This window comes from Theropithecus gelada, chromosome 5 (assembly GCF_003255815.1).
Source record: "Theropithecus gelada isolate Dixy chromosome 5, Tgel_1.0, whole genome shotgun sequence".
Lineage (NCBI taxonomy): Eukaryota > Metazoa > Chordata > Mammalia > Primates > Cercopithecidae > Theropithecus > Theropithecus gelada.
This window is the reverse complement of record NC_037672.1, coordinates 177,993,943-178,138,121: the sequence shown is the minus strand read 5'-3', so window position 1 is coordinate 178,138,121 and position 144,179 is coordinate 177,993,943. Positions and strand designations below refer to the sequence as shown.

General features: G+C 38.0%; 1 long non-coding RNA gene across 1 annotated transcript; it reads left to right on the top strand.

Moving 5' to 3' along the window:
- Positions 1 to 39,047: 39,047 nt before the first annotated feature.
- LOC112625374 lies at positions 39,048 to 133,896 on the top strand. Its single transcript, XR_003119574.1, has 3 exons — positions 39,048 to 39,121; positions 42,387 to 42,513; positions 133,508 to 133,896. It is a non-coding gene; the product is annotated as an uncharacterized LOC112625374 (long non-coding RNA).
- The last annotated feature ends 10,283 nt before the right edge of the window (positions 133,897 to 144,179 follow it).

The window sequence follows — 144,179 nt, the reverse complement described above, 5'->3', positions numbered from 1 at the left end:
TGCATGCCACTACGCCTGGCTAATTTTTGTATTTTTAGTAGTGATGGAGTTTCACCATGTTGGTCAGGCTGGTCTTGAACTCCTGACCTCGTGATTCACCTGCATCAGCCTCCCAAAGTGCTGGGATTACAGGCATGAGTCACCGCATCCAGCCAGATAAACTAGGTTTTAAATCTCAGCTTCACCAATCACTACCTGGGTGGCTTTGGGCAAATTACTTATCTAATTCTCATTGATAAAATAGTAATACTACTACATCTGGATTGTGACTCTAAACGAGGTGATCTATGTAAAATGGTTAGAGCAGCATCTGACACAAGTTGCATCCCTGCTGAGGGATACCCTTTACTGTTACAGGTGAAATGTCTAGGATGCTCTAGAAACCTAGATGCTCATTGAAGCTCACATAGAACATGAGGCCAACTGGAGACCAACGCATCTGAGTTAATTTTAGGCTTTTAGGAACGTGTCATGAAACCCCAACTATCTTGAGAAGGGGTCACCCTCTGAGCATCCACAGGATATCAATAAATTAGAAGGAATGTTTTACTCCATTGCTTCCAAAGGCAGATGAGGCCTGGGGTTTGGTAGCAGGGAAGGGGAGCAGATGATCTATAGTATGAACAGGCCTAGAAGGAGTGCCACATGGAAAGGGAAAATGAGTCTATAGTCAATTGCAATATGGTCATTTTATCTTCTGCTACCTGTGCAGCGGGTAATATACACTATGGAAGGGATTTATTTTGAATGAGTTGAAATAGTATCAAAATAAATAATGTACAGGTGGACAAGTGTACTCTGTTTTATGGACAATTGAATACATAAAAACCCACTATTGAAGCTGATAAAGTTGGGAACCAGTGTTTGCCTTATTAAAAGTCTCCCACGTTATACCAAATGGATTGACCTCAGGGTGCTTTTACTTATGGAATTTCCCAACACTACTTCAGAATAAAATTCAATGGCCAAAAATAAAATGCATGTACTGCCTTCCAGATAACCTTCACTATTGAAAATAAGTTACAATAGATGATTAGTTTCGTGTTAGCCTGAGAGTCGTAGAAAACCTTCTTTATGTTAAAACAGTTGTGTTGAATTGCCTCTCTTGTATACTCCATGGGCTGCTCTCCCTCCAACAGTAGAAAGAACACTGTGTTTGGTGATAAAATAGTTGGAAGACTACAGGAAAGTGCTTTGAATTTTGTAAGCCTAACTATTTTAACCTGAAAGCTGAGGTTACTAGAACATATTGTGCTTGCTTTACTCTTTTATGTTGAGATAAATAGTATAATGCTTATGAAAAACTTCATAGAATCTTGTGTGTGGTGGTGAATTTTTCCATTATACTCAGTGGAAAGACAGAGTAGAAAAGCCATTTTTGACTTGGGGCAGATCATTTGATCTTGATGTAAGCTTTTTTTCTTCATTAACTATCAGTAAATTAGTTTTATGCATACAACCTGAGAGGGTTTTTGTGAAGTTTATCTGGGTAATATTTATAAACTTCCCGAAATCCCAAGCTGAAAAGCAAAATGTCATGTAAAATTACTTGTCTAAAAATGAGACCTTTGTAAACCTTAATTATAATTTTTAATTCCCTTACATTAAAGAATGTGAATCAATCAAATATAATAAGCAGTGACTATTTGCACATTATAAGCTTTTTAGGGCCAAAAACTGAATCACTCACTTATTATTTCTTCCAGTGTATATAGCTATCAAAGTTGTTGTTTGATGATGGTAGGATTATTGTAGTCATAGTTACCATCATCATCATCCTGTAAGCAGTAGTTGTAATAGCAGTATAGCAGTAGTGGTAGTAATAATAATACTAATAATATAATTGTTCATGTCTTGGCATACACCACTCCCTTTTCTGGGAATTATTGAGCAAGGGGATGTCATTCATGGTTTATTAACAGAACTCAAAGCACAGCTCAGCACCAAGAAGGGGTAGCATTAGACTTGGCTACATTCAGAGAAGCCAGAGTCTGAAGCAGGAATGCAGGTAATGAGACTAGGGCTTGAGAAGTCACGGAGTATGTGGGTACAGGTTACTGCTCCTCACAGACCAGGGCCAGTGATTTTATTGATTTGTTTGCTTGTTTGTTAATTATTTTTAACAACTTAAGAGCCCTTTAGGCCTATCTTGGTGGGTCTTGCCCTTTAGGCAAAATCTCCAAGAGGCTTAAATGTTCTGCCCTTGTTAATACAACCATATTGTTCTTATTGAATAGAAATGCCTCATTTGTTTGAGATCCAGTGGTAGCCAGTGGAAAACAGAAGAATATATTCTGAGGTAACTGGGATGCTTCGGAGGATGATTCAGGAATATAAACCACGTACTGTAGACTCAGCTCTGAATATCCAGCATGTAGTATAGGGTAGAATTTATAGGCAGCTATAAACACATGTAGACATGAGATGCCATTCTTTGTCATCCTGCTGTCTTCACTGGTGGCATCAAGTTCTGCAGGGAGGGATGGTTTGCCTCCAATTCCTTCTTAGATGAATGTCTCCAGGTTTTCTAACTTTTTGCATAGTAAATAATTTAAGCTGCTGAGTTGATTTCCCATATTTAGATTATGTTGTAGGGGTGAGCGTGTAATTTACCGTCCAAACTAAGACACTTTTAAGAATGCAAAGAAGTGTGTCACTTGTGCCAAGGCAGTAGACATCTTGTCCTTCGGCCAACATTTTTGCATACTCACCTTAATGATGTGCCCTTAGATGGCAGGGGAGGCCATGCCTTTGGCTATTCTCTCCCAACACTAAATGCAGGTGGATTTTACTTATGTTCCCGAATAATTCTTTCTATATGGATTTTATAATAATTGAATCACACTTTAACTGCACTAAAGGATCTTGCTATTAAAAGAAACTGTATGGTCATTCCTATTGCAAATTGGATAATGGTAACCCCTAACTTCTCTTTTGTAAGTATTGTTATAGGTTGAAATTACTTAGCTCCTAGTACATCTGTATAAAAGTGCCTAATAGTTCTGCAAAGAATATCTATTAATTTTCTGACAAAACATTTGGAGTCATCCTTTACTCCTTCCTTTCCCTCAAATCTTGCAACCTATCCATCAGCAAATCCAGATGAGTATTCCTTTAAAATACATCCTGAATCTCACTACTCAGCATCCAAGACCAACAGGACCATTCCCTCTCATCTTGTTGACCCTGATGGGCCTCACCTGTAGAGACTATTCTTCCGAGATCATTTTCATCACAGATCAGAGCAGCATTTCTACCGGAAACCATGTAACATCTTCAATCACATTTAGAGTAAAATAAAATGTGGTTCCTACCGCCTCCAAGGTCTTCAGAGACCCAACTGTGGCTGCATTCCTCGCCAATCCCACTTCTTTTCTTTTCGCTATAGCATAAGAAGCATGAGTCAGCCTTAGCACCTTTGCACTTGTGACCGCCCATATACTTGTATTGCTCACTCCTCTGACGTCATTTAGCTCTCTGGTCTAATATCACCTCTCCACGGAGATCATTCCAGATCATGTTATCTAAAAGTAAAATCTCTCATTCCTTCTTCCGCTTTTTCTCCATAGCACTTACATACTTTTGATGTTACACGTATGTATTTGTTTATTTTCTCTCTTTCTAAATAAGCCATAACCTCTACAAAGGCCAGGCTTTTGTTTCTTTGTTTTCTATTATATCTGAAACATCTATCTATGTGCTGGCATATAGCAGGCTTTGACTCATATTTGCGGGTTGAATATATAAATAAATGAATATGGATAAGTGTGTTCATATTAGGTCAAATGTAAAGTTGAAAACTTCAAAAACAGTATCAAGCATTAAAATCTTTTTCTCATTCAATCCTTTAGCCTCTGCAAGGGAGGAAAGCAGTGAGAAAATGGCCAAAAAAGGAACTAGAGGAGTAAGCCAGCAAGTACTCAAGATTTGAAGGGAAGAAAGGAGAAAATGTACTGTTTGTATTATTTGAATATGAGGCTTTAATGAATTTGAGAGCGTTCTCATTGAATGCATTGTTCTTTTGAAAGAGCAGAAATTTCTGCTTTTTTCAACTCTGCTTAAAAGATGGGCTTCCTGCCATGCTCTAAATATTCCCAGATTAGTTCTTTGTTGGCTAATGGAAGGCAAGGCGTTTCCTAAGTGAGGGCCTTCCTTGGAAGAGTCCCTGCCTCTGGTTCCCTGTAGATGGAAGCTGGGAGCTAGAAGCAGCAGACCTCCAACTGATCTCAATTGCCCTGAGTTGCCCAGGGAGGAAGACTGATCTCTCAATGGTGAAGACCCAACCATTTAGTGCTTTATAGACCATAGACGATTGCACTCACAAGCAAATAGGCAGGCGGTACTGAATGCACAGTACTGATGGAATGTGCTCCCTGCAGCTCCATCCACAGTAGCCAAATGACCCCACATTCTGCCGCGGCTATAGCTTCTGGATATCTTCCAAGGGAGAGCAAGTCGCTTAACCCAAACAACAGCATGAAGTTGTACTAAGCCCAGTGTCACTTTCGAAGTTAGGACCAATTATTGGATGGGAATCATGGAGTCTTATACCATTCAGAAATTATTTTTAATTAGGATGCCTCCCTGCCAAACAGTAAAGTTATTAATAATGCTGTAAACCTGCCAAATACATTTGGACAAGTTTGTTTTTCGAAAAATCAGAAATGCTCTTGCTAACGTCTTAACAAAGCTTTCAAAAGAACTTTACAAACACAGTTTTAACAGCCCAGGTGAAGTTATATTTTAAAATTTCCACAAGAACGTCATAATTTGCTAATTATACACAACATCTATAGCTTTCCTATACTATTATTTTTACTACCCTATATGTCAATGAGGATTCATACACATGATGATGCAGTGATATTTACGTGTGAATGTAACAGTGCATTGAAATGGAATCACTTTTCCTTTAATCTTGGAAAAGTTAAAAAATGTATCCTTCAAAAATGGGCAGAAGGCTCTGTTACCATCCATGACCCAATGATCTCTTCATCATGTTTGGCTGTATTATTATCTAAATGCAGAAATAGGGCTGGGCACAATGGCTCATGCCTGTAATCCCAGCAAATTGGGAGACAGAGGCAGGAGGATCCTTTGAGGTCAGTGGTTCAAGACCAGCCTGGGCAACACAGTGAAACCTCATCTCTATATAAAAATAATAACAAATATATACAGTAATAATATTATCCCCTTGTCTTATGCTTTCAATTTATGTTACTTCTGCATGTTAATAATCACAACAGCCTTGGGAATTCTTTTCCTCCATTTGCAAAGGAGACCAAGGCTCAGAGAGTTTAAATACTTAGGCCACAAACATTAAAGTAGTGGTAGGGACGGGGCTGAACTGCAAATCATCTGACTAATCTCCTCACTGTTCCGGGCCACCTTCTTCCCAGTGTTCACTGTGACTCTGTGTCTGTTTCTCCTAGCATTTTTAAAATCTATTCTTATTTTATTTTATTTATTTATTTATTTATTTATTTATTTATTTATTTATTTATTTTGAGATGCAGTTTCACTCTTGTTGCCCAGGCTGGAGTATAATGGCACGAGCTCGACTCACCGCAACCTCCGCCTCCCGGGTTCAAGCGATTCTCCTGCCTCAGCCTCCTGAGTAGCTGGAATTACAGGTGTGCACCACCATGGCCAGCTAATTTTCTATTTTTAGTAGAGACAGTGTTTCTCCATATTGGCCAGGCTGGTCTTGAACTCCTGGCCTCAAATGATCTGCCCACCTTGGTTTCCCAAAGTGCTGGGATTATAGGCATGAGCCACTGCGCCATCCCACATATGGTTTTTGAGCACTTGAAATTTGGCTGGTCTGAATTGAGATGTTTTGTGAACATAAAATACATACCAGCTTTTGACTGGATGTGGTGGCTCATGCCTGTAATCCCAGCACTTTCAGAGGCTGAGGCAGGCGGATCACAAGGTCAGGAGATCGAGACCATCCTGGCTAACACGGTGAAACTCTGGCTCTACTAAAAATACAAAAAATTAGCAGTGCGTGGTGGCGGCGCCTGTAGTCCCAGCTGCTTGGGAGGCTGAGGCGGAAGGGTGGCATGAACCCGGGAGGCGGAGGTTGCCGTGAGCTGAGATCATGCCACTGCACTCCAGCCTGGGCAACAGACCAAGATGCTGTCTAAAAAAAAAAAAAATACTAGCTTTTGAAGACATCATACAAAAGAATGTAAGCTATCTCATTAACAATTTTTATGTTGATTACATTTTAAAATATTATTTTAGAGGTATTAAGTATATATATTAAAATTAATTTCACTTGTGTTTTTCTTGTTAAAATGTGGCTACTAGGAAATTTAAAATTACACATGCAATTTATAGTATATTTCTATAGGGCAATAGTGCTCTAGAGAATATCAGAGATAAGACATGGTTTTGTCCTCAACAGAGGACAGAAAAGGTTTATGTATGTGAAACAGTGACTGGGGGCAGGTTGTATCTGCTGAAGTGACATGCGATTGGCAAAAGAAAACAGCATTTCTGAATAAGCTCTAACAAGGGGGAGACCACTGTGGTTTGTAGCACTTGGGGAAAGTCAGCTGTTAAGGGTTGCAAGTGAGCTTTGAATGAGATCAGTAAAGGGAGGTGATATGACCACTGTCAGTGCCCAGCCAAGGAAAGGAAAAGAAGAACAAATAGTAATAGGACGATTAGAACCCTGGCTCCCCAGTGATCACAGGAAGGGTAATTACTACTAAGGAATGAAAGGGAATGAGAGGTTTTTTTTTTTTTTCTACTTTTCTCTCTAAATCCCTATTAATCAAATGGTGGCAAGTAAAATATGCAACATTTTAGGAGGCCCTGTGGCACATGCCTTTTATTCCTTAAAAGAAATCACATTTGTTAACCACAAGTGGAGTTCTGTCGGCCTGGTTCTGTCTTTCAAATTCAATTTATCCAGTTTTTTTTTATTTTCCCCCCACAGAATCACCCTATCTGAAACAGCTTTGCAAGTCGTTATGGGCTCTCAATGTGATACGGCTCATCGCTCCAAGCATTTGTCAAAATTTCTACAAGTAAAGAGATAACCTAAGGACATAGAAATTAACGCGTGCTAATTAATCACTGATTCTAGTCTTGGTGATGGAATCAATAAGAAAAAGAGCTCGAATTTTAAACTTAAATTTAAAAAGACATACCCAGAAGAGGTGTAACTGATAATCTGGCTTATTTCAATATGAACATGTGCTGAAACCATATGTCAAAGAGAACACCAGAAACATCACCCACAAGGAATGTTTTGTTTTTAAATTTGGAATCAAAATGGTAGAGTGACAGCTATATTTCATTCTACTCTGAGAGAGTCATCTAATTTATAGGAAACACCAAAATAACGAAGTTGTTTCTGGGCTATTGACCTCTCAATCTTGTGTATTAATTCAGGTAATGCACCAGTACCACTACCTTCTATTTAATTATTTTTATTTATGTACCATTAAGCTCCATTTTCACTACTTTGGGAGTATAAAAGAAGGACAAACCCAGGGTATTTGGGCAGTGCCATCACCTCATTTACAATCCTCAGAAGACCCTTTTCTTGGTGGAGAATACAAATGACAGACGTTGACATTTTTTAAAAGTCGCTTTTACTTTTTTAATTAGGAGTTTCAGGCAGGCCCTTCTGCTTGAACCCTTAACATTTTCAGACACTTCTGCCTCACTTCTCAGCCGACTCTTCCTAAGTTTGTGCTGAATACATTCTTGATTTGCAAGAAAGCTGCTTTCAGGCCCTTTCATATTCTGCTATAATCCCTTGGTAATTACAAAGTCTTTCTCTGTAACAATAGGCAAATCCAGGAGGAATTTGGTAGCTATGCCTTGTACGGAAAATTGTATTTGGACATCTCTGCTGAATTTGCCTCCCGTGGGCCCCAAACTTAGAAAACAGTCCTGCTAGAAATGCCAGAAGAGAGGAGCTCAAAGACTTTTATGACAATAACTTTATGTCCGTGGAAAACACTGTTTAATAAAGTAAGGCAAACCAACTTTAAATGAAATGGCTCATTTACCAGTGGAGAAATTCTAACTATAAAAGGCTCAGTATCAGGATAGCAGATTCCAAACTACTCAACCCTCCACAGATAACAATTTCTCACCCTAACAGGCTTCAAGTCACGGGGACTTTGTACTTCTCTCCCATCCTTTGCTTTCCTGAAATCATTTGCACACTTTTCCTCTTTTGCTTTCCTGAAATCATTTGCACACTTTTCCTCTTTTTTCTTCCTGTTTTTCTTTCAGTCACTGACATAAAATTCATGTTACAAATTCTGTCCTGCTACAATCTCAAGAAGACCAAAATAATATTTGTCTACCTGCTCTGTTTGGCTATTGCAATTTATCTTGTTACTCTGCATCACTAATTGGTCATAATTACTGATTTAGGTTAGAGTTTTATAACACGTGCTTTTCTTTTCTTTTGTTACAAATCAAATGAAATATATGGTTCCCAGTACCTCATTACTTTGCTACTTTAGAAAATTTTTAAGCCCTCACCCAAATAGTGTAAAATGTCTCTGAATCATTTTGTTCTAATGGCAAATACATGGCACATTTCCTACAGATATCATGAGAATCAATGCTTGAGATCTAATATGTAGGTAGTGAAGAATGTGGGGCTTTTGCTCCCCTACATTAAGGTAAATTTAAACAGTTTCAATGATATAATAAAGGACTGGCTCAAATCAAGAGAGTAGAAAGCTAAAAGATGCCATTTCCTGCTTTGGGGCATATGCATTTTTTTAATCTCCCTAATTAGACTGTGAGTTTTTGAGGAACTGATTAATGTACTTTTCTGTCCTAACTTGCACAATATCTATGCACTGCACATCACACATGAAACTATCCACTTCATGCTTTCTCATTACACTAAGGATTTCATGTCAATACTATTTCTCAGCCAATTAGAAATACATACAGAAAAATAACACACTCATTCTTTTTAAAGGATTGCAGATAGGTAGTCAGGAATAAAGTGTTTTGTTCCTGCATCATGGTAGGATAAAGTAAATGCCGAGATTTTCAGACAGATGATGTATGAACACATATATTAACTTCACCTTGTAGTCCTAAGAGTCTTTCTTTGATAGGCAAGGGGCATGCCAATAATCCTAATAAGAATATTGGACTATATGCACACATACAGCTTTGGGGAACTGGGCCTTGTTTGGTCCTTTGGATCCTCAGAATTTCCAGGGCACCATGGCAGAATTTTCAAGGAATCACAAAACAAACTGCAGGATGGGTACCAAAGTCCCAGGCTGATGATGCTCAGGAACATATCCAGACTCTAGATTGTAAGATTAAAGCAGATCTAATTTCTATATAAAGGAGGGTAAGTCAAGGCCATGTGGCATGTCCTTGGTCAGTTGTGTCCCCATTCACCAATTAAGATGATACAAAGAAAACAGTACAGAACTAAATCCAAAGCAAGCATAGAACCAGATAAAGGGTTAAATGTAATTCTTAAACTTTGAGGGATATGATCGAAGTAGCAAAGAAAAACATTTACTATAAGCATTTATATATTCAACCCAATGGGCTTTTCAATAAACCATTGAAGAGGGGAAAAATGTACAAAAATATGTTTTCATTGGCAAATGCTTGTTAAATCTCCTAAAGCAAGTTTTTGCTTTACCCCCTGCTTCCAGAGTGCTCAGTTCAATCCTGTAAATTGGTTGAGGTGGGAAAAATATCAGTTCCTTAGGTCCTTATAAACTTTTCACTTTTATTTTTAGAAAAAAAATATTATTTTTCAAAAACTGCAGGTGTGAGGAAACCAATATTGAAAGTCTCCTGTGAACTGTTTTATACCTTTCCCCATCAGAGTGCCCTTGGTCTAAAACAAATTGGATGAGAAAACACAAACCTTCAGATATTCAAAAGCTTATTACAGCTGAAAATGAGTAAAACATTATAGCAACAGGCCTATTAGAATAGAAAACAGATCTACCTTGTGCTCAAATGTAAAAGTAACACCATCAAAACCTCCAGAAATGAGCAAATGTGTGCCCTAGCCGTCTGCATGGGCTCTCGTTTCACCCACACTTTAACATAGTTTCAGTTTTTAATTTTAATTACTAGTTACAGAGCAATCAAAGTCTTTATTTGTGAGAAAAATTTCTTAAGATAATACAGAAGGGATGTTTATCTTATTCCGTATTTCCATGCGTAAGGATTGCAGTCTCTCCCACAATCCTGTTGCAGGTCAGTGTAGACATTCAACATTGCTATTATATTTAACTTTCCAAAATAGAGAGATACACCTTCAGTTTCCTAGAAGTACAATACACACATCTAGCGCAAGGTTTTACTCACATGCAACCAGTATTTGTTTCTGATCATCTAAAGGGTAAAAAGTAATCGAAATCTATGTGTATATATGGATTCAGGTATTTGGGAAAGGCGAGGCACCCAGCTAAAATACACATTAGGATCTTTTTTTCTAACTCACATAGAGAAGGAATATTTGACTCCACAAGGATGATTTCTAGGTTTCAGAAAGAAAGGTATCCCATTGACAGATTTCTCACACAGTGTGCAGATCCACACCTTGCCTGACAAATAAGCGTATGAAGAATTAAAAAAAAAGATCATATCATTTGCTTCGTAGGTTCGCCCAGACTTGCGGTAGATACTTAGAGGAGAAGACAAGTCACAATGACTCACACTCAAGATTAGAGCTTCAAAACCTAGTGGATTCCAGACAGCCCTCTTGCTTCTTCAGGTTTCTGAGACTCTTCCTTTCATCTTCTCTTTGAGTTCTTATGGAGTTGGAGGTGGTTATTGTCTACTCTGAATATATTTTAATAACAAAGTAACACTCATTTCTGTAGTCTCCTGCATACAGTTTATTTTCCAATAATTCGGTTTTTCACTGTATTTGTTTTCTGGACTCTTTCAAGGGTTTCCAATCAGTTTTGAGCATGAACATACATAAATGCAACCCTAAGACTAATCTGAAGAATAGTGGGAAGACTTTTCCTAATTGTAGCATGCTATATTCTGCATGCGTTTTGTTTGAGACAGGATGTCATTCTGTAGCCCAGTGATATGGTTTAGCTCTGGGTTCCCACCCAAATCTCATTGCAGCTCCCATAATTCCCACATGTTATTGAAGGGACCCAGGGAAGATAATTGAATCATCGGGGCAGTTCTCCCCATACTGTTCTTGTGGTAGTAAATACGTCTCACAAGACGTGATGATTTTATAAGGAGAAACCCCTTTCACTTGGCTCTCTCTCTTTGCCTGCTGCCATCCCTGTAAGACATGAATTGCTCCTCCTTGCCTTCTGCCATGATTGTAAGGCCTACCCAGCCATGTGGAACTGTAAGTCCATTAAACCTATTTTTCTTCCCAGTCTCAGGTGTGCCTTTATCAGCAACATAAAAACATACAGTAAATTGGTTCCAGTAGAGTGCGGTCCTGCTGAAATTATACCCGAATATGTGGAAGTAACTTTGGAACTGGGTAACAGGCAGAGGTTGGGAAAAGTCTGGAGAGCTCAGAAGAAGATAGGAAAATGTGAGAAAGTTTGGAACTTCCTAGAGACTTGTTGAATGGCTTTGCCCAAAATGTTGATAGTGATATGCACAATAAAGTCCAGGCTGAGGTGGTCTCAGATGGAGATGAGGAACTTGTTGGGAACTGGAACAAAGGTGACTCTTGTTAAGTTTCAGCAAAGAAACAGGTGGCATTTGCCCCTGCCATGGAAATTTGTGGGACTTTGAACTTGAGAGAGATGACTTAGGGTATCTAGTAGAAGAAATTTCTAAGCAGCAAAGCATTCAAGAGGTGACTTGGGTGCTGTCAAATGCATTCAGTTTTATAAGGGAAACAGAGCATAAAAGTTCAGAAAATTTGCAGCCTGACAATGCAATAGAAAAGAAAATCCCATTTTCTGAGGGGAAATTCAAGCTGGCTGCAGAAATTTGTAAAAGTAATGAAGAGCTGAATGCTCATCCCCAAGACAATGGGGTAAATGTCTCCAGGGCATGTCAGAGGTCTTCATGGCTGGGCTTCCCAACACAGGCCTGGAGGCCTAGGAGGGAAAAATGGTCTTGTGGACCAAGCCCAGGGTCCTTCTGCTGTGTGCAGTCTAGGGACTTGGTGCCCTCTGTCCCAGCCACTCCAGCCGTGACTAAAAGGGGCCAAGGTACAGCTTGGCCATGGCTTCAGAGGATATAAGCCCCAAGCCTTGGCAGCTTCCATATGGTCTAGCATTTCTAGCAGCCTCTGGGGGCACAGATGTCAAGAACTGAGACTTAGAAACCTCTGCTAGATTTCATAGGGTGTATGGTAATGCCTGGAAGTCCAGATAGAAGTTTGCTGCAGGGGCAGGCTCTCATGGAGAACCTCTGCTAGGGCAGTGAGGAAAGGAAATATAGGGTGAGAGCCACCACACAGAGTCCCTATTGGGGCATCGCTTAGTGGTGCTGTGAGAAGAGGGCCACCGTCCTCCAGGCCCCAGAATGGTAGATCCACCAACAGCTTGCACCATGTGCCTGGAAAAGCCAACACCAGCCTGTGAAAGCAGCCAGGAGGGAGGCTATACCCTGCATAGCCACAGAGTCATGGAGCTCCGTGGGAACCCATCTCTTGCTTCAACATGACCCACATGCAAGACATGGAGTAAAAGAAGATCATTTTGGAGCTTTAAGATTTGACTGCCCTGCTGGATTTCAGACTTGTATGGGGCCTGTAGCTCCTTTGTTTTGGCCAATTCCTCCCATTTGGAATAGATGTATTTATCCAATGCCTGTACCGCCAATGTATCTAGGAACTAACTAACTTGCTTTTGATTTTACAGGTTCATAGGTGGAAGGGAACTGTCTTCTTTCAGATGAGATGTTGGACTACGGACTTTTGAGTTAATGCTGAAATGAATTAAACATGTTTGAAAGGCATGATTGGTTTTGAAATGTGAGGACATGAAATTTCTGGGGGGAGCAGGGGTGGAATAAAGTGGTTTAGTTCTATGTTCCCATCCAAATCTCATCTTGTAGTTCCCATAATTCCTGTGTGTTGTGGAAGGGACCTGGTGGGAGATAATTGAATCACGGGGGTGGTTCTCCCCATACTGTTTTCATGGTAGTAAATAAGTCTCACGAGATCAGATGGTTTTTTAAGGGGTTTCCACTTTCACTTCTTCCTCATTCTCTTCTTTTGTCTGCTGCCATGGTGAGATGTCCCTTTCACCTTCTACTATGATTGTGAGCCCTCCCCACCCATGTGGAACTGTGAGTCCAGTAAACCTCTTTCTTTTGTAAATTACCCAGTCTCCCGTATGTCTTTATCAGTAGCATAAAATCTGTCCACCCAGGCTGGAGGGTAGTTGCACAATCGCAGCTCACTGCACCCTTGACCTTCTGTGCTCAAGTGATCCTCCCACCTCAGCCTTCTGAATAGGTGAGACCACAAGCATGTGCTACTGTGCCTGGCTAATTTTTTTGTATTTTTTTTGGTAGAGATTTGGTTTCACTGTGTTACACAGGCTGGTCTCAAATGACAAGGCTCAAGTGATCCGCCTGCCTCAGCTTCCCAAAATGCTGGGATTACAGGTATAAGCCACCGTGCCCAGGCTGTCTTGAATGTTATTAAAGAACAAAGAATGTTAGAATTGGAAGTAAATTCTAAATATTTCATGTTGAGATGAGAAAACTGAGGCTTAAAGGAACTAAATGATATTCTCAAAGTTAATAACAACTGAAAATACCATAAAGACTTTTTGAATCATTACTTAATTTTTCTATTATAGCCTCCCCTCACTTATGATAACAGTTCAAATAAATGCAATGCATATATGCATATGATAAATATTTATCATTGGGTAATTTATTGATATTAAATTTCCACCAAATATATATTGATTCCTTGTGCCAGTGTTGATGTGATGTGCTTTCTGATAAATAAAGCCATTTTCCTGTGAAAGACAAAGCCATGTCTCTCATATATCTGAAAGCGACCAAAAAGAAAATAGATATTCTCTATTAACATTTACTGAAAACCACAAAGAACATAGTATTATAATCACTATGCATAATTCCTTACAAGTTTTAGTTAATATACTTGATTTACAAACTTGCTTACCACCAAGTCCCATCCATGTCATTGACAAAATCATTAAGAGTAGGAAACCAGAGACGATCCTGGAGCTGCCACGTGTGTGTTGTTAGCCTCCTACCTTGATCCCTGTGGCTACTTTCCCTCCCACCTAGTAAAATAAGTCATTTGTGTACTATTTTGCATTGGCCTATGTATTTAATGAGGATTCATTTAGCATTTGTTGTGCTGGGTTTACTGCCACGAAATGGAGAATTAGGGCAGTGACTGGCAGAGCCAGGAGAGCTGTCCTTGCTAATAGGGATGTCAAGGGAGTGGCTTGGGCTGGGAAGGGTGAGACGGTGTCAATGTCAGAGCCAGAGACTTGTGTCCCATGTTTCATTAGAATAAGATGCTGGAATTCAGAGATCGAGTCAGGAACCAAGAGGCTGAAAAATTAAGATTGGCTTGCGCATAGGATATCTGAGCAAATCCTTGATACAAATGAACTTGCGGTGAATCTTTTCCACGTTTCTTGAGTAGGTTGGTGGAGCACCTGATCCATTTAAAGACTCCAACTACTGGCCACAAGGGAAACAAGGATGAATAAGACACTGGTTTCAGTTTAGTGTTTGAGGAAGAAACATGTGGGAAGACAACCCACAAACAATTAGCAGGGACACAGTGAGGAAGGCACTCCTGGATGTGTGAAAAATGACACGGATGGGGAGGAAAGGAGTGGAAAATTGTGCCAAGACATCTGTGCCAGCTTCCTATTGCTACTGTAACAAACTTAGAAGCTGAAAAGAACACACATTTACAGTTCTGGGTGAGGGGTCAGGAATGGGTCTTCCTGGGCTAAAACCAATGTGTTGGCAGTGCTGTGTTCCTGCCAGAGACTCTGGGTGAGGATCAGTTTCAATGACGTTTCCAGCTTCCAGAGGGTGCCTGCCTCCCTTGCCTCATAGACCTCTTCTGTCTTCAAAGCCAGCAATGACAAATTGAGTCTTTTTTATGCCACATCACTCTGAATTGGAGCCTCCTGCCTCCTTTTTCACTCATGAGGACCCTTGTGAGTACTTGGGTCCAAGAAACTAATCCCAGAAAACCTTCCCATCTCAAGATCTTTATTCACACCTGCAAAGTTTCTTCCTTTTGCAGTGCACGGTGGCATATTCATGAGTTCCAGGAATTAGGATGGGGACATATTGGGGAAGGGGACATTACTCTTTCTACCACAGAGCCAGAGGAACTTAAGGTGGCCAGAGAAGACTTCACATGAGATGATGTTGGTGGTATCTTGTATGATAAGGAGATTTCCACACAGAATGCGTATGTGTTACCGGAAGGGAGAAAGGATGGCTTCCAGGTAGAGTGAGGCTTACACAAAACAGAGTCAAAGTTTTTCATCCATTGCTTCCTTGTTAAATATACAATCTGCCAAATAAGCAAACTGGTCTGACATTCCTAGTCGTAGTGCTCTTTCTCACATCTGCTACTCTCCTGGAGGTTTTCACAGACTAATATCACATTTCCATACCCAGCCACATACTAAGGTTAAACCAGCTGATCTATTCAAAGGTTTCATTGTTTTCTCTCTCTTTAAAGCTGAATACAGTAATTTTTCTTCTTTAGAGTTCAAACAATCTTTTCATTATTCACAAGGGCTGAATAATGTAATAACTAGAAATAGTGTTGAAATACAATCAGCCTCCTCCTTAAGTCAACAAAGGTTTCCATCCTCTAATCCTATTGATGTGCATAGGCTATTTTCAAAGTATTCATCTCCTTCAGTGGCCTACTTTGAGTTCGAAACCTCCCATCAGGCCACCATCAAGGAAGGGGTTGACTGAATGCAATCCATTTTTGTTTGCTTTTCATATGAAGGGACAATATTCTCCGTCTGGGTGAGGAGTATGTGAAAGTGAATCAAAAGCAGAATAGGGAGAATGAGGAGCAAGACTTAAGCCCAGGATTATCCATTCAGACTGTCAATAAACTGCTGCCTCCAGTCTGCTTCATCAGACTCCCTTTACAGAGTCCAGGTTTGGGGACATTCATAGCCAACTCCGTACACCCACAGCATGGATTTATGCCAAGGACTATCCTGAAACAGGAATGTCAGGGGGCCTGGAGAGTGTAATCAAAGCTGCCTCCATTGCACAACTCAAAACTAGTCATCCCACTCCAGGCCATAGCTGATTCAAGCTATCTGCTGGTTCCAAGTTAGGTTGGATCCATTTTTCCAGGTGTAGGCAGCAGGATGTCTAAATCCGAGAGGGACAAAGAGGTTTCTCACCATTTAAGGTTCTCAGATCAAGCTAGATAATTGCAATGTTCCCCTGAGAGAGTTGGTATTTGGTAGTAGACTTAAACCTGTCTATTCTTAACTATCCCTCAGGTACGAGCAAGCCACAAATTTAACTAAACCTCAAAGGTAATGTGACTAACGTCAAGGGAGGTACAGTAACACAATGCAGTTGTGGCTGGTTTCCTCCCCCTTCCATGTTATTTTACACATATTCCTGTGGTTTTTCATTGCGGAAAAAAGTCTACTTGATAGATATTGTTTAGGAATATTTTTATGTTGCCTTTCTATAATAACATATTTCTGTTTCTTTTGTGTTTTGTCCCTCTGAATATGTCCCTACACTCTTGTGCTATTTCTTTGGATCCTTTCCTCAGTGACCTAGCCTAATTTCCAAGGATAGTTGCATTCCCACTTGCTTTTCAGAATTCTTATTGCCCTGATTTTTGCAAAGTTTGTATTTTTCTATTGTCTTCGTCTTTTCTATGCACTGGGAATCTGGGCTATCATAAAAGTTTCCCTCGAAAAGCAACAATGCTGAGAGAATTTATTTAACAAATCATCCAGAAAGATTGCAAAATATATCCTATGACTATTTACATCTCAACATTCATGGCAGTGTCCAAGGATGTCTGCAGAACCCTCAGCATTTAAGCAAAAGCTAATATTTAAATAGTGCCTGTCACCTGCCAAGCCCTGTGATGAGAGCCAGGGATGTAAGCATGAGATCTGAGTATAAGATGAGAGACTTACGGATGAGTATGATATGGTCCTTGCTACAAAGAAGAAAGTCCAGAAAGGACACAGATATGCATATAGTTATAATGCAATGCGATAAGTGCTTTTACAAATGTATGAACTAACTCCTTTGGGAACAGAGATAGAGGAGCAATTAATTCAGCCTGAAGTCATTCAGGGAAGCTTCAGATAAGAGGTCACATTTCAACTGGGCCTTGAAAGAAGAGGGGGACTTCACCAGGGACTTAAGGACATTGAAAGGATGGAAGGGAAAGAGGGAAAGCATATCACAAGTAGAAGGATCAGCATGAACAAGGTTCAAGAAAGTTCAAGGCTCAGTCCCTGGCACATGATCAACTCTAATAAGTGTCTTTGAACGAGTGAATGAACATGCGTTTGAAGACTTGTCTGCAGTCTCACTCTCACATCTCAAAGTGTGGGTGTTTAGGTGTCAGAAGAGGGAAATCTTGTGGCTGATTGCACGCTACTTCCAGGGATGTTTAGCTTGAGTCCCTCTGCTGTGGTGACCATCATTGGCGTAGAGGTAGAGGTCCTCTAACAAAAGCTCACTTTCTTTCCTTTTTGAGGAGTAATGAGGAGGGTACTGCAAAGCAATTACAACCTTCATATTACTTAACTTAGCACCTGTAACCTCTTTCTGTGCTAATGGGAAGCTGAATGGCAATGATGTAAACCCTCGATTTGTAGACAGATGGTTAATAACTAGCTAAAGTGGAAGGAATGTGTGGGGCATGCCAGGTAGTCAAAACAGCAGAATAAAAAGGCTTCTCGGAGAAAGGGACCTTGCAAAGTGGTCCTGGTGGCTGAACTGCAGAGAATAAGGGAAATACAGTTGTAGTGGCTCTAGACCAAAGAGGCAGTGGCCAGGCCTTGCAATACTGTGGAGAAGAAGTCAAAGACAGAGGTCTAACAGAGATGAGACAATTTGAAGTGGGTTAAGCAGGAGTTTACTATGAAAGGGTTCGCATTTCAAAATAAAAATTACTCTGCCCCATGAAAGGCTGAGGATTGGGGGTTGGGACTTCAGTGGATGGTAGGACAGGAGTCTAGGGCACTTGTTCAATCAGCTGGAGAGGGCAGCTTGAAGTCAGGGATGGCAGTGAAGCTGAAGAGAGATGGACAGATCTGAAAGAGACTTAGAAGGTAAAATAGAAAGTGTAAACGCCTACTACATATTTAAATATTTACTAATATTTGTCAAAACAATAATTAGGATGTTCAGTGATTCCTCAACCCTTTCAACAAATATTTAGTGAGTACCAATTATTAGTCAAGTAAATGTGGCCAAGGCGCTGAGGACACAGCTGAAGCCAGATATAATGGAATTTATATTTATATTTATATTCTGGTGGACAGGCAATAAGCAATATAATATAAATTTATGTTTGTGTTCTGCTGGACAGGCAATAAGCAAATAGGACAGGATGATTGCAGAGAGTGCCGAGAAGCGGAGCAGCAGACACCACTTCCAATCAGGTGGTTAGGAAAGGCAAGTCCCACACCTGAGTCACCCAAGCGGCAGGAAGTCAGCCATTTGGGGGTGCACAGAGGTTCTCTCATCTTCAAGTTAGATTTCCTACCAATCTCCTCATCATCTTGCTGATCTCTCTCTTTCTCTTTTTTTTTTTTTTTTTCAGGACTCAAAAAAAATTTTTTTCCCACACTTGTCTGTGTTCTCAGGAGTCTCTCTACATTTAACTCCTCTGTGCCATAGCAGTGAAACCACTAGCGATCATAGGACATTTTGCCTCCTTTCACCTCAGGGGCAGAAGGGACTCCTATTAGCCTTGAAAAAATTAAAAAAGAAAAACACAAACTCATCTCAATCTCCACCACACAAATCCTTTTAAAAGCTGTTTGTTTAAACAGATTCGTGTTAAAACTGATAAAAACTTTACAATCTATTTTCTTTAAAAATAAAATTCAATTAACAGTTTAGCATACATTGAATTGCTGATTAATATAATGATTTGAACACCTTAGTAGTATTAGAGTTATTTTATGGGAATACCAAATGTCTGGAGAAGTCATTTTTAAAAGGGTTATAGTTTTAAACTTGTAATTCTGACAATTTTTAGAAATTTGTTTTTAGTTACTCATTTATCTCTTTTTAAAAGTTATTCTAAGTTGAAATATTAAAGATGTTGCATATTAGGGGTTAATGATGCTTGGAATTCTTAAGTTTGATATCTGCAAAAGATAAATGTTTACATCAGTCAAATTTGTACACACCTATATCTATATAGATATATCTTCACACATAGATACTATATTTTTATTTAGCAAGTACCATATGGTATCTTAGAATACAGTGAAATTGCTTGGACTATTTCTATTATGGTGTCTGTAGTGTTCATTCTAATTTTCCATGTTCTTGTAGAGAAGGAATCTGAAACCTTGAGGGAAAAGAAAACATACAAATGCTATTAGAGTACACATTTTTGAGCAGCAGGAAGTCAGTGGTAAGTGTCAGAGATTGATCAGGATTGTGTTCTATATATAAACAATTGCCATCAGGTGTACCGTGGTACTAGGTCATCCATGCACCCAAGCAGTAATTTGAGCAATTTAGAATTTCAGGCAGCCTAGAGAGAGAATAAATTATTGAAAAGTTTAACTTCAAGTGTAAAATGTATCTTTCTGGCAGATTTCTCACAGAAACAGATTCTGTCCTTTCATATTAATTTAGATTTGTTTATTGAATCAGATTTTTAAATAATTTACAACACACACACAAATGTGTTGATGTATCATTTGTTAAGCAAAATTACGAGGTGACCTGTCAATGGAGAATAGATGTCCATATATATTTGGTGTTTTCTACCTACAACAGGCCATACAGTAAAAATGAGAAGAGCTTTATTACTGAAGTAATGTTGAGTTTTCACCAAACTTTGCTGTATTTTTTATATTGTTGAAATCATATCAAAATCAATAGACATATAAGTACTGACTAAAACCATGGTTACAAGGTTCTTATTTCTAGATGGCTACTCTAAATCCCACTGACTTTATTACTGGAAAATAGTTAAGAATTCATTCTAGAATCTAGAATCTCAGCTAGATTACATCTTTATTAGCTTGGAATCTACTTGAATCAAATGGAACATTCTTCACATTAGAGAATTCACTATCTGGCAAAGCTTGCTGGATCTCTTAAGACACACTCTTTTCTTTTTTCCTTTATATTAGAGCTCCAAAGTTTTAAACTATATGATTACCTTTCTAAACCTCCCATGGAAATGTGACCATATGACAAAGTTATGACTAGGACTATCCGAGCGGAAATGACGTGTGTGCTACTCACAGGGTGCACTCCTAAAACGAACAGGCTGTCCTGCACTGGCTCATTCCCGCTGGCTGGGATGCAGATGTCATGTCTGGAGCCGCTGCTGCCATCTTGAACCTAGAGATGAAAGTCTCTTTTTCCTTGTAGCACATGGCTGTTACATGAGAGACTGATAAATTTCTATTGTTTAAATTCACTCAATTTGGGGATCCATTTAGTCTATATTCTAATATATTCTAATATATCCCTCTGTATCTACATCTAGCTCTCTCAGATGTTCCTGACTTCAAAAATCCCACTCTTTATTTTATAATTTATGAAATTATCACTTTGATTAGGAATGAATTTTGATGGCCGGGCATGGTGGCTCATGCCAGTAATCCCAGAACTTAGGAAGGCTGAGATGGGCGGATCACATGAGGTCAGGAGTTCAAGACCAGCCTGGCCAACTTATAGTGAAACCCCATCTCTACTAAAAAATACAAAAATTAACCGGGCATGGTGGAGCACGCCTGTAGTCCCAGCTACTTGGGAATCTGAGGCAGGAGAATCGCTTGAACCTGGGAGGTGGAGGTTGCAGTGAGCCGAGATCACACCACTGCACTCCAGCCTGGGCAACAGAGAAAGACTCTGTCGCAAAAGTAAATAGATAAATAAATAAAATAAAAAATAAAAAAATTAATTTTGAAGCATTTACATGAATTGTTAAATTTGTTATTTTTTTTACAGTCTCATGCCCTTCAGATGCAAATGAATGCTCTCTTGTTTTTAAAACTGAAATGCACTCTTGCTCAAGTTTTGGGGAAATATGGAGATGCCAGAAGTACACACACACATTCATTGTGTGGCTGAAATTTAGCTTTTCAGGAGGGCGTTTTTGACATTCAGTCTGCCGGCGTGTCATAGGACAGGTATGAAACCACGAATCATGTCGAAGGGATCTTCTGTTTACTACAGGGCCATGACCAGATATTGGAACTAATCAGAGAACGAGCAAGATAGAGCAAGAAAAGGTGTGCTAATGATTCAAAAATAGAAACAAACATTTCTTCTTCGAAAAATGCCGCCGTATCATTTATAGCTTTTGGACATCAAATTGTGATCTAAATCATATTAATAGACACTCACACCCTTTGTTTGCTTTTAAAATGGAAAACTCTGTGAGGTCAGGGCCCATGTTTATTCCATGTATATTCCCAGCGTTTGCTGAATGACTGAGTTAATGTCAGACTTTTTAATGCCACATTTCTCATTGGAAGCATCTTGTCTCTCTTTCTTCTGCGGAATGGCCTAAGAGACTATGAGAGTGCAGAGCATACCCAGAACATTCTGAGGCTTATGAAATAAGCAGCTGAATTTGAAAGAATGGGTAGGAAGGGAGATGGAAAGATAACCATAAAAATTACTCATGCATGGGATGTAGACCAGCCAGGATTACACTAGTTGATGCAAGGATGACCTAGAACCTGAATAATTAAGCAAACAGATAATCTAATGACTCCACAATTCTACTCTTGCATATATACCCTCAAACATTGAAAAGAGATACTCACATAAACCCGTGCACATATGTTTTCAGAGCTACCTCAGTCACAAGAGCCGAAACGTGGAAATAACCCAAATGGCCATCCATGGAGCAATGGAGAAACAAACCATGGCAGTTCCATGTGGTACATTCCATACATATACAAGGGAATAATATTTAGCCATGAAAAGGAATAAAGTGCTGATAAATGTTACAATGTGAATGAACCTTAAAAACATTATGCTGAGTGAAATACGCCCAACATCGAAGGTCACCTATTATATTATTTCATTTATGTGACAGACTCAGAATAGATAAATCCAAAGGAAAATAATGCAATTGGTGGTATCTAGGGGCTGGGGGAAATGGGGAGAAACTGTTCAATAAGTAATGGGTTTCACTTTGGTGTGATCGGCATGTTTTGGAACTAAATAGAAGTAAGTTGGTCTTGCATGTTGTGAATATGCAAAATGGCCCTCAGTTGTTCGCTTCAAAGTGGTTAATGATATATCATGTGGATTTCATCTCAATAAATTATTTTTTAAAAAGATAACCTATGCCTTGGATTATCTTAGCGTTTCAATCAATAGTTTTTGAAGAAAAAACTTTTTTTCATCCACATCAGAGCAATTTTACCATTATTCCTTTATGTTATTCTGTTTCTTGACTATATTTATATCACAGTTACAATTATCAGTTCATTTCAAAGTGGGGTTCTAGATTTTCTTAATGAAAATATTAAATTTTTTAAAGTATGAGATTGAAAAGAAAATCATTTCGGGTATGATTAACGAGAGGTAGCTGAACTCGGGAGACCTCATAAGCATTTCAGTGGCTCTTTTGGAGATCCTATGGTGCAGACAATGTAACCAGCACCCAGAACGGGGCCTGCCCAGGGCCGCTGCGGATCAGGTGCCACCTGCCCTGTGAGCAGAGCACCACTGCTCTCCTGCCTTACGCAGGTGACTGCGTCCTCTACCCCAGACTCCAGGGAAGGTTTCTTCTCACTGTTAATCTCATAAAGGAGTTGGAAGACCCTGCTCACTTTCAAGGAAAGAGGCAGTTCATGAATTTTCATCAGCTGCACAGATGCTGATACGGTCAAGGGGAGTTTCCTTCCACACCTCCTACTCCCTGAGAGGCAAAGTCGGAAAAGGGGACACTTGTGAGTTTTACATTTTCAGTAAAGCTGTCAAAATGAATTAAGCCTAGTAGCGGAAGGGAAGCAATGTTTTTGAGATGAAGCTTACAAATAAACAACTGTCTGTATCATTAATATAATTGTATAACTACAAATATTTTTACCAAATAATAATGGGTATGGGAAAAAGTAAGTCGGTTTCTAAAGAAATTGTTCATACAATTTATCTCTGAATGCCTTGAAATGGAGAATGATTTCTGTTTGGGTGCTCTGAAGACCAGAGCTGCTACGTATACTGATCAAATTATCCAGATAATGGCTTTATGAGAGTATTGGCTAGAGAGTCTACAGTGCAAATATAATGAGAATGATAATAAAAATAATAGATTATACTGCTTGAATGTACACTATATGTCAAGTGATTTAACTTCATTATTTAATTAAGTAAGCATTCCTTTCTTATATAATCTAGTAGTTAAATGCACAGAACCTGGAACCGGGCAGTGTTTACTTTCCAATTTTTACCTTTATTTAATCATAGCTCACTGCAGCCTTTAACTTCTGGGCTCAAGAGATCCTCGCACCTCAACCTCCTGAGTAACTGAGACTGCAGGCATGCACCACCACACTTGGCTATTTTATTTTTTTTGTAGAAACGGGGTCTTGCTATGTTCCCCAAGCTGATCTCAAACTCCTGTCCTCAAGTCACCCACCCGCCTCAACCTCCAAATGTGTTGGGATTACAGGTGTGAGCCATCATCCAGCCTCTTCCTTAATCTTTATGCCTCAACCTCTTCATCTGTAAAATGGGAATAGCAACTATGCAGACCTCCTGGGGCTGTTGAGAACTTAATGAGTTAATATACATAAAGAGCTTAGAAGGGTGCCTGGCACACAGCAAGCATCACATAAAATGTAGCCATTGCTATTATTCCTTAAAAGAAGCCCTGTCATTGGATTTGCTAAACCTTGCTTGACATATATAAATAAATCAAATTAGACATTAGACATAGGAATTTTTGAGAAACCACGAGTTTTCGTACCCATCCTTTACACTGTACTGTAGTTGTGACTCTGAACTTACTGCTTTGGTGATGCCCCTTGAATGACCCAACTCTTTTCCTGCCTCTTGCAGGGAAAGTTCACAGGGAAGGAAGCTCACAAGAAGGGTGAGAAAGCAGTCATTTTTTATTAAAGGAGCACTGACCAAAGCAACTCCCAGAAACACAGAATCTCCCTTGATTTCTTTGAGACATTTTTTTTCCTGCAATTGCAGATGTCATTTCCACAAATTTTCATTTTGGCATTTGGCACATGCATGTTATTTGAAAGCAATATTGCACATGTGCTGGCTGTTACTGTGACATTCTTTGGGGACTGCTTCACACAAATTAGGTGAGAACTTATCTTTGTAAAAGAATGTCTGTCACTGACAATTACGGTGATGCCCAGCCAATGCCCACAGTGCAAATACAGAACGTCAACATGTATTTCTCAAGTTTTATGATACAAGGAGGAAACATCAGGCTTGAATGGAAAAAAAACCAGCTCCATCTTCTAACTGCCACAATTGTGCCCCCATTAGAAATGGTGGGGCCTGAATTCCATTAGTTAGCATAAGTCACATTCGAATAAAGAGGTGAACAAGCCACAATCCACCACCATAAAATGGGTCACCGCTTTAATGAAAGAGGGCCTTGTTCTTAATTTATTTGGATCCCAAATCAAATTATGTAGTATTAGAGCCTTTTTTTCTTTTTTTGGACTTAGCAGTCTTTTTTTGTTGCCTTGGAAAGGCTTGCTTTTGTGCTGAGCTGTTCAACTGAAGGTCTTTGTTAAGACGATAACCAGGACTTTTAGGCTCACACACAGGCTTTTTGCAAACTTTTCTATGGAATATTTTAACATACATAAGCAACCTTGAAATGTGTGCTTATGGTTTGAGTTGAAGATGAAAGCCGAAACTCAAAGTGATGTTTAGTTTATTGATATTCACAGTGACAATTTTAATGTGTTTCTGGAAAACTTGGTATGAACCTTGGCCTTTCAAATTTAAGGTTAATATTTTTAAGTCAAAGCCCTGGAAACAAACATTTAAAATAAGACTTTTTCTTCCATCATATTTGACATTTTCCTTGAAATGTCTTATGCAGTTTTTGAAAGCTATAATGTTACATACATAATGTCCCAAATAAATGTTTACATAATGTAGAAGATGATACATGCAACAATATTTTGGAAGGCATTATAAAGTTTTAAAATATTAACTTTAATATTTTAATGTTCATTCACGCAACTCTTAGAAACTCTGGCCAAACCAGTGGATTAGAAGAGACTTCGAGAGAAAATCATTCTCATTAAGACTTGAATATAGTATAGAATTTAAGTAGTGTTTTGTCTTGTTTTCTCTTTCTGGTTCTGGGAACTAGGATAATTGCTCTGTTGGGCTAAGAGGAAGAAAAAAAAAGGAGTTCGTCTTCTCTTTTCTCTACCAGCTCCCGTTTCTCTGCCAGTATTATGATCACACCAGTAGCTTGCTTCATAGCAGGTACAAAATAAAGCAATTTCCTCAGCTACCATCAAAGGCTATCTGCAGGGTGTAGAATAACAGCAGACGCCTCATCCTAGGATAATTTTGTCAGTTCCACTCCCACTCGTGCAGTAAAAACTCAGCTAGTAGCAGCTAATAGTAGCTAATAGTTATTGAGTACTTACTATATGCTAAGTGCTTGCTTGGATTATTTCATCCAACTCTTGCACAATTAGCAATTCCACTCCATTGCCACAGTGAAACTAGGCTATATTACGGCTATCAGCAGCTGATATATATTGAGCATTTACTATGTGCTAAATGCATTCCTTGCATTATCTCATTTAATCTTCACTCGAACCCTCTGGTCTTGTAATCACAGATGATTTTAGTTCCTTGTGACTTATTGGGAGAACATGGTCCCTTGTATATACTTCTCCACCTCATGGAGGTCTGGTTCATACTGAGCTGCAATTTGCAAACAAGATGGCTAAGAACAAGATGAAGAAGAAATAAAAGAAAGAAGAGGGAGGAAGGGAAGAAAGAAGAAAGATAAACTGCTTTATCAACTGCCTTCTAGGAGGGAAGACCCAGGCTTCATTTCTCTTAATTCTCATTGTAACCTTTAAGGGCAGTGTGTTTATTTTTCCCATGTTAAAAGTAAGAAAATAGAAGCATGCTAAGGTTACATAATTCCACCACGTCTCTATGACCTGCAAGTGAGTTGTCAAACAATAGCATCCTATGTGCAAATCCCTGAGTTCACAGGCCTGGCAGACCCCTATTGCCATTGCCTGGCACTGGTGGGAATAAGCTGAGCCAAGGACCTTCCTCGAAGACAGAAAGTGTAGCTGATGTCATAAGACCCTATGCTGGAGAGGACCAACAGGAAGAGGATGGATGTTTAAATGTTGAAAGCTCTTTTGCCTGCTGGGGTATGGCATGCCCAGGAGAGGACAGCCATAGACACGGCCTATGTCAACTCACTCCACAGCAGCCAGCCCACTGGTTTTACAAAGCTTTGGCACTCAGCTCCTTCATCCCACCCAGGCATTAGAGAGGGCCAATACCATGTGGGCTCTCAGGCGCACGTGCTCTCCCCATCCTTTGCCTCTGTTTGCTGTGTTTTTCTCATGCGGCCATTGTAGTAGCCATCTTAGCATTGACGATGCCTCTATTTTCCTTAAAGAAAAAACTGCATTGCCTCTGGACTTTGAGCTTCTTGAGAGAAGGGACTTCCTTTATTTATTAATGAATCCCCAGGACTGTTCACAGAACCTGTTGACCCTGTATAAATATTTGTTGGATTATTAACACCATTCAGGTTGAACACAAATGCTGTATATGAAAAGACAGAGGATAGCCACCAGACTAAGAGATGAGATGGGCTAGAAAAATATATATATATACACTGCTGTTTCTGCATATATTTCAGTGAATGCCTTGGGCTGAACTTTTTTTTTTTTTTGGTGATGGAATCTTGCTGTGTCACCCAGGCTAGAGTGAAGCAGTACGATCTCGGCTCACTGCAACCTCCGCCTCCTGGGTTCAAGGGATTCTCCCACCTCAGCCTCCCAAGTACCTGGGATTACAGGCATGTGCCACCAAGCCTGGCTGATTTTTTTATTTTTAGTAAAGACAGAGTTTCACCATGTTGGCCATGCTGGTCTTGAACTCCTGACCTCAAGTGATCTGCCCACCTCAACCTCCCAAAGTGCTGGGATTACAGGTGTGAACCACTGTGCCCGGCCAGCTGAGCTTTTCACAACCTTTCTTCAACCTTCCACATGGTGCTTCCTATTCTTCAAACTCCAACTGTAAAAGGGTGACCTTTGAGGAAGATCTGTCTTTGACGCCATGGCATTGTGTATTTCAGGGGCTAGCTGGGCTCGTTGGCATTTATTCGGTGATTTCCGAGGCCAAGTTGTTAGTCACTTAAAATAGGGCATCCATTTTTATTTTATACCCAAATCATAAAAGATTGCTTAACATTGAGAAGGCTTGTAGTGCTGTCTCCATAATCATCTCAGAAGATTTAAAGCACCAGAGGAAGATGATAAAATGTGTTTAAAGCTGAGCATAAGCATGGTCTAATGTGGACTGAATCAATTCAGTTAAAACATCCACGAGGAAACACTTAAAAAGGTGATGGCTTGGCCGGGCGCGGTGGCTCAAGCCTGTAATCCCAGCACTTTGGGAGGCCGAGACGGGCGGATCACAAGGTCAGGAGATCGAGACCATCCTGGCTAACACGGCGAAACCCCGTCTCTACTAAAAACACAAAAAATTAGCCGGGCGAGGTGGCGGTGCCTGTGGTCCCAGCTACTCGGGAGGCTGAGGCAGGAGAATGGCAGGAACCCGGGAGGCGGAGCTTGCAGTGAGCTGAGATCTGGCCACTGCACTCCAGCCTGGGCGACAGAGCGAGACTCCGTCAAAAAAAAAAAAAAAAAAAAAAAAAAAAAAGGTGATGGCTTTCTGTCCCTAAGCCCTAAGTAGCAGCCCTGAGTAGTAAGTTAAAATTAGAATTTGTTAAAAGTATGCAGTATGTTTATGAAGGGTAAGGGATATTTGAAAGCAATATTTAAATATTTTAAAAACATGTCTGATGCAGAAGAGAAGATTTCGCTTTCTCTTTAGAGTTACTGAGGCGCAAGATAAGAGTAGGAAAGTTCACCCGGCCATGTATATTTTACTGCAAACATGTCATTTTAGACATCTTTCAAAATGTATCTGCAATATGGAAAACAGTCCCACTGAGCTATTGTTTGGCATAGCTCATTGACATATTTATGTTTGCAAAATCAATCACATCAGGGCAACTATGAGTTTTTGGGCTTTTGTTTTTTTCTTGTTTGAGAGAACGGAGTCTGGGAAATTTCAGTAAAGGTTAAAATAAAAGAAATGTGTGATGCATTTTGCCTATTATTTTGCCCTTAAAATTAAAAAAAAAAAAAAAGACAGAAAAAGTGAGAAAATCGGAGAATAATTTAGGGATCCAAAGATACCCTAATAAATGGCCAAACTGTAACAATATAAGGATACTGAAGCATGCCCCAGAAGCTGGTTCCAGGACCAGATTTTCATCCTACATGCTGTGAATTTTCAGAAAGTCAACAGCTATTAGACCCTCCCTCACATGTCTCTTCTAAAATGGTGGCAAGAAACACAGTTCTCTGCTTCTCAGAACAGTCATGAGGATCCTATAACACGCACAACATGTATAAAAGCATTGGAAAACACTCCAACCACCATCACAAGAGTTCCATAGATAAACAGTGTTAAGGTTAACAATGTAAAACAATTATTATTATTTAATTAGAACAAGCTATTGTCTTGGAAATTCCATGTAACTTGAACTTTTTTTTTCAATGTATTATATTCTTATTTTCTACACTCTGAAGAGAAGAGAAACACTTATTTCAAATGACCTTTTTTGGAAAATCATACTTGAATATAATGTATCTTATATTCTCGCTCCACTTGGGGTAGAAGGAGGGTGGAGGGGTGAACGGTAAGCTTAACAAAAGCAGGCTTTCTTTTAAAATTAGAATCTCAAAGGAATAGATTTTTACAATAGTTACAATTCTTAGCCAAGATATAAATTTAATAATATAAGGGACAAAGGAAGGGAAGAATATTGGAATCATTATGCAGGAGGACTAGCAGAAGATTTTCTTGTAAAACAATGATAAAATGGAGAATTGTCTCCAGGCAGCAAGGAGTCACGTCAAACTCTACCTTGGGGAAGTTTCCAAAGTTCTGTTTCTTTACCTTCTTAAACATCTTCCGGTAGGTCAATTCCAGCAATATTTTGGCAGCCTAAAATTACACCATTCTGACCTTGACATTAGTATTCAACAGCACTGATGAAAGAATGACAGCTTCTCCATCCTAGTGGGTGATCTTGCGAGCTTTTCCCTTCATGACTATGGAGTTTCTGTCAAATGTGCTTCCAGCTGAATGATCACATTCTTTTGAATTATGAAGTGGCTGCAAACTGTGCTAATTGGGTCCACACTGGTGTCACTGATAAGGATTAAACAGCCTTGATTATCATAAGGTCACAAATATATGTAATTTTGCTATACGTGTGTATTCTTCTTAGCATAATCCATAACTATAGCCATGCAGAATTATTTTGTTTAATTAAAATGGTCATTAAAGACATTAAGATAAATCAGAGACAAATCATAAAGAGATGAATGAAATAGCTAAGAGCAACTGTAATGCAAGGTTAAATATTGTGATTATTTTTTATTATTTATGAAGTGTGAACAGTATGCTTGGGAGTGCAGAAAATATTTAAGAGGGTTCCATCTTTGCCCAGAAGAATTGAGCTATAAATGCAGAAGAACAAAGACCAAATATCAAGCCACAGAAATGATGAGAAATAATGTCTTGAAGTAATGTAGCTTTCTTTCGTGTATTACAAAGCCTTTTCTACATTTAAAGACTCTTTCAATGGTAAGCTTCTAAAAGGCAGGGACAGGACTCGAAGAATTTTGTACTCTACCCAGAATACTGTAATTTACTCATGGGTACTTATTAATGAATTACTGTTAGATATAAATGTAACAGTTTGTGTGAGATTCTAGAAGACAGGAATGAACTTCTGTGACATAGTTCAGTGCTCTCTAGCCACAAAATTATGCTGATATTTTAAATTGGTGAAATTTGAATAGAATAGTCAAAATTAGTAAATTATTAAAATAAGTTATCAGCTACTGAAAATCAAAGTATAATAAATTATCATACTTTGTTAAGAAACAAATTTGCCTGCTCAGTTGCTTCATGAATTTAATATGGGTATGTTGAGTACTCTCAGTAAATAGAGTTGTCATTGCATATTTTATGCAAAAAGAGGTACAGAAACCATATTTTAAAAACTTGAGATACTTTGCAATCTGCAGGTTTAAAAAATACTAACATTTGTCGTATCAGCTTTAGTAGAAAAAAGAAATATGGATAAGATTATGGTTGCCTTCAGGTTCTCTGATCTCATAAACCCTCCGCTCGACCCCAGGGGTAACTGCTTTCCTCAATTTGTCCTTCTTGTCGGGGTTTGATATTTGTATATATTTTCATCTTCTCTATAAGCAACAGAGAGTATTTTATATGTTTTATAATTTATAGAAATGATTTCTTCATTACACATCCTTCAACTTGCTTTTCTCACGCAACATTAATTTGGGGATTATCAATATATCAATATTGATACATGTAACTCTGGTTTATTCATTTTAGATTCTTTATAGTATTTCAATCAACTCATCATTTGTTTCTTCAGTTAATTAAATATTTATTGAGCAACTACTACATTCCAGGCATTCTTCTAGGTGATGAAGACGTAACAGCAGCAAAACAGACAAAATGGCTACTATTGGAAAGCTTACTTCTCAGGGAGTGGATTCCAATGGATGCATCTGTTCTTCTGTGGATGCTTTCAAGTTTTTATCGTTACAAACAGTGCTGCCATAAACAACCTTAAACACAATTACTTCTGTATTATTTAAGAGGGGAAATAAAAGAAGTGGGATACAGAGTTTGTCGGTGAGGACAACTCGTAATATAAAGTGAGTAAGCTAAATTTACACACCCACCTGGGATATAAGGGAGCTCCCACCTATTCATATTCCCCCAACAGGGGTCTTGTCAAACCTCTGAACTTTTTCCTCCAGATGGCTCTGTAATGGTACTTCAGTGGCATTTGCATTTTGTGGATTATAGGTGAGGTTGAGCATTCACTGTGTAATGATGGTCTCTCCTCATTTCTCTCTCATGGCTTATCTGTTTGTATTTATTGTCTATTTGTATATTAAGTGAGCTGTCTTTTTCATATTGATTTTCAGATGTTTTATGTGCTCTGGAAATTAATTTATTGTTGCCCATATGAGTTGCTTTTGTCTCTGTGTGTGGCTTATAGTTTTTCCTTTTTAAAAACATACCGTTTTCTTGCAAAAGGTATTTTATTTCAATGCAATGATAGTTACTAATATTGTTTGTTATGAGTCTGTATTCTTCATTTTTAAGGAAATTATCACTTACCTCAATGTCATAAGACATTCTGCTATATTTTCTAAAGGTATTAAAATTTGATTTTTCATATTTGTATCTTTAATTCATCAAAAATATAACTTTTATATTTGAAAAAAGGGGCTAGGTTTATTTCATTTTTCCAGATGTGTAACTATGGTAGTTACTATGATGGTAGTTACTACGATTGTTCATCACTCCTCTCGTTCTCTTCTCTCTGGACCCATGAGAGGAGCTCTTTGGAACTGGATGTGTCCACATGGCTTGCTTTGACCAATGGACCATGAGCAGCAGGCTGTGTGTATACATTTAATGTAATGAGACTGGATCCAGAAAACAAGCAGAGAATTGGCTTTCTGCCAAGGTTCCCTCTGAGCAAATTTGTAAAGTGGGTAAAGCTTTTTTGGATGCACCCATATCATTCTTCTGTCTCTGTCTCTACTGCCTACCCACTTGTTATCAGGTACTCTCTCAAGGTAGGGTATTATTAAAGCACTGTCTGTATTGACAAGACTTCATCCTCTGTACTTATCTCTTCACCCTCCACCCAAAAGCAAAGTATAGTAAAACAAACCTATCCTAAAATCCACTCTCCAAAGAACACTACAGTCTCCCAGTTATAACTATTGGACAGGAAAATTACTAAGAAATTCTCTGCTTCCTTATTTCCAGCCATGAGGTCATGGTAATAGGATATTTGCATTCTTATAGGGAATAATAAGTCTTCAGAAATCCACAGAAATGAATTTCAAAAGATTTGAATTTAAGCAGACTTTGTTTTAAAATCCAGTCCTACCACTTACTAGCTGTGTGACTTTGGACAAGCTTCTCAACCACTCTCCACCTCAGCATTCTCATCTTTGCAACAGAGATAACAATACCTAGATGACAGGGTTGATACAAGAAGTGAAATCAATTGTGTCCATTTTGAATGCTTAGTAGAGTGCCTGGCACACAGTAAGTACTCATCAATGAGGCTATATGTATTATCGTGTTATTGTTGCTCTTACAATTGTGGTAGTGATTGTGCTATGCTTTGAGGTTAGGGGAACAGATGTTTTAGGGCATAGTACTTTCCTGATACCACAAGACATCCCTAATATCACAAGAGACAGGCAGCTTTCTGCTTTGTCCATTGAGAAAAATTGCTTATTTGAGTATTATCTTTTTTGAGGCCTCAGAGGCAATACAAGGAGGAACTGGCTATGTATATACACATACACACGCACACAACATATATATGATATATATGTGTATATATTTGGATATATATGTGTATATATATGGATATACATATGTATATGGATATATATGGATATATATATGGATATATTTTTGAGACAGGGTCTCACTCTGTTGCCCAGGCTGGAGTGCAGTGGCACAATCCTAGTTCCCTACAGCCTCAAACTTCTGGGCTCAAGCCTCCTGAGTCAAGCCTCCTGACTCAGCCTCCTGAGTAGCCAGGACTACAGGTACAGAGCATCAGGCCCGACATATTCTTCAAACATTTCATTATTTGTAGAGATAGGGTCTTGCTATGTTCCCCAGGCTGGTCTCAAACTCGCAAAGTACTGTGCCCAGTCCTGGTTATTTATTAAAAGTAATCACTGCTAATTAACCTGGCAAAAGTATATTATTTTTAAAGAAATAGAGATATTTGCAAACAAGTAACATTTTCACCATCTCTTCATTTTTCATCTACACTGATAACTAAGTCAGAAATAATCTGCCAACTTTCTGGAAAACTTTGTACCATTCTACCTTGGATAAAAAGGTTTCCTTTCATAGGTCCATTTCATATCTTCCAAAAAAGGTGAACCTGGTTAGAGTTTTACATCATAAGAGGGGAGACCTGAAAGTTTTCATGAAAGTAATGAAATATTTTAGATTCTGATTTTATGTCACCTAAAAGTTTTTTTTTTAATCTCAACTTTTTAGAACTAATTCTACTTACTTCAAAATAAACCAAATACAATTCCTTGTTTATGTGAGTTCTTGTGGAAAAACACTATATCTAATCCTCTCCCTTTTAATTTCAGAGACTCATAGAAGTCAGATTATTTTTAAAGTTTGTATTATAAATTGTTAAAGACTAAGCAAGGTGAATTTCTAAAAATTGAAACAGGGACAGTCGAAATACAAGTCAATAAAAGATGAAAGTATTTTTAGTGATTAAATTAAATGACTAAGGGATTAAACTCATCCTAAGAACCAGTTAATGGTGCTGATTGTTCAGGTCTCATTATGCCATAAATTATTAATTTATTTTCAAATAAGGAACATGTGAGACTTAATTTTTACAAAATGTTTGATGACGTTATTATTAGAGGAAGTGTGGATCAATATTATTATCACTTTAATTATTCAGTGTGATTACAGCTTTCCTTAAATCTGCTTAGTTTGGACTTAAGTTTTTCTTTTTTCTTTTTTTTGAATGGAGTTTCACTCTTGTTGCCCAGGCTGGAGTGCAATGGCACGATCTTGGCTCACTGCAACCTCTACCTCCTGGGTTCAAGTGATTCTCTCCTGCTTTAGCCTCCTGAGTAGCTGGGATTACAAGAGTGCACCATCACACCTGGCTAATTTTGTATTTTTAGTAGGGACAGGGTTTCACCATGCTGGTCAAGCTGCTCTCGAACTCCTGACTTCAGGTGATCTGCCCACCTCGGCCTCCCAAAGTGCTGGGATTACAGGTGTGAGGCACCGTGCCTGGCATCATAACTTTTATGATAAGTTTTTATAATTTGGTCTGTGTTGATAAGAAATAAGCGAGACCCGAAATCATCAATATCTTTATATGAATGCTATGCAAAAATTAATTTCAAGACCAAATACATCAGCCTGAACTTGACTCACAAGTACTTTTGTGTTAATGCTTTACCTGTAAAACTTTCTCAGCTGACTAACATAATAAACCTAGGAATAATACTGTATACTGCTATACTACTTTTCAGTTTACAAAGTGCATTCTTGGGCATTAGTGCATTTAATCTTGGCAAAGTCTTTTGAGGTAAGGAGGAAGACAGGGCACCCCATTTCATAGATGAGAAAACTGAGGCTCAGTGAATTCTCCTACAAACCAGGTTTATGAGCGTTTCTAGGATGAGAACTCATTTTTTTCTGATGCCCTGGAGCTCAGATCCCTGTGCATATAACTATGACAACTTAACACAGGAGTCTGTAGATGTGTGTATGTTTGTGTGTGTGTGTGTGTGTGTGTGTGTACATATTTCTTTCACCTATGACCAAAAAGGAGAACCATAGTAAATAGTTACAGCATGCTTTTGCATGGTTTAAGGCATTTTATAGTCATTCATTAAGACTTTAATTTGGAGACATCAGCAAAGACAATAAAACTCACAAGACTGATTGCTAAATTAGAAGGAAGATGGACTTTAAGTTTTACTTCTAATTCTTACTTGAATATGCTCTTTTGTAATTTTAAGATACAAATTGGGAAAAGGCTGGTATAGGATTCTTTTTACCCTGGAGTCTACACTTTACACTTTGGGATGTGTGGAAACTAACTTTGTTTTTCGACAGGGCAAAAGAGAGTCCAGGAATCTTTATGTTGAGCCAAAGTCCTTTCAAGTTAATAATTATTATTTGTGTTTATACCAGAACAAAATAAAACAATAGTTTACTATATCTGAAAGATCAGCGAAGCTTAATATAGCACCAAATCAGCCCTTGCTAAGAGATTCCAGATGGCCAGGGACTAGAGGCTGCAGAGGAAGCTGGGGGAAGCGTATTACCCTGAATGCTACCACAGTTAATATGAACAGCATGACGGTGACATTACTTTCACTAAAAATGCTAATAATCTGGAAGGTTTGCATCACTATACCATGTGGACTTTCTTTCATATAATCTCCACTTCTGTTGGAAACGTTTTGATCATGATGAACATTAATTCTACTGCTTCTCATTTTTTTTCATTTACGTTAAATGATTAGAAATACAAAATTATATGACTATAGTTGCAAAGGATATGTTTATAAGGTTCACTTAAATTATGAAAATATCTTTCATATAATACTAGCTTCTTTCTCTAAAAAGAATCAGCATTGAGTCTTCCTCCTTATTATCTTGATGAGTCAGCTTGTTAAATGGGTAATTTGCTAATGACATAATTGCACCTTGAAAAACTTCTATCACATATGCAATTGGTAAAAGATGCTTTTAATACTTGACTTTAAAAATTGGCCCCATCAGAGGTTGATTGATATAGAAAGTGAGGCAGGTATACCTATCATTGCAATGATACAGAGAAAACTGTATCATTGCATAGATGAGCATGCAAATAGCTTAAGAACTATGTTGGAGATGTTCAATTTATAAATATGGTTCTTAAAGTTTATTTTAAAATGTAATATTGCTTCTGCATCCCAGTCATCAAAGAATATCAGTTAAGTTTCCAGTAATTGAAAACAAACTAAATACATTAAATCAAAAGAAGAATTGTGATCGGTGTAAGTAATAATTTTTCAGTTGTACCCTGTGAAACCTTAGGGATATGATATTTTGAAAACAATCCACTTTTGTGAATAATGTTTATGCATTAATTTGGTAGTGTATGGGCCCATTTAAAAGACTATGTTCTCTAACTGTGCTGACTCTCATCCACAACATAGACCACTCATGTCTGCACAAGACTTGGTGTTGAAGTTACTTCCTGGAGCCTTTCAATGACTGATGGTGGCTCTCCTTAATGTATTATTCTCCCTCCCGTAGTACAAACATGCGTAATCTTATTACCATTGGCATTTGCTCTTTGTAAGACTGTAATTATAACACCAGTCAAAGCCTCGTTCAAAATATTTCTGTTCAGTGCAGTTTTTCCAAGGTCAAGTTGTGATAAGTGGGGTAGAAGATGTTGGATCAATTTGAACACTATTGAGAGGGCTGCCGCATTTAGAGTTAAAATTAACAAGGATCCTATTTATGCTACTTCATCACAGCAACTCAAGAACACTCCTGAAAACGCATCTCTGGTTTTTGTTTTTTAATGAAATGAAGAGCTTCATATTTGCTAAGAGGCATGCAGTTCAAGCCGCAGGGCCGGTGAGAGAGATGCCCTCACGATGAAGATAAGGAAAGGGAGAATCCGGCTGGCAGCCTGGACAGAGCAAGGGAAAATAGAATTAACGGAGGTTTTTGAACCAGAGGAGATGTTTCAAGGTACAAGAAGGTCATATCAAAAAGGACAAGCAATGAAGAGATTCAAGGAGGCGGGAAGGCAGCATTAGGAAAGCGAGAACAGAAAATCATCGCAGCAGCCACATCCTGGAGCGAGATGATGGAAGGGGAAGCCAGGGAGCAGGTAAGATCGGTATCCAACTGCCATTCAATAATCCTTACAAGGAAGAATTCACTAAAGTGGAAGAAACATGGGGTGTGCCACTGGAGCCTGGAAATTTCGTGGTTTCTTTTTATTTATAGAGTATTTCCAAATTCCTTCTGGATGGACGCAAATTTTATCATGAACCTTGGCAGGAAGTTTAACCCACGGACTGAATGTATTACAAATTCATGAACAGAATATTTCAAAGGAACACCCCCCTCAGCTTTAGAACTATGAAAAAAAAAGATCATGGGGATATCTTTTTCTTTTAATTTGTAATTTGTACAAAATATTTTTAAAGAAACTTCTGATTAAAGGAGAAAAGAAAACAAACCACAGGACACGGTTTTGGCTACATAAAGGCCAATTCAGTTTATAATTTTTGAGGTAGAACCAGGCAGTAGAGTGTCAAAGTTCAGAGCATGGGCCACCCTAAAGTTGGAGGTAAATCTTGGCCCCATCAATTTCTAGTTGGGTGACTTGAAGTCACTTAAATTACTCACTGCTTCAGTTGTTCAGATGTAAAATGAGGATAGTAATCTGCATTATTTAGTCATGGTGAGAATTAAAGAACTTAATACCAACAAAACCCTTGCAGTTGCACTCAGCTCATAGTAACACTTAATATCATCTATTAGTCATTAATAACTTTGTCATTCAAACCACGATTCAGCATCAACTCTGATTTTTATTCCTATTAGCAGCAACAATGAAGAAAGTTAGCACGTGTGTATATATATGTTGTGTATACATGCATACAGCATAGCAATAAAATGTATAATGATAACGTATAAAACTCTGACAGTTTTTTAAAAAATGCCATGCTTTGAGTGGGGCTTGCATGCGTATTTTCATGTCATGATTGAATGTATCATACTTTTCTTTTAATTACAAAAATCTAAAAACCCCTGTTCAAGTTGTTCATTATCAGTTTTCAGAGCAATATTAAAGGCCACAGTCCCAGTCACTAAGCAAGTTCTAGGTATGAGAATAGCAAATTTAAATAGCACAATGTGGATAGGCTAGATAAAAGGGAGAACATTGCCACAGGCCATCTTAATTCACTTTTTCCTTTGAATTAAATCCTTGAGTCAGAAAGTAGAAGATGGAATGGTTGGGAAATTCTCAGTTATAACATCAACGAGTTAAAAGGCTCACATATAGAATTCCCACCTGAAACTGTAGAAATCTTTATCAATGCTACCCCAGACTGGTTCCTAGAACTCTGATTAAAGTCATTTCATGTGCTGAGGTGGTGTTTGATAAAATCTGGGGGTTTCTGATGGCTAGCATCTATTATATTTTGAACATAACTACTTTCCCAGTGACCTTTTATAGCCCTGTTCAGTGAATTGTCAGAAGCTGTTGATATTAATTTTCTGGATCTACTGTAGTATCTGATATTGGTGCTGGACATGTGAGTAGGGGCATAATACTTACATAGTACTAACTCGTGCCATGACAAGGTAAACAGCCACTCCAGGAGTCTTGGTAATTTTTCATTACCTGGTAGATGATTTGCCATAATTACATAAGACACAACAAAATGAGATGAGAAAACTTAGTGTGAATTATAAGAGATCTTGTAAATCTCAAGTGGTGAAATGAAGTATATTGGTAGAATCTAAAAGACAGCCCAAAGAGAATGTGGAAAGAAAACAAAATTTGGGAAAAACGGACAAAGGAACTCATGGAAATAGTATGTAATAATGTCATGAAAAATGAACCAGAGCCAATTAGCAGTCAGGTAGAGTTGTATTCCATTTAAAACATCACCACCAACATCACAATCTCAAGGCAGCTATGTTTTCAAGACATAAGGGAAGTAGAGTCAGGACTATTAGTGTGCATCAGAAGGAAAACATACAGAACGCTCTATTTATAATTCCAGAGATTGACAAGGCATTTAATGAAGCAACCAAGAGTTCTCAGTAGCTACAACCTCCCATGCCCTCCTCCTTCTGTCTGCAGGCTTTCATCTAGCTACCAAGGCTGAAGTAGTGCCTGTCCCACAGAACCATCACCCCTCAGAACTCAGCCTGGATGTCAGCCGTGGCCATGATGGCTCCGTCTCATTCTGTCACAGATCGTCTTTATAAGCCAGACATGTCAGTGCTATAAACTGATGAGGTAAGTAGTGATTAAGGCTAAGTGGATCTTGTTAATTCAGCAACACTTTAAAATAATTGAACATGAATAAAATGGCAAATTATAATCAAAGTCCTTTGGGAATATATTTGAAAGCTACATAATGCAACAGGAGTTCATCATGACTAATACTATTATAATTAATATTAAATGATAAAATAATGACTGGCTTCTTATTCTTAGCTCAAATTGTCATGCTAGCAAAGGGATGCTTTCGCTTTGACATTGGAGTGAAGGGTGGGGACAAAGGCGACGGAGAACGAAAGCAATCATTTTGTATCGCATTTTTTAAAGCTCGGCGTTTTTCCTTTTGAATTGCTTTGTTGGCTGATTCGGTATTTGGACCAGGACATTTTCCATCATGCTATGATGTTCAAAAAGAACAGAGATGAGGGTAATAGTCTCCTGAAGTGAATTCTGAGGTTTTAAAGCCCAAATGTACAGGAGGCAATAACATGTTTGCTTTAAGAGCTTTTGAGATGTAAGTAGTGACCTTTGTGTTTCCAATAATGTCTGATAATTGAATGTAGACACTGCATATTGGAAAATAAGGTACTTGTAAGGCAAGGATCATATTCAGCTAGCCCTTATAATTGAGGGGCACAGTTTATCTGAGATTGTGAGCCCTGCCACAAAGAACCTCAATAATCATAAGCAGTGGGGGACTGCCACTTTCCATAGCGAGGGCAGTGCAATTCTTGCCGCAGGTCACTCGGAGCAGAAATAGAGAAACAAACTGAAGCAGAAGGCGTTTTGCATGACATTGCCCCTGGGAAAATGGGTGGCAACACCAGATTCCTGAAGATGGAGTGAAAATCTGTGATGGTGTTTTTAGTGTACTTTTGAAACTGATTATAATCTAAGAATTAGGTGGTAGAAAAGAGAGGCAGAGTAGCACAGAATAAAAACATACATTTTACAAAAAATTTTAAAATCACCTGTAAAAGTAAAGCCTCTGAGAAATAGATGACTTGGAAGCGGGGAGCCTGTGCAGTTTTTCAAAGGGATGGATGCTTTTTGGCTATATAATACTGAAGATGGCTTCAGTTCTTCAAAGTAGGAGTGACAGTCTGCAATGATTTGTTTGTTTAATGACTATGATTTACCACTTCCCTGCAAGTTGTTTGTTACCATGACACATTTAGGTCAAGAGAAATGAGCCCTCGGTTCAAATACAGGTCTCTGTCCTTTAGTGAACCACAGCAATGGAGCTTATCCATTCAGCAATTTTAAACCTCAAGGTATTAATAGTAGTTTCAGCCACGTGTCTCATATTCCATCCACATTTTGCTGAATGTACTTTAGGTATTACCTTTACTATGGTGTGTTGAATGGTTCAGCTTTCATTTAAACGGAATGGCTGTAGTTGCATGTGGGTTCACTTTAAAGCAACTGAAAAAAGAACTACAATCTCTGTTTTCCAATTTCAGAAGATAACCAACAGAAACGTACCATCTGAAACTCCCATTTAGCTGGCTTCTGAAAAAAGAAATATTTCCTACAGATAAAGAACGAAATGTTGTGGTAGATTTTACAAGTCTAAATTCTTCTTTGTAACTAGACTGGGTGAGATGCTTTATACATGACAATTTAAACTTTAGCTTATTCCTTCCTTTTTTTTTTTTTTTTTTTTGAAAGAGTGTCATTGTATCACCCAGGTGGGAGTGCAGTGGCATGATCTTGGCTCATTGCAATCTCTGCCTCCTGAGTAGCTGCAACTACAGGCACATGTCTCCATGCCAAGCTAATTTTTGTATTTTTAGTAGAGACAGGGTTTCTCCATGTTGGCCAGGCTGATCTCAAACTCCTGACCTCAGGTGATCCACCCGCCTCGGCCTCCCATAGTGTTGGGATTACAGGCATGAGCCACTGTGCCCAGTAATTATCTTCTTGAGTGCTCTCTTCAGCCCTGGAGGTAATCATTATGACCACAGATCATTTCTCCAGATTATTTTGATTGTCTAAAATCTAATGTCTTTACCAATTTTTTATGGGATCTTTGACCTCCTCGGCAGTGTCCTCAATTAATCGGAACATAGTTTTGAGCTGCTGGCTTGACCCCGTAAGGGGTTGTGCTTTTAAGAAACAATGCCAGCCAGGCATGGTGGCTCATGCCTGTAATCCCAGCACTTTGGGAGGCCGAGGCAGGTAGATCAAGAGGTCAGGAGATCGAGACCATCCTGGCTAACACGGTGAAACCCTGTCTCTACCAAAAATACAAAAAATTAGCCAGGCGTGATGGTGGGCGCCTGTAGTCCCAGCTACTCAGGAGGCTGAGGCAGAAGAAAGGTGTGAACCCGGGAGGCGGAGCTTGCAGTGAGCCGAGAACACGTCACCGCACTCCAGCCTGGGTGACAGAGCGAGACTCCGTCTCAAAAAAATAAAAATAAAAATAAAAATAAAAATAAGAATAAAGAAACACAATGTCATGTTCCATTTAGGTACAGTTAGCAATTCATATTCTGCCTTAGTAAAACATCAAGTGTTTCTTTTGTTTGTTTTTGCCTGATAGAACACTGTGCACAGAATGGCTAGTTAAGTATAATGATGAACTTTCTATGGTCATAAAGAGTGCGACCTTTCATGAGAACTCATTTAAAATAAACTAAAATGCAACGCACACTTGGCATGGAACATCATATCTTTATATTAAATTTCAGAGACATAATAAAAAAGCAACCCACCATCTCCAGTATGTTGAAATATTTCAACATATTGGAAAATATTACTGAGCATGGGTTTGTATTTCTTAAATAATTTTACTAATCACTAAATTAAAATCTCCACAAGTGGTAATACAAAAATGAATAAATCTTGTTCAAATAATATATTAAAATGTTTAGAGGAGAAAGGTATTGTGTCATTTTAAGAAAACTCAGATCAGTTTTTATTTTAGTAATTACCTACAAATGAATAATTACATTCAATATGGCCTGTAAAGACCCCAAGTTCCAACTATGATGTATAGAAAACAGAGCTCCAGGTCTGGACAACAGGTGTAAGCATCAGGGCCCAAAACACAGAAAATGTGGAACTTAGTGTAAATCAAGTATTCTTTTAGAATGCTTAGATGCCCAACTATAAAACTAAGTTCTATGTAGTACAGTCATGCCAAAATGATCTCTTCTATGCAATGTTCTTTATACTACAAGTTATCTCCTTCTTTCTATCTCTTAGCAGGTATATGAATAATCAAAAGACTGTCTTCCTCCCTTTTACCTCCCTTCCTGTCTCCATCTTTCCTCAGACACCCACAGAAATTAACAGAAATCGAAGGTGTGGAAAGGATCTCAGACAAGCGAATCCATCACTGTTACTGTACAGATAAGAAATGGAGGTCAAATAGGATTAGCAACTTGCTCCGGACTCCACAGGTAATAAGACTCAGAATCCAAATACGTATCTTCTGCTTGCTGGTGCATTGTTCTTTCTTTTATACCACACCATCTGATAGCCTCGCGTTCTCAAGGGCTTTCTATGTTTATTACTACAAGAAACAGGCCGAGCCACACTGTGTGCCATTAGAGCCCCACAGATTTTCCTCAGAGGGTCCTTTGTCATGTGTGCTTCACAACTGGACTCCCCACTGCAAGACTTGGTGGGGGCAGGGGGGACCTGTCACAGGACGGTGTCTGTGGCAAGGCTGGTAACCAGATTTTGATTTCAAGTATCTATTTAGTCATTCTTTCAATAAATATTTATTGATCACCTATTGTTTACCAGACACTGTTCTAAATATCAGGCATATAGCAATGGACAAGAACACTGTCTTCGTGGATTTGACATTTTCACAGGGAGAGACAGACAGTACACAAGCTAACAGAGAAAGAGAGAGATAGATAGATAGATAGACACATACATACATACATACATAGATGCGAGAGATGGGTGATTTATAGATGATAGTTATATAGGTAGAAAATAAATAATGAAAGATAAATAAGAGAGAGATAGATGATAGATAATAGATAATTAGATGAAACAGAGATGAGAGAGATGGATGATAGATAAGAGATAGAGATAGATGATAGAGAGATTAAAAATGTCAAATGGTGGTAACTTGACAACTCTATGGAGAAAAATAAAGCCAGGTAGGGAATTAGGGAGCTTAAGGAGTGGGGTTGCTATTTTTTATGGGTGCTCAGAAAAGGCTTCAGTGGTAGGGACTCTCCAAGAAGATGATGGAGGGAAAAGTAAGAGAGTCATGCAACACATGGGCTTCTGGGGAGAGATGCAAACCATAACACCTACGATTTAAAGGCATCCCTCTGGCTATGGTGAAATAGACTGTAGAAGTGCAAACAAAGAAGGAAAACCTCTAATTAAAATGCTATTGCAATTCAGGCAAAAGTTGATGGTAGCTTGGGCCAGCGAGGTAGTGATGGCAATGTTTAGCAGTGGTAGAGTGTTAGATTCATTTTGAAGGGAGGGGCAACAGAACTGGCTGGTGACAAGGATTTGGGATGTGAGTGAGAACAGCCAAAGAGATGCCAACTGGCCTGCCAATCGGATATGTCAGGTAGGCCACTGGATATAAGAATCTGGAGTTCAGGAAAGAGTTTCAGACTATAGCTGTAATGTTGGTTCTCATCAAATTTAAATGTAATTTAGCCATGAAACTGGACACTGTCACCTGTAAAGTCATGCAATACAGAGAAGGAATCCATGGATTGAGCTCTGGGACAATCTACAGTGTAGATATCAGGGAGATGAGGAAGAAATAGCAAAGTAGACTGGGAAGAAGAGGCTATGAGGTAGGAGGGGGAAAATCATGAATGAGTGGCACTCAAAATGCCAAGTGCAGAAAATATTGAGAGAAGGAGAAATTGACTACCTGTGTCGAACGTTGCTCATAAAGTGAGTAAGACGAGAATTGTGGGTTGCAGAATCCATTTTGCAAAGAAATGGCTATTAGAGACTTGGCTTAGAAGGGCCTGGGGAGTGGTGGGAGCAAAATCTGATGTTTCCTGTGTTCTATAGAAAAAGGAAGCATAGGAGTTGGAGACAGAGATGGGATAAATGTCTTATGATGTTACTTCTGATACTACTAGCCATCCTACTAGGATGGCTAAGGAAGGCTTCTTAGAGGAGATGAGACCAAACTGGTCCTAAACTTTGAACAGAACTTTGACAGTAGATGTCCTAGAAGGAGCAGTGTTTCCAGTAAATTGAATTTTTTTCAGAAAAATAATTACTGGTGGAAAGGTCAAGATATGCTAGCATGAAGAACAGCACCTAGAGCAATGGTGTTAGATGACAAAAGGAGAGGTGTCCTTGGAGGAGTGGAAACACTGGGTGAGAGAGGAGGCCACACTATGGAGTCTGGGTGTTTTTCCTGCATGTGGAGGTATGGCATGGACAGTTTAGAACAGGATAGTGACACCGTCTGATCTCAGGAAGATAGCTCTAGTTCCAGTTCATTGGCTGGAGTTTCAGAAGAGAGGATGACTGCAGAGAAGCCAGCTGAGCTGCTGTCATAACAGCTCAGGGGAGAGATAAAGAAAGGATGGACTAAGCCCTTGGCTGTTGACAAAAATCATAAAAAGCAAAGATTGAACAAAGTATGTTGGAGGTTTGAGAGGATTTGTTAACTTCTTGGATATACAGTAGGAAATGGGAAGACATTTGCAACCAAAGGTGAGTGGAGATTTTGGTGATGTCGTTAACTGATGCAGCAAAGAGGACCCGATGAACAATGAATTTGGGGTCAGAACATTATAGCCCGACCTGTGCTGCTAAGGAGGTTTGTGCCATTTATTCATTCTCTCTTCTCTCTGACCCTCACTCTTGACTTCAGTTTATTCACACACAAAAGAATGGAGAATTAGAGTCTGAGACCCATTTAGCTGCAGTAACCCATGATTTCAGCTCTAACAATAAAATTTTAGTCTTAGCCTACCAAGTTTGAAGTATCATTAAGAAATGGTACACAAACATCATCAAATACTGCATAGCCATAAAAAAGAATGAAATGTCATTTGCAGCAACATGGATGCAGCTGGAAACCATTATCCTGAGCAAACTAATGCAGGAACAGAAAACCAATTAGCACAGGTTCTCACTTATAAGTGGGAGCTAAGCACTGGGTACTCCTAGACACTAAGATGGGAACAATAGATCCTGGGGACTGCTTGAGAGGGGAGGAAGGAGAGGGTTGGAAGGCTACCCATTGGGCACTATGCTCACTACCTTAGTAACGAGGTCATTTTGTACACCAAGCCTCAGCAGCATGCAATGCACCACGTGATGCGGTTTGGCTTTGTCCCCACCCAAATCTCATCTCCAATTGTAATCCTCAAGTGCCAAGGGTGGGACCTGGTGGGAGGTGATCGGATCATAGCAGTTTCCCCCATGCTGTTCTCATGATAGTGAGTGAGTTCTCGTGAGATGTGATGGTTTCATAAGGGGTTCTTCCCCTTTCACGCTCTCTCACTCCTGCCACCTTGTGAAGAAAGTGCTTGCTGCTTCTTCACCTTCCACCATGATTGTAAGTTTCCTGAGTCTTCCCCAGCCATGCAGAACTGTGAGTCAATTAAACCTCTTTCCTTTATAAATTACCCAGTCTCAGGTAGTTCTTTATAGCAGCATGAAAACAGACCAATACACCATGCAACAAACCTGCATGTGTACCCATTGAACCTAAAATAAAAGTAGAAAAACATTTTACAAATAAAGTTTTTCTCTCTTTGCACTTTTTTTAAAAAAAGAAATCAGTATGCAAATATTCAAAGGACATATAGAAAAGGGCCGAAGGAGAACGTCTAACGGTGGCCAAGACTTAAAGATTTGAGGATCAAGTAGCTGGAGTATAGAAGGATCTAATTTAGGTCCCAGCTGTAGAGGAGAAGCCTGTCCCAGTGTCGGCTTTCCGGAGCTGGAAAGGGGTTTATCCCTGGCAACTAGAAACAGCCTGAGTCTCCAGCGGCACTGGGCCACGCTTCCCTTCCAAGGTTCGCAGTCCCTGCCAGTGTACACAGAGTTGCACGGCTTTACCTTGAGAAGCAGAGCCTTGGTTCCTTTACGTATGCTGCTATGAAAGTCTAAGCCCATACACATTTTGAGAGAGAATTAGGCTGAAGTGCTTAAAAAGGAAGCTTTCTCATCAGATTTGCAGATCCAGTAGTCTCCTGTCTTACTCATTTTTCAATCTGTTTGAATCCATGCCAGATCTTTCTGCTAACTCTAGCAGGGGACATACCCTTGGGGACATGATGCCTGGAACATAGTAGGTGACCAACAAATATTTGTAGTCTCCTGGTCAGATTGCTCAGAGGAGAATACTGAGATTAGAGAAATTGCTACTTCATCACCTCCTTTTTGCAGGAGGCTGGAAATAAACAAACAAGTAAAAAAGGCAACTAGATAGAGGCAAGTCCACAGTTGCACATGTAATGCTTTCTAGAATACATATATGAAAGATAAACAATAGATGAATAGATTCACAGACTAGAAAGGGAGCTCTTTTTCAGTAAACACACACACACACACACACACACACACACACAGGCACAGGCACATGTACAAGTAGATTTATTTCCCAATTCGATCTCTCCTTTAAATCTAATTCCAATATGGACACACACACACACACTTATTTCCTAATTTGATCTCACTTTTAGATCTAACTCCAATATTGATCTAGTATCTCATATATTCTCTCCAATGTAGTTCCACCCAACCTGTAATTCACATTGAGCCCTCATTAGTCCAATGAGAGGCTGACTCAGAGTTTCCTGCTAGAAACACACCTAAACATTTCTGTTTATTGTGTTGTGCTTATAAAAACAGACATTCCTGTTGCTAGTCTCTGCTTTCTTATTTCAGCTTTCCACTCCTACTTCTTAAATAAGGACAAAAATCTAACTCAATCTTCAAGTAATTTTACAAACAGGAACTGCTGTATAGCTAAGTATGGGTGTGTTGATGAAACGGAACTGGTGGCTGGCAAGAGCAAGCAAGTGGTATTTGGAATGATTGTTAATCATTTCAGGAACCGAATCCCAAATATGCACAAGAAATGCAGCTTAGAGGGGTAAGGTCTAATGGGCAAAAGTGCTTGAAAGATGAAGTGTGAAAGTTTGGATTGTCTTGTCAAATATGCGTGGCCTTTATAAACCTTATTGTTGAGAAGTTATAAGATGGGAGCAGGGTACGAACATTTGTTGCACACTTAACTGTGCAGCAAGCATTGTACATATTGACTATATGTGTGTGTGTATATATATGTATGTGATATCATTTATTCTTTTCACTAATGTTATGTTGAGGTATTATGATTTTCAGTTTTCAAATGAGAAAACTGAGGTTCCAAGACATTAGTAACTTGCTCGAGTCACAGAATCAAGCCATGTAAATGCGGGGTCCAGTCCTCGTTCAGGGGTGCTGGTCACTGCAGGGCATTTGGGTGCTCTACAGCATCACCTGAAAGCAATGCAAGCCTGCTCCAGGACTTCTTGTCTCCAGGCACTTTGATCCTTGGGATCTTGTCATGCTACAGCGATTTCCTGGCAGGGAAGAACAATCAGGTTCCTGTGAAATATCCTGGCATCTGTCCATCCTCCATGAATGCAGCCTGACATAACCCCCCCCACACACACACAGCCATCACAGAAGACACACTGGGTTTAAGGCTAATATCTTCTTTTAATAGTTAATTCTGGAAGCCTACCAAGAACTGCCATCATTTGATTTTGGCATGATTTCATTGATGCTTGTTGCTCATAATTTCATTATTCTCCAGATGTTAACATATTTTTGTGTGCAGCTAATTTTTCTTTTGCCAATTATCTCTGTCAGAATTGTAAGGCGATCATATTTCTGGTTATTTATTTGTATGTATATTTTACTAAAAAGGTAAGCTCCGCGAGGGTAGGGAATGTGTTTTTGTTCAGTGATTACAAATTCATAGCCCCAAAACAGTGCCTGAGGTGGGTGTGTGCCCAATAAATACTTGTCATTTGAATAAATAAGCAAAAAATGTACTTATAAATTTCCTGTTTTATGGAGGCTATGAAAACAGAATGCTTAAAAACATTATGAATGGGCTGTGCATGGCGGCTAAGGCCTGTAATCCCAGCACTTTGGGAGGCCAAGGCAAGTGGATGGCTTGAGCTCAGGAGTTTGAGAACAGCCTGGGCAATGTGAAACCCCATCTCTACAAAAAAATACAAAAATTAGCTGGGCATGGTGGCGGGCGCCTGTAGCCCCAGCTACTTGGGAGGCTGAGGTGAGAAGATCCCCTGACCCCAGGAGGCGGAGGGTGTAGTCAGCCGAGATCACACCACTGCACTACCGCCTAGGTGACAGAGAAAGATCCTGTCTTAAAATATATATATTTGTATATATATACACAAATATTATAACACATATTATATAAAATATATTTGTGTGTATATATACAAATATATATAACATATCTAAAAAATAGAGATAACAAATTGTCAGTTAATGAATCATACAGACTGGAGAGGTGATGTAGATAATAAAACGTGGATTATTCAGCATACTGTTTTTAATTGAAATATATATAGGAAGAATGTTAGCATAAGTCATTTTCTACTAATATTGTTATATATAATATATATTTATATATACTATATATTTTATATATACAGTTTATATATAAATATATAATACATACATTATATATTATAGATTATAGATATAAATATACAAATATAAAGTATGTAATTATATATACAATATAATATATATTGTATATATGTTATATTATACATATTATATATTATATGACATATACAATATATATGTTATATATAATATTATCATATTATATATATTATATGTATATCCAGCCACCAGCATGGAGGATGCCATGTCCAGGCCTGATATCCAGATTAGAGGACGGGGCCACAGCACACAGCAGCTGCTCCTAAGGTTAACATGTACATCTTCAGCGCTTGCAGCCTCTCCTCTAAATAAACCCATATGCAGAGGTTTCAGGGTCCTGAATCAAGAAGTGGTCAGCTCAGTGCAGATCTCAGACTGAAGCAAGGCTCCAGAGAAGTTCCAATCAGTGCTTCCTGAGGAGGGAGGGGGGCTGATAACATAACCCCGGGGTGTCCTTTTACTCCTGCGGGTATGGATTCCTAGGATAAATACTGTGGACTCACTTATTATTAACAACCACCAAAAATAGTTTATTTGGGGAATAAGTTTATGAGTAAAAAATCTCTGTAAGCCTTCTATACAAATTCCTAGATGGCATTATATATATATATATAATATATTATATATATATGATTAGATGGTAATCGTATATATATATGATTAGATGATATAAAAAAAGTCAGTGTTCATGCTTCTACCTGTAGACCATCAAGTGCAAACTTTGAATCTAGAGGGATTTACTCCTTCGGTTGTACTCCTTGGGTTGTACTTCAGGACTCACATGTGTGATCAACTCAAAGAAAGCAAATCACTTAGTTTTTTCATTTTAGCAACAATATTAGTCAAAAATGACTTATGCTAACATTCTTCCTATATATATTTCAATTAAAAATAGTATGCTGAATAATCCACGTTTTACTGTCTACATCACCTCTCCAGTCTGTATGCTTCATTAACTGAGAATTTGTTATCTCTATTTTTAATCGCTCCATAAGAGATGGAATTAATTTTTCCTACGTCTTCTTTCATTTTCTTGGCTAAACACATCCATTTTTAATGATTTCAAAATATGGTCTCTGTTAGTCATTTTTCTGCCTTAAAGCTGAATCTTAGGTGGACATTTTGGACGCCTAGGAGGCATTTTTGTTCTTCTTGTTCAAGCTTTAAACTGTCCTTTTCTTTTCCATGTGAGTGACTGAAACCCACATGATATTGGGCATAAAGTGTTTAAGAAGTACTGTCCAGAAATACTCCTGCCTGGGGGACAGTAAATGATATTATGCGAAGTGTCATGGTACTGTGCAAATAGGGAATTCATTTTCAATTCAAACTGCAAGCAGAAAGAGACTGTTCCCTGTCAAAGGGGCTTTCAAACCCCTCATTAATAGAATCCACAGCAGACTGGGCCAGCAGGAGAAGAAAAGGCAGCCACCAGCGTGGAGGGTGCTATGCCCAGGCCTGACATCCAGATTAGAGGACGGGGCCACAGCACACAGCAGCTGCTGCTAAGGTTAACAAGTACATCTTCAGCGCTTGCAGCCTCTCCTCTAAATAAACCCATATGCAGAGGTTTCAGGGTCCTGAATCAAGAAGTGGTCAGCTCAGTGCAGATCTCAGACTGAAGCAAGGCTCCAGAGAAGTTCCAATCAGTGCTTCCTGAGGAGGGAGGGGGCTGATAACATAACCCTGGGGTGTCCTTTTACTCCTGCGGGTGTGGGTTCCTAAGATAAATGCTATGGACTCACTTATTATCAACAACAACAACAAAAAACAACTTTTTGGGGGGGAATAAGTTTATGAGTAAAAAGTCTCTGTAAGCATTCTATACAAATTCCTAGATGGCATAGTTATCCTACTTCATTACATCAAGATCATTTTTCCCAGAATCTTCAAAACTACACGGGCAGAAGTTTTCCCGAGGATCCTCTTCCAGATCAGTACATTACAAGCTTTAATGTGTCTGCGAACCACTTGGGGGCATTGTGAAAATACGGCTTCTGATTCAGAGGATCTCAGTGGGTCTTAGATTCTGAATTTTTAACAAGCTCCCAGGCGACGCAGAATCTTCTGGTCCATGGACCAATGTTGACTCTCAAGGCTTTAGGTGACGCAATCTTGTACACAACTACAAAAAGTAGTGATGCTGATCATAACTTCACAGAAATCCTTACTATACCCGGGAACCACTCCTCCCAAGTCACCCAAGGGCGCTCAACATTAGTTGGCATTTTTTGCGGGGGGGTGAGGAGAGCCGGAATTCCCTCTCCCATGCTCTGAGGCTAACTTGTAAAGTAATAACACCTTCACAGGGTTTTCGTTCAGACTGACTGGCTGTGTGTTTTTGCCCTTTTAAAATAAATGTTGATATCTTTGGTCTGCAGGAGACAAAGGAAGTCACGTGACTTGGAATTCCTGGTGGTGTCTTGAAGATGGCTGTTCTGTTTCTCAAGCAAGGAGGAGGAGAATAACATATGGATATATCGCCGGCTGCCCGTGCCATCTCCTGAATTGCCAGACCACGTTGTAAGGTGCAGCAGATGGCCGGAGCAGCGGGACGTGCCAAATGCTGCACTCCAGAGCCCTTCCGCAAGGTGCTTGTTCTGGGAGCAGTAGCAGAGCTCAAGAATATGCTTACGGCCCTTCACAAAGACAAATTATCTGGTAGCTCTTCAGATGGTGCTAGCAAAATCATCATAGAGGGTAGATGATTTACCTCCGCTATGCACTGGCAATTCAACATTGTATTAGGAAAGGGAAAAAATAACTTATTGAAAGTTTTCAAAATATAAACTTTTTTACCCGGAACTTGGGCTAAACGTGCTGATCTCTGATTAGTTCATTCTTTGCAACAACAGAGGAAATGAGCTCAATTTCCTGTCATCGATGAGGCCTTCACCTCGTCTCCTGCCTCCTCTCCCTCTGACGTCCTCTAGGCCCTTCTGCTTTGGACAACATGGCGGTGCCCTTCCATCTTGACCCGCCTTTCTGGCCACCATGTTTCTTCTCTGAGGTTTTGTGCCTTCCCACAATGCTCTGCCCTTCCCACAATGCTCTGCCCTACCTGGTTATTTAAATTTGACTCATTCTTGAAGACACACCCATCTCCTAACTCCACCTAATGGTCTTTCCAACCTAAAGTAATACCACCTTCCTCCACCCTTGTCAGATCCCATCATTTGACAGGCAAGAGTGTCTCTTTGTGACAGTTCTTAATTTTATTTTCCTTCTGTAACTTCTCAAATGGACACGAGTTCTCTCTTCATTTAGCTTATAAGCTTCTTCCAAGTGACAAATATTCTTAGAATTTTCAAAAGCATGGCAGTCGATAAATACGTTCTTACTTAGGTTTTGAAGTGAATCACAAGGGAGGTATAGACAGTGGCCTTCCTCCCAAGGCCCAGGGTCCCTGAGCCCTGTGTTCAGAACTTAAGCGCTCATGAACACAACACCAAAGACAGCAGCAGGGATGCCAAGACCAGGGCCCTGTTTCTCTTTCCTCCCAGCAATGAGATGAGGACAAACTTTTCTCCTTCTATAGTAGCTGTCCTGCCGATTTGCTTCTTGGGCTCTATGGAGTGGAGTATGTGAACTGGGTGGGGGCAGCCATGCTTACGCCTGAGGGTAGCTGATGCTGTTAATTGCCATGTCTTATTCCCCCATCATTACGTGGGAGACTTCTTTCTCTAAGAACTCCATGACCTGAGTCTGGATTTGTGTAGCACACACTGGATTCAAAAATATATTGTTAGTTGTCATAATAATGCTACAGAAAGCCATTATTTTGTTTTGAATCAAATTTGAAATCCTTCCTTGGAAGGAGCCCCCACTCAGTTCAAGCCAATTGGCTTAGTATCTCCATCACCTAGTCATTCCACACAAGCCTTTTCCAAACTGTGCCATATTCTTGGAATGCTCTCTCTTTCTGTCTGCCAAGCTATCTCTCTTCTATCATCCAAATAGCTCATGAAATCCCAGCTCCTGTACACAGTCTTCCAGAACTATTTGGAAAAGGTCTAATAGCTTCCCTCTGCACCATCCGGTGTGAGCATTAGCCACTTAAGGCTCTCTCACTCCTCACTGCTCTGCTAATGCACTTGTTCTTGAAATGGACACCACGTTACATTGACCAATGTTTTGCATGACTCAGTTGTCTGCATCTTTTGCCCTATAAACACTGTCTTTACATTCAGATTTGTTTAGGTACATGGTCTACTTTTGATGATTCTACAGAAATAAGACTACAACTAAATCTCTTCCTACAGTGCTGAGTGTAATATCATGTAGACACAGATACTTAATGCATAAGGAGATTTCTCAGATTTGACTTTTTAATGTACAAAGAAAATGGAACATATTTAATATTTCACAAGTCCACCAGGACCTGCCAGAGAACTCTGTTAGCCTTGGGCAAGGATGGCAATTTCCATGGGGGTTCATTTCTCAGATGGCTGCACAATAGCTGCTGTTGGTAGTAATTGTAGGCAGTGCAAAGGGGAATTAATAGGATGTCTTCAGCACTGAGGAACAAGATCAGGAAAGGTCATTCTCTGAGAGGGAAATCTAGTAGGAGCATAGCATGGCTTAGAGTAGTAAGCTATGAGAGCTTCTCTTCCATTACAGAAGGATGAAGAAAGCAGTGCTAGTAACAACTGGAAAACCACCTCCGACTTGGCAAGTGCCTGGCACATAGTGGGTGCTCAAGGTGGATTTGTCAATTGCAAAAAGGGAGCAGCTATTTCAAAAACAGCAATGTAAGCTACAACCTAATTGTTGCATTCCAGCCGATCTGTCTGAGGAAATAACCTGCTAATGGAATTTTCTGGGGGCTGTCTGAAAGGTTCCAGAGTGAGTCAAGGAGGAACAGGAAGTATCTATGTTTATCCAGCAATGGTCAAAAGAGAAAAATACTGTCAGTAGAACCAGCTACATAATTCGCAGCACCCTGTACAATAAGAAAATATAGGGTCTCTTGTTCAAAAATTATTAAGAATTTCAAGACAGTGACAGCACAGCATTAAGCCAAGCACAGGGCCCCTGTAAGTCCAGCAACTGCCCAGGTTTCATGCCCTTAGAGGTGCTCTGTCCAGCAGATGTGATTATTGTCACTACTTCTTGTCAGCCCATTTAGATCACTGGCCTAATCCGAAACCTGGACAAAATATCCTTCTTCCCAATAAATCTTTTCTGAAGTAAGATCCATATGGGTCACAAACTCTGGTACCTTTTTACCAGAAGGGTGATTGTTGGAAAAGAAGAGCTCAATTTTATTCAATCCTCTTTCAATTTCTACATTAGTCATTTGAGATTTTAATTCACATGCACATTTGGTGTCTGCCTCCTTGTAGCTGTACATCTTGTGTAAATCCCTTGAACTCTCTGTCCTTTCATTTTTGTCATCTGTAAAATGGGGATGCTAAAATTCATCTCTGAGGTTTAGTATTAGGTTGGTACAAAAGCAATTGGGATAATATTTGCTGATGTCCTGTGTGTGAATCTTCTGGTGTAAACGATTCACTTCCTGGGAATGCCCCACACTCATAGTTGTGTGCATAAATCCTCCATCTGATACTGGGTAAGTTAGCAGGTCTCCAGGTGTGCAATGCTGAGGACAAGGTCCCTAATATCAATCTATGGAAGAGGCAGCTTGGGCAATTATCTGGCCTCCTTGCTCTCCCTATAACAGAATTTACCCATGAAAGTCTGCAGACCTTGTCGCTGAGGAAGAAGGTGGGAGAAAGAACAAGAGCCTAAGACATTTCTGTCTCATTGCTCATTATCTGCAGTTGGGTGCCACCAACTGCAGTCTACTAACAGCCTATTTCATTTCAAGGAGGAGACCTGGATGAAAGAATGGTGGGGATTGGGTGAAGGTAGGAATAAAGAAAGATGGAAAACAGATTCCGCACTTTGACAAGCTGGGTGCAAAGATGCTCTAGTCTATTTGATCAAAGTGGGGGAAAACACTTTTGTCAAACTGTCTGCTTTATTTACAGGCAGTGCCATTCTCGCACATCATTTGCCTCTTTGCATAAATGCTCTGTCTACATTTTTCTTTTTCACCGTTGGATGATCAGTGTCCAAGGCATATTTTTTTCTGCAACAGATTTATTTAAATTTACTGAACTCTTAAGCAGTCAGCTTACAGCAACTACTATAATCTCTTCTTCACTCGCAACCAAAGACACATATCATACAAAGAATAATAAAAGTATGAGGAGGATTAGGAGAATTTTGTGTCACAGTGAACAAAGCTCAGCTAGCATTATGCTTTAAAAATAATGGCTTTTCTGTCTCACGGGCAAGGAGAAATAACTTTTCCACCACATAATAAATTTATTAGCCTTTTTGACCTCATCATTCCTACCTTAACTTAGATACAGCATCAAAGACAAGAACATCTGTTCGACAGTAATATTTCCAATTCAGCGTCTTTAACATTCACTGCTTGTTGCAGCTCCAAAGTTACTGCGTGAGCGCCACCTGGTGGCATTTTTGTAGGTTGCGCAATGTAATATCACATAAAAGTAAAGGATGGGGGTTGGATTTTTTTTTTTTTTCTCACCACGCAAATAACTTACTAATAGGCAAACATGTCTTGAAATAATTGCCATAAGTCAGGAGCCTGTAATACACCTTAAAAACAGTAAATAGCACATTCTTCCCTTTTATTGTTACCTAAATCCAGCCGTTTCCCTTTTTTTCACACCTTGCTGTTTCTGACTGAAATCTCATTTTTCCTTTGCATCTTATTGCAGCGGATTCTCCTATACACTCCTAACCCCTTCAAGATGTAACTCTTCATGTAGTTCCTTCAGAAAGCCTTCCTGGTCTTGTGTCATTCAAGATCCCAAGAGAAACAGATAGCACACTAAAACTGGATTATTGGACAAGAGTTTAATTCTAAAAAGCACTGACAGAAGTGTGGGCAGGATAGAAGGAACCCACAAATGATATTGAAGAATTCCAAGAGTGGTAACCAGTGCCCCTACTACCTAGTTCTGAAGGCGCAAAGGGACAGTGGGCTGTGGGGAGTGGGTGGTCTGACAGGCAGGTGACCTCTGTAGAGGGTCCAGGTCTTCCCATCTCCTGTGGATATTCCTCATTGGCCAATCCCAACAGCAAACCTGAGATCAAGGGAAGCCAGTCCCCCTCGCCCCTGGAGGCGTGGGCCATACAGAGAAAGGCACTGATAGGAGGTGTGGGTGGGCTAACAGAAGGCATCCACCACTGTCCCCAGCCTGAACCGCTTCCCCCATCATCATGGGCATCCATGGATGATAATGCATTTATAGATAGAAGATTGAAAGATTAAATATAGAGATAAACCATTATATTGAAAGACTAAATGATGGAACAAATCACAATTTTCCAAGATTTGTGACTTATCTTGCCTCTCAGACTGCTATCTACCCATTCTTAGCTACCTCTGCTACCTCCATTCCGTGCTGCTCTACCTCAGCATTTGTCTAGGTTAAAGGTGTGCTAAGGGTATGTTACTAGCAGCTATGCTTCGGGTTCTGCTAGTAGGCACCTATTGTCATTTATCACTTCTCATGGACCAGAAACTTGAGGATTCAATGTAACAAATTAATGTTAATGAATGTCTGCCATGTTCATGTCCCATCTTTTTTTTTTTTTTTTTTTTGAAGGGCATCTCAGACTTTACTGAGTACATTCTTTCTCTCTAATTCACTCTCTCTTGCATCTCTCCGTCTCTTGAAATTGGGATATCTTTGAAAGGTGCACTCACTGTCTATTTAAGTAGGGGAAACATAGCAACAGCTTTAAGTTCAAAACAGCAATGAGCAGCCTGGTCCTTGGGGGAGGTTTCATACAGAGGTTGGTAGATCAGTCCCAAAGTAAGGGGAACTTGCAAAATTAACATGCAGTCTTCATAGATATGATGACACGGATCTGCAGGGATTTGCCCAAGTAGAAGGAAAGGGTTACTTCAAAGCATTTGAGAAAGTCTGTGTTGACTTTCACGTATGTCTTGGAGCAGCTCACGATTTTTGACATACAGTGCAGTAACCTGAACAATGAAATTTTATCCTAATTATGGTCTTTCTTTGAAGAGACCACATATCCTATTCATTAGACCTAGATCTTTCAGTTTTCCAAAAGGTCTTATGAAATTCCTTTATTCATCTGTTACTTGCTGATTTGGTTTTGTTAAGAAGAAGTGCTTCATGATTACCATCCAAATAACAAATAATATTGATTATGCCACATTCAAATTTTTGTGTGATAATTAAAACTATATGTGAAAACAAAACTGAACACAGGAAGTAACTCAGAAATTATTAGGCTATATTATAAGTGTTTCATAATTTGAGATTTTTAGGTGGGAAGAAATTTTGTAGAATACACACCATTCTATTTTTATAGAATTAGATCATTCATGCCTTGCACTTTATAAATGAAGAAAATTAGATCAGGAATTCAATCACACAGTCAAAGACGGGCTAAGTAGTTGCAAATTTAAAACCATAACTGACATAGCATGAGTCTTCACCCAGTGCTGAGAATATTAAAGTAAAATAGGACTTGATTATGTACAAGGGTGATTCTATTAATACAAAACATGTATTGGTGTTTTTTGTTTTTTTCCCTGAAGTAGAAAAAAAATAGGAAGATTGAAATAATCTCCTACCTCTTTCTTCTCAACACATTTAATAACAGTGAGGGGGCGGGGGAAAAATGGTTTTGTGGTTCAGAGTCAGAGGAGAATAAACTCGTATACTCCAAAACTCACCATCTATCAAAGTATTGCTCGTTTCTTGCAGACTGGAAACTGGGTAAAGAGGAAATTGGGGGGCAGGGGGTGAGAGAGATGTTTTGGATGTGAAAGAGGTGTGTATGGATGTGTGGGTGCGTGCTAGTGTTTTGGGATCCTTGAGGGTCAGGGACCTCCAATGTGGTTGGCATTGTAAGCACTGTGAACTATGGAGCCTTCTCAGAGAGCCCATTACCAAGCTTGGCACGGATGGCAAAGGTGGCGGTGATATTGCCAATAAAACAAGCTGCCTGGGCAAGGATCGAAGGCAAGCATGCACCTAGCTCTGTGCCCTTTACTCTTTTTCTGGACTGCATAAGCCCTGGCGTGCTACCACAGCCCAAGGGCAGGAGAGGGCACTCCAAATTGACTGTTATTGGACTTCTTGTCAACCTTGATGACAGTGACCTCACGCTGGATTTAATCTGACTTAGAAAAATAAGAAAAAGGTGACTTTTCATGCGCCCTGAGCACCATGGAGCAAGTTGTACCTGTTTAAGTGTAAATTTTCCGTTGTTTCAATATAAAAGTTATTTTGACAGGTGAGGGGTGATGATAGCTCAGTACTAAACAGACCATTTCATTCACCAACTTTTATTTTTAGAAAGTGTCTTTTTTATTTTTAAGAATAATGTTTCTTACTGTACCATTTTTCTGGCCTACCTAAAAAGACAAAAAATGGATTTTTACAATTGTTTTTGTAGTAACATAAGCTCTTCAGGGCATAGGGTTTGTGCAGTGAATTGCAGCCCAGCATGAAATTTTACAGCTGAATTATGAACCCCTGCCAATAAAAGTTTACAACAGAACAGCCTGGTTCTTCTGGCTTTAGGAGCAGAGGTGGAGAAAATTTACGTAAGCTCACAGATACTATTATCCTGGAAATATGATATTAATGATTGCACGATTTGAGAATAAAGAATTAAAATGTGTGAATGAATTTAATTAGAAATACTTGAGAGATATGTCATTTATCAGCCAAGTCATGTGCACATTATTTACTTTATACAAATGTAAACTGAAAATGATTTGACATCTCTTTCAATTTCATAATTAAATTAGAAGATTTGAGAATTCACAGGTTTTAAAATGAAACTACTATTGACTTTAAATTATCCCTGTTAAGAGGGAAAGTAATAGAATGAATAAACTCACACAACACACCGCAATGTTGTATCATTAATTTCCCTCCTAAAGAAAATTCTTTGCCTATTGAATACATTTATACCGCAATTACCCATGCAGTCAATATTTTAAAGAATCAAGGAGGTATATTTTTTTTAACACAGAGATATGATTGGCTGTACTCTATTTTGGAATAGGGTAGAGTGGAGCAGGGTGGGGGACTCAGGCAATCAAATAGAGCCATTAATACTTGCCAAATTGATTTAAAATAAATAAATAGGTGATCTTTTTTTTTTTTTTTTTTTTTTTTTTTTTTTTTTTTAAGACGGAGTCTCACTCTGTCGCCCAGTCTGGAGCGCAGTGATGGGATCGCGGCTCACTGCAAGCTCTTCCTCCTGGGTTCACACCATTCTCCTGCCTCAGCCTCCCGAGTAGCTGGGACCACAGGTGCCCGCCACCATGCCTGGCTAATTTTTTTTATTTTTAGTAGAGACGGGGTTTCACGGTGTTAGCCGGGATGGTCTCGATCTCATCACCTCGTGGCCCTCCCTCCTTGGCTTCCCAAAGTTATGGGATTACAGGCGTGAGCCACGATGTCAGGCCACGGTGCTCTATTTATTAAGTAACTAAAAATTCCTTGAAAGGTCCTAAATACAAACTTCCATAAATATAGCCGACTTTCTATGGAAATCACATCAACAGAACTGTGCTTCGATCTGCCTGACCTCCCCCGCCCCCAATCTTTTTCTTACCTGATGGTGATGGATTCAGTGTATGAGGACCAGGAATATTCTGGTCAGTAGGAAACATTCATATCATTAGTTCTCATTGCCTAACATCCAGGGCTTGTAGGAAAATTATGACCCAGCAGGTAGATTAGGGAGGACTACTGGGGGTCATGAACTCCACCACTGACTCTGCCGTTTGCAACGATGGTGCTTATGCAGAAAGTCGCCTAACTGCCGTCTGCCTCAGTGTCCTCCCCAGCACAGTAGGAACCACCACTCACCATGACGGGAGCTTGGACTCACAGGGTCTCAGCTGGAAGAGGTGTAAGTCATCAAAGGGACGCTGGGAGGATTTGGATGGAATGTTATAGCAAAGCATTTTATAGAAATAAAGTGCTGCGTGGTATATCCTCATTGTTTTTCTTTAGGGAAGAGCCACTCTTACTACAAGCTGTTAATAGCCAGAATAACTTATTTCACAGACAAAATGGGAATCACCACCATCACTAAATGATATATTTTCCCTACGGTCCATGCAACAATGTCTCGTCTTCTCAAACTGCAGAGGAGTGTACATGTACATGTTCATTCCTATGTTTAGTCGTCATCCAGTAATTTAGTGCCTACTATGTTTCAAACACTGCTGGGTGCTGGAAATCCTGGTAATACAACCTATCTTTACTCTCAAGGAGCTCACGGTCTTAGGTGAGGGAACACCAACTAAGCCAACAGACACATCTGGGAAGTAATTACAGGGTGATGCAGAAATGCATAGAAAAGAACCTGATTAAAAGAAGAATGAGAAGAATGGGGGTGGGGGTTGCAGAGAAAAACAGAAGCCTTCTTAGAGGAGGTGTCAGCTGTTTAAACCGTTTGACATTTCAAGGATGAGAAACCCATTGATACAGGAAATGGGAGAGTAAAGGAACTGGATACAGCAACTTCTGGCAAAGGGAAGGGCCAAAGGCAGGAGAGAAAGCAGCAATCTAGGAGTTTTTCTTGAAGACAGTTGGTATCTGAAAAATGATTAGCTTTGCATTCTACAAAGATAATTCGGAGGTGAATAGATGAGAGGGAATGAAGAAACGAAGGAAACATATTGTTTACTTGTATGTTTCTGATTTCCCACAATGAGCATCCATTATCTAGACTTTTTAAATTTTAATGTTCAGGACCTGGTTGCAGTGGCCGTGAGAATGCACCTCTTAGATCAACTACCACGTAATTGACAAAGGGCCCCAGCCACTGAGCTCTGAAATTCATCACAGCCTCAGCTCCAAGGCCAGGCTTCCCACTGGCGACTCCCAGTCAATGACTGAGCATGGCGGCATACAGAGACAAGTCAGTTCCTGGGAGCCCTAGCTTCCCCTCTTGGAGAACCATAACTTCCAGCAGCCTCTCTGTTTTGTTGTTTTTTTTTTTTTTTTTTTTTTTTTGAGACTGCATTTTGCTCTTGTTGCCCAGGCTGGAGTGCAATGGCACAATCTCGGTTCACTGCAACCTCTGCCTCCCAAGTTAAACAATTCTCCTGCCTCAGCCTCCTGAGTAGCTGGGATTACAGGCATGTGCTACCACGCCCGGCTAATTTTGTATTTTTAGTAGAGATGGGGTTTCTCCATGTTGGTCAGGCTGGTCTCGAACTCCAGACCTCAGGTGATCCGCCTGCCTCAGCTTTCCAAAGTGGTGGGATTACAGGCGTGAGCCACAATGTCTGTCTCGCTGTACCTTCTTTACACTGCAAGATGCCGTCTCCTCTCCCTCCTTCACTTTGAGTTAGACCAAAATACCACAGTCTGAAACTCTGCCAACCTCTCTGCTCCCTCCCCATTTTCACTTACATATATTCCCCCTAATAAAGTCCTTGCACATATCATTGCATATTGGCATCTACTTCTCAGAAGACTTGTGCTACTATACTGGCATAGTATGGTTTATCAAATAAATACTCCCTATATAAATACAAAATTTTGGACGACTCGATATTAAAGTTGTCTTATTAATTCTCATTTTTATCCCAGTACCTGGCAAAACAAGATAGCCCTGTGGTTTTGGAAGAATGACAAAAAGAACAAATGAGCCTAGTGTTGATCACGTGACAATGTTTTCCCTTTATAGTTCAAGGTGATATATTAACCATGCTAATTTTTTATGAATGCAACAAACAACTTGAGAAGCGATGAGCTTTTTGATCACTGAGAAGCTGTCTTGTCCAATGTGATTGGAACCTGAGGCTGTTTAACTTTAGAAAGTCAGTTAAAAAGGAGAAATCATAAAAGTGATTCACATCTTAATGTTTTATTACCACTCAAAACATATTCATATGCATCTATTTGTCAACGTTTCATAGAGTCAAGAGCTTTTCTCCGAGTGGAGTTCACTGAATTGGCTTCTAGTGTTCTTCTTTTCCTGCATTAAACACACTCCTCATAAGTTGCCTGTAATTTGTGGTTGTGATTCCTTTAAAGTTGAATTGGAACTTCAGTCTGAGTCTAAATTCCAACCAGATTTCAATAATTTTCCCTAAGTATTTGGTCGCTTTCTTGCCTATACCTAATGTTAGAGTTTATATATGTCTGTGCATGTGACTTGGATTTACCAGCAGGGTCTCCATTTCCATGGCCATGTTTCCATGTGAAATAAGTTATAGTTAACCCTACTGATGACTTTTACCACTAGGTAGCAGAAGGAAAGGCATGGCTGAACTGGGGAGAAGCAGCTGAACTGACTCAGACAAGATAATTTCTTTCTTTCTTGTGAACCCAACCTGTCCACAGGATAGACACATCTCCTGTCTCTTCACAGGCCTACATTTTCCAACTCTGTGGTGAAGGCTACCAGTTGCCCAGAGCTATCTATTATTCCACAAGCATGCCTCTGAAATTCTGGAATGATGTACCACTGTTATGACAAATAAAACCAAGATAGGTATATGGAACCCAGTGGTGTCACCACTGGATTCCATACGCCTATCTCCATCTTATTAGTAGTAACACTGACATTTTAATCCCCATCTGCCTAACTCTTGTGTCCTAATTTGGGAAGTAAAGAATCCACAACTCCAATAATCCTTATCAAGTCCTCCAAATTGGCTTTATTGGAAACAATTGTTTTCACATGCATACTTAGTCTGTTATATAATAGTTAACTAAATGACACAGTTGCAGTAGAGAACGTCTGATAGAAACAGATTTGAGAAATTCATAACTCACTGTTGCTAAATATTTCATCCAACATGTGGAAGTTCCAGTGAGAGGGCGTACTTGAAGGTCACCTACGAGCCCGGAACATTCAAGAAGAATGAGCATCAGTCACTATGCATTTTCAGAGGAAATAGAGAGTGCTTGTTCACTTAATGAGCTTAAGTGGAGGTTGCATAGGAGAGTTTGTGCTGGACTTACATGGATGCATTACTGGCTGGCATAGTAAAATCCAAGGCTACCTCAGATCCAGCATCTTCCATCTGAGGATCTCAGGCAGACTAGGCTATTCATATCTGGGTATTGTTTACGTGGAAGTCAGTGGTTCCAGTTTGGTTTTCTTTCCGTGAGAACTTGCTTTTGATATAGGATTTTTCTTAAGGTTACCCTTGTGTGAACCAATTGAACTTGTTTTTAATGTATCCTAAGAGTTTTTACACAGTTTCTTCCAATGTCCATCAATGCTTAGGATTCTACCACACCCTTCAAAGGTCCCTTTGGGGACTTTTGGGATTAAAAGTCCCATTTGGGGATTAAAATGTCAGTGTTACTACTAATAAGACCAAGATAGGGACCATGGGTCCCTTCACAGACCCGTCCCTTCAACTACTTTTTTTCGCCTTTCGCCTTTAGCATTTTGAATATTTTCTTCCCTGTAGACTCCATTTCTAGAAATTTCAGACATATTTTATTTCACAAATCTAAAATTTCCCCCTTCATTCTGCCATGCCTTTTGGACAGACCTTCCAATCTCCCTGCTTCTCTTCAAGGATGAACACGGCACAGTCTCAAAAATCCCACCCTCTCTCCCAGAATTGCTGACGTGGCTCTTCTGACTGACCTTCCTGACACAGCAGGTCTTTTTCTTGTTATCCGTTTTCTCTAAGCTGCTTTGAACGTGCGACTTGAATCCTCTCATCATTTATTCCTTTCAACTCCCAGTGAACATGATTTGAATTATTCCATGTTTTCCTTCTGCTGTGACTGGGCCTTCTCCACCTCTTCCTTACTTCTTCCACCTGCCAAGTGTGGCCAAGTTCAGTCAGACTGGCTGGGGCCAAACATGACTAGTCATATGACCTTGGAAAAAAATACTGCCTTATTTGAACACGGGGGATAATATTCATCATTACCACACATTTATTATGAGGGTAAAATTAGCCAGTGTATTTAAAGAGCAATACACACTGTTCGATGCACAGCGAATGTTCAATGGACACAGCTAGACAAATAAAAGCTGACTTTTTTCTTAGCTTTTTGTTCTTTTTTCTTTAGACTCAATCTTTAATAACATTTTTTTTTTAATCCTGATTTCAAGGACTTCTGTACTCATGTCTCCTCGGTCTTCGTATTTAAGCCTGAATTATCTCATTTATAATCTAATCACGTTTCTACCTATAAAACATACCTGCTTCAATATTGTCTGTGCTATTTCTATTTCTGTCATAAACTCTTACATTAATCTTCCTTCCCAACTTTCTTTGAATAGCATAAGTATTTGAAGAATGAAACTATTTCTATGCTTCAATTGCTTCTCCAATATTCCTCCAATCTTGCTTTGAGAGCTTCAGCACTTGCCCCTTGAATCTTGTCATAGCCTTTTAATTAATGTTCATGCCTCCAGCCTCCAGACCTGAAATCCATTCACTTTAATACAATCAATATTCATTGAATATCTATTATTTTCTGTGCATGGTTCAAGGTCCCTGGGAGACGTCTGCAAACAAGACAGACAAGGTCCCCTCTTCAAGGCTCTCTTGGTCCCATACCATGCCTCTCATCAAGGCTACACCTCACAGCAGTCACCTGAAGCTCTTTCACTTGGAGCCTCTTTTTCATACCTGCTTTTTTTTAAGAGTCTGCTGGGATGCTGTGGCACAATCTTGGCTCATTGCAACCCCTGCCTCCTGTATTCAAACGATTCTCCTGCCTCAGCCTCCTGAGTAGCTGGGATTACAGTCACCCAGGCACATGTCACCATGCCCAGCTAATTTTTGTATTTTTAGTAGAGATGGGGTTTCATCATGTTGGCCAGGCTGGCCTCGAAGTCCTGACCTCGTCATCCACCCGCCTCGGCCTCCCAAAGTGCTGGGATTACAGGCATGAGCCACAATGCCTGGCCTTATATCTGCTTTTAAACATTGCACAAGTGATTGTGATAAGGTGCAGGGTGAGAAACATCAGTCTCTATCTTCCCTTGCATAGCTTTCCATCATCTTCCTAAGCCACTGTTCCTCTCGTGTTACTTTCCTGCCAAAGTGCAGCGGCCCTTCCCTTGACACTAGCCATCCTGTCTTGGCCTTACAGAATTATCTTTCTTCTGTCCTTACTACATCCATTCAATCTTCTCAGCCCATTCATGTATCTGTGCCATTTCTCAAGCTAGATCCCACGCACCACACACCCTCCCTTCACATCTCCACGTATCAAGACTCGACTTGTAAGTTTAAGTTTCGCCCCTTCCACGAAGCCCTCAGAGGCTGTGAGCTGTGCTCATCTTTCCCTTCTGTGCACGCCATATGTGTTTGACAACAGAGCAGGAAAATATATAGAGGCGGCCTTTTCGTTCTCGGGAATTTTGGCTAAAGATCCAAAGCTGGGTAGGAAATGATCTGGCGACCCAGTTCACCTCTCACTTCAGGCTAAAGCAGTAGAGGGACTGGAGATGGCAGGAATAGGGGACTTCTCTGCAGAGAGTTGCTAGAGTGCACATCACTGCCCTTCACACACGGAGAGAAGATGGGGTTGGGGAAATATGTGATATATCTGGCTTCACCTCCCATCAAATGAGAGGGACTTCGAGACTAGGAGCACTTGTCAGAAGAGGAAGTTGCTTCTTCCCCCTGCAGGACCCTTGCTGCCCTGGCTGCGTTTTCTGCTTTCCCACTTCAAAAAGCCCCACACAGAGCTCAGGAGAGAGCAATTGGAGACGCTGGCCTGTTTTTCCAGAAGTCTATAGGGCCCAGGGGCTGGTGCTTCCTAGAAAAGCTTGCATGGGCAAAGGGCGTGCTGGAGTTCCCTACCTTAGCACAATGAAAACAGTACCGGAGTGGCAGCAGCTCACATTCCCCAAATATGTCAAGGTCAAGTGGATCCCAAGGGAGGAGGCTGGATTTGTTCTGCCCTGAGAGGAAGCTGTTCACAAACACTCCCCCTCCTCCAGAAGTTGGAGACTCCAGTGGCAAGAGCCGACACGGGGTGAGCCACATGCAAAAAGACTGAGGAAGGGGCCACAGCCAGCCCGCCAGAGTGGGCATTGTCCAAACCAGGGGACGGCGCAGTGGAAGGGCACCACTGCTTCTTTCCTCTCCCACCTCCAGCCCAGAAAGCGTCCCAGGCAGAGCGAGGAGGAAAAAAGGGTTGAAGAACGTGATGGAGAAAACGCCACTGTGGTACCCATGTCCACTACACATCCCTGAGAGCCTGAGTTGAGCCAGAGCTGGGGATGGGAGAAATTTTAAACTGAATGAGAAGTTAAAGTTTGCTTTAGATCGGACACAACACTGTTCGTTTATAACCCAAATGTGACCAGAAGAACCAAAAGACTTGGCTCAGGTTCTGTCCAGGGATGAGGAAGAATGAGTCAATAGAGTGGGTTTACAGGGTCAGTGATGAGTGTCATTCGGGGATTTCCTGCTTTGTACCCTACCAAGTCCGGCTCTTCCAGTAAAACAGGCACAGATGTTCACGGATTATTTGATCATTTTGTTTCACCAACAGAACAAAGACTGTCAAAGAAAAGGAACAGACACTCCTTATCTTCTTTTGAATTCTCCCTACCCCAGGGCTCGAGCAAGGAGGCCCTCTCTTAGCCACGCTGGATTTATTGAAAGCTCACTCCCAGAACTCTCTTTGGGGTGGAGTCTACTTTTCATTAGCTCTACTTAACATGAGGACCACAAGTCCCCTCTCCCAGGAATGCTCTTCCCAAATGGCACGTCCCCGTTGCCACAAGAATATCAACAGCCCTTTCCTCTGGCCCTTTGGAAGACGCCTTCATTGAACCCTCAACACAGAGCCGGACCCCGCTTGGGGATACAGAACACCATGGCCCCTGGTTGCCATTGGAGCACTTCCTGCAAAGAGCATATTCACCCTAAAGGCTTCCATGCTGTGTTATTGTGCTCTTTAAAAAAAAAAAAAAAAAAAAAAAAAAAAAAATTAAATTCTAAACACAGAAAAAATATTTTCCTAAAAAGGGGGCCAAAAAGGTTTTTTTAGACCACAAATCTACTCAGGTCAGAAGAGAGAGGCTGTCCTTCTCCATGACTCTTTGTCCTGTCCTTGGAAACGGGTGGATTCAGCGTCTCGCACACGCCTGTGAGGAGCTTTTAGGTTTGCCTCTCGCCAGCTTCTGCTTTTAGTTGTGTAGCTCTCCACAGAGTTTCACACTTTACACATATTTTCTAATTTCCATTTTTATTTTTATAAATGATTCCCTAGAAGTTTGTCCCCACCCCCGTTCATTTCCCTTTCCTTCTTTTTATTACAGTTTGCCTTTTTTTTTCCCCCAGAAGAAAGGCTCAAAATAAATTATTCCTACTTATACTCCTTTAATTCTGAACAAAGTTGCCTAAATGAATGCAGGCATGCCTGTTCCAATTTATCAGCTGGGCTCAGGCAAAGGGAGGCCGGGTTCTTGCTGTGTATTCCCCACAGCATTAGGTCAAGAGCAAGACATACCTACTACGTACCCAAAAAATTAAACATTAAAAAAAATTAACAGGAGCAGCTGTGACTTTCTGTCCATTGGTTCTTCTCTTGACCGCTATCTGGAAAGACATCATCTGCTTTTAGATTGTGCTACATGCACTGTGAGAGAGTCTTTATAATAATTAGTCTCTCTCTGCCTCCCTCTGGCCACACACACAAGTTTTAGGGCAACTCTGAAATAGCGGTTGCTTATTGTCTTTCCAACCTACACTGTCAGAAAAAACAAGGTCAGTCAAGATGAGGAAAGTGATGTGATCCAAGATCCAATATTATTATGTCCTCAGTTTTTGTTATTTTGGAGATAAACTAATGCATATATTAGAGAAATAAGCAAGAGACTTAAGGCCTATGAAAATCAATTGAGTCAAGAGAGAGGTGAGGGAAGACAAATGATTACTTCTGTGGCTTTTGAGAGTCTCATGATACTTTTGGGTGCTTCTCAGAATTCTACTAAAAACTTGGTTAACAGGATAATCAGTTTTTCTAAAATGCACACACACACACACACACTCTTAATAAACACTTATGGTTGTAATGGAAGGGCCTTTTAAACAAATTAACACCGTTTTATTGAGGTACTTAATAATAGGTAAGACCTGTATTTTAAGATTCTGCTCCCAAATGAAGGCACCCTAGCAAGTGATGTAGCAGATGAGATGTGGACAGTATGTCAAGGCCCCCATGAGACTAATGGGGCAATACATCGGATGGGATATGGTTTGGCTTTGTGTCCCCACGCAAATCTCATCTCGAATTGTAATCCCCACATGTTAAGGGAAAGACCTAGTGGGAGGTGATTGGATCATAGGGACAGTTTCCCCTGTTGGGAAAAGCTGAGTGTTGGGAGAAGCTGAGGCAGGGCTTGCATGTCTGACATAATGTAAAAGAGTCTTGGAACATGTCCGGGGTCCAGGGTCTAAAACCCCTCATGGCCTTAGGAACACCAAGCTCTGTGCTAGAGAGTGGAAGCCACCCTGACGCACCATAATCTAAGCGCAGGGCATAAAACCCCTCATGGCTTGGATGGAATCCAGGGCTCGTGGCTCTGGAATGTGTCTAGATTTGCTGGCTCCTTACTTCTAGCCCTTCCAGACTCCTAGACTGATTGTGTCTTAGAATGGGCGATAGATAGGCGAAACCGTCACAGCTGTAAATCATGTGCTTAATGCAATGCTCCCTTTCGACCCCCACATTCTCACCACCTGATTGTTTGTTTCTTTGATCACCAATAAATAGTCTGGGCTTCCAGAGCTCGTGCCTCCATACTTAGCGATGGCCCCCTGGTCCCACTTTCTCTCTCAAACTGTCTTTTCTCATTCCTTTGATTCCACCGGACTTCATCACTCCCATGACCTGGTGTTGGGTCCGATCACCCCAACATTCCCCCATGCTGTTCTCATGATTGTGAGTCCTCATGAGATGTGATGGTTTTATAAGGGGCTCTTCCCCCTTTGCTCCCACTGTTTTTCCTGCCACCTTGTGAAGAAAGTGCCTGCTTCTCCTTCCACCATGACTATCCTCCCCAGCCATGGGAAACTGGGAGACAATTAAATCTCCTTGGTTTATAAATTACCCAGTCTTGGGTAGTATTTTTTATAGCAGTGTGAAAACAGACTAATACACTGTGGTTCCAATTTCTATGCAAAATGGTCCACAGAAGAGATCTGTAAGGTGGGCTATGCTACCCTTGGCAGGCTGTGGAGATGGAATTAGGATGGGTGGAGGGAATAAAGGAGGCTGCTCCAGCTGTGTGGGTGTGTGGGCTCGGTAGGGATCACAGGCATAAGGTCAAAGAACCGAAATGGAACATGGGCTGTGTGGAGAACAGTGAGCAAGGGTTTGAACAAGTCACGTTAAATAGCATGTGATGTGTAAACATGTCACTACCTCCCTCAACTCACACGAGATAAACACACACCTGAATGCCCAGCAGAAGGGTCTCCTAAGCTATGGAAGGAATAGAAAAAGATGTCAGAAACTGAAAGGATCATATTGGTGAAGAAAACAGACAAACTTCCCTGTACTGGCAGAGGTTAAATTCTAGTTGAGCAGATATTACATAAGCAACAAACAGTATAACTATTATGAATTATATCTAGTTAATTACATCACAGATTGTCATAAATACAATGATAAAGAAGATTAAAAAACAGATCAAGGTGAGAGCCTGGAAATCTTGAGGAGAGCAGCTGGGAATTTTACACAGGGTGACCTTCCTGAGAAGAAAAAGTTTGGATAAGGATTGGAAGGTGAGGAAAGAATTAGCCCTGCAGGGTCTGAGAGAGAAAAGCCTGCCAGGTCACGGACACGATCAGTACACAAGTCTGAGGCAAGATCATACGTGGCCTTTGGAAGTCACGGAAGGTTCCTGACTCAGGTAACAACCAGATTAAAGGTCAGTCCCTCTGCAAGTGTTCTGCGTTATTTATTTCCATTTTCTCCCTTCCCCATACTGCATCTTCAACCTCCTCCTCTCAACTGGATTCTTTCCACTGATGTTAAAACTAGTATATTGCATGTTCTAATGTTTATCCTTCAACCCTATTCCCTTTTCCAGTTTCTGACATAACTCTTCTACTTCCTTCATAGCTAGGTTTCTCAAAGATGTATCTTCTCCAGCTGCTGCTTCTTCCCCAACCATCAGTCTGTCACCCACTCCATTCTCTACCAAATTCAGTTTAGCTTCTTGAAACATGATTGAATGTGTCAGAATTTCTCCATTACCCTACTAAAGTTGCTCTTTCAAAAGTTTCCCATGAACTTCATATTCCTAAACATGGTGGACACGCCTGCTTTCAATTTACTTGACCCATCAGAAGCAACTCCTATATTTCTGAAAATTTTTATCTTGGCTTTCACTAAATCATACTCTTCTAGTTCTTCTTGCCCTCTCAGATCATTACTTCTGGGTTCGCTTATTTTTTTCTTCCTCCTCCTCAACTTAATCAACAGTAAATGGAGCTCTACAGGGCTTAAGCTTGAATTCTCTTTGATTTGTACTCTACACACTCCACTAGGGCATTACTTCAGCTCCAGTAGCTTTAAATACCATTTTCACCACAGACCTCTTCCCTGAGCCACAGAAAAATACATCCAACTGCCTTTTTGACGTCTCCACTTGATATCTGACCGACATCTCAAATAAATGTAGCAGGTCTAAAGCTCAACCCAGAATCATCCTCCTGACAAAACTTATCCCAAATCTATTCTATTTCAGGGCCTTGCATTTCAATAAGTGCTACCTTTAGGCAACTATTTGCTCACATGAGAAATTAGGGAGTCATCATTGACACTTTTCGCTTGCTCTCATCACCTGTATTCAATTTATTTTCAAAAAACACATACTTGATTACTTCTGCAAAACATCTGTTTCATATCTGTCTACCTCACTCCACCTGAACAGCTCTAACCCTATGCCAAGTCACTGTCATCTCCCACCTGAAATACTGCAATATCCTTTTTACTTGTCTATTTTTACCCTTGGCCCTCTTCCATCCATTCTCCACACAGTAACAACTAAAGTCATATTTTTAAAATGCAAAATGCATTACATTCCTTCCTGTGCTTAAGACCCTTCAGTTGCTTGTAAATTCAAAATCCATCACATGGTCTACAGAACCCTTCATGATCTAGCCCCTGTTTCCCCAGCTTGATCTTGAGCCACTCTGCTTCTCACTACAATTTGCTTGTTCTTGTGGTGTATTCTCTCTTTTTCCTTCTTCTCTCTCTCCCCTCATTCCCTTACTCTTCCCCCCTCTCCCTCCTTCACTTCCTTTCTCATTTATTGAAGCACACAGATCTCTTTTCTTACCCAGGAATGATGCATAAATTGTTTCCTTTGAATAAAGTGGAATGTCCCTGTCTTTAACTCCCACAACCCCTCAGCTATCTCCTCATCCGTCAAGTCTTAAGTCTTAAGACTCGTTAGGAGTATCTATTGATGCCTAACAAACCGTGTCAAAACTCAGTGGCTTAAAACAAGATTCAATTTATTTCATTACAAATCATTAATCTGTGCTGAACTCAGCCAGGTGATTCTTCTGCTGATCGCGCAGGTGACCGCTCATGGGTCCATATTTAGCTAATGAGTCCGCTGGCATGTGAAACCTTTTCCTTTCTATCCTATGCCTTTCCATGTGCTACTTCCACATGGTTTCTCCGAGTGGTCTCTCCAACAAGAGAGTAGGACATTTGACATGGCAGTTCAGGGAGCCCAAGAGGGCAAAAGCAGAAGCTGCCAGAACTTTTTAAGGCTAGCTTCAGAAGCGGCACATTGTCATGTCTGGCTTATTCAGTTGGTGAAGGCATGTTGTAGAGACTATATAAGGATGTGGATACATAGAAGTGTGGCTCATTGGAGTCACCAATGTACCTGATTCTTGCAGTCCACCCTAATGGAATTAGCTGTTATTTAAGGGGTTGGAAGGGTTACCTAGCCTGACAATACAGAAAGTAATAGAAACAAATTTGAAATTGATTTATGGACTTATTATCGCTTCCATATGGGAGAGAAAAGATAAGGAAATCCGATAATCACAGCATGTGTTTTGATCTTGGGGAATAAAGATTTGATTTCAAGGGAAGAAATGAGTCACTTTATTGTTTTGTTTACCAACTTTTCTACAAAATCTATAAAGTTAGAGATATTGACATTGTCCACATAATTAGCAAATGGTCACAATTCCAAAGGAAAGTTTATTAGACTGTTTTCAACTACAATTTAAACAAAGACTAAAATGTTTGATTAAAGATAGCCTCTTAAACATTTTCAACTATACCTATTAAAATCTTCACTGTAATATTGACGGATGATCAGTGTCCATTTCTAGGAAACACAAGGTATGCTATTATTATTATTGGTATTGGTGTCTTCATCATTATTATCATGCCAGTTAGCAAGAGCAACCAGTGCAACAAGAAGGGAAATAAACCGGCTGGGTGCGGTGGCTCAGGCCTGTAATCCCAGGACTTTGGGAGGCCGAGGCTGGCGGATCACCTGAGATCAGGAGTTCCAGACCAGTCTGGCCAAAGTGGTGAAACTCTGTCTCTACTAAAAATACAAAAACATTAGCCAGGCGTGGTGGTGCATGCCTGTAATCCCAGCTACTCAGGAGGCTGAGGCAGGAGAATCGCTTGAACCCGGGAGACAGAGGTTGTGGTGAGCCGAGATCATGCCACTGCCCTTCAGTCTGGGTGACAAAAGTGAAATTCCATCTCAAAAAAAAAAAAAAAAAAAAAGAAAGAAAAAAAAAAGAAAAGAGAAAGAAAGAAAAAGAAAAGAAAAAGAAAAAGAAAAAGAAACAAACAAGCAAACACACAACCCTGCAGTTCTGGAATCGAGTTCGGGTTTCAGCCTCCTTGAGAAAAAATTAAATGCCTCAACACATCACAAAGGATGCTTATCTGTTGTTCTTTCATTCATTCACTCTGTGGCAAGTGGTTTGATGTTAGTTGTGTGCCCAGCACAGTGAGAAACAAGTCTCACATTTGTGTGAGACACGGAGCCCCACTTGCAGATGAGCAGGTCATGGGCTCATTTTTCCAAGAACTGTCTCTTTTAATTCTTCTTTGACACTTGTCTCGAATCCAACCTTATACAATTAAATAAACCTGTCAGAAAAGCATGAAGAATGAAAATATAGAGGAGATAAAACCTATTGAGAAGTTTTTTAAAAACACCTAGATAAATGCTTTATATATTTCAAGTCATAAAAGATTTTGTCATGGGTATTTAGCTCTATTTCTCACAATTTTTATGGAACTTGCAAGTTGCTGGGGAAATGCTTAAAGACCAAAAATGCCACTTGTAACTTTCTGGCTTTTTTTTTTTTTTTCCAAAGCCAATTTGGCTTCTTGAAACATGACTGAGTGTGTCAGAATTTCTGGACAATGTAGAGACATTTAGAGAATTATTAGCATTCTATTGTCATAACTAGAAACATCTCAAGGGGGTTACTGGACAGTCAATAGGTTAATAAAACAATCTTTGTAAAGAAAACACTATGTTTAAAACAAGTGTCTTTATTAACAGTCTGAACCAAATATTTGATCTAAAGTGGCAAATACGTGAAAAATTGAATAAGATACATTTCTCTTACAGAAACAAATGTTGTGGTGTTGATATTTCATTATATGTTTGTACTTTACACATATATGATCTTTGAGAACATTCTCTTCTTAATTGAAAGGAAAATACTTATCATGGAAATGTAGATTTCAACTTCTTTTTATTAATCAACACTCATTACTTTACCAATTCATTTCTCTTCTTCAGTACCTGTCTAAAAGAAGCTCTAACTATATTGTGAAATAATAAAGTATGCAGGACAAGGGAAAAACTGCTAACAGGAAATTCTCTTTAAGTCTCACATTTGGTTTTAGTAACACCTCTAAATATCTACAGACACTATCTTTAATCAAACATTTTTATCTGCAAAATTGAACTGGAAATTGCTTGTTAATGCCTAGTTAATAGCCCTTTTCTGTCCTAACAGCTAAGAAAAATCTCATTTCAGAATAGAATTAACTGGAAAATGATAATTCTTGGAATTGATGGCTCTTTTCTTAGTTTGTATCCAAACCCATCAAAGTTATTTCTGATCAAATTGAATAAAAGCGTGTGCTTTAAAGTTAATCTTACTTCACTCAAGGCATGTATTTAGGCCAGCTTGTACATTATGAAAGGAAAAACGCATTTTCTTGTCTTCTTTTCCATTTCTTTAATTACGGAAATCAGATTTTTCTTGATTCTGTCAAGAAATAGTGCTTCCTTTTCAGTGTGTCAGCTGAAGACAGTATATTAAAACACCATCTAACTCTTACAGAAAATAAATATTTACAAATCACTTGGTTCTTTATTGCATTTTTTAGGCTTCGTATTTCATTTAACTGTATTTTGAAATAAAATCTTACCTAGCAGTTGGAAAAGAGATCACAGAGAATTTGGATGCTATAAAAAGGCATTTAGTCTCTCAGGGGTAGGACCAATCAGTGCACATAAAGGCGTTTTTTAGATTCAGAGTTAAGAGAAAGTAAAATTAAACAGTAACAAGCACATTTATACCTGCATATCTTTATGCTTATAAAACACACTTAATTATTCATGGAGGGGAAAAAACATATTTTTTCTAGTATATTAACTCTGCTGCTAGCCATAAGATACTTATTTTTCTCTTTTTACCTCGAGCCTGTAAATCGCTCATTGCTCTGCCTCATAGCAATCCATAAATCACATCCCAGACATTAGGGCTCAAGGTCTGTTCTAAAATAACCAATGGGATTCTGTCCCTCCATGAAGTTTGCTTTGTGATATATTACGTGTATAGAAGCTGGTGGTTTGGAATATAACAAATGTGTTTTAGAAAGTTTCCTGTGAACATTCCCTCATGAATCCATTCCTGGTCTTTGTCACATCAAGAAATTATAAAGGTTTGCCAAAGATATGTTTAAATTTTTATTTGACCTTATAAATGTAAGTCCAAAAGAGTTTATGATGGATTGCAAACTCCTACGAGAAAAGAGACTATGTTTCCATATGTCTCTGTGTTTCACAATGAGGCAGTGTGGTAAGATTGAAAGGAGATAAGGTTTTGGAATTGGAGTTGCATTGACTGGAATCTGAACTGAACCACTGGGTAAGTCACTTGATTTCTTTGAGCATTAATTACCTCAAGGGTTAGACATTCACTTCTGGCAACAGGGCTATCGAGATCTTCTTAAAAACTGTGCTCTACACCAACTACTTCCCACTTATCATCTAGATCTTTTCCACTAATCTTGCCCTACATGTCACTCGTCAGTAAAAATTTCACTAGCTACCCCCTTGCTTATTCTAGAGGAAAATTTGTTTATACTTTCCTGGGACTCTCTATCTCCTATTTAGAGCAGGGACTGGCAAACTACAACCGATGGACCAAGTCTAGACTGTCACCTGTTTTTGGTAAACAAAATTGTAGTAGAACACAGCCATACTCATTTATTTATGTGTTGTCTATGACTGCTTTTGCCCCACCACTGCAGAGATGAGGAGACACAGCGGAGATTGTATGACGGGTATCACCTAAAATATTTATTATCTGGCTCGTTACAGAAAAAGTGTGTTGTCTCCTGCTTAGATAATTATTTGTTTTTCCATGTTGCACTACGTGTGAGGCTATTTATGAAACGACTCTCTCCCCTGTTGGGATGTAAGCTCCACTACACGATGAACCATGTGTCTTCTTGATCTTTACTGGTTCTTCACCGCCAATCAAGCACAACATCTGGAATCTAGTTACCGTTCGACAAACGATGAACAAAGTAAATACATATGCAAAATAATGAATGAGTGAACCAATAGGTACATTTATTAAATTTTGAAATTACCCTAGCTATATGGTAATGAGCACAACATAAATTAAAGTGGACCACATTTTCATCCATCGTCAGAATATTAATACACAATCACTACAGATATAAGTAGTTTAAGTGTTATAAATTACATAATTGTACATTCAGCATTGTGTAACCTACACACTACAGTTTGAAAGAGACCTTGTTATGAATGAGCTTTTCATAAAGCTCATACGTTATCGGCTTCATAAAGCATGCATAAATTATAACCATTTGTCCCATATTAAAAGTACTTTAGTAACATATGAATAATATGTAGGCAAAGGGTAAAGAACTAATTATGAGGGAATTCTTTATTTTTTATTCAATTCCTTTTGGCATCACCTCTGCTGTGTATCTGCTTCACTGTATATGATGGCTCCCCCTCCCATATCTCTGCTTTGCATAAACAATAGATCAGAAAGCATTTTACAGTGAATGCCCAGCAGCTCCTGGCCTTGAAGAGCTTATTCGCCTAATTGTGCATCCCTTGTGGATTTTTCATAATACTTTACAGATCTAATTTAAATACTTTTACAAATTCATCAAATACATTCTCCGAGGCACATTTACTCAGCTTACTTTTGAAACTTCTAATGAATTCTCTCGATATGTAATTTTATACTCGGCATCATGATTTGAATTAAATATTATTGAACAAGGTGTTCATTATTGGATGTGAATTATAATTAGAATGATAGGCAACCTTAACTATGATAATAGTTTTAGTCAATTTCCTATGGGACTTCCAGTTTTCAATCCAGTACAAAGACCAATACCCTCTGCTAAAAGTCTGTTATAAGGGTTACAAGTAAATTAAGCAATGTCAGTTTTAGCTGCTTAAAAGCTAGGATTAGCAGATACAATTTAACTCTTAAAAGGCAAATAGCAGGCTGTCATGGTGCCATAAATCAGCAGTGCAGGATAGCTGACCTGCTTTATACGCAATTTAGCATCCCGAAATTGAGAGATGACCTAGATTTTCCAAGAACCACATGTGAACCTTGTAAACGACTGCTGTACTGGTCGATTTCACACATACATCAATGCAAGAGACAAAGGTGGACTTTAAAAAAAAAATCTGAGTATCTGATACATGTTCTACTAAAATATGTTCATGTCTTTAACATTAGAAAGATATATCTCACGTAGATAAACCAAACTTCTTTCCTAGTAGTGTTAGTGTGATGGAATTATGACATTCTTTTCAAATATTTTAAATGTAATTACTGCACGTAATATGCTAGACACATATGAATCAACGCGTGAATAAGCAAAAGGGCGCAAAATCTACTATAATCAGGTATCTTTGATTTACTTTTATCCAGTGGGTATTTCAACAGAAGATGACAGGAATCTCCAAGACATAGTGTTTTTCAGATCATTGAGGCCAGATTGTGAGGGGGACTCTATCTTTCTAAGTACTACTTAGAAGGTAGTTGGTTATACATGACCTGTCTTGCTATAAATGACCTAGGATGATGCCTTACACATAGTAGTTGTACATTACATGCCATTTTCCTTTTCCCTTTGTCAATAATTACACATCAGTCACAATTAGAGGGTATATTAATGTTTCTTCATTTTCTATACTATGTGTTTTCATTTATTATGCAATCACCCTGTGTTAGATGTATCTTTGGCTGGCTGTGGTGGCTCACACCTGTAATCCCTGCATTTTGGGAGGCTGAGGCAGGTGGATCAACAGAGGTCAAGAGATCGAGACCATCCTGGCCAAAATGGCAAAACTCTATCTCTACTAAAAAAAGAAAATACTTAGCTAGGTGTGGTGGCTGGCACCTGTAATCCCAGCTACTCGGGAGGCTGAGCAGGAGAATCACTTGAACCCAGGAGGCAGAGGTTGCAGTGAACTGAGACTGTGCCATTGCACTCCAGCCTAGGCGACAGAGTGAGACTCTCAAAACATTTTAAAAAAAAATTGTATCTTTCACTGGACAATATCTCAAAGCCGTGTTCACTGGAGATGCACTTCAGGAATTAAAAAAACAAGAGTTTCTGTCAATACGCTACTTTACTCTTCTTAAATCAGTATGTTTTGCATGACATGCTGGGGACACTTAGGGGCTCACTACATTGTAGTGGACCTTGGTCATGACATGTGTGTGGCACAGCCTATCAAAATAGTTTCAAAAACTAAAGCTGGGTCAGTTTATTTCACATCACTTATTTTCTGTATTTTTCCCAATGCATCATCAGGTCTATTCTTTTCTACCAGGAGCTTCCCTCTATGGGACACTGTGAGTCCAACCCAGAATTATGTCTGCCCCTTTCTCTCTTTCATTCCCTATCTTCATGCTCCCCCATCTCTTACAATCTCAATTTTATACCAGAACTCAAATGAAAACAAAATTACTCCCCCCATTTCAACAATATAGAAATGCTCTTTCCTTTTCTCACTGTGCGTGTGCTTGCTTATATGTCCAAGGCCGCATGTGTGTACGTGAATGTAGGCTACTGAGAGTTTGAAGAGACTAGACGAGTCTTTTTTGGAGGGAGGAAAATCTGGGACTAGGTAAAAAATGACCCAAAGCCAACAATTCAATAAGCCATACATAGTAATCTTCTAAACTAGTGAGGATTCATCCTGCACCCCTTAGCAGTAAATCAGGACATGTTTATCACTGTTTCTCACATCTAGAGGAAAAGGTTTCCCCCATTTGAAAGATGTAGGCTAATTAGCACAGGGAAAAATAGGCAGATTTTCTTTTAGCACATATTATATTAGATACGATGAGCGTGCTTATTTTCCACATTGCTTTTGTTGAAGCAAGAGAAAGGGATGCAGCATCTGTGACCTGGGTTCATTTCTTTCACCCAGGGCACTGGTGTCTCATATTTGGCCCCTGAAATTAAGGATTTTTCAGAATAGCAAAAATACAAGATGCTTCCATTCTCACTCTCGTTTTAAAACTCCGTAAAGAGAGAAAAGAAATTCTGAAATTTCTAGCCTAACTTCTGTTACCTGAGTTACCAGAAAAAATAAAACCTCTGCCTTTCTGTTCACAGCAGGGCCTCCAGATACATGGCAGACAGCCCTGAAAAACTGTTTCAGAACTGACAGAAACACGGCAGACGGAGCTGAGGCCGACTCGCTCACAATACGCAGACATGTTAGATAAAATACAATAAACGCTTATTTTCTATACATCGATATAATCAAAGAAAGAATGAAAAATGTCTAGGTGCTGAAAATGAAGGAATAAACTCCAAGGCAGAGCTGTAAACATATGAGTTGATGCCTCAGGGGTAAGGCTACAAATGGTATAGACTCCAATATGGCCCCTACTAGCTGAGAGCTAGGTGTTCATGTCCACACAGAGATAAAACTGGTCTCGCTCTGCACCAGACAGGGAGCTGGAAGAAAGACCCCTGCACAGAGCTGAAATCCCTAGAGGTCTCTTTGTAAGGGGAAATAGAAGCTCTCCTCCATCAGACTCTGGGAGGCAACAGGGAGGACTTTCATCTGCCCTGCCTCTGGCTAGAAACTGAAACCCCAGCTATGCACAGATTAAAATCTACTTTACAGGAACTATGGAGTAATAGATGCTAAATTGACAAATTAACATATAAAACTTGTCCCAGATTGGTGAAATCACTGGGATCTTGAGAGCAACAAGTGCAGAATTTCTCTGCAAATACTTTTACAACTGAAAGAGTATGGGCCTTCCACAAGAGGGGGGACGAAAACCTCGCTGAAGATTAGGTCGCAAAAACCATTTCACCATACAAGTAAACAAATCACTGCGGGGTACAGTATACCAACAGACAGCCAAATGAATTCAACCCTAAGTGAACCTGAGATGACAGCATAATTCTTTAAGACTTACACGATATTTGTGCTTAAAATGACTGCATATATAGAACAATGGATTCAATAAAGACAATTATAAATTTAAATAGGCAAATGTGAAAAAGAAACAATTTATAAATGGGAGAAATATTTAAATTCACAACTCAATGAATAAGTTTTAAAGACATAAAATAGAACTTTGGAGAAAGTAATGAATTCGAAGACAGCTCTGGTAAGAGTCCTCAGAATGGAGCCCATTTTGATAAGGAAATGGAAAATATGAGCTAGAGCCATGTAAGTGAAAGGAAGAGTCCAACGTGTATCTAATAAGCGTTCCAGACACAGACTATTACCAGACTACAAAGAAGTAATATCCTAGGATATATTCACTGAGAATTTCTTATAACTAAGGGAAAACTGGATTCTAGGTTTAAAGAAACTCACTGATCTAGATTAAACTTAATTCTTAGACCTTTTTAATAAAACTGTACATCGTTTAAAATGAAGAGAAAATGTTTAAAGCAACCAGAAGTTTAAAGAGGCTACACACAAAGGAATAAAAAATTAACTGACGGCAGACCTATCAACAACAACTACAGAGACCAGAAGACAAAGATATTCAATCTCCAAAAGACTGAGATATTTTAAAAACTCCATAAAACAGAAGGATAGGATCAAAATCAAAGCATCTTAAGACCTTTGCCTTGTTGAGGAAAACAATAGAAATAATGGTTAACACTTTACTCAAGTCAAGGGAGAATGCTACAATTTTAAGAGAAACCACTAAAGATTGATGATAATACTGATAACTTCCAGAATTAGAAAAAGAGAACTGAATAATTAAATCAATGAAATAACTGATATACAATAGAAAAGACAAAAAGTACAGTAAATAAAAATCTGTAATAAAACGGTAAAATTGGTAATAGAAACAAGTGAAAGAAGATTATGTCACTTATTTAAGAAATATATATTTTGAGGTTGAATTTTTTAAAAAGCATCAAGGATAAATTTAAAATATATGTTACCTATAAGAAACAAACTGCAAAATAATGACACAGGCAAAATGAATCTAAAGACATACACAAAAATATGTGAGAGAAACACCAACAAAAAGAAAAATGTGTGACGATATTAATAAAAGGCAAACTGACTTATGAAAAAATACATTTTTAGACTCTCTAGAGAGAGTCTTTATTGATCATTTAAAAAAACAGTTCACAGGGAAAATATAACAACCTAGATCTTAAAAGCAGCATCTCAAAGTCTGTAGAGCCAAACTTGTCACAAAGAAATTGACACAGAGAAATTGATTAAACCACAAACATAAAAATTTAGGAATTTCCAGACGATAAGTACAGCATAGTAAAAGCAAAACTCATGAAGCTATGGAAGGTTTGAAAAAAGTTGGCAAATTGAACTACTGAACATACATAGAGTCTTGCAAGCAACATTTAGATTATTCACAGGTTTGTCAAAAGACCATTCACATACTACGTGTGTGTGTGTGTGTGTATATATATATATATATGTTTTAAAGCATCTCTATATTTACCAAATAACCACAAAGAGATCACACTACTGGGCTACAATATGATGGTACTTGAACTCAATACCAAAAAGTAATACCCAAATATTCATATGGAAATTTAAACCCTGCTATATAATTCATGGTTCAAAGAAGCAAGTATAATGAAAATTAGAGAATATATAGAAATGAAAATAATGAATTGCTGCATATCAAAAATCACAGAAATGCAGCTAAAGAAAATTTATAGCTCATAATTCACCCAATAAAAGTATGATAGATTGAAAATTACCAAGCCACAAATTCACGTGTAGAGGAAGGTAGATAATAAAAAATAAACTCACGAAAGTAGAGGAGAAAACCAACCAATAAGATCATAAATTTTTTTTTTAATTTGAGAAAGCACACAAAAATAGACAGCAAATAAGTAAAAGGGAAAACTACATATATAAAAATACTGTTTTATTAGAGAAACATTCTGACATATTTATGGAAACTAAATAGAAATAAGACAAAATCAATCTTCTTAGGAAATGCCAAGAGGTCAAAATTATTGATTTGGTAGAAATGAATAAACACTGAATAAATAGTATAAATAATTTTATCCCAATAATTAAAACTTAGAGAAAATAAACAATGTTTTAGAAAAAGATGTTGTATTTGCTGAATTTTAAAAATAACTATAATATTCAAGAGCTACAACTATTAGTTTAGTTGAACCATTTCTGACTATTTTGAAACCAAAAGCATATTTACATAATTTTAAAACTTTCAAAAACCAAATGATATACATCTTTTGCACATTATTCCAGAAAATAAAAAGGCAGAATTACTCAACTGTTTTTGAATCTGAAATAATGTTATATATCAGCCAAGAACATTCGAGCAAAGGAAAATTATTAGTCATGGCTTTAAAACTTCTGATTAGCAAGCGAAATAAAAAAGATATTAAACTTATGCTACGACAAAGTAGAGATTTTCCCAGGAAGTCAAGAACTCTTTGACATTCAAAAATACATTAATGCATGTAAACACATTAACAGATAAAAGGAGAAAAACATGCAATCATCTAAAGAAATGCGGATAAAAATGTTTATAATATTAATGATTTCCATAGTAACTATTAGTAAACAAGGAAAATAAATAAGCTTTTAAAATTTGTTACAGGGAGTCCAGCAAAGGTCAATATGAAAACCATGATAAATGGAGATGATTTTAAAATATCTACTATTAACTCTCTGTTTAATATTGGGTTAGAAATAATATATATTTATAGTAAGTCAAGAAAATATATACTATGAGGATAAAATGCAAGAAAAATGTTTATTAATTACAGTTTATATGATATCTTTAATGAAAGTCCAAGAAAATCTACACTCTCTACTAATAATAGAGTTTAGTACAGTTGTCAGGCATAAAACCATTCCTTTAGACCAAGAAAAACCCAATAGATAATTTACTATGAAAATCTCATTAGCAAGAGTGGAAAGCCTTCTAAAATAAGCAGGAATCAATTTTAAAATAAGAGGTAAACAATAGTTACAAAGCAATACATGATTATGAAAAACATAAAAAAAAGGAAACTTTTATATTGAATGAGAGGGCCCTTACCGTTTATAATTAACGTTAAGTGCAATAAAAAATTTAAATGTGTATGTGTGTGCAGATGTGACTGGTCAAGCTGATCCTAAAATTCATCCTTGGAAAATATAATCAGGAAAATACTGTAAAAGAGGGAGGAAAAGCAGTGGTCAGCTTTACATGTATTTTCTGATTTTGTCTGTGCTTGAATTGTTTCATTATTTAAACTTTCAATTGTAAGAATATATGAACTAAAATCTGTGGAATTGGTAAAAGATTAGAAAAAATAGACCAAAAGAACAGATCCAAGGGCTTAGAAACATATCCATATATGTGTATGGAAAGTTTATTTCAGAAATGGAACTGCATGGCCAGGGAAGAAGAAAAACTATTCAGTAAGTAACTCTAAAACCTGACTTATCCATATAAAAACGGTAAAATTTGATCCCCATTTCACAAAATACATAAAAATGAATTTCAAATATCTTAGCAGATGCCATGGGTGCCCCATCCATATTCCCTTGGCATCAGATTTCAATCCATGCCAATGCATCCTATTCAAGCACCTGGTCTCTGCCTGTGGGCTTTTGTTCACCTAACTGGGCCAGACCAGAAGTGCCTGGAAGTTAATACCCCTGAGAGCAGCCCTCAGTCAATGACAGATGGACATGAGGCATTCCATTTTCTGCCCCTCAGGAAAGACAACTCTGATTCTACACTTTCTTCCAGGATTTCCCAGAGAGATTGAACCTCAGTGGCCCACAGCGATAACTGGCTTGATAATGCCTCTTTCATTGGTTTCTTTTGTTTCCTTGTTTAGCATTCTCATTTCTCTATCAGTGTTTTCTGGCTTCAGCTCCCATATAAACTTATTTTAATCTAATCATCACCTCAGGCATTGCTTTTAGGAGAATCCAACCTAAAACAGGTGGATTAAAGAGTTATAATACTTTCTGAAGAAATAAGACAAAATATAGTATTGTGGATGGGAATGAGTTTGTTAACTAGATATAAAAGGAATTGTTAACTAGATATAAAAGGAAATACTTATAAACTTAGTCAAATTTGTAAATTAAATAAGTATAATTGAAAATCCATATAAAAATTACAAAGGTAAAAAAGTCTAAACACAAGATATTTTCTACACACACGTAACTAACAAATGATAAGTATAGAAAAAAGATAATATATAAATCAGCAGGAAAACCAATCATGACATAGAAATATTGGCAAAGGATATGAGCAGACAATTCATAGAAAGGGGTTACAATCTACAGATGAAAACAGAAATTTCTCATTTTTTCAGGTAGGTCTACTGAAATTTAGAGGGGTAAAATAATTTCCACAAGGTCACATAGCTAGTAAATGGCAGAGGAAGCATTCATACCTAGATATATTTAAATCCTAAGCTTCTACCTTTTCTCTACTCATTTCATTATAGCTTGTTAAATGTCATCCCATTTCTTCTGCAACTTTACGAGTGTCCAAGCTGAGAGATTAGGTTATATACTTAGGATTCAAGCAATCATACAAGGTATTTTTCTCCCTCAATCTTCCTACTTATGAAAATCTTAGGGATTATAATTATTCAGAACAAAAGTTGGTCACCTGTACTAACAAAGAAGCATGACTAAATGGAATTAAACAATGGTTCCCAAGTGACACTTAAAGTCAATGTTTTAAGTGTCTTTGAACCTCCTGAACATTTCTCAAAAGATTTTCAAGTAAAATAATTATTTATTCGAATTACATCCTTTTTTCTTATCTTGGGTATTTCTTGGGATGAGGACAACCGCCCAAACAAATACAAGGTAGGAGACATGCAGAAGTCAAAGGCTCAACAATCCAGAAATCTATCAAATTCAGTAAGAGCTGATGGTTGCTTGGCTTTTAAAGAGCAGAATCTTACTAAAATTATAATAATATACATTTAATTCAACAAATACTAAATCATGTTCTGTATATAAACATGTATAAGAGTTATTACTGGTCTAGAGGAAAACTCCTTACATATGTATTTATTTATTTATATTTTGAGTTCTGGGATATACGCACAGAACGTGCAGGTGTATTACACAGGTATACATGTGCCATGGTGGTTTGCTGAACCTATCAACCGGTTATCTAGGTTTTAAGTCCCGCATGCATTAGGTATTTGTCCTAATGCTCTCCCTTCCCTTGTCCCCCAGCCCTCCAACAGGCCCCAGTGTGTGATGTTCCCCTCTCTATGTCCATGTGACAGTTAGACAATATAATAAAGACATATTTTGTTTAGGAATAAAAAAATTAAATAGAGTACATTTAATAAGAAATATCCATAGCTTATTCAATAAAAATTACGAAGACATACAGGGTAAAATTTTAAAAGCTATTAGTAAATGAGAAGACATACCTTGTCATGTGATAAAAAATGGAATATGTTAACATGTTGATTCTCCCAAAATTAATCCATAAATTTAACAAAATCTCTTTAAAGTAAAAAAAAAAAAAAAAAAAAAAAAAACACATGTATAAGAGGTAGTTCCCAATCCCCAATTGGGATTTAGCAGTTTCTTTTCTGCTAAGCCAGTAGTTAGAATAACACAAGTGCACAATAACTATAGGAAAAGGTAAAACGTGAGAATTATCAAATGAATGCACAGATCAAATGTGTTTGCAGTTTAGAGGACGAGCTTTTCATTTTGCTACTGATGTGGTATTTTTTCAAGAATAAAATTCAGATATTCATACACAGTGTTGCTGCAATCAGTTATGTTAAATACAGGCCAGCATCAATAAGTGAAAAAATATTATAGCAATGTAATTGGTTGACGTGAAGAATTATGAATTTCACATTAAAACTCGTAGTGCCTTTCTGCTAATGAACATCTGTTTTCCACAGCACAGAGGTCTATGGCAAACCCAAAACTTGAGGTTAACACTTTCCTCTGTGAAATAGTAACTCACTTCTCCCTCTGCAAAAGAGATACCTGGAATAAGTCAGTGTAGTTGGTGATGGCTTATTGCTTTAATTATTGACCCAAAATCTCTTCTAATTTTAATTTATTCATTTCTTAATCCAATCAATGTTTATTGAGTATCTACTCTATGCCAAGCTCCATTCTAAATGCTAGATAGAAAGTATAGAATAGAATAGTATAGAAGAATAGAATAGCATAGGATAGGATAGGATAGGATAGGATAGGATAGGATAGAATAGAATAGAATAGAATAGAATAGAAGCAGAGATGAGAAGAACAGAATAGGAATGTTTTCTTCATGGGGTATATAGTATGTTATATCATCAGATAAATGTATCCAAGTGCATATTGGTATATTCAGTAATGGAAAAAGACAAAATACTATGAAAAGGGATAATGGATTATATATTAGATATTTAGAAGATGCCTGAGAAATATCCAACTACGAACAAAAAGTAAGACAGATTGGTCCAAGTAAACGATGCACTAGGGTGTGTGTGAAGGTACGGAGGCAGAGTGGCTCTTGGAAAGAGTTTGGGAAGGGTGAGGTATAAAAGGAAGAAAGCATGGCTGGATGACAGGGCAGGTCAGCAGGGGTCGCCTATGAAGGCCTTGCAATCAGGTTCTGACTTACTCTAAGTGCAATCAAAAGCCAAGAAAAGATTTTAATCAGGAACATGATCGGCTAAAAGAGATCCTTCCATAGTGGGTGGACAATGGATTGGAGGGAGGCTAGAATTGAAGCGAGAAGCCGAATTAGAAAATCACAATAGTTCATGGAAGAGAGGGTGGTGGGTTAGCTTGGGGTCATGGCAGTAGACATGGAGAAGAAAAAAAAAAATGACGGATTTGGGACCAAATAATTTGGAAGTGGAATTGACTGGACATCACATTAGAAGTTCTCATGAAAGTGAGACTCAAGAATGGCTTAAACTATTTTCTAAGAATATGCCATCGTCTACTCTTCATACAATTTTAGTCCAATATAAACACTTTTTTTTTTTTTTTTTTTGAGACGGAGTCTTGCCTTGTGCCCCAGGCTGGAGTGCAGTGGCGCGATCTCGGCTCACTGCAAGCTCCGCCCCCCCCGGGTTCACGCCATTCTCCTGCCTCAGCCTCCCAAGTAGCTGGGACTACAGGCGCCCACCACCTCGCCCGGCTAATTTTCTTGTATTTTTAGTAGAGACGGGGTTTCACCGTGTTAGCCAGGATGGTCTCGATCTCCTGACCTCGTGATCCGCCCGTCTCGGCCTCCCAAAGTGCTGGGATTACAGGCTTGAGCCACCGCGCCCGGCCTATAAACACTTTTTAATTAGAAATAGGCTACACATTTATTATGATCCTTACTCTACCATTCTTCTTGAATCAGCAGTAAGCCATTGTTCACAATGCTAATGACAACTTCTTTCTGAAGTTTTCCTATGCGACCATAATCAAACTTTTTTGCCTTACTGTGTCTGTGGTGAAGCTTCTTCCTGATTCTCTTCCAAGAGGACAGTCCAGGCAATGTTCTCTTTGAATACATTGACTCTCTCTATTCCTGCTTTCTAAGGCTCCTTGCCTTCCATACTACACCTTCTAGTTCTTTTCTCTCTTTACTGACCATGTAGTTCTCAATGGGGTGGCCATCAAATCAGCCTAAATCTAAAGCAAGGCCTGTTACAGTCATTTTTGAATAACTAATAATCGATTTCAGAAATACTTTTGCTGTTAGCCCCCAATAGACTCTTTAAATTCTATTGTTTAATGATAACAGAAGGAGCTCTAAGTCAATTGGGTACTAAGTTTAAAAAACCCTTCTTTCAATACCAATTACATTTCTAACTTTCTTTCAATGCATTTCCTTTATTCATCCATTTTACTGAGACCGGCCCTGACATCAAGTGTTCAATAATTCACACAAAATATTTTTTGCCATTTACTTTCTTGGTGGATGTATTGAATGGCTATTCTGTTAGCATATGTCCCTCATTTTCATATTCTTGACTGAGTAATTATGTTAGACTTCCCCCAATAAAATGCATTTGATGCCTTCTGCTAAAATCACTTAAACAGTGGATTGGTTTCACATTCTGCACCTCACACCTCCCTTCTCACTCTAGGAAAAAGTATGTTAGCAACAGTCTTGAATATTTATTTCGAATTTCTCATATGCTTATATGCCAAGTGCCCTAAGTCTTTTATTGACTAATTTTTGTTCCCTAGCCAATCAGTAATATTTAATATATCCCAGATATTTTTCCTGAAAAGTATTTAATATATTCCAGATTTTTTCCTGGAAGAATGAGTCAGTTCCTTGCGGTTGGTAATTTGTCTGAAATCCTAATAAACTCTATTTACTTAAAAAGTTTATTTATGGCCGGGCGTGGTGGCTTATGCCTGTAATCCCAGCACTTTGGTAGGCCGAGGCAGGTAGAACACGATGTCAGGAGATCGAGACCATCCTGGCTAAAAGGTGAAACCCTGTCTCTATTAAAACAAAAAAATACAAAAAATTAGCCAGATATGGTGGCACACACCTGTAGTCCCAGCTACTTGGGAGGCTGAGGCAGGAGAATCACTTGAACCCGGGAGGCGGAGGTTGCAGTGAGCCAAGATCATGACACTGCACTCCAGCCTGGGCAACAGAGCAAGACTCTAGCTCAAAAAAAAAAAAAAAAAAAAAGTTTATTTACTTGACTGGTGATTCTACTTACATAAACATTTAAAGCTATTTAAATAAGTGAAATATAAAGAACAGATTCTGAAACAAGATCAACCATTTTATTAACTCTTAAATTACCATACTTTTATATTCTAAGAGTTTTCAAAAATTATAACTGAAATATCCTTCTTTCCTAGAAATGACCTAGAAATTTTTAACAAGTCTGTAAACACCATATCAACAAACACCAATCAGCAAAGCAGGTTGTTCTGTTGGGAAAATGATCTTGATGAATCTTTCATAGCATTTTCAAAATTGGGGTTCATTAAGACCACCAGTTAAAAATATCAGTGTACATGCCTGTGAAGTCATGTTCACAGAGTTTGGAAAGGGGCCTATCAATGCATCTTTATAACAACCTTTCCAAGAGATGCTTCATACCAACATTTGGGAGCCACAGATTTAGACTATGCCACTGGACAGATAAAATGACCCTGTAATAAATCACTAGAAACAAAGTAGGATTGATGCATTAATTCAAGAGAGGATTATACTGCCAGTGCAAAGGAGATTTCTACATAAATCACATTTTTCTATATTCCAGCCCTCATAGAAAAACAGAAAGCAAACCTGTGGAATTATAGTAAAAATAAAAATCTTGTAAAAACCAACTCAAGAGTTATCTTAAAATTTTTGGAATACGGCATCGAACACTGAATTTCACACACTTATTTCATCAAAAAGATTAAAACATGGAAACTCGAATGATAGCTGCCTCTTGAAACCAAATGGCATTGCCTGTGATGGCGTGAAATTCCCCATCATTTAAAGAAGGACAGAGCCACAGAGCCGCTTGCTGAGAATATTGCCTGTAATTCCACCTCTCTCCCTTGCCCAGGTTTCATTATTGTGTAATCAAAAACATATCAAGTTATTCCACTGATGTTTCTTTTCTATTTTTCTGAAATTTTCCTTTTCTTGTACAGGGTGATGAGCAAAATTCTAAGTGCAATCTCACTACATCTGGTAACCACACTTTCATAGAAGAAAAAGAACAGTTCTCCGCAATGAAACAGCTCCCTTTTCCCTATGTGCATTTGCAAGTAGCAATTTATTTGAAGGAGACTGGGGGTAACTACAGGTATTCTTTCGGGCCTTAAATTTGAGAGTTATCACCTACACTCAAAATGATAGCACCAACTTATGAAGAAGAAGGACCAATCTGACGCACAATATATGTTCAATAAATGTTTGCAGAATTAATGGATGGGTCAGTGAATGAGATTTGATAGAAATTTATGAATTACAAAAATAAATTGAAGTCATAACTACATAAATATGAAAACAAGAAAAGGATATCTAACGATCAAAGTCCCCAAAGCATTTGTGTATTAACTCAATGTGAGGAAAATGATAAGGGGGCAAAATTAAACTGCTTTTAGTCAAATGGCAAAAAACGAAAGTACCAGATAAACAGCAAACCAAAGTAAGTTGATTTCTGGTAAAGCTGAAAATGTATGTCCTGATGTTGAGATGGTGAGGTGGCAATACAAAGCTGAAGTTCATGGAAAGGTCAGAGCTGGAAAAAATACTTAAAATTTGTGTTCAATGTTTGTGTCCCCTGCGATTCATATGTTGAAACCTAATCTCCAGTGTGAAAGTATTTGGAGGTGAGGCCTTTGGCAAGGGCATAGCCTTCCTGAATGGGATTAGTGCCTTTAGAAAGGAGATCCCAGAGAGCTCTCTTGTTCCTTCTGACATGTGAAAACACAGCCAGAAGAGGGCGCTCTGAGAACCAGGAGATGGGCCTTCGCTAGACACCAAATCTGCTATCGCCTTGGTCTTGGACTACGCAGACTCAAGAACTATAAGAAATATAAGCCACCCAGTCAAGGACAATTTTGTGATAGCAGATTAAATGGACTAAGACATGTATTAATATGTGAGAAACTGCCACGTGCAAGATGCTGTGTGAAGCGGATTAATCAACCCTCTTCATTAGGCAAACCTTTGAACTGTGCCTGTTTTTCTCCCCATTTTACACGTAAGAAACTGAGGCTTGCTCAGGGTCATGTGGTGACTAGAACACACATATCACACACAGGCAGTTAAGAACTTCTTTCTGAACATTGTTTAATAGACAACATAAAACAAGTCTGTTTGACACCAACATCCACTCTTCATCAATTTTTCGATTTTTCCACACTACCACTGCTTTTCCAGTAGAATATTTTGCAGAGTGGAGTTCAATGGAGTCCAGTGAAGAGAAGATTGTCTCTCAGGAGGCCAGGGTTTGGTTCTGTGTGGGAACCTTACAGGGGGCAACACCTTTCTAACATATATTCCACTGATAATTATGCCATGTGAATTGCTGGGAAATAAACATGAGTAACTATAGGTTGTCTAAGTTTGTAGAAAAAAAGATCATAGTACAAATTCAAGGTAATTAATGCTTGTTTCATGTGTATTTTTTTGCATTAAAAATAAATAAACCAAGGAGAGCTAATTTAATTATCTCTGTGGTCCCAGCATCCAGGATCTATGAAAGGGAGGGAGCGAGAGTTAATCCCATTTTCTGCTTTCCAAAGTCATATAAATTTTAATGTGATTTCCTACAGGGAAACACTATTTAGAATACATTGAATATGTCTCTCTGAAAAAGCTTTCCTGTGTGTTTTTCTTTCACCGACTTCACTTAGCACTCCTACACTCTCTTTTGGAGTCTTTGTATCATTCTATGTTTGGACTTTAAAAGCTATACTGTTCCTAGATATTTAAATTTTCTCCGTGTCCATTCTATTTATTTAATATATAGAAATTTCTTTGATGTTTGGGAAACTTCCACCTTATATCTGAATATGTCATTAATAATATATTCTCAGAAATACAATTATGTTCAAGTATTATTTTTTAATTAAAATGCATTGAGCAACAATTCTATGTACATAAACAGAAACAAGAAAATTTCAAAGCCTATGATTCAGATAGCGACAACAGTGGGCCAAGTGTCCTGTAGCCCAGATCTGTTATACATACAAAATATCTTTTAATATCGAGTGTTGTCAAAGATATGGGGAAAGTAGCACTCACATCCACTGTAAGTGTGAACTTCAATGAGAAGAGTCACAACTACTTGGAGAACAATCTGACAGTACTCATCCACATCACCTTGAAAATGTGTATATTCTTTGACCAGGTAATTCCACTTGTAGAAATCTATTTAATCATTATTCTAAATATATAAAGATATGTATACTCAGATTTCCACTAAAGAACATTTTAAAATAGCAAAATATCCACAAGAACCATTGAATAAAATACAGTCATGTAAAATATGTTACTGAAAAAAATGTCATAAGTAAGGAAGATCAAATTAGATGAAACACTATACACAATATATTGGAAAGTGGAAAAAGCAAATTAGAGCATACATTGTACAGCATGTTAAAAATTAGATCTATCAGTACATGTTTGCGTGAGCATATGTGTATACAGTCATGTCCCACATAGTGACCGTTTCTCTCTCTTGGTGACAGAGCATGGAGCATTACAACTGCAGAAGGGATCGACCTCATTGTGTTTGTTGGAAGGGTGTGTTCTAGTGACTCTGTGTTACGTTTGTGTTGCCATGACACAACAGTACACTGTCATACTTTCTCTTTCTCTTTTTTTAATCAAAATAATGAGTTTTCCAAAAGAGAGTATTAGAACACTACTCATCTATTTTCTTCAGAATTGAAAAGTAATAAAATCACTTCTGAACCTTGCATATTTAATACCATGTAGAAATTGTTACATAGAAAAATATTATAAAATGGCCATCAGCCTTATAAACAGCTTCCTTCTACAAATTTTGATGTAGATTTGTCTACATTGGAGAACTTACTTGACACCATGATTTTCTATTGGTATATATACATGTAAACATATGATTTGACAACAAATAAATTATCCTGATACATTTCCCACTTTCCATTGATTATCTCACTTCTGGTCCAGGGCCATGAATCTAGGGCTATTTATTAGTTTTAACTGATCGATTGACTCTTAGTTACTTAAAGACTACATCTGACTGTTGCTTGAGTCAGGTAATGATGACTTAACTTTGCAAATAAAGCTTGCGAAGAAGGCAATGAGAAAAATGGTTTTTAATAAAAAGTCTCAAGCTTTTAAAAGACACAATTCAACATAATTAGAGCATGCAATTACAAAATGTCTGCTTCTTGAAACTGAATAGATTCCCCATCATTGCATTAATGTGGTTGTAACATAGACTTAAAGCAGGGTTGATATTGAAGATTTAACAAGGGTTCTCACACCAAATCAGCCACAGACTATCTTTTTAACAATGGAACCAGGAATAAATGCCTTTGTAATTTCGCTCTTGTTTTTCTGCTTCAGTTTCTGCATCATTAAGAGTTTCTAGGCAGTGGGTATTATTGTCTCATGCTGGAGGCTTTTAAATATTTCTTTCTAGAACAGCATCACACCTGGCAACTGCTGGGAGCTGGGTTATGACTTCCAGGTTTTATTCTCATCACTTCAGGTCTAATAGGACAACTAACAGGTCAGGTGGGATATTTGAAATGTAATTTTTTAAATTGCTTTAAGTACTTCTGACCAAAACCCATTAACCTTCATACATCACTACCAGAAAAGCAGGAAAAGATTCTTTAGAGGCTTGGCCATCCTGTGCCAGCCAAGTGCTCCAGCCCTGTGTGGTACACCTGGTGGATCTGTGATAATGAGGAAAATGCCCTTTGTGGATGCTCACATTTTCCAGATTAGCAAGTGAGAGAATAACTTGATTTAAAAGGCAAGCATATTTTTGTTTGCTTTATTTTTTAACAAATTAAGTTTATATCTGGTTTAATTAGCTTATGTAATAAAAAGATTTGAGGTTATTTTTGTCACGATTTTCAATTATCTCAGTTTACGAAGTAAATAGCTCTGGTTGAAATTCTAAAAGTAAGCATAATTATTTCAGCAAATACGAACGTGAGATTTAAACATATGTGAATATGATAGATAATTTGCATATGTGTCATATCCTTTGGTAGAAATTAATATATACATGTGACAGACATGAAGATCTGTACCTTGTTACAAAGTACCTAGGAAGGTGAAATTATTCTCTGTCTTTTCTTGAAGTCTCCTAAATAAAGACACTGAAGCACCACCCTCATGTGATTTACTGCCCTTCTTATGTTAGCCCCAGTCACTATTTGGCTAAAGGTTCTGAACTAATTCATGGTAATCACAGTATAGACAGACACATGGTGATCTTTGATGAATAGCTAAAAAAGAAAAGACTTAATTCAAACATATAAGAAACAGAACGTAAAGTGTCCAATTATATGTAACTTTGAAAGTTTTACTAATTTTTCCTTGCATGGCAAAGTTAATAACCTCAAAGTCTAAAGTGGCAATATTCTAACTAAAGCAATTTATAGACTGAAAATTTTGTGTGGAAACATAACGTAGACCTCTAAATTATCCATTATGATTTTTAAAATGTTGGTGTGATCCTCAGTCTTTTGAATTGAACCTGCTGCCTAACATAAGCTTCTTTAATTAGCTAAGTAGATTTGCAGTCTCTCTTTTATTGGGAGAATTCCAGTTTTATGTCAGTTGTAACACTGCCTGTATCTAAAATCATTTGAAATAGCTGAGTTAGTCTCAAAAATATTAATAGGTACTCTAATACTGCATGCATTATTAATACTGCCTAATGCTACATGCCGTCTTTAATACTTTTTGTGAACAATTAATGAATATTCATAAAACTGAATTGATATGGATAAACATGGATAAGGATCCTGTAAATGGATAGCACCACCTATAAAATAAACGTACTAAACATTAAAATTAGAATATTTTTATCACAAACTACATTGACATAATATTTTTAAATCAAAGAACACTTCAAAACTTTGTAGCTGCAAGGTAATCTCTTAGTATTTAGTATAAATATGTATAACTGCTGATGAAAGAGAATTTCAAAATAAATAATGAAAGGGATTCCATATTTATTTTTAGTAGCACTAAATTGATTTTAAATTTCAGGTTAAGTAATGAGAAGCAACAAGACTTTTTAAGAATAGGGGCTGTACACTGATACACCAAATTATTCTGATTCAGTAATTTTCAAATAGCTTAATTTTTTAAACCCTGAAAAATTCCTGTGATTAAGTTGACATGTTTAACTGGACAATTAAATGTTTTTCTCTGCAATATAAAATGCCTCCTTTTCAAGAGAATCTTGGTAGGTGTATATAGCACTTACGGTATATATTTTTTTTAAACTGAAAAAAGCACAGACTAACTACTAACTCAAAGACTAACCTTACCATAAATGCAGTATTTGTTTGCCAGGTGAGTATTGGATTCAAACCAATATGAAACCAGCTTCCAATGAAGTTCTATCATTTTAAAATAGCTGCCATTTACTTTTAAACAGTTTTGTGGAATTGGTTCAATTTTTTAACTGGGCATAATGGTTATAAGATAAATATCACCCTAAAATGTAAAGATAATATCTCAAAACATAAATGAAGATTTTCAAGGTAAATATAAAGATTGATTATTTAAGCTTTGTTGGTGTCTCCTAACACCTAGGCTACACCTGCTCTTCTGAAACAAGCAAGGGGCATCCCACTATTATGTTTACCAAGAAACACTAATTTTTTTTTTTTTTTTCTTTTTTTGGGTTGGAGTCTCGCTCTGTCGCCCAGGCTGGAGTGCAGTGGCGCGATCTCGGCTCACTGCAAGCTCCGCCTCCCGGGTTCCCGCCATTCTCCTGCCTCAGCCTCCCGAGTAGCTGGGACCACAGGAGCCGCCACTGCGACGGGCTAATTTTTTTGTATTTTTAGTAGAGACGGGGTTTCACCGGGTTAGCCAGGATGGTCTCGATCTCCTGACCTCGTGATCCGCCCGCCTCGGCCTCCCAAAGTGCTGGGATTACAGGCGTGAGCCACCGCGTCTGGCCGAAACACTAATTCTTTACAGTTTATTTTTTTTGTAATCAAATGTGTTAGTGTCCGGTGGTTTTAAGAGAAAGGATGTCATTTAATTCCTCTTTTGTAGATTCATAAGGCCAAAAACATGAGTCCTGAGAAATCCGCCAATAAAAACAAAAAAAATCCCTAAAACAAAACAAACCAACAAAACAAGAAAATAGATAACCCCCATAAAATCTGCTCACATTATATGTTTTACCACAGTTCCCAAATTTTTGACTAGATATAGTATCTGTCAGCTAACAGTTCAATATTTGAGGCAATACGATTCACAAATAATTTTTGAAAACTACAATCCATTTCTAAGGCTTGCTGACATTTCCTATCTCATGAAAAAGGCTTATCTGCCTTTGCTTTCTTTGATGCCATCCAGAATCCATACCCTGAGCATGTTACACATGGCTCACGGAAATATCCTTTCCTACATCTGTTTCAGTGCTGCAGCCCTTGAATTCACCAAACATGCACGCATCTAGCTTCATGTATTTAAAATGCTACTTTGTACAGCTCCTTCATTTTCAAAGACTTTCACACATGTAGGAGCAAATACAAATTTGCAAATCTGGAACTCTAGACATCGGCAACCCAGCCAGTTCTTAGTATTTTAATTCACTGGCTCCCACACTAAAGCCCTGCTCTGGTAAACCGAGACCACACCCTATGCCTTCTTCAAGCTTCTGCACCTTTGCTAATCCCACCATGTTTCCTGGCATGGGTGGTTTGTTCCCATCTATTTCACCAGCTCTGTGTCTTTTCCTCAAGCTCTCTCTATTTAAGGAAGCCTCGTTAATTATATAAGCTTGGGGTGCTCTCTCCTTCCTCTTTATTCTACTAGTCCTTACACACTTTACCACTACTCTTAACTGTTTCTCTCAATCATCCATGAATATATGTTGACTATTGCTAGCTCTTTATTTGTATGTCTTTCTTCTGCCAATCACATCTCTTCTTTGAGACCAGAAACATTAATTTTTTTTTTAAGGGAGGATGGCTTCAAACATGATACCATATATACAGCAGACACCTAATAAATGTGGACTGCTGCTTATACTATTCATTTATTTATTCAATCACTTATTCCTTGAGAGAGTTAAACCCAATATTTATTGTCTATTTTCTTTTGCCAGGGGTCAGCACACTTTAATTTAATGGCACAGCAAGTGTTCAAGCTCTAGTCTTCTGTTAATCTTGCTGAAATGTATGGCATACCCTGCTGTTGCAGAGGAGAGGAAGGAGAAGTGGTAGCAAGCAGGTAAGTGTTTTGAAGGGATGAGGGCAACAGTTACTAAAGAAAAATGTGAGAGAGAGATGCAGTAGCAGCCTTCAGCCTGTGCACAGAGTGTGGATCACAATTCTCTATTTTTCTGCTAACAGTCATCATTTATTAATTGTTGACCAAACGAGACTCAAACTTTCCAGCTAATTTAGATAAGAAACTGGAATTCAGATGCAAATCTGTTGCAAACTGTGCTATCATTCTATAATGACCTAATGTTCTTCAAATGATTTTACATGTATTATTTAATAAAAATTTTATTTACATCAACAAATCAGAAGGAACAAGGGTATATGCTTGATCCAATCTTCCAGTGAAGAACCTAAAGGAGAGTCTAATAAAAGAGAGGAGAGTCTAATGTAAGTCTTCTTCACTGCAAGAACCTAAAATACAACCCTGCTATAATTAGACTCTCCATCTAGTGTCAGTTTCCTTTGAACAGTTTTAGGCAGACCCACATTGTTGGTGTGAAATCCATCAAGCTCAAGGCTACCATTTATCTAGTCTATGGAACTCGTATCTTACTGAACAGAAGTCAGGCAATCTAAAGACTTAATGGACATTCCCTGGGTGTCCACTGTGCATTTGTAGAGCTGCTTGGGAACCCACAGGATGTGCCTATGGGTTGTGAGTTATAAATTTCAACAGACTGAGATGGTATTTGAAATCCATTCTTCTGGTTATACTATACTTTGGAGAACAAGGAGAATGTTCCTTAAACAATGCAGACTAAAAGAATATCTGCATGTGTGTGTTTCTTTAAAGGTAATAACAATAATAACAATACAAGAGCAGGATTGGGAATCAGAGACACTAGTTTACAAACACCAGTTTACTGAAGCTGCTTCATACTAATAACTAAGTTCCAAAATGAGTCAAACTGAAATGGAATGCTGAACAATTAAGATTCTCTCCCCCTAAGCCCATCTCTATCATTTTATTAAAGGCTACTGGGAAAACCCTTACTGAATAACTAATTCTAAATTATACTTGATGAAAACAAATTAATGTAATAATTTTCTTTCTGAAATTAATTTAAATCTCTGTGGATGCTGCAACAAATTTAGTCTTTACTATGCATACAAAAAGTTATGAAAAGCCTTATTGCTCTCACTGCTTTAGGCAAAGATTCATTGTTTCACAGTCACTGGTAATGGCCATTATTTCAATTTAGCAAATGTGCTTTCATCAATCATTTTTGCCTATTTGCTTAAATATTTAAAATTACTTTGTATTTTGTCAGTAAAGATGACACACTTGCTGAGATGCTATTGGTTACAATGTGTATTGTTTCCAAAAGGCCGTATTTTATTTCTAGAAATTCTTTCCCCTGTATATTTTTTCTCCAACTTTATTCTTGCCATTGAATTCAATCACAGGAAACACAATCTTCATACATATTGTGAGGTTCAAATGTTGCTTTTAGTTGATAAGTGCAAAATGAATCATTTGCATTTTTAATATGGCTATTTCATTTAAGTGACTACCCATTTTGCTCTAGAAATATTTTGAATTTATGTTTGTCTACACTAAAATTGCCCTTGTCTTCCAGTTAATCAAAATAATGCAATTAGTAGGATTTAAAAATATATTCAATAAAAAACACTTTTTCAGGGTTAAAAATCCATTTATATTTCATCTAACAATAACACGGTAATATGTAAAATACAAAATAAACTGGAAAAATTAATTAAAAAGTCACAAATATCTTTGGTGGTGTCAGAAAAGGAACTATTAGAAATAAATATATTTGAATGTTAATTTCAGGGAAAAGGGGAACGCCTTGCAGTCAGCACAGTGGCCCTAACAGTCATGTGTCCTATAAATATATACTCAGGGTGGGGCCTTACAGTTGGGGAAGAGAAGAGTGGCTCCCCTCAATTCAACAGCCCCAGGACAACTTGTATAACCACAAGTTGAGTCCTTCAAGCTTTCTTGTTCTCTAAGTTCCTGAAATGTTCTGTTGAAAAGACTGCAGATGAGCCTAATTTCAGATAGAGATAAAGGCATGGATGACCTTCATTAGGATCTCGTATGCAGTACCACACCTGGCCCCTCTAGGTAGAGAGGGCGCCAGCGATTCCCGTAAGATCCCAGACATGGACACTTTTTTCCAACTTTTAAAAGCAGCTGGACCAGAGGAATGGCCTTCACCCAGAGATGGAGACAGTCTGCTACAATGTCCTGTGAATACAGGTCCTCAAAACCTGCCCTGTTGAGGATGTATGAGGGGTCCCCACCTCACAAAGGCAGGCTTCTCCTAGCTTTCCCCTGTTATTTTTGCCACTATTGACACAGGTGACCTCAACTGACTATAGGCCCCCCAAAATGTGTGGAGCAAGCACTGCTTACGCACTCTTTCCTCCCTCCCTCCCCTGTTTCTTTCCTTCTTCCTGAAAATTCTACATATTTGTGATCCTGGGTTGTGGGCTATGATCACACTGAAGCCATGAAGATCCATTTAGTGTCAAAAAGAACACGTGACCTATTCAGAAAGGGGTAAGAAGGAAGATCAGGGAAGCTTTTTAATAGCACCCTATGGCTCACCATTATGTGCTGTTATCTACTCAATTTCATTCTGCTTTCTCTTTTTCTCTCTTTTCTTCTCTCCCTCTTTCTTATTTTCTTTCTTTCTTGCCATTGATGTTCCTTTTTAGCCTCCCATTTTTCTATTCTGGTTCTGATCATAAAGTCTAATACTGCGAGCTGGTTTTGTGTAGGCCCATTGTGTCAACAGAAAGGGAGAAAAATGTCTGGCTTCTGACCTGACCCCACAGTAAGCTGGAAAAAGTTAATATAGTATTCAAAGTATCCAATTTCTCTAAGAGAATAATTTAAGCATGAAACCCAAATGAGAAGGAAATTCAAAACAAGAATAAAACATTATGTTAAAATAGAAAAAATAGTGTTGAGATTCAAAGATTGAGTGAGTCATTGGAAAATGCTATAAATATGTACTTTATGGTTAGTATGGTAAAAAATAATATGTTGAGTAAATCCATGTCATTTAATCTATGTTTTGTATTTGTAGTAATCAACACTGTATAACTAATTCCATTTACCCGAAGGGACATTTTCTAGATCTAGGTCTATATCTAGCCCACCATGTAAATAAAATTCTTATAAATTTGCCTTGCTTTGTGTTAAATGGTATGCATAGAGGACATTCATTTTAGTGTATGAGTGTGATTGGAACTTTATCCAAATGTTCAATGATTGTCTCTATGACTTTACCTTCAAAAGTTTCTGACCAATGTGCCCTAATTAAGAACTCAGAACAGCTTGCAAATCACATACTGAGATAAAAATGTAAGCTTTTGTAGATGGATGGATGGATGGATGGATGGATGGATGGATGGATGGATGGATGGATGGANTTTTGTAGATGGATGGATGGATGGATGGATGGATGGATGGATGGATGGATGGATGGACGGACAGGTGGGTAGATAGATAATACTGTTCTGCACATGATATAATGTTAATTTTATTTGAGGAAGGTCTGAATGAGAAAGATTAGTATATTTCATTTATTCTAGCTGTGAGTGCTTTCTTCAGTTTCCTGGATATTGATGAAATTATTAGTTCATTTCGTGAACCTGTGTTTATATTTGATGGACATATGGAAACCACCACAGTATCTCCTGCTTTAGAGTGCTAATGGTGGTTTTGGACACATGCTGGGTTTGTGTCTAGACTCTAGGGGTGTTCAGTACCTTATCTGAGGCATTGACTTTCCTAGGCCTCAGCTTCATTTTCTACAGCCTGATAATCGCTTCCCTTTACCTGCTGAAAGAGCTGTTTATAAAGGTTAAAATATGATGGAATTAGTATGCTTTCATAAAATCAACAGTGCTACAAAAAAGCATTTCTTTTCATTGACTATAGCTTATTTATATATTTGGCATGTTTTCACTGTAATTACAGGGATTTACAAATGAAATAAATACTAATACATTATTTTCTCAGTCACATGAGAAATGTCATATAGATTTTGAAAAAAATTAATAAGTTCCCAAATGTGAAAGAGAATGATATAGTCTAAATATACTCTCTGATCATCATGATAAAGAATGTAATTCCCACACAGGCTCTAGTAAACTCTACCAAACAACAGAGACATTTACTATTATTATTATTATGATTATCATTATGGTTCAGGTAATTGATGAAATGTTTTGTCACTGGTGACATACTAATGATAATTTAGTCAATTGAAATACATATAAAATAATTAAATTAATATGAATATATAATTTTTAATATGATAGACTTCATGTGTTAGGAAAAAATCATTGTACTATATATTTTATATTCTGATATGTAATTTTTCTAAATATTTTTAAATGACACAATATAAGCAAAGGATACAATTGAAACATTCTAGGTAACATTTCCAAACCCATACTTTGTGGCACAGTTCTTGAGACATGATCTTTGTGGTATTTTACTGTATTGTCAGCACTTGGACAAGGGTCCTTGGAGAGGACCCTTGGGAGTGTCCCTAGGCCCACAAGAGAGACACGGCCCCTAGACAGAAATGATCACACTTGGATGTGTCACTTAGAATACCACAAATAATTCAAGAGTCTAGACATGACAGGGGAGTATTTAATAAAGGTGGCTCCTTTCCTTAGTCAATCTAGACTAACTTTGGAAGATAATTTTAGATGTAATGAAATGATAAACTCTTCATACTGAGGCTGAATTGTAAATTTTTCTTAGTCTTGATCTGTAGCCAGATGGAAAGTGGATTTTTTTTTTTTTTAAATAACAAAGCTGTTAAAGAACCCAAGTGAGAAATAATCACACTTAACTATGGAGAGCTGGGTGCAAGATACATTATGCTTATGTGGTGTGTGAAGGTGAGGATATTGATACAGACAGAAAACACTCAGAGGCCCTCTTTCATCTAGGAGACATTTATATCCATTAAACTCTCAAGGCAACTGATGAGAAGTAATATTTTTGTTAACCATCAGTTCTAAAGTTATTTCTAACTATGAAATGAACCAATTTACAACTCTGTATATCTCAGTAATGACTATGTGCTTATTTAACCATAAAATCTATAAAACACACCCACAGAGACAAGCAATTCAACAGCAATAAAGTCCTAGAAATTAACGGAGGTGGTCGATGGAGTAAGGCTGAACTGGATTCCATTCTGATTCAGGTGAATACTGCACCCATTTGTCTGCAAAGTAACTTTTTCAGGCTCTCTTACAATTATCTCTCAGTGAAAGGGGACAAATTCCTTTGCCTTCAACCTTGGCTTTAATGACAGCATTAATTTGAATTCTCAGAACGTTGGTTACATTGTGTTGGTTTATTAGACAATAATGCACAGAGTCACTTCATCAACCGAAGTTAATATTCTTTGTATATTTAATTAGATTTGAGAAGAAAAGAAAAAGCAGGTAGGAAGTGTTAGATTTACTCCAAAAATAGTTTCACACCTGGCCTAGATAAAATGTGGATAGGGAATAAATTGTTGATGGAGTGTACTGTGGAGAGGTCGGATCATTAAGGTATGCTAGTGAACACTGTATTTCCAGGCTTACAATTTTATGTTACACCATGGTAAAGCCGTGACACTGAAGAAGTTCCTTTAATTGTAGATTATTACAGTTTTACACACGATAGACACTTAGCTGAATAGCCCATTGAGACAACCCAAGGATGCTCTCAGAGGTTTCATGAATACATATGAAAGAAATTACCAAAAAATGACACGATGTAGAATTTAGAAAATGATGATGACTATTCTAGTAATACAATATTTAAACCATGGGGTTTAAAAGATAATTTCTTATGTGATTGTGTCCTTTTGTCATCTGAAATACCATCAACAGAGTTTTTAATGAGCAATATCCAAGTCAAAGTGTGAAGGTGTTGCTTACCAACACTCCAGCCACTGCAGACACTGCTCATGTTGCAGAGTAAAATTAATCAATTAAATGCTGTTTGATCTGATATAAAATAACACCAACTTCTCATTAAGTGTTGCCAAAGCTAAAAATAAAACTTCCTTTCCTCTAAGGTATCACTGTGCTGTGGTAGATGTTACAGACTCAGCTCTGTAGAGAGGAATTTTCTGGTCTCCCTATCACAGGTTTTCTACAGGATGGGCTTCCTGTGCAGGGCATTTCAGTTTGAGGTTTGCTTTCTTCTATATGAAACCTCAGAGCTGAATTTGGTCACCACGCTGGCTTTTGTTTTGCTTGATGATTAATTGTCATAAAATTAATATTTTAGGCAGTAGTTTCTTTTGAACCATATAAACTTATTTTCTGGGAGAAAAGTTCAAAATTATTTCAAGGAACTCATTAATAACATGTCAGGTATATGAGAGCCTTTGTCTTACTTCTTCTTAAACGCCAATGGTCCATTTATCAGCTGAACACTGACAGTTTCTATTATTTCAAAATGTTGCCCAAAGTGTTGTTACTAATACTGTTACTACAACTACTACTTCTAAAATTTCCACAAAATACAGAAAAATATTGCTTGAGAACTTAATCGATAAGTACTTTTCAAAATGTTTACAGGTAGAAGGACCTTCAATCCTCACAAGAATATTATGAGGTTAAGAATATCATCTGCATTTTACAGATGAAAACATTGAAGCAAAATGCTAAGTCACTTGCACGCAGTCAGTACTTGCCAGAGCTGTCGAGACAATCCAGTCTTATTACTTTGCATGGGCACTCTTCATACCTAAGCTACCAGGACATTCATAAACCATGAAATAAGTTGTATAGGTAAACAGAAAATTGATTATGTAATATTATTTATTTTATATATTATTTATTTAATATTAATTATTATTTATTAATAAATTTTATTACTATTTATTAATATTAAATATGAATATTGAATATTAAAACTGAAAATGTGCAATTAAAAACATATGAACTAAACAACATATTATCACAGAGCAAGTTATATGTGATCATTGCCATCTTATTACATAAACAAAAAAATGAACACTGGCATATCTTGTTTTATTGCACTTTGCAGATACGCTGTTTTTTTACAAATTGAAGGTTTGTGTCAATCTTGCATCCAGCAAGTCTGTCAGGGCCACTTTTCCAACAACATGTGCTCACTCTGCATCTCTGTGTTATATTTCGGTAATTCTTGCACTATTTCAAGTGTTTTCATTATTATTATGTCTGTTATGGTGGTTTGCGATCAGTGATCTTTGATGTTCCTATTGTAATTGTTATGAGGCACCATGAACTACTTCCGTGTAACACAGCAAACTTCATCAACAAATGTGTGTGTTGTGACTGCCCCACTGACTGGCCAATCCGCCATCTCCCTCTACTCCAGTCTGTCTATTTCCTGAGACACAATAATATTGAAATTGGCCAGGCACAGTGGCTCAAGCCTGTAATCCCAGCACTTTCGGAAGCCGAGGCAGGCGGATCACGAGGTCAAGAGATCAAGACCATCCTGGTCAACATGGTGAAACCCCATCTCTACTAAAAATACAAAAATTAGCCAGGCGTGGTGGTGGGCACCTGTAGTCCCAGCTACTCAGGAGGCTGAGGCAGGAAAACCACTTGAACCCAGGAGGTGGAGGTGGAGGTTGTGGTGAGCCGAGATCATGCCACTGCACTCCAGCCCAGTGACAGAATGAGACTCTAAAAAAAAAATATATATATATATATATATATATGTGTGTATATATACATATATTTCTATATTTCTATCTATATCTATATATAGAAATTAACCATAATAACTCTGCAATGACTTCTAAGTGTTTAAGTACAAGAAAGAGTTGCATGTGTCTCACTTTGAATCAAGGGCTTGAAATGATTAAGCTTAGTAAGGAAGGCATGTCAAAAGCCAGATAATTTGAAAGGTAGGCTTCTTGTACCAGTTAGCCAAGTTGTGAATGCAAATAAAAAAAATTTTGAAATAAAAATACTACTCCAGTGAAAATATGAATAATATAGTGAAACACCTTTATTGCTGATGAGAAAGTTTTAGTGGTCAGTATCGACTTCAACATTCCCTAAAGCCGAGGCCTAATCCAGAGCAAGGTCCTCTCTTAATTCCATGTAGGCTGAAAGAGGTGAAGAAGCAAAGGAAGGAAAGTTGGAAAGTAGCAGAAGTTGGTTCATGAGACTTAAGAAAAAGAGCCTTCTCCTTAACGTAACAGTGCAAGGTGAAGCAACAGTTGCTATTAGAAACTGTAGCATTTTATCTAGAAAAATCTAGCTAAGAATATTGATGAAGGCGATGACACTAAACAACAGATTTTCAATGTAGATGAAAAAGGCTTATATTGAAGAAGATGCCATCCAGGACTTCCGTAGCTACAGAGGAGAAGTCAACGCCTGATTTAAAACTTCAAAAGACAGGCCGACTCTCTTGCTAGGGGCTAACACAGTTGGTGACTTCATTTATTTATTTATTCGTTGATTTATTTAGAGACAGAGTCTCACTCTGTCACTCAGACTGTAGTGCAGTGGCTCGATCTCAGCTCACTGCAACCTCCGCCTCCCGGGTTCAAGCAATTCTCCTGCTTCAAACTCCCTAGTAGCTGGAATTACAGGCACCTGCCACCACATCTGGCTAATTTTTGTATTTTTAGTAGAGACGGGGTTTTGCCGTGTTGGCCAGGCTGGTCTCAAACTCCTGACCTCAGGTGATCCACCCACCTCGGCCTCCCAAAGTGCTGGGATTACAGGCGTGAGCCACCGTGCCCAGTCAGTTGGTGACTTTAAAATGAAGCTAATGCTCAGATCATTCTAAAATCCCAGAGCCTTTAACAATTATGCTAACTCTACTCTGTCTGTGCTCTATAAATGGAGCAACAAAGCCTGGATAATAGCATGTCTATTTACAGCATAGTTTACTGAATCTTTTAAGCCCAGTGTTGAAACCTTCTACTCAGAAAAATACAATCCTTTCCAAACATTACTGCTCATTGACAATGCACCTGGTCAAGATCTCTGATGGACATATACAAGGACATTAATGATATTTTCATGCCTGCTAATACAACATCCATCTGCAGCCCGTGGACCAAAGAATAATTTTGACTTTCAAGTCTTCCAATGTAAGAAATACATTTCTTAAGGCTGTAGCTTCCACAAATAGTGATTCCTCTGATAGATGTTGGCAAAGTAAATTGAAACCTTCTGGAAAGGATTCACCATTGTAGATGCCATTAAAAACATTCATGAATCATGAGAGGAAGTCAAAATATGAACATTAACAGGTGTTTGGAAGAAGTTGTTTCCTACCCTCCTGGATGCCTTTGGGGGGTTCAAGACTTCAGCGGAGGAAGTTACTGCAGATATGATGGAAACAGCGAGAGAACTAAAATTAGAAGTGGAGCCTGAAGATATGACTGAATTGCTGCAATCTCATGATCAAACTTGAACAGGCGAGAAGTTGCTTCTTGTGGATGAGCAAAGAAAGTGGTTTCTTGAGATGGAATCTATTCCTGGTGAAGATGGTTACATTGTTGAAATGACAGCAAGGATTTAGAACATTACGTAAACTTAAGTTGTTAAAGCAGAGGCAGTGTGTGAAAGGATCGATTCCAGTTTTGAAAGAAGTTCTACTGTGAGTAAAATGCTATCAAACAGCATCTCATGGTACAGAGAAATCTTCCATGAAAGGAAGAGTCAACTGATGTGACAAACCTCATTGTTGTCTTATCGTAAGACATTGCCGCAGCCACCCCAACCTCGAGCAACATCACTGTGACCAGTCAGCAGCCATCAACATGAAGGCGAGACCTTCCACCAAAAGATTACCACTTGCTGTTAGCATTTTAAAGGCTTAGGTGATTGTTAGCATTTTTTTAGCAATAAAGCATTTTTGATTAAGGTATACAATGTACACTATTATATTTAGAAATAATGCTATTACATACTTAATAGACTGCAGTATAGTGTAAACATAACTTTTATGTGCACTGGTAAACCAAAAAAATTCATGTTACTCGCTTTATTTCCATATTCACTTTATTGTAGTGGTCTGAAACCAAACCACCAATAGCTCCCAAGTATGTCTGTATTTAGCTGAGGCCCCAAAAAGTGAAACTATTTTCATACTGTCAAATATTTAATTAGCAGAAGGAACAATATTAAACCCTCACTCTCAATGATTGATTTATCTTCACTGAATTATATTACTATTATTAATGTGTTTCAGGAAATTTAATTCGTCTCCAGCAAGTTTTGATCATGGGTGACAAGCAGCCTCTAAATGGCTCCCAGTGATCCCCATCTCTTGCTATTCGTGCCTTTATGTGATCTCCCCCTGAGTGTGAACTGGGTTTATTTACTCATTTCTAATAATAATATATGGTAGAAGTGCTGGAATGTCATTTCCAATATTATAGTGATAAAGAACCATGGCTCCCATTTTAGGTATGCATTCTCTCTCTCTCTCTCTCTCTCTCTCTCTCCCCCGCTCCCTCCCTCCCTCCCTCTGTCTCAGTCCTCGCTCTGGAGGAAGCCTGATGTCATGTTGTGACTAGCCCAATGGAAAGACTCACATAGCAAGGAATGATTCCCATCCCATACACTCATTAGTGAGTGTGAACCTGAAGATGACCAACAGGCATGGGGTGGGCATGGAGGAGGATCCTCTGCTGCTCAAACCTTGAGATGACTGCAGCCCTGTCCAACACTTTGATTGCAGCTTCACAAGAATTTTGAGCCAGAAACACAGAGCTAAGCTGCATCCAGACTCCTGACTCATGGAAACCAAGTTTTGGCGTCCTTTTTCTAAATGTAGCAATATAGAACTAATACACCATGCATATATTCCAAGTATAGTATAGAGACAGGCATAGAAACATAAATCAAGTGCAAATACACTTAAAACAGCGCGCAGTCAAGAATAGAACACTACTACACTAAAGTCAACACAAATTTTTATCCCAAACGATTTCAACTCCTGCCAAATCAGACCAAAAATAATCTTTATTTAAAAAGTATGTCTAATGAAAGATTAATACACAAAAAGTGTTCTTCAAGAAGATGGCATGATGCTTAAAGGAGAGATTCTATTTATTACAACTTGGAAACAGCCAAACTACCCCCCGCCACCAATGTAAGAATAAATTCCTTCCTATAACATTCAAAAATTGGCCAAGTACATGTTCCTGCCTTTATGAAAATATAGCCAGGGTTAAAGAAGTATGTTTTTTTATAATTCAATATAGGCTGCAGTCCTCTTCTACAGTAAATGTTATATGATTGTCTTGTTACAGTGAAAAAAATATATTTAGTTGGCAAGATATTTTGATAATGAATCACTGCTCCCACCCCAACAAAATTAATCTCTTTTTGTTTTTTTGAGACAGAGTCTTGCTCTGTCACCCAGGCTGGAGTACAGTGGTGCGATCTCGGCTCACTGCAACCTCCAACTGCTGAGTTCAAGCAATTCTCCTGCCTCAGCCTCCCTAGTAACTGGGTGTGCCACCATGCCTGGCTAATTTCTGTATTTTTAGTAGAGATGGGGGTTTCACCATGTTGGTCAGGCTGGTCTCGAACTCCTGACCTCAGGTGATCCGTCCACCTCAGCCTCCCAAATTGCTGGGATTACAGGTGTGAGCCATGGCGCCTGGTTAATCCCTAATAATTTGGACTATATATCTCTTTTCATTATTATTATGAATCCAGCACCATTTTTCCTGTTTTTGATCATCATTTGCTTTTAACATTTAACATTCAAAGCAGAAATATAAAGTAGATCTCTGTAAACTAAACGACATCTAAAAGGTGCTTGTTCAATCCTTAATCATTTCTTACCACGCTTGAGGATTCATAGACAGACAATGGATTTCATCCCTAGGGATTGTCTTCCAAAAATTACTGCATTGTAAGTAATTTAAAAAAACACCCAGGCCGGGCGCGGTGGCTCACGCCTGTAATCCCAGCACTTTGGGAGGCCGAGACGGGCGGATCACGAGGTCAGAAGATCGAGACCATCCTGACTAACACGGTGAAACCCCGTCTCTACCAAAAATACAAAAAAAGTTAGCCGGGCGTGGTGGCGGCGCCTGTAGTCCCAGCTACTCGGGAGGCTGAGGCAGGAGAATGGCGGGAACCCGGGAGGCGGAGCTTGCAGTGAGCCGGGATCAGGCCACTGCACTCCAGCCTGGGCGACACAGCGAGACTCCGTCTCAACAACAACAACAACAAAAACACTGAAACCATAGTAAAAGTTTTTGCCTATATCCTAGACAAGTAACATTTCAGAAGACGTGAAAAGTATTTATCCACAGCATCTAAGTTTGACTGGGAACTTTGTTGGTAAAGTTCAACATATGTTTTGAGCTGAAGTTATGAAGAAATCCTGTTATTCTTGATCAAGGTTATTACTAGACAGACTTTTTAAAATAAAAAATTTATTTTTGTTCTTCTATAAAATTATAGTAATAATATGGAGATAGTATAGTGAATGTGAAGAAACAGTTTTGGATCCATTTACACTTTGTCTGCTGGAGTCTAGAGTCCTACACTTTCAAGATGCCTGGCCAGGGTCCGAGTGCAGTCGGCCGGACAGGAATTGCACAGCAAACTGGTTCAGAATGTCATTGCAGTGTCTCAGACACTAGCAATCTTTCTCATTACACGTGTCTGGTTCTTTAAACTTACAGACTGAAATCCTTAAAATGAGAATGGTAATTGTTTCTTTTAGATCATCTTAGAGAAGGAAGAAATAATGACAATGCGCTTCAGAGAATGACCAAGGAAGGTACCCTCAATGAGGAGAAGACATTAGCACGAGGAAAGAGTAACTTTTAACACATCTTAAAATTGCATGTAATGGTATCAATATGAAGAACAGGGAACACTTAAAATAATGTAAATAAAACTACTTTTCTATAAATTACGAGGAAATGCGTGAGGTTGATTATGGAAAACCTACATTGCATGTGAGTACACAAGAGTATTGAGGTCTGGAATAAGTTAAAAACCAAAAAACAAGTTAAACCAAAGATAAATTTGTGGCCGGGCGCGGTGGCTCACGCCTGTAATCCCAGCACTTTGGGAGGCCGAGGTGGGCGGATCCTGAGGTCAGGAGATCGAGACCATCCTGGCTAACACGGTGAAACTCCGTCTCTACTAAAAATGCAAAAAATTAGCCGGGCGCGGTGGCGGGCGCCTGTAGTCCCAGCTACTCGGGAGGCTGAGACAGGAGAATGGCGTGAACCCGGGAGGCGGAGCTTGCAGTGAGCCGAGATCGCGCCACTGCACTCCAGCCTGGGCGACTAAGCGAGACTCTGTCTCAAAAAAAAAAAATAAATAAATAAATAAATAAATAAATAAATTTGTTATTGCTTCTTGAGCTATTTAAAAAATAACCTGGTAACCATATTTCAAACTTATCCATTTTATTATTTATTTATTTATATTATTTATATATTTATTTTTGAGATGGAGTCTAACTGTGTCGCCCAGGCTGGAGTGCAGTGGCGTGATCTCGGCTCACTGCATCATCCACCTCCTGGATTCAAGCGATTCTCCTGCCGCAGCTGGGATTACAGGCATCTGCCATTCACACCCACCTAATTTTTGTATTTTTCATAGAGACAGGGTTTCACCATGTTGGCCAGGCTGGTCTTGAACTCCTGACCTCAAGTGATCTGCCTACCGCAACCTTCTAAAGTGCTGGGATTACAGGCATGAGCCACCGTGCCTGGCCTCAACCTTATCCATTTTAAAATTCAGAATTCAGCTATTTATATGACCAGCTAAATCTGTAATAATAACCAATTATTGTAGAAGGGAACAACAAAGGAATTTATTTGGTTTCTAACATAGTATGTAATTCTACAATCTTGTTGGGTGAGTGGTGCTGCTGTGCCTTAACAATAGCAATAAATAGAGACAATTTCATTTTGGGATATTTTTAACTATGCTGTCATGATGTTGATATTATTCTTTAAATATATACTTCTTAGGACAGGGAGGTTATCTTTTCAGCTTCCTCTAAATTTTTCTTTACTCTTGGAAAATAAGCATTATTTATACATAAAATGCTAAACAACATTCACCAATAAAAGAATGTTTTGAAATTATCATTCACTATTCCATTACTTCTTCAGGATCATATATTATATCTGTGCAAGATTTCTGAGGATCTCTTAGAATGGTGCATACTTATTCTTTTGACAGGCTGCTTAATGATTTGCAGTCATATCACAGACTGTCATAATTCTCAGAAGTTTGTAATAACAGAGCAGATGGCCCTAATTATGTAAGTAACATGCAGCAAGCATTCAAAAGGAATTCAGAATATTTCCTATACAGCGTATATACGTGTGTGTGTGTGAATGTGTGTGTGCATACAGAAAATAGTGTAGAAAAAGATACGTATATAAATGTACCTATGTAATATATATGCAAATAAGTGCAATAAATACACATACACACTTACATACACATATTTGCTCTAGACTGTTTTCTGTATAACAAATTCTTCAGCTTTGAAATATATGAAATAGAGCAGTATGCTCTGTAATGTAGGAATAGATTGCAAAAATAATTTTTTAAACTTAATGTTCCGCTGTTTGGATGGTGCTCTGATATCTTGGGTGTAACACATCAAAAGAGAAAGGAGGTCTTATTTGCATTCTTTCTATAGCTACTCATTTGCCATTTTAGAGAAGACAATGTCATGCACTTAATACACATTTTCATTTCCCAATTAATTATTTAATATACACTTCCATTTCCCAATTTTGTAGAATGAAAACACTTGAACCTTTTGAAATTAACTTTCACCCCAAGATCCTTTTCTTGCAAAAGCTATTGTTAATACTGTTTGTAATGAATGTATTACATTGTATACTATCTCTGGATTTTTAACTGTAATAGCTCAAAAATTTACTCCCACATACTCATTCTAGCAGCCCCAAAATATTTTAAAGACTGGTATTTTTTAATTAAAGCAAACGAAGAGACATAAAATCAGAGTGGCACATCCTACTGCAATCAGGCACTTAACAGTTTGACTTCAGTTTCTCCTGCTTAAACCCTGTTCCTGCAAGCAGTATCCCCAAATGCCCAGTACAATGAGGAGATTATTTAGATTTGTAACAGATGAATCAAGCACTGAAGAAGCTGTATAAAATAATATTCAAATTATAATTTATACGTATTAAAAACAGCTTAAGGTGTATTAAGGTGTATGAACTACAATAAATGTTAATAAATTATTAATGGTGCATTCCGACAAGAATTAAAGATGGGCTTGATTCAAATAGAATTCCCGCAGGGGAAAATATGCACATTTTATTTGATGATTTAAATTCTGTAGAGAACACAGTTTGATAGGCAACACTTCAGAGAATTACAAGCTCTAGAAACAATCAACTTTCATCCTAAATGATAAAAATTAATACAGATGTTATTTTAAATTAAATTTGAAGCATTTTTACAGGCAGAAAAAATGATTATGGAAATTATGAACCTTAAAATACTTGTAATCCACAGAAGATGATGTTTTAAATTGCAATCAACCTGTCATAGTAATTCCCCTCTTTAAAAATATATGTTAAGAAAGCAATTTTGGTTCAGAAAGTCAGTTTTCAACTCTTTGTAATTTTTTCCCAAATTAAAGCTTGTAAGATTGATGATTTACAGGTCAAAATGTGAAGGTTCATAGAATACTAAAACTCTTTGGGGAAGAATTAAAGCAACACAACTGAATAAAAAGTTAAGGAAAAAAACAGTTAACACCACGGAAAGCAAATAGTTGGCTAGACATGAAAATTAAAAACATACACTCCTATCAATGGTGAACTATGACATTCTTACTCATAGAGAACATCAAAATGCTGTGTTACCACAGACTTCATGTGGAAATGCACTTATTTACCACGTGGATTGTATAAAAATTTGCATACAAAAATGTTGTCTTATAAACACCTCTAAAACATTTACAGTAGTTTCTACCAGGCAAACGTGCCTTAAAACACCATTACACTTGCTTCCCATTCTATTAAAACTGAGGCTAAAACAAAGCCATACACAACAGACAGTACGTTTTAGCCATGAGGGAGGGCTGTGCACCTTTAGTGAGATGAGGGTTCAACAAGCTCACGTCATAGAATCCTGTGGTCTCCATTCTCCAGAACAAGACAATAAAAAAATCTCATATTCATTTCCAGTTCCCAGCAGCTGAACCTCAACGTGGAGTCTGAAACTTAGCATGAGGAAAATTAAATACGGATGCCTGGCCAGATTTTCACTGACTGTTTTTGAAATAGTGGGTGAAATGTGCATGAACCATAGGTATTTAGAGACAGTATGCAGGCTTCATAGTAAAGGATGTTATTACCTTTTATACCAAACTGGATTGTTTTATACTTTAAATTTATTGGAAGTTATCTTCAGGTACTAAGACATACAACACATGGGGTGTTTAATATCTAAGCCAAGCATGCCAGGGCTTTGGAACAAATGCTCTGAAATGCAACGTAAGTTGGAGATGTTTTAGCAGGTGGGCCATTGTGCCTCATTTAACTTCCCTTAAATCCCTGAAATAGGCAAACAATAAAACAGTAATTGCCTTAATTACGTTATTGTGTATGGTAAATTAAAATGAAATAGATAAATTTGGATGCTCAACAAAAAAATCTCTGGGTGTTTGGTTGTTGGCCATCTTTCGATGTTTGCTAGAGCAAACAAAAAAAAATTCACTTCACTAAGTAGCTAATTTCGTTTGACCTACATACATCTATGTTTGTATACGCCCATTTGAATTTACTTTTCTGAAAAGTTTTTTTAGGGAGCTATTCTTCTCTCAGTGTTTTACATTTTCTGTCTCCATAGAATGATCAAAATATCTGGAAATGCAAAACAAGAATATTACATAGTATTATTTCATTTCCATACCGTTCTTAATGTTTGTGGAGAGGACCTGTATGTAGTAATACTATTGATGTACAGATATTCTGTAAACAAGGCTTTGTGTGATTGCCAGTGTCTCGGTTTATAGTCATATTATAAGACAGAAACTGGAATACAAAAGTCAGTTGCTGCTTTAGATCTCTAGGCCTTGGCCTTGGTGGAGCTGTGGCCATGAAAGGTCCATGAATGGAGAAGACTGTTGTGAGCTGGTGTGCATTGTGTATACGTCACTACATCGTTTACAATTGGCCCCTCGCTAGATATTCTGAATGGCCAATATGTTCCTTAATCTATATTTAAAGTTTAAAAAACCTATTTAGGCTTTTTGTTTCATGCCAGTATTGCTCTTCTATGAGGCTACATAAGGTAAAAACTGTTTCAGAAATAGAATCTTTCAGCACAGAATGCAATAAAACTTACAAAAGAATTTTCCTTAATAATAAATTTATACTCATATCATATTTTCAGCTACTTTTGTTCAACTACAGAGCTTATGTATTTTTATTTGAAGATAAAAAATATTCTAGGCTGGGAGCAGGGCTCACACTTCTTATCTCACATTTTGGGAGGCTGAGGTGGGAGAATTGCTTAAGGCCAGGAATTCGAGATCAGCCTGGGCAACATAGTGATTCTCTCTCTCTCTATATATATATATATAAATAGATAGATACATGTCTATATATAGATATATATAGAGAGAGATATATACATGTCTATAAATATATATGTCTATATATATATGTATGTCTATATCCACACACATCTGTCTATAGATAGAGAGGGAGAGAGAGAGAGAGAAACCAAAGATCTCTGTATTTAGAAAATCCCAATGAGGTGGGAGAATTGCTTAAGGCCAGGAATTCGAGATCAGCCTGGGCAACATAGTGATTCTCTCTCTCTCTCTATATATATATATAAATAGATAGATACATGTCTATATATAGATATATATATAGAGAGATATATACATGTCTATAAATATATATGTCTATATATATATGTATGTCTATATCCACACACATCTATCTATAGATAGAGAGGGAGAGAGAGAGAGAGAAACCAAAGATCTCTGTATTTAGAAAATCCCAAAGGCAGCTGTCACAAGCAAACAAATATCTATGTCCTGAAACAGGTCGCTAATAGGGAAAGCCCTGTGCTAGCTGGAATGAGGTCTGATGGACCACCCAGTTTCAAGGCTGTGTGAGTCATTCTTCCAAACACAAACCCTTAAAAATAAATTACATTTGTATAAGGGCCTTGCGCCACCTAACTGTAGAAATTTAAAATGCAATCACTATTAGGGAAAGCCCTGTGCTAGAAGTAAACGTTTATTTACTTTTATTATGATCCATTATCTTTACCAAATGGCTTTTTATTATAAAGAGCCCATGTAAAGCACAGATTTACTGCAAAGTAAATTACAAAAGTACAAGGAGAATAAAATGTCAGATAGAAAATTACCAAACTCCATCGTTTTCAGTTATTGTATAGGTTATATATTATATATATTATATAAAATGTCATATATATCATATATATAATGTAAAATGTCAGATAGAAAATTACCAAACTCAATCCTTTTCAGTTATTCTACAGGTTATATATTATATAGGTTATATATTAGATACAGTTATATGTTATAGTTAGATATATAGGAATATATTCATTTATTTTTCATCATCTCTCCAGTGACTTATCCTTCTAACTATGATTCTACTGTCTGCCACAATGAGTACAGGTCTGTATTTCTTGGCTTCCTTACTATCAGTGTTTTCAACAAGTCATTATCAAATGAATGAATGAACCAATGTATACCAAAATACTAGAATATATATATTCTATCTCTCTATATTTAGGATCTCTCTATATATATGTATGTGTATACACACCACACACACACACGTCTATATCTATATCTATTCTTTCTCTCTGTGTATATATCTGCCATGCCCAGCCAATTATGGTAGGGCAATGCATATCTATATATATGTGTGTGTATATATATATACGTTTATATATTTTATACATTTATATTCATATTTATATATTTTCTCTATATAGAGACAGAGAATATTCTAGTATAATGCATTTTATAATATTGTGCTTAAAAACGATCATTGTATATATTTATTTCTTTATTTATTTTTTTTTGGAGACAGAGTCTCGCTCTGTCGCCCAGGCTGGAGTGCAGTGGCGCCATCTCAGCTCACTGCAAGCTCCGCCTCCCGGGTTCACGCCATTCTCCTGTCTCAGCCTCCCGAGTAGCTGGGACTACAGGCGCGCGCCACCTCGCCCGGCTAGTTTTTTGTATTTTTTAGTAGAGACGGGGTTTCACCGTGTTAGCCACGATGGTCTACGATCTCCTGACCTCGTGATCTGCTCGCCTCGGCCTCCCAAAGTGCTGGGAGCCATCAGCGTGAGCCACCGTGCCTGGCTAGTTTTCTGTATTTTTTAGTAGAGATAGGGTTTCACCATGTTAGCCAGGATGGTCTCGATTTCCTGATCTCGTGATCCGCCCGTCTCAGCCTCCCAAAGTGCTGGGATTACAGGCTTGAGCCATCGCGCCCGGCCCCATTGTGTATATGTATAGGTATCTGAAAGTTACCTTAAATAGGAAGATCTAGTTGAAAAGAATAACAATACATGAATATTGCATTTGTTAGTGCTAAACGAGTTATTATTTATATATGTTGTAGTAATTTGTGAAGCAGACATATAGGCATGTAATGTTGATGAGTTTCTTGTCTTTAAATTATGTCATCCTGAATTATTTGAATAACCATAAAAGAACAAAGGAAATGCAGTATAACTTACGAATGGAGCTCTCCCACTTAATAAACCTCATTAACCCACTGGGGATAAAATAAAAAATATCTAATTCTGCTAAAATGGGAAAAGTCACAACAGAAATTGATAAATGTCTGAATCAAACTAAGTTTCATCTTTCCAGCTGGAGAGACATAGTCTGTGTTCACTTGGACAATGTGTAGAACCAGAGATCAATTAGGTCTGTATCGTAACTGAAAATGATGGAGTTTGGTAATTTTCTACCTAACATTTTGTTCTGCTGGTGCTTTTTGTAATTTACTTTCCAATAAATCTATGTTTTACATGGGCTCTTTATAATAAAAGCCATTTGGTAAAGATAATGGGTCATAATAAAAGTAAATAGACATTTACATCTTCTAGTAATCTAAATAATACTGAATATCTTCATTTGTTTATGATCGTTCCTGTGACTTATCCTTCTAACCATGATTCTGGCGTGTCACAGTGAGTGCAGGTCTGTACTTCTTGGGTTTTTCACTGTCTATCAGCCTTTTCAACAAGTCGTTATAAAATGAATGAATGAATCAATGTATACCAGATAGACTGTTATATTCGAAACACAAATATTTGTTTTAAATTATTGTTAATCTTCAGTAATTCCAAGACTGGACATTTTAACTTCTTTTTCACAATAATCATCAAGAATAAAATAATTTTGAACCTAGAGGCCAATGCAGGCAGATCACTTGAGGTTAAGAGTTCGAGACCAGCCTGGCAAACACGGTGAAACCCCATCTCTGCTAAAAAATACAAAATTAGCTAGGCATGGTGGCATGCGCCTGTAATCCTAGCTACTTGGGAGGCTGTGGCATGAGAATCACTTGAACCCGGGAAGTGCAGGTTGCTGTGGGCCGAGATCGTGCCACCGCACTCCAGCCTGGGCAACAGAGCGAGCCTCCATCTCAAAAAAAAAAAAAAAAGGATACAGTGGAAAATACTTTGAACTGTGAGTAGAGGATCCTGCATTCTCGTTTGTACTTTCTGTGGCCCTGTGATCTTGGACAGATCACTAAACCTTTAGTATCTTTACCCATTTTTAGAAAAGAAAGAAACAAAAAATACAGCAAATAATTATTAATGTACTTCTGCTTCTTAAACTCTAGTAAATTACCTAAAATTGTACCTAATGAATTATTCAGAGGCCCCTTTCAGAAATAAAGCTATTAGTTAATTCATTGCTTCATTGGTTCAGCAAGAATTTAGAAGGCCTACCTTACCCTGGGCCCTGGTTTTATATCGCTTCTAAATCAAAAGTAGGGGAAAGGGCTAGACACTGACTCCTTTGCACCTGTTGTATTCACGTTACTCCAAATCCTAAGGAACATGTCATTCCACTCGATATTGCTACCATTGTCACCTTACTTGAGGGAAGCCAGGTGAGAGCCGCATGTACTGCACCACACGTTCTGGTTTCAGGGATGAAGTATGTTCTATGCAGATGTGTGATACAAGTGGTTTAACTGTGACACAGGTAAGTCAGGATTTGCAGTCGCCAACCCTATCAATAAGTCAGTCAAATTAAAACTGATGAATTCCTTGTTTCATTTTATACAGCCAATCTGATTTTAATGATTGGCCGGAACTCCAAAAATATTAAAATACCATCACAAAATGGTAAACGTTTAGAAGCCTTTCAGGTTGAAATGAAACGTTGTTTTACTAAAATTAAAAAAAAAAAAATTGATGGTAATTAATGCTGCAGTAGTAAACAATCAGCCTTAAAGGCTCTGATTGTTTGGTATGGGATGACAGACTTGTTCTCTTTGGTCAGGTTAAACCCTCGGATGTCCTGCAGATGAGCGATTGGATAATTCTAATACTTCGGATTTCATTAACATGAGTCTACCAGGAATAGCCAATAAATTGGGTAGGGAGGAATTAGGAACTTTGACAAGTCTGGTTTTAAGACAGAGAATAGGCTGGGCGCGGTGGCTCAAGCCTGTAATCCCAGCACTTTGGGAGGCTGAGACGGGCGGATCACAAGGTCAGGAGATCGAGACCATCCTGGCTAACCCGGTGAAACCCCGTCTCTACTAAAAAATACAAAAAACTAGCCGGGCGAGGTGGCGGGCGCCTGTAGTCCCAGCTACTCGGGAGGCTGAGGCAGGAGAATGGCGTGAACCTGAAAGGCGGAGCTTGCAGTGAGCTGAGATCCGGCTACTGCACTCCAGTTTGGGTGACAGAGCCAGACTCCATCTCAAAAAAAAAAAAAAAAAAATAAGACAGAGAATAAACTTATCTCACACAGATTTGCTGTACATTTATTCTTCAATGGCTTTGCAATGTGTAATGAACTTTTAAACCCTTAAAAGAAATGATTACAAAATCATGAAGTGACATAGCTCAGTAAGGTCACCTCACTTCACCGCATGGCTAGAAGACGTCATGTATCATTGCCCTTAATCACAAACCAGACTCCATTGGATTCTGTGGTTTGCTCAGAGGTCAGGTCTGTCATACACCTGATGTGGGATTCTTCTCCAGCACAGATGCATTCTATTTTATATTAATAACAAAATAACCCTGCCTAATAATAATAATGTAATACACAGATGCTCTAAGGAATTAAACGAACTGCTTACTGGTATACTCAGAACTCAAAGCATTTCAATGTACAGCTTTTCATTTGCCCTGTACCTATTTGTTATTTCCAAACACCTCATTCTCTGCAGTAGCACTTTAAAACACATTTATAATGAAATCCTGAGAAGGTAATTCATCAAATTGCAGTGTGAATTGGAAGAGGTTTTATAGCAGTTTTATTGGAAAGAAGAAGTTCAAAAAATCAGAATAAGTAGTACGTTCCAAAAAAAGAAAATCAACTTTCCTGCAAAAGGAATCTCAAAGCTCTTTAAAAACAATTGACTAAGCAAATGAGAAGGACATTGTCTGACGAGCTGTGGCTCACTCCAGGCCCCAGATGGTCAAAACGGCTCCACTGTGAGAATTGCAGCCTGCTGGTGTGGGCATCAGGGTATAAATAAAACCCAAGGATTCTGAAAGGGTTTAGTCTCTTTCTTATGTTTCATTATTTATTTAACAAATGTTCAAATGTAGACTACACATCCCTTGGCCACAATTTTCCATAGATTAGCTTTTAATTTTCAGCCAGTGGTCTTACCTACTGCTGGTCTTAATATTGAAAGTAAACAGTGATTCTGATTGGAATGAAATGTTATGGCAATAGTTCATACTGGGATCACTTTCTGCAGATGTTTTCATTTTATTTTCTGTTTACTCAACCTTGCAGAGAAGCCAATATTAGTAACACACATGATATAATTCAGGATTTTTTTGACTGCAGAAACCATTTGAAAGGGTATCAAATTACATTGAAGGTTACATTTATGTAGCAAAATTGCATGGCCAATTTATGCAAAATGAAGGGAAATGATTAGCTTATATGTTTCATGAGGTATTTGTGTAACCGTTACTCTCCATATTTTGTGAAAATAACACTATAACTGTATTTCTATATATGCTTACAACAGAATTTAATGTTAATGACTAAATCTGTACTTATTTTAAATTCTAGAACTCAAATTCTACCATTTGCAGAATAATCTCATTTAAGGTATGTGTTACTGGCAGATTTATAAACACTTACATTTTTTCTGACATGTTATTTTTCCACACTGTAATATTTCCACAAATTTCAAAATACAATGTCTATAGCAACTATTTGACTCTCTACCAAAAAAGTCCAAAGTCCAAAATACAGTATTCCACAGCATACAACACCAATGTGCAATAATATAGAAGAAAAAAATCAATGCTTTAGTAAGCATATAGAGTTTGATTTCATTCATATATTTTGCTCCCATTATGGAGGTGCTTTTATGATTTTATGGAAGTGAAATGAAATAGCTTCATGCCACTAAGAATCTTTAAAATCATATTTTGTTATTTGTGTGAAATTTTTATCTAAACCAATAAACTCTCCAGTTAAGAGAAACTATATATGTATGTGTGTGTGAGAGACAGAGAGAAACAAAGCAAGAATAAAATATTTTCTTCTACGACTAGCTATGAGTATTAACATTCACTTAAATATTTTTTTCTAAAGATCCACAACCAAGACGATAATAACATACAATTCATATTGACTTCTTAAAGATGCTCATTATTAAACCTATTATTTAAGCTGATCTACAAAGTTATATTTTCACAAATAGGTTAAAAAATGTAAAAGCAAGACTATTTTCATATTCTCTGTTAGAAACACAAGTAGTAAGCTTTTTTTCTTAAGTGTCTTTTTAATGAATGATTTTCTTTCATTTTTTTTCTTTTTTAGCAGATAGCATTTATGTGAATTTTATTCTGGAGTTCAGATAATTTTCTCATTCTTAATAGGTAATTAGTCAAAAGCCATTTGAAACACTAGCGAATGAATAATGTTCCTTCTAAATCTCTCTTTTGAGATTATTAACTGTTTACTTATGAGTATAGATTACCTTTGTAATATTTCAGACCTCATTTAGCCCGCTATTTAACAACATCCATCATTGTTTTCAAAGTACTATTATAGCATTGTGATTCAATTTACAATTTTAAATAGTGTTATTTTCACACTTTTTCACCAAAGGCACTCAAAGACATAAAGAGAACAATTCATCAATTGCCTATGTCCATAATGATACAGTGATTATTCCAACTTTCTCATTTTTTCCTAGTTGGTATCACTGTACACTAGTTCAGCTGTGTACAGAAAAAACGCACATCATATCTTTCTCCATTAGCAAACACTGCACAAAAAGGGTTACAGTTTATCTTTGTGAAGATTTCTCTTAGGAGCTTTTAAAAAAGTGTGAGCCTAGGCAGAAATGCATATAGCTATGATGTCTACGTTCATATTTGTAGCAAGATTCTGTTTAATGTACCTATTAGTGGGAGCTAAACAGTTTGAATGTTGAAAGGAAGGGGCATGCAATTGATGTATAGTTCAACAGTCAATGGAATGCAGAGCTCATTAAATAGAATACATTTTATATCACATCTTGAGTTGCAGATAATTCTGGAACCTTGCTGCTTACATATTTCCAACATAACTATGCCAGTTAAAAATAAAGAATTTAAGTCTAAATGCACAAAATCTCCTTCACGTAACTTACCACTCATTAAAACGTGGGCAACTGAAACTTTGAACTCGGCCTCAATATAATGTGATGATTTTATTTAAGGGCGAAATTGACTGATTTACAGTAGTTACAAATTATAGTCATTTTTAATGAGTTCAAATTATTTTCTAAAAGATGCGACATTACTGCAGATTCTGTGGTGCCAACATTTCTACCCAAACACAGAGGAAAGGGATTGTTCAAAGTTGGCCCCAGGGGGAGTAAATTGGGTTCTTGCCTAGGGCACATATTTTGGAGAAGGCATGGAATTCAAGCACTTACTATAGGTATTGCTGTCCGTTTCATCTCATCACCTGCGGCTGTCTTTGCAGAGCTTCCAGGAGGCTGCAAGACTTCATGCTTAGAAGCTGCTTCAAGACATCCTGACATGAGCTGGATACAGGGCGCCTCAGGGCAGCCTTGAAGCGGAGTGAAGGTTATTGTGGCTAAATGAATAAAACTAGACAGAAAAACTGTCGGCAGCTTATATAAGGTGCAAGGTGATTCTTGGTGGTTTCAAGCATAAAATTTTTAGGGGAAGTGGTCACACAGACATAGGATTAGATGTCTATCAAATCTAAGCTGACTTTTTCTCCCACAATTGCTATATTTATCTTTGCACTTAACAGTGTGGCAATGTTCATCTGTAAATTAATCTTATTACTTATTACATATTCATGGATATTACATATCTACTGAAACAGGAAATTTCCTCTGGCTCCTTTGCAGGCAGAAACTGGAGTGTGAGCGCTGGAGCTAGCCAGCTGCTTTGGCACTGGCAGAGCCAAACTCCATTCACTTGAGCCCTCTGTGCTCAACGCCTAGCAGGAGCAGGTACAGGAGCCGGGGAGAGCGCTTTTGGGTACTGGCAGAAATGAACTCCAGAGTGGCCTCGTGGCAGCATCCAGGGGGGTGTCCATGACCGCTGAAGCCCCGGAATACACACGTTATAGTGCTCTTTTAGCTCTGCCATGTCCGTGGACAGCTAAAGTGTTAACAGCTCAGTGAGTCCTCTGCCTTTTTGTGCGAGGTGGCTACTTTCTGCCAGCAAGGGCAGAGGGTCCATGTGACAGCCTTTTGCATCCGCACACGTGGTACTCGAGCTCTTGTTCGATGTCCAGAAAAACTCAGGTTGCACAAATGAATTGAAGGGTGGTGAATGCAGAGGATTTTATTGCTGATGAAAGTGGCTCTCAGCAGGAAGGGGAGCTGGAAAGGAGATGGAGTGGGAAGGTGATCTTCCTCTGAAGTTTAGTGGTTTCCAGCCAGACTCTTATCTGAAGTCATGCTGTCAAGCTATCCCTCTGAAGGCAAGCTACTTCTCTCCAACATCGAACTGCTTCTCCTCTTCTCTCTCCGCCAGCAGATCCTGGGGTTTTTATGGACACACGATGAGGAATAGGCTGGGCCATGGGTGGTTTTGGAAAAGGCAACATTCAAGTGGAAAACAGGAATGTATGTTCTCACTTTGGGCTGTGGTCCCAGGCTTGAGGTTGGGGCCCAGAATTTCCCAGTCTCCTGTCCCTATCACTATTACATCTTACATATTCATGGATCCTAGGATCATGTATCCATGTAATCCAGTACAGAACCAATCTAATCCAGAATGTTCACTGAAATTATTACCCTGTTATTGGTTTCAGTCTTCAAACAGGGTGCAGGTAATACACGTCATTTTTAAGTGGTTATTTTAATGGAAACATGCACTACATTGGAAATTACTATGTCAATTTCAGTTACTTTTAGAATTCATACAAATACAATAAATAAAACACAACAACTTAATGTTATAATATCACTATAAGTTATCATAGGGAAGTAACTAATACTCAAAATCAAAGAAAACTTGATTTTTTTTTTCAATGGTTTTGCTTCTGACTTTTAGTATCAATGTAATAGGTTCAAAGTAACACACACACACACACACACACACACACACACACATAAGATATTGTGAGTTATTTCTTATCCCATAGCTCAGGGACCAGCTTTTGTAAACTTAGAGAAGGAAACTCTCTGTGGGTTTATGCAGAGTTAAAGGGCTTGTAAAGCTGTCTTAAAACGAACTTTGAAACTAACCATTCACATACCCAAGAAATGCAAGAATTTTCTCTGTAACATAGGTGTAGAAGTGTATTGGAGATGACAGTTGTACAGGCTTCCAGCTTGAGGAAAGCAGTTCTCCCCTGGAGCTAAGCATACATTTTTGTTGCTTTTGGGAAATAAAAACAGAGAGAGGGGATAAAAGAGGTACTATTGTACCTGATCTACACTGACTGAGCTGTTTCAGGGCTCAAGAGAAAGTTAAACTTACTACGGTATGTTTCCCCTGCCGACTCTTTTATTTCTCTTTCTTAGGTAAATTAGAAATACAGAGTCATCTTTTCTTTCCGTTCCTCTACCACCTAATTCCTCTTTCTTTTTTTCTTTTTTCTTTTCTTTTTTCTTTTTTTTTTTTGAGATGGAGTCTCACTCTGTTGCCCAGGCTGAGGTGCAGTGGAGCTCACAGCAAGCTCCGCCTCCCGGGTTCCCGCCATTCTCCTGCCTCAGCCTCCCAAGTAGCTGGGACTACAGGCGCCCACCTACACGCCCAGCTAATTTTTTGTATTTTTAGTACAGACGGGGTTTCACCCTGTTAGCTAGGATGGTCTCGATCTCCTGACCTTGTGATCCGCCCGCCTCGTCCTCCTAACACCTAATTACTCTTTCTAATAATTACTATAGTTTAACAGAAGGAATTAATTAGACCAGATAAAACAACCAATTTCAGAGGTTATCATTTTTTTTTTTTTTTTTTGACATGAGGAAAGAGGTTGGTAAGGCATTGAAAATACAAATGTTTAACATCATAGTTTCTTGAAATAAAAACTCACATATCTAAAATTACTCAAAAATATTCCAGGAAAAAATATATTACTATTCACTGTTTCAATCAAGCAGAAAGATCTGAATTTTGACAAATGCCAATGGCCTTAAGTGTTAGACTATGGCTTTTTGTTGAAAATTACTTATGTATTTGAAAAATTATAGATCCTAACAATCATACAGAAAAATAGTATAAACTAATGTTTGCCACAGGCTAGGCACTTTATTAGGTATTTTCCACATATGACTTTATCAAATTCTCATAACAACCCTTTGAGATAGGCAATATTACAGTGTCTGCTTTTTAAAGATGAAAAATCTTGGTCTCAATGAAGTGGAATACTTGCAAGTGGCTTTGAAGAAATGTACATTGTGCAAACTTTTTGTGAAATTTCAAATGACAGAACAGTATCACCAGATTGTGCATCAAGTTAAAATAAAACAACAGCAACAACAGAAAGACTCACTGGGATTTAAATATTCTTTTTTTTTGAGACAGAGTCTCGCTCTGTCACCCAGGCTGGAGTGCAGTGGCCGGATCTCAGCTCACTGCAAGCTCCGCCTCCCGGGTTCCCGCCATTCTCCTGCCTCAGCCTCCCGAGTGGCTGGGACTACAGGCGCCGCCACCGCGCCCGGCTAGTTTTTTGTATTTTTTAGTAGAGACGGGGTTTCACCGTGTTAGCCAGGATGGTCTCGATCTCCTGACCTCGTGATCTGCCCGTCTCGGCTTCCCAAAGTGCTGGGATTACAGGCTTGAGCCACCGCGCCCCGCCAATTTAAATATTCTTAAACATGGGAGGGAGGGAAAAGGCAGGTATCACTTTTGGAAAATGTAAGCAGAAATTAGGTAAGGAATGTAATAAGCGTTACAATTAGCAACACTGGATTCATTATGCAAGTGCCATAAAAAAACAACAAATAATTTCTTAAATAAAAATTATATTTATCAGAATATTTTAAAAATGATGTCAAAAATCAGCAAGTATTTTGTAATAGGTTCATAATGTAGATGGGTAACAAACATGTTTACAAATACAACAGAGCTCAGGTTGTTAATGTTAACCAATTACAGGGCCAAGCACTGCACATACCAGTACCACTTCATACGTTAGCAGAATATCCCAGGGAGAAATACTAAATGCAATCAGCAACTAATAATGAGCAAGGGAGAAAGAGAAACAAGCGGAGGAGAAGAAAGAGAAAACATGGCAGTCATGCTCTGCGTGTGTACACACACGTGCCTGTGTGACCAGGGTGCTTTTAGAGATAAAGAAAAACTAAACCTCCAAAAAGGGCAGAACGACTCTACCCGAATTAATGGGTAGTAATAAAAGCTAATCTGTAGAAAGACAGCTGCATAACACGAACTAAAGGACTAAAGTATTCTTTAGTGGCTATATAAAAGTATTCGTGAGGGCTGGGAGTGGTGGCTCACACCTGTAATCCTAGCACTTTGGAGGCTGAGGTGGGCAGATCACGAGATCAGGAGATCAAGACCATCCTGGCTAACACAGCAAAACCCCATCGCTACTAGAAATACAAACAATTAGCCGGGCGTGGTGGCAGGTGCCTGTACTCCCACCTACTCGGGAGACTGAGGCAGGAGAATCACTTGAGGGGGAGGTTGCAGTTAGCCGAGATTGCACAACTGCACTCCAGCCTGGGTGACAGAGCAAGACTCCATCTCAAAAAAAAAAAAAAAAAAAGAAAAGTATTTGTGAGACATTAGACATAGATAACAAATGAGAATATAACTTTTATTAGAGCAATGAGGAAGTATACAAGAAATGTTTTGAGTGTATACATTCACCTCTCTGTTTTACCTCTTCTGCTTCATTTTAATAAAACAGCAGCCACGTTAACTGTGAAATTGATTTTTTAAATTGTGAAAATTATAAATGTATTTATATGATCACTACTAAATTAGAATGATCCCCAAAATTTCAGTGGCAAATATAAGTAAATAGAAAAAGAAAGGTGTTAGAAGCTCAGTTCACGTCTTATGTGCAAAATACATTAACTATGATTCATTGTATTGATTCCTTGGAGCTGTCTTAATATACACAACAGTGATCTCAACATTCATTCTGCTAAAGTAATTACTACCAATCAGGAGTCTGGCAAAAATAAGATGATTATATATAGATGCGTCTGGGCATCCCTTTTTGTGATTATCAAAAGAGCTCATAACTTAATGGTATTCATCAGCCTGTGTTAAGTCCACAGGAGCTGTGTTCATTCTCTAACCTCCAAGAGCAGCCAGCTAAGTTCTTTTACTTTGGTGTTACTCATGAAAAAGAGATAATTAATAAACTGATTTGCCCAGCATGTTAAAAAAATGACCATAAAAAATCTTCAGATCTCTGCTTCTTACCACTTGATTATGTTTTGTCATGAAAATGATAATAAATAAGGTTAGCTTCATACGAATTCAAAATTCACTAATTGTTTTCTACAACCATTAAAGTATAACAAAATGTTTGGTGCAAATAGACATATTATAACTTTAAAATAGAGTATTATTTACATCATCGTTTGTCACAAAGTGAAAAGATGCATATTGTCAATTTTCAAGAATCCATTTTTCTTTTATAAAGCTGCTGTGAACCATGAACTTAATCTTTAAAGATGTTTCAGTGGCAATCTGCTACAGTCTCAATGTTTGCCCCCTCCCTGGAACCTCCCAGATTTCATGTGTTGAAATCCTAACTCTCAAGGTGATTGTGGTAAGAGGTGGGGCATTTGGGAGGTGATTAGGTCTTTAGGACCCCTTGTAAATGAGATTACTGCTTTCATAAAAGAACCTCAAGAAGCTCTATCACCGCTTCTACTGAGGACACAGCTAAAAGGCATTGTCTGTGAACTGGGAAGCGGACCCTGTACTAGATACTGAAGTTGGATTTCCAGAACTGTGAGAAATAAATTTATGCTTATTTATAAGCCACACAGTTTATGGTATTTTGTTATAGCAGTCACAAATGGACTAAGAAATACACCATCATACCTCCTTTTCATTTTTAAAATTTTATTTATTATTATTATTTGTTATAGAGACAGGGTCTAGCTCTGTCTCCCAAGCTGGAGTGCAGTGGCACGATCATAGCTCACTACAATCTCCTAGGCTCAAGTGAACCTCCCGCCTCAGCCTTCCAAGTAGCTAGCACTAAAGGTGGCCGTCACCACCACGCCTATATAATTCACCATCATCCTTCTTCATGTTTTATATATCACACAAAATCAAATCAGGTAAATTAACGAAAAGTCTTATGGGAGATGGTTTTTTAACATCTCAAAAGGCAGTGCTTATACAGCAAAAGATATGGACGTTAGACCAATTGAACTTGGGTTCAAAATGTGTCTCCACACTTTGGAGATCTTGAGCAAGGGAACATCAGTTTATTCAGTATTTCTTAAATTTTAAGAAATACTATGTGATTTCTTAATTATAAAATAAAAAGAAATAATACGTACATCTCATTCATTTAGCATTCAATGAATACTAATATCTAGAATGTGCCAAGACACAATTTTTGGTGCTAAGAGGACACAGTTTTGAACATGGCAAAACCCAGCCTCATGGAACTTATGATGTGGAGAAGAGGGACTGCATGTGTGTATGTATGTATCTATCTATCTATATACACGTATATATGCAGATATATACGTATGTTATGTATGTGTATATATACATGCAGTATATGTGTGTGTGCATGTATCTATATATGTATATATATCTGTATATATGTATATATAGATACATACATGCACACACATACAGATATATAGATACACACATGCACACACACACACATATACACTGCATGTATATATATACACACATAATTTGCATACTTATGTTAGAGATGAATGTAATGAAGAAGTCAGTGATAAGAGTAATGGTATGCACGGGTGTTACATACTATGTTTAAATTCTCTACAAATATTAATACTGTTGTGTTCTTTCTTTTATCCTTTCCTTTTCATTTCTCTCTTCCAAGGCTCATAATTGAGATCACATGCACACCCACAAGCTGGATGCTGACTGTGACTATTTCAGTGGGTTGCACTGTATTTTAAGAGTATTTTCCTTAGGCTAATTTTGTTCCTCTGTAAATATTTTGCCATTCTATTTATTGTTGCTCAAGCATATTGAGTTTAAAAGCATAATGTGGTTTTATATCCTCCTTTCCATGTTTACTGATATTTCTCCCTCAATATCTTAGTGTGTGTATGTGAAGGTGTGTAGTTTATGATTTTCATAAATTAGTTGAATTTTGCACAAGAGAATTAACTTTTAATTCCTAAATAATATTTCCTGTTCTATTAACGTCATTTTCTTTCTCTTAAGCAATGATGCTTATCTTTCACAATGGTCCTCTTAATTTTTTTTCCAAATTTTATCTTTGCTTTTTTAAAATTGTTATTGATGACATCAACCACAATTCTTTTTTTTTTTTTTTTTTTTTTGAGACGGAGTCTTGCTCTGTCACCCAGGCTGGAGTGCAGTGGCCGGATCTCAGCTCACTGCAAACTCCTCCTCTCGGGTTCACGCCATTCTCCTGCCTCAGCCTCCCGAGTAGCTGGGACTATAGGCACCCGCCACCACGCCTGGCTAGTTTTTTGTATTTTTTAGTAGAGACGGGGTTTCACCGTGTTAGCCAGGATGGTCTCGATCTCCTGACCTTGTGATCCGCCCGTCTCGGCCTCCCAAAGTGCTGGGATTACAGGCGTGAGCCACCGCGCCCGGCCTCACAATTCTTAATCACCTGAGTTTGCCAATGTTAGAAGCCAACATAGAGTTGATATAATCATAAGAAAAATCCAAACAACATTGTCACCCATTTTAAACTTCATTATTGTGAAGATTAAATTTTATATATATATATATGTATATATATATATAAAAAATTAGAACAGAGAGGGGCACATAATAGGTGTGCAATAAATCTTAATTGCCATCTTTTCTCTACTATCTGAGCTCTTGCAGTAGCTTTCCTACTTGGTTTTCCATCTTCTAACTATCACAGGTCACCTTTCTAAAATATGGATGTAGTCTTATTACTTCCTTTAATGTTTCTTTATCATTTTATCTTAGACCACAAAGTCTTTAGCTGGAGAGTCACTTCCAGGTGAAATTATTACCACCCTCACCACCCATTTCCTGTGTTCCTATCGTGATAATGCTGTACTACAAATTATCTATTCATTTTATTTCCCTCATTACATTGTGAGCTGCTCATAACAGGGAACAAAATTCATTCACTTAGTAGGTACTCAGTAAACATTTAGTAAATGAGGGGCCAGTTGATTGATTGGAATGAGTCAAATATGTGCCAACTTCTGGTTGCAGAGCAGACATGAATTAAAAAAAAAAAAAAAAAGTTTTGAATAACCTGTTTGGTCGAAAGTCTCTTTTTGCCCAAAATTACTTGTTTAAACAGCATATTTTCAGGAAATACTTTGGTAGTTTAAGATGTGTTTGCTCTAACATACTATCTTCCATATCTTCGTGCAGGAGTTTTTTTTTTTTTTTTCAGACAGAGTCTTGCTCTGTCACCCAGGCTGGAGTGGAGTATGTCAATCATGACTCACTGAAGCCTCCGCCTCCTGGGTTCAACTGAGTCTACTGCCTTAGCCTCCCAAGTAACTGGAATTACAGTTGCACACCACCACGCCTGGCCAATTTTTATATTTTTAGTAGAGACAGGGTTTCACCACGTTAGCCAGGCTGGTCTCAAACTCCTGACCTCAAGTGATCTGCCTGTCTCGGACTTCCAAAGTGCTGGGATTATAGGTGTGAGCCACCATACTCGGCAGCAGAAGTCATTTTTACAAGCGTTATCATCCTGCTTTCCTCACTTCTCCCTGTTTTCCTAACAGATACACGGCCTTCAAAAGCACATACAAAATCTTTCCCAAGTGCTGCTTTGCCACATTCTCATTTCATTTACACTTCCTTCCCCTATTAAGAGCAAAATCCTGACACCAGCATTTAAGTACCTTCCCAGCACGTGCTCTGTTTTCCTGAGATCGTGATCTGCTATGACCCTCAACTCCAGGCTTTCCTCACTAGTGACCGTCCACCCCACATACACCTTGCTTATGCCTTCCTCCAACATCTGGTGTGTGCTCTTCCTCATGCATTAATATGGCAGATATGAGTCTGAGCCACCCATATCTTCCTTCAAGTAAGGACTTGCTGTCTATCCGTGGTATGGTCAGCAGCAGTCTCAAAAACTTCAGGGACAGCCTTGGCTGCAGAAAGCCACCTAGACCAAGGTCAAGTCCTTTACACTCCTGGTGATCAACCCAGGAAGAGTCTAAAGATCCATTTTGGCCTAATGCAAGATGCTGTGATGGGACATGCAAGTTCCTGACATCCTGCTGGGTTGGCTGAGGCTTTGTCAGACTCACACCATGGTTTGACTCCTCCCACTGTCCAATCCTGCTTAAGTGTGCATTCCAAATAAACATCCTGAGTCCCAAATTCCATCTAAGCCTCTGTTTCCAGAGAACCCGACTGACAACAAATGGTCTTCTGTACCTTCTCTTCTGCCTGCGTCATCCATCAGTCCACAGCCAAATCACATTTTCCAGGTCTCACTTGACCAACATGGCCCGAGTATGACCTATTCTAGTCTACCCTTTACAAGCGCTTCCTACCTTCCAATTCATTTTGAAAAACTGTTTCTTTTATTGTTAGTAACCTTTATATCTCTCTCTGTGTGTGTGTGTCTGTCTGTCTGTCTTTCCCTTATCAATTGAAGCTGTTCTACTAACTTCTTAGAGTTGGAGTCAACTCATTCTTTTCCTTTCTATCCATAGCATGATAGGTACTTCTAAGGAAGAAGTACCTAACATTTACTGCATGGAAAGTAACATATTTTAGAAAACACATACGTTCATGATTTCTATTTGGTTCCCCCCACTTTTGTATCAGTCATTTCTAAGATAATTTGGTTAATCTTAATTTGAAAAAGAAAATAGAGCAACTTTCTCTCTATATTTTTTACTATATACAATTTGAGTGATGCACTTTTCTGGAACTTTGGTAAGGGAAAACATTTAGAGTTTAGAACTATTTTACATTCTTGTTTCAATATTTGCATATAATTTGAAGCATGATTTTTAAAATCCCAGAACCAGGGATAAAATGAAATGCCTATGAATGTGAAATCAGCAGTAAATAATGTACTAAAATGAAGTCTAAACAAAACACCAGCAAACACATCAATATCTCCAAATTATATTTAACAGAATCGATTCTGTTTGGTTGTGATGCGGCAAGTCAAATTCAGGACTATACATACTCAAAGTATATGTTAATTTACTAGATAAAGATATTTCAGGTGGCTGTTATTATGAATAAGAAAGGCACACTTAACTCCCAAGTAATAAATCTCACCCTCAAAGAGATGAGATGGCTCACTTATTGCTTCTCACAGAAACCAGCAACTTTTTTCTTTGCTGTTTCTACGAAAACATGGAAGATCAAGGGGAATCTTTATTTAGATGTTTGATTCTCACTCAATTCCTTTAAAGCTTTCAGTTAAATCTAGAAATTGTGATGTAGGTTGGTATACATTGAAACCTTAAAAAATGTTTGCAAGAATCCTGGCATCTACATATATACATGAAATTAAATTAAAAACCTCTTGAAAATAATATAAATGTGTGTACTCAGAAGTGAAAATCTACTTCAACTCCCTGCACGTCCTTCTGCTGAGTAGAACACTACTGTGCTCCAACTGTGAGAAGTTTCTTTCACTCTTTTTAGAGTTGAAATGCATGCACACGGCCGGGCGCGGTGGCTCAAGCCTGTAATCCCAGCACTTTGGGAGGCCGAGACGGGCGGATCACGAGGTCAGGAGATCGAGACCATCCTGGCTAACACGGTGAAACCCCGTCTCTACTAAAAAATACAAAAAACTAGCCGGGCGAAGTGGCGGGCGCCTGTGGTCCCAGCTACTCGGGAGGCTGAGGCAGGAGAATGGCGTGAACCCGGGAGGCGGAGCTTGCAGTGAGCTGAGACCCGGCCACCGCACTCCAGCCTGGGCGACAGAGCCAGACTCAGTCTCAAAAAAAAAAAAAAAATGCATGCACACACACATGCTTTTTGTCCTTGAAACTCTGTCTCTGATTGCATGTTGTGGAGGAAATAGGAAGTTTTTGGCATTTTTAAAACTGTTGCCTTTTTTCTTCCTTGCTATTTAGAATAGTGTGATATTTGCATTAAACCTTTCTCCTTTTAAGATTAGAAAACTAATATATAATTTTAATCCTTTGGATACCACTTTCTTGCATGGAAAAATAAGTTTTTGTCTGAGATATATAGTTTGCAGATAACCTGTGTGTTCATTTCTTTCTATAAAATACTCTTCAAGGCAAGATAAGCTTAAAAATGTGCTTAATGGGATAACTGATCAGCTGTTGGTCGTTTTATGGCAGAACTGCATTCGTATTGGTAATCACTTATTCACACACAAAATTAAAGCTTAAACTAGAATCTGAAAGCTGTGATGAAAAGCCCACCTCAGACAATCTTTTGAGCATATAGAAGAAAAATTTATTTGTTCTCCATTGACACTTTGTCTTTGGAAAAGGAGGAAGGGTCCAGAAACAAGCTAAAAGAATAAATATATTTGATATAGTATTCTATGTAAGAGACTCTCAAAAGATAGATATTTTTGTTATCGTCACAAACAGTATCCCATGTTTTCTAAAATACTTTAGCTGAATGTTGTAGTCCAGAGGAAGGGGAATTTCCCCTGAGATAAGAGCAAACACACTCTTTGAAAGTAATCCCAGGTAGGAGGATTAGAAAGATAACTCGAAGCTTCATTTCTTTTATCTTATCACATCTTTGCTCCCTCGCAGGAGTATAAGTGATAAGTTCTGTTTAAAATAACGCCACACTGGAGCTGCACAAACTAAAGCAAAATTTCTGCCCAACTTGTTTTGGGCAACAGGGAAAGAGAGACTGTCCCTCACTCACTCTTGGAAAGTTTGTTATATAGGAGACTGACATGCCCTGGTTTTTTTTTTTTTTTTTTTTTTTTTTCTTTTTTTTTGACTATGTGCTTGAACCCGGAAAGAGTGGGGCACAGTCAACTTGAAGTGGGTGATTTGAATGCTTTAGCAGAGCAAAGGTGTGTTTTGTTGCAAATCACAGCAGGAAAGGTACAATAATTCCACAATAGCGAGGATTTTTCAGTATGTAAGACTTAGCATTAAGGTAGGAGAGCGTGGTTAAAAGATACATCTCATCCTTCATGCTCAATATTCTCTTCTTTAGAAAGAGCAGCAACTGGATGGCACAGAATGAGTTCTGAGGTTTACATCAGAAGACGGCCCTGAACCAGAGCCAAGGCTGGCCTGGGAGCTGGGGGAGATTCTGAGCCTCACACTTTTATTTGTGAAGTGGGATGCTGACTCTATTGTTGGTTTTGTTTTGAGGTTTGTTGCTCAAATCAAGCAATACACATGAGGGAATTTACTGACGTTGTTTTAAAAAACAAAGTTAATGTATGATGATGCAGTGGAGTGATTCATGAATGGTATTATAAATATTTTAAAAACGCAAAAGGAATTAAAAGAGTATACTTGGATGTTAATGAAAATAAAATTTCACTGAGAACAAGAATGTTCGTAAGCATCAGTTGATATTAAAAGTTTATTGCTTTTGCCGGGCGCGGTGGCTCACGTCTGTAATCCCAGCACTTTGGGAGGCCGAGGCGGGCGGATCACAAGGTCAGGAGATCGAGACCACGGTGAAACCCCGTCTCTACTAAAAATACAAAAAATTAGCCGGGCGCGGTTGTGGGCGCCTGTAGTCCCAGCTACTCGGGAGGCTGAGGCAGGAGAATGGCGTGAACCCGGGAGGCAGAGCTTGCAGTGAGCCGAGATCGCGCCACTGCACTCCAGCAGCCTGGGCGACAGAGCGAGACTCCGTCTCAAAAAAAAAAAAAAAAAAAGTTTATTGCTTTTAAAGGAGTCTGAAACGTTCTTTTGTCAAGGTTAATGCATTAAAATGGGGTACAGCATAACATTAATCTAGACAACACAAATTTTAATATGTGTGATTTTATAAGCTCTTGGTTGAAATAAATGTTTTTATCTACATGGGAAAACTGAATAGATTACAAGAATTGTTTAAAAGAAAGAGAAATTTCAGATGTCAAATATGTGGGAAACTTAATGTCATTTTATTAACTAGAGATAGAAAATGAGGTACATTAGTCTTAGACACTATTTACAGCAGTTAATTGCTAAGTCACCAAAACAATCTATTCTGCAATGACCTTACTTTTAAAGTAGTTCCATGGCATGAACTCAAGGACATTACTGCAGCAAGGTTCTTAACAAATCAGTCATATTCATTGCATTTAATAATCTATTAGGCGCCTTCACTAGAGCGAACAACCAGCATTTCTTTTAAATTCTTCCATAATTCAGATTTTATCAATGTGGACTAACCCTGTGGTCAATTAAATCTGAAGTAGTGCAGTTTTTATGTTTTCTGAATATACTGGGCCTGAAAGCAAATATTATTTTATGATATGTTAATAACACAAGGAATTTTACTAGTAATATTTAGTGGAGCATAAAGGTACCTAAGGCTTTATCTATTTGCACAGTAGCAGAACGGATCTGAGAATGATTCCAACCATAACTCTTAGTCAAACACATTAGCACAGTCCATTTACACAGAATGCTCAGTATAGACCTAAGAATATTCTTTAAAGTTACCGTTGGAATATTTCTCCAAAATGTCCTTATAAATGTGTATATACATGCCAAGCCTGAACTATGAATTACAAATCATAATATGTGGCTCTAATTTATTATCATCTGAAAAAAAAATCTAATTTGTAACAGAACCAAAGTTTTGTTTCAATCCAAACTCCTGAGGACCAATTCAAAAGAATGGGAAGCTCATTGTTTCCCTGAAATTATTGACCATCCATTTGAAAACATCAAAATATTCTGAAAAATGTCTGTAGGAGTCTCAACATCTTATTTAGTTGAGAATCTTGGTAGACAAACATAAGTGCCAAAATGCTCCAGTTAGAATGCAGGGCATAAATAGAATTACTCTTAATGATGCAAAGTACAAATAAATCCCTACAAAATAAAAAGAAATTTATTCCTTTTATTTGTAGCTTATGGATACCTCAAAGCTATTTTACTTTGCTTCCTAGTTTCTTTTTCCTTCTGTAACTTCATACATTCCGAATATAAAATGGTTTTCTATTATCTGTGTGATTCTTTCATTAAGATCAAGATCTCTCTTTCATTTGTTGTTCAAAACTTGCATGCTGCTATCCATAGTGAAGCAATTGATAAATGTAGCTTTTACATAAGATTATTATAGTATCAAAAATGTAAATCAATTTTTGCTCTAAATTATTATAAATATACCCACTTAGTCTCTGGCAATCTTCTGCCCTCATGTTTACAGAGACCAGGATATAAAGACTTTTAAGAGGTTTGATGAATTTATGAAATTTAAGTGACTTTAATTTAATCTATTTTAATTTAAATGTCATCATGGACATAGCCATTTGGTTTATTTCTGGCAGTGAGTTCAAAATGAAAAAGCTTTGAGAAAATAATATTTAAAGGAGAAGTATCATGCTCCATGAATTTAAAGATCAAACTGTATTGCACCCAATGTTGTTTTAGATATTAAGTATATAATGTGGGATTATACCACATATTGCATTATTCAAATCTTAAGGAAAAAAAAGGTTGCTATCTAAAATGTGAATATAACATAAGTACGTTTTTCTTGGAGGAGAGGATAAACTTGTAAGATCAGCATTACATTGAATCTAAAAAAATAGAAAAACTTACGTAGAGATTATTTGAATCTTATTTTAAGCATGTCTTTCCATGCTTATAACAAGCATCTTTTTCATTATATAGTTTCATTATTTAAAAAAAAAAAAAAAACCTAAGTCCCTGGCAATCGCCTTCTGTTTAAAGAAAATCCCCTGGGAGGTGTGGACAGAACTTAAAAATCAGAGTCAATTTCTTCTTAATTCAGAGGTAGAGAGAGGATAGGGCATAGTGAGCCACAGGCTTCAAAAGAAACCAAAGCATGAAAGAAAGTCACCTTGTTAGCTGACAGAGAAGTGTGCTTGCCTTGGGGATGGAAGCTTTCTTGAATATTCCTGTTTTAAATGGACAGTATAAACCACACCATCATTACCTATAGGCAGGTCCTCGATGAATCTATCCAAGATATGTCAGACAAACGACAGGACTGCTGGACTTGCTTATTCTTTGGTCACAAAAACCAGATAAGTTTTTGCTGATTTGAATATTATGATGGAAACTGGCCTTAAAGGGGTCAGGAAACAAACAGAGGACCTTAAGTGACAAATACACTCCTGCTTGCTTTTCTAGCTTCTCTGTATGCTCCCATGTTACAACGGAAATCAAAACCTGTTCACTGATTTTTCTTTTAAAAGTACATGAGGAAGAAATGTGGATATTTGTCTTCAAGGCTCAATTAAACATTCAGTTTCCTACAAACTAAAACCATCTCACATATCAACCTCACCTTTAAACAATTAAACAATGTTAATTGTTAATATACTGTACTTGTTTGAGAATTGTGTAGTGTATTTTGTGAGTTATATATAACCTTCTTGCTTTTTGAAAATTTCCATAATCCTGGACTAAATAGTCATCATGTTCTAAGAAAGGAAACTTTTGAGTTGCATATTACTTGCCCTTCAAGTAGCACCTTTAATTACATGATTTACCAAGTAATACCAACATTTTTCTACGTGGTTCATATATGCTCTGGTCTATGTCGATCAAGGTTACTCAAGGGCCTCATCTTTTTTCTCCTGTACTCTTACCATTATTTTCTTATCTGATTTTCCTTACTTTTCCCCATTGCCCTCCTTCCCTACCAGTTTCTACCAAACTTTACCTTACCACGTGGTTTCAGCATCTTGAAGATTGTTTGCTCAAGACATGGTTATTCCTCCAAATAACTTACAAGGAGACACAGGCACAGAGGCACAGAGACACAGAGAGACAGACAGAGAGAGACCAAAAAGAACATCCTAATTTAAGTCCTGCTACAACAGAGTCAAGCATGGCGGTGAGGAAGAGCCTACATGGCAGGTGAGGGCAGAGGCAATTAACTTTGTTTTGCTTTGAAAATTTGTGAGAAGTAACAGCTAAATGATGATTTGAATAACAGGGTAGATTTAGCAAGATATTCCCTCCTTTGGCAATATGTAGTGATGTGGAAGAAAGCTTGTCTAGACCCTGGAAGGCTCAGATGAGAGAGAATATATCTGTTCGTGGATTTCCAAGAGTTTCATGTGGCCACACCTAAGAGAGTGCAAGGGAGAATGGATCAGGGCTGGCCAGGCTGGAGTGAAAGCAAGGGAGCAGATGATGACACCCCATTCTGAAATGGTGGAAAAGGGTAAGAGAAAATTAGATGAATTCAAGGGAGATAAATTGTCTCGGCATGACTTTTTGAATATGTAGTGTTAGGTGGGTGAAGGTGCTTCCCAGGGCTCTGCCCAGGGCACTTATGGGAATGAATAGTAAGTAGCACCTTTCCCTGATTCAGATAAGCCAGAGGGAAGAAAAGGATGGGGGTGGGGTGGGGAAGATGCTTGTTCAAACTCAAACAATATCTCTTTATCACTTCTGAGTTTGCCTGTCTTTTCCTTAAAATTCTTTCAGGCAGAGAGCTTCCCATTATCCTGCCAAAATACCCATGTTCTTCAAGTTGCTTGCTACTTCTGCTATTGTTAGACATATATTCTTAGTCTCTCTCCTGTGAAGAAATAAGCAAGAGAGACCCAGTTCCTTAGAGAAAGTAACTTTCAACTTGAAACCTGGAAACTCTTATCATTTTAGTTTGATTTCATCTTCAAGCCTTCACTTCATTTAAAGATGGAATCCAGTGAAAAGTGGGGAGAGGTCGTAAGCTGCATTCTTAGCAAGTTCTGCTCACAATGGTTTTCACATCTCAGCCTGAAAGTTGGAAACTATAGACCAGAGCTGTGGGCAGGACATGCATAATAGGTACTGGACAAGTATTTCAAAATTAGCCAGGCTTGGTGGCGGCACACACCTGTAGTCCCAGCCTCCTACTTAGGAGGTTGAGGTGGAAGGATCACTTGAGGCCAGGAGTTCAAGACCAGCTTGGGCAACATAGCATACCCAGTGTCTACCAAATAAAAAAAAAATTAGCCAGTCATGGTGGCACACACCTGTAGTCCCGCTACTCAGGAGGCTGAGGCAGGAAGATCACTGGAACCTAGGAGGTGGAGGCTGCAGTGAGCTATGATCACTTCACTGCACTCCAGTCTGGGTAACAAAGTGAGAAAAATAATACATGTTAAATATTTTAAAATTATTAAAATATTAAATATGTGTCCAGCGACTATTACAAATGTTAAATATTTGCCCAAAATACTTAATATATGATTAATGTATATATTTATTATTAAAATAATGATTAAAATACATACATAAATTTATTTTAAAATAACAAATATTAAAAATAGGTGTTGGACAAATATTTCTTTAGTCAATGAAAGAATAAATAATCTACTGTTGGTTGAATACTGTTTAAATCAAATTACATAGTACTGAAGAAAAAGAGACATAGATGTTTATCCAATTAAAATAAATTCTTGTTCTCAAAAATTTAATCTATACAATTTACACCTTGCATATTTTGCCAAAAAAAAGTCCTATCTCGTAGCTAGTACTCAAAGGGTCATTGAAATAGGATAACTACAGAGATTGCCGCTATATACTAGAAGCTCCCCTGTAAGTTCTTTAATCTTTACTAGCTTTTTTGCCCAAAGAATTTGTGAGCTTTTGTCGACACAGGTTAAAACAAAGAGCTGTCCTAGCGGTTGATAGTTCTTTGATATATGATTGTGCTTTTTTGTAGAAAGAACTCAGACATCTTTGTCAGAATCATGTATTAACATATGTGCTATTATCTAAATGTTTGATATAAATTGGATTTTATGTTTCCCACATTAAAACATTAAAGAAAGAGAAACTCCTGCAGTCAAAATTTAATATTATATGTCATTAATTTTTTAATCCTCTAATTCAGTCTGTTAATATGACAAAAGCCAACAGGAGAGTTCTCTGATATTTTTGTGACTTTTTGGTGAAAGTATTTTGTCATTTTCAATCATATGATTGATATAGCAACAATCTAACTAGACAAAAATTCCAAAACTTACAATTGCTGACTCAGTTTTGTTCTTTACTTCAAACCAATATAATCACTGGATGGAAAAATTCAATTAGGAAAAATGCAAAAAAGATAGAAAATAAACATGACAACAAATTATTAGTATTATGCAATGCAACTTTTACTTTGAAAAACAAATATTACATTGAAAATGCTCAAATATTTGAGATTTTGCTAAGACAGTTATAAAATATTCTGATATGAATACAAATATATGGAAGGTATTATTTTAAATTATTTCTGCTAATTATTTTAAATTATTTCTGCTAATTTCATTATATCAGCAACAGATTATTAATTTTTCAAATTAAAGCTAATTTAAAGCTTTTTGAAGAGTAGTATGAGACAATACTACTTAGTACTCAGCACAGACGCTGAAACAAGTTAAAAAAAATGCAAGCTAATGATTCTATTATCAACATTTTACAGAATATTCTACACTTTGCATTAAATTAATATTCATATAGGTAATGTTAAGGCTTATATTTTCAAGTATTATTTTTCCACGTAGTGCTTTTATATACAACTGCTTTTTCCCCAGACTAAAAAACAAAAAAAGTATCTTCTCATAACTTAAAGAAGTAAACTTTCATCTTTTTCATGAAGCCGTTTCAAACTGACCAGAGGAAAGCTATTAGGGTCTCAATTTTGTGTGTGTGTGCGTGTGTGTGCGTGTGTGTGCGTGTGTGTGTGTGTGTGTGTGTTCTTAAGAATTACAGCCCTAGTAATTCATCTGCTTGTATCTGTACATACTTTCTCGTTCTATAAAACACTGACATCTAAATTTACCATCCTTTTATATTTTAGTCTAACATTGCTCTATAAGGTGTATATATATTGTGAGATTCTACTGGTCTTCCTGTTTTAAATAACACCTTCCTAACAGGTAAGGATGCCTCCCCCAGTAAAGCCTAGCACAATGCATAATGTCCTAGGAAACCAAATACCCATTCTCCCTGTCCCATTTTAATGATATGGCCACAAACAAAAAAAAAGGATATCCCTATGCATTCTATATTCATTTTGTTTATTCTTACTTTCCCAGTGTGATAGATTGTGAACCTCCTTACTTAAAGATAAGAGATATGGGATCTCTGAAATGAAACATCAGTGGATCAATTAAGGCTATTTAGCTTAATGGTGAAAAAAGTAGTAAAAGAGCTCAGGGACATTTAAGGGGCAGTTTCATGGCTTAGATTCTACTTAGATTGCCTCGTTTCAATCGTCCTGGCTAGCACTAACAATTATGTGACAAGGATTTTCTTAACTTCATCACGCATTGTAATAAGAACTTACAACTTTTGCAGGTTTTAGATACTTTATAATAATGTGTCTTGCCTATATTAGGTATTCAATATTTGTTGAATTGCATTAAATATTGCACACAGACAACATCTATTGATGGCTTCATTCAAGTTCCTAAATTCTAAAGTGAGTATTCGTCATTAACAATTTTGCTGGATGTATTTTTTGAAGATACATAAAATTATACTTTTTAAAGATTACACATATAAATGAAAACTATTCTTTCATATTTGAGATACTTATTTTATACTTTTTATAATCCCTAAAATAGCCTGTTTGACAAAATAATTTTGTGGTTTTAGCCAGTTGAGGATCTAAAATTGGGATTAGAACGTATGATATAAAATTATAATTGAGTAGAATATTAAGATAAGCCTATTTGGGTATAAATTTTTTAAGTTAAGCAAAGACAATCAAACTTACAGATAAATGAATTATGTATCAAACAGTTTCACTCTCTGACCTTACCAAACTGAATGAAAAAGTAAACTGTCTCCTTTTCACTAGTTAAAATAAGCAAGATTATACTTTTAAAATGTATTAAAGCCTAAGAGTTTTTGATATATTGGAAAAAATTAAATGCTTAAAGTGTTCAAATGGCTTGAAGTGATGAATTTAATTTGAAATTATAAAAAATGCAAGTATATTCTTGATGCATAGCAATAAATACTCAATAGTTCTCTCAAGGAATACACACTTTGGGTTTCTTTTTCTAAGAAAATTTAGGTAGGGACCATACATTTCTCGTAAGTTAAAAATCAACCAATTCATGATAAATTAAATCATCTTTCCTAGAAATGATATACCAATAATGTGGAAATATAAATGCTTTATCAAGTTAAGGTATGCAATTTGAATGTAGTTCAGACTTAAAATAATAGTGTATATTTTACATATCATTACAGATATCAGGATAAATGCACAAAAGCCAGCCATACTACAACAAAATAAATTGGGGAAGAGCAGGATCCTTTGATGAAATTAAAATGATTTATAAAAATGTGAAGTTGGCCGGGTACGGTGGCTCATGCCTGTAATCCTAGCACTTTGGGAGGCTGAGGCGGGCAGATCATGAGGTCAGGAGACAGAGACCATCCTGGCCAACATGGTGAAACCCCATCTATACTAAAAATACAAAAATTAGCCAGGCGTGGTAGCGGGCACCTGTAGTCCCAGCTACTCGGGAGGCTGAGGCAGGAGAATTGCTTGAACCTGGGAGGCGGAGGTTGCAGTGAGCCGAGATTATGCCACTGCACTCCAGCCTGGTGACAGAAAGAGACTCCATCTCAAACAACGACAACAACAACAACAACAACAACAAAGTTCGTTTATATTTCACAATCCCCTTATATTACAACATAACTGTTTGGCTGGTTTTCTCACATGTAAAGCTAGTCTGATATTTTAGTAACTATGTTATATGTATTATTCGATTTAACTTCTTGTTCAAATGGATAGGTAGCTCCCCACCCTTCAGCAATGTGAGAGACAGAGGATCAAAGTGAGAGAAAAGGATATGAAGTGTATACCCAGATTCACTCTCAACTCCATCTAAGAAAGAATGTTAACGTGACAGAAAATAGGAAAAAAGTATATTTAGATCAAATGCTGTATTGGCCAAGTTCAGTTTAGTCACTGTTTGTATGAATCAGTTTATGGTTTGCAGGAGGAGGTCTCAGATATTCAGAGATCTTTCTGGCACATGCCTCAGCTTTGGAGGTTTGGCTGGTGTATCTGTGCTGTGCTAATATGTCCTGTAAAACTTCTCACGTCATCTCCTAATTAGTTACAGAGGCATCGTTCTTTCACTTCTCTACCTGACTAGAATACCTTCAAGAACTAATCTTTGGATCTAGCCCATATTGGTTGTTGGGCAAATATTTGCTGGATTAATTGTAGTTATACTCTCAACGTGGGCTTCTTTATGAACTTTGATAAGTGTTAAGGCACATTTATTTCATAGAAGTATGCATGCACACACAAACACAAATATATATGTCAACCTAAGTGATGGTAAGATTGTAATAGAAAAAACTCCTTTCTGTCTTTCATTCTGCATCTCCTTTATTCTAAACTTTAAAAAAAAATTTTTTTCCTATAGACCTGGCTGCTTCACAGAGTGGTTTACGTTCAAATGTGAAAGCAATGTTTTGAAAAATCAATTACTCTAACATAAAAGATTACTATATATTTCCTATAATCATCCAGCACATTGTTACCTTTTTTATTTTTTGTTTATACTTTAAGCTGTTCCTTTAGATTCAGGAGGCATATGTGCAGGTTTATTACCTGGGTATATTGTGTGATGCTGAGGTTTTGGATGCAACTGACCTCATCACTCAGGTACTGAACATAGTATCCAATAGTTAGTTTTTCAACTCTTTTCCCCTTCCTTCTCACCTTGCTCTAATAGTTCCCAAAGTCCATTGCTGTCACCTTTATGTCAATGAGTAACCATTGTTTAGCTCCCACTTATAAGTGACATCATGCAACATTTGGTTTTATGTTTCTGCATTAATTCATTTAAAATAATGGCCTGTAGCTGCATTCATGTTGTTGCAAATAAAGTGATTTTGTTCTTTTTTTTTTATGGCTGTGTATATTCCATGGTATATATGTGTCACATTTTCTTTATCCAATCCACCATTGTTAGGCAACTAAGTTAATTCCATGTCTTTGTCATTGTGAATAGCGCTACAATGAACATACGAGTGCATGTGTTTTTTTGGAAGAGTGATTTATTTTCTTTTGGATATATACCCAGTAATGGTATTACTGAGTCAAATGGTAGTTCTATTTTATTTGAGAAATCTTCAAACTGCTTTCCACAGAGGCTGAATTAGTTTGCATTCCTTTCAATGTTGTGTGTTTCCTTTTCTCTACTGCCTCACCAGTATCTACTGTTTTTTGACTTTTTCAAAGCCATTCTGACTGGTGTGAGAAGGTATCTCATTGTGGTTTTGTTTTGCATTTCTCTAATGATTAGTGATGTGCAACATTTTTTCACATTTGTTGCACACTTGTATGTCTTCTTTCAAGAAGTGTGTATTCATGTCTTTTGCCCATTTTTAATGACATTATTTTTTACTTGTTCAATTGTTTAGCTTTCTTATAGATTCTGGATATTAGTCTTTTGTTGGATACATAGTTTGCCAATATTCTCTCCCATTCTGTAGGTTGTCTGTTTACTCTGAGAGTTTACTTTTCTATGCAGAACTTCTTTAGTTTAATTAGGTCCCACTTGCCAATTTTTGTTCATGCTGCAATTTATTTTGAGTACTTAGTCATAAATTCTTTCTCAAGGCCAATGTCCGGAATGGTATTTCCTAGGTCTACTTCTGGAATTCTTGTAGTTTGAGGACTTGCATTTAAATCTTTAATCCATCTTGAGTAGATTTTTATA